Here is a 142,766-nt window from a genome sequence, read left to right as displayed (position 1 = left end):
AATCGTTACGTCATTTTTATTTATTTAAACACAAAATTAAATAAAATAACTTTAGATTTATTAATATTGAACATTACATTTCATAAAAATAAACCAAAACAATACTAATGTTTTGTCATCGCTTCTTCTTACGTCCGGACTGGTCGTCGAGTGTCTGTTGTGAATCGTCACTTATCGCCTAAAAGTTGCATCCCTTGAACTTGCAGTCTTCTGGCTAACGCTGCGACCCCCCGATGGTCTCCTAATGGGGTCACCTTGAAATAACTCCATACGAGTGTCTGTTGTGAATCGTCACTTATCGCCTAAAAGTTGCATCCCATGAACTTGCAGTCTTCTGGATAACGCTGCGACCCCCCGATGGTCTCCTAATAGGGTCACCTCGAAATAACTCCATACCCGTGGTCGGGGTCAGTGTCGATTGGGTTCGGGTCGTCCTTAGTCAAAATTATTATTGGAGTTGAATATTTTCCCATTAACACCGTGATCATCTTTGATAACCTCTATGGCCCAAAAACCAAAAAACTTTTTTATCCAAATACTATACACGCTCCATGGGCCCCACTTTTCGCAACTCGTTATGTGGAGAACGTAAACCTAGAACAACCACTAGAACATGGAACGAGAAGCGGGGCGTACCGTTGGTTTGGACGCATTCTTGTGAGAATATGATGAGAACAAGACCGTTGAGACTTGAGGGTGCTTTTGTTACCAAAAATGTACTCATAACTAAAGGGGCACCCAATGGAACTCTTCCTCGGTTCGTTTGACATCCTCGGATGAGTCCACACCGTTGGGTGGGACTCGTCCATGGTTCGTTCGGGTTGCTCATTCGCTTGGCTCGTTCGTGTGCTTTTTTTTTTCTTTTTGAATTCAACGACTAGTTTTACAAGGAAGAAGACAAAAGTTTTGAAGTTTCAAAAGTTGGCAAAACAGGACCCTCTAACGCCCTGTTTGACCACCTGCAGTTCAAAAACTTTACACTTTTAGTCCTTTAACGGCTAGTTTTTGAAAAAACCTATATATACACCTGCATAAATCCAGATATATTAACACATACAAATCCATTTTAAGCACAAATCATGTCGAACTTCAACAACCAAAAAGCCGACGACTTCTGGAACAACGCCGTGAACGATTTTAATCAATCGCACACTAACCAGCCATTACAAATACCGTTCATCCCACAACCAAATGACCCCCGTTATACTCAATTCATGGCAGCTTATTATGGTTTACTTGCCGCTGCACAACTCCCTACTTTCTACCATGGGGGGTCATCGTCAGCAGCAGCATTTCAACAACCTGATCAACACTCCTTTCCTACACCACCATATAACCCCACACCCGAATCTGCTCCCACGCCCGAATCTATTCCCACCCCAAATCCATTCCTGAAACACAACCAAAGAAGGGTCAGGTCAAAACCATGTCCAAACGCACCAAGAAAAGCAAACAACCAAGTGAACCTGCTGCAAACTCGTCAAATTGGAGCGAGCTTGAGATGAAAGTTCTCACTGAGTGTTGGATCGATGCTACAGAAGATCCAATAGTCGGCAAAGACCAATCTGTTGATTCTTTTTGGGGGAAATCATAGAGAAGTACAATGCAAGATTCCCCAACAACCCAAGAAATCACAATCAGATTAGTGGCAAGCGGAGAAAGATCAGAACAAATGTGTCAAAGTTCAATGCAATCTGGAAAGCAACAGTTCCAGGAGTTGGCCAGATACGGATCGAAGCCCTGCCTCGAAAAAGTCAGGACTTTTGGGCAGATTCCAGTATCTGACCCATCTCTTTCTGCCGACTCCCCGGGTTGTTGGAATCTCTGGATCAGGACCAGGAGTCCTATTCATTCGTTTATGGGAGCGACTCTCTGTTCCCATTCTCCACTGGGTCATCAAGTGATTAGCCAACTTAATACATTTTTCCATCTGATGATCTCTACCCTAGGACTGACTCTGTTCGACCTACCTTGATTGCCTAGCTAATGCTACCGTCGCAAGCAAGCTATGATGGTCATCAGTGCAGCGGTGAGAACGATGCCCAAGTAATGGAGGAAACACGTTTAGAGTACTTTACTCAAACCAAAACTCAGTTTACCATGTACGAGTATTGGTTGCTTGTGAAAGATAAGCAAAAGTTCTTCGCTCCATTCGGTCATGATGTTCTGGGGCGAAGCCTGCATAAAAGGAAAAACGTTCTTAATGTTGTTGATAGTGAAAATGAGGAGGAGAAGGGGTCCCAATTCGAGCCGGTGGACCTTGGTGATAATGACCACTTCGGTCCGGATACGTATACGCGCCCTCTACTAAGTCAAAGACTTCACGATTATCTGCTTCTTCCGATGCGGGGTCTGCTCGTTCTTCAGCTTCCGACCTAGCCGCCCGACTCGACCGACTTGGGTGTAAAAAAGAGGCGGTGTTAGATGAACAACAACTATCTTTGGCTACCATTCGTGAGGAAGAAAGGAAGCGCACCATGTATTCGGCTCTTTCGTTCATGGACAAAACATATTGTGATGATGAGGAGAAGAATTACATCAAGGAAGCCAAGAAGAAACTCATGGCGGAGTACAAAGACTTTCTATTCGGTCCCAATTAGTTTAGGTTTAGTTAAATAAAAAATAAAAATGTCGTTGTGTGTGTGTTTTTTTTCTTCCATTTTTAGGTTGTGTGCTTTATTTTATTGTAATTTGTTTTTTATATTTATGTTCTAAATGTATTTGTATTTTCATTTTTAATGAACTTGTGTGTTTTGTTAATATTTTGTGTTAATGGACTAAAATGTATTTTATTTATAGTTTAGAGGGTTAAAAGTGTAAAGTTTGGATAAATGGGTAGAATTAAATAATTGGTGGGTCCAGGACTAGTGCTTGAGGGATGAATCAATTAGGTGCATTTTGGGGGATTAGTCATTGGAGTGTTTTTTGCTGATGTGACGTTGATAGAGGCTAGTCCTTGGGGAATGAGTGGTCACCATTGGGTACCCTCTAATAGTTTTAGCAAACACATTTTCAAATTAAAAAAAAAAGTACAAACCGTAAAGGGCATGACTTCCTCAATTCTCAAACTAACTAATTAATAACATCCTTTGCTTAACAAAAATTTCTTTAAATCTAAAAAAAAAATGATTAATCCTCTTAAAGATTAGTCTAAAAATCTTTCTAAAACCTTAAAAAGTATTATCTATTAATTCTTTTTTTTAATCTTGCCATTTAATTTTTTCCAATATCATCACCTAATAGTTAGGAGGATTTTTAAAATAGTTTGTTAAGAGAATTAATCATTTCTCTTTTAAAAACAACGTTCCATTTAAGGCAATGATTGCCTAAATTCCAAAGTCCAGCCTTGTGATGGGACATCAATATTCTACATTCCAAATTTTTTTTGATGACAAATCCACTATGTGTATACGTATTTTATATTTTTATGTATTCTGTTTTCAATCAAAAGATGAAATCAAACATCGTTTAAAAAACTACTACCATTAAATGCTTCTGGCAAAGCATTATGCACTCGACTTTCTCTAATACAGGACACTAGGAGAGTGCAAACCTACATACACTTGAAGAAATCTTCATATTAAAACATGTTTTTAGAATTCATGATATATATTTTGGTGTTTATGAATGACATCAAATATGAAAACGTAATAAGTTCATTTAACGGGAATTGGCTCAAGAGAGATTATAGCAATGCCACGTAATAATTTTTAAATCAAAAGCAATCTAATGAACTTCTAACAATATTTATTAGAGATAGAGATTGGTGAAGACTGAAGAATGATGCCATCGAAATTAAATTATTGACGATCTATCATGGACTCCTTTACCATGCATGCCAGAAGTCCTTAATTTAATCAAACTTTAGCAATACCAGTCTATTATCTTACTTGTTTTCTTCTTTCTTTATTCTTCTTTCTTGTACAACTTTGCTACATTTTTATAGCTTCATATGAAAAAATTCAAGAAAACTGTAGACTAAAACAGTGTTAGATAATTATTAACATAACAGTGCCAATATAAAGCGCAAAAGTTTACTGTCAATTTGTCAAAGTTTGAAAAGTTTATTATCCAATAAAAACGTGCCACGTGTCCCGCTAGTTTTTTCTTTGTCAAAAACTTGTTAAAACTTTCCAAAAAATGTGGTGTTGTGCCAAAAAATGCCAAAATGTGCCAAATTTATTTTACACTTCTAATCCCTGATCGGATATAGATTCAAATAGTTACACTTTTAACTCTTGAAACGGCTAATAACTCAAAATAATTACATATTTAATCCTTCATCGTATAAAAGTTCAAAATATTTACATCTTTAGTCCCTGGACGGCTAAAACTTAATCCCACACCATAAATAGAATGCATTTCACCATACATTTCACTACCATTTCAAAATTATCTCTAGTCTTTAACTATAATATTTTACTTTCCTTATCACTTTGAAATGACCTCTTCTTCTTCAACCACCCCCCACCGACCCTGTACGACTGTCAACGAAATGAAAACACTTATCATGGCTGATATCGAAGAGGACGATCTCCTTCAAACATAATTGTCGGAGATGACGCAAAAACTAGATGATAAACGAAAATGGTGTAGCGATAAGATATTCGAAAGACAGGCGCCCAAACATAAGTTTCCAAGCTTGAAGAACAATATTTTACCTAATTATAAGAGAAGTTCAACAAGATACAACCTGCTAATGAAGATATTTGGGCTATCGGTCATAAGCTGGAAAAACAATCCACCTAGGCCGAAACATACTTTGGAAACCGCGGTGAAGACAAAAGCGTTGATGAAGTTAAGTTTCCAACTGGGCGAAAACCTGTGTGTCACGGATTTTGAGAATGTTGTTCTTGGAAGAAAAACTGTGGTTAATGTATTTTGTTTTTCATTTATGTTTAGGAAGTGTGTTTTTTAATAAAATTGTAATGTGTTTTTTTATAACTAAAGTATTATGTATTTCATTTATGTCTAGAAAGTGTATTTTTATTTTTGTGTTTTTTAATAAAAGTGTAATGTATATTTTTTTAAGTAATGTATTATGTTTTGTATTTAGTAATAAAGTGTAAGTTTTTTTTTATTTTAATATTTTATAGGTAAAAAGGGGTAAAAATGATATGATTGATAAAGTTTAAAAAAAATTAGAAAAAAACACTCCCAACGTTAGCATCGGCTACATATAGCCAATGTTGGTTGCCGATAGCCCTTGCCAATTCAAGCCGATGGATGAGGTGCAATGGAAACGATTTGCCTTTTTTACCGATGCTACTTGCCGATGCAATATGCCGACTGCATCCTTACCCCTAAGTGTTCAAAAACTCAACATTGCTTTTCATAGACAATATGGTATACGTGATTGAAGTTTTCTGATTAACATTATCTTATTGACATATGCACAAAAGGAAAAAGAAATATGATAAATCCTCCTAAAGATTAGTCTAAAAATCTTTTTAAAACTATAAGAATGTGACATGTGGAGTCCACTAATTATCTTTTCTAATCTTATCCCCTGATTTTTTAACATGTCATCATCTCATGATTAAGATGACTTTTAAGGTATTTAATTAGGAGGATTAATCATTCCCCAATGAAAAATATTAACTAATTTGAGGTATGTATACACCTTAATTATACAAAAAATATCCTTCTAGTATATATTATATATATATATAGGGAAAATTCTATAAAAAGGTAACCTATTTATATGAAATTCCTATTAAAAGTAACCTATTTTGTTTTCGTTTATATAAAAGAACCTATTTTCAAAAAATTCATAATAAAAGGTATATCGTTAGTTTTTGACAGACGGAGCTCGTTAAGTGCCATGTCACCGACGTCACGTCATCAGTTTTGATGACGTGGCACTTGACTTTGACCGACTCATATGTATATATATATATATGAGTCGGTCAAAGTCAAGTGCCACGTCATCAAAAGTAATGACGTGACATCGGTGACGTGGCACTTAACGAGCTCCATCTGTCAAAAACTAACGATATACCTTTTATTAGGAATTTTTTGAAAATAGGATCCTTTATATAAACGAAAATAAAATAGGTTACCTCTAATAAGAATTTCGTGTAAATAGGTTACATTTTTATGGAATAAACCCATATATATATGGAAGTGAATATAAGGTTGTCTCATAATTTTTTAAAAACAACCTTAGATTTTAGACTCATGTTAAATACTTGGGGCTTACGATATTATCAAAATGAGGTTAAGGATAAGTGACCTAGAGAAGCATGTGAATTAAAATGTAATTTTCATGTGAATATCATTTACATATAAATATAAGTAATATTAAGTATAATTTGATATGTTCATATGTGAACCAATATCTTCACGTATAGCATTTGCATATAAACATCAATTTATAATATTTTAGAGGTTCTCATGGTTATTACACGAACCTTTTCCATAAAGTATATACACATATACATAAAATATATGAAAGTATCTGTTTATAATGAATGTATAGAAGTATGAAAGATATAAATATATAGATAAACTAGATTAAACCCGCATGTTGTGCGGTACTGACTCAAAACGTAAACTAAAACTAATTGATAGTTACATCATTATGCATAGTTTGACAATATAAAAATTAGTCAATTTACAACTGATGCAATTAGTAAAAATATAATTTATTAGTATATAATATATATCAAATATGTTAAAGCATAACTAATGAAACGTAAATATTTATAAATCATAAAACTCTTTTTCTGTAATACATATTTATTAAAAATAATATAATAAATAATCTCATTTGAAAGAATGATAATTGTCATTTCATTAATAAAAAGACGCGGTCTAAAACATAATATTATTAAAATATGGAATCCTAGTTGTATAGTTGAGTTATAAATATAGATCTAAATATCAAAAATATGTGTGTGAAATTGATAAAGTAAATATCTAATTTAAGATTGATAATTTAATTGGTTAGTAAATTATTAGATGTAATTATCAATATAATCTAGTTTATTTTATATTAAAGTAAATTAACAACGGGGTTTAAATTCTCCTTTACCCAAAAATTATATGTAAAAAATATATTTGATACGTCTATACTTTTAATAATTAACTATTATCATCGTGAGGTGGTTAAGACGTTAGGTATAAACATCTGGCTTTAAGGTCCCCGGGTAGAATTCAGTGTTCTTAGCTTGATGGTCTTTCTTCAAGCCCGTCCTAAACCCTACATATCTTAGATTCGACAACAACATAATATACATAATTCGTGAAAACATATTTTTATAATCTATATTTAGGGACAAACCTAATTATGTAACATGTAAAGTTCAAGTTTCAAGTATTATATTTATATAAAATATTAATATTAATTTAAAGTTGAAACACCCTAAAATATATTTTTTTAAAAAGGAAAAAATGGAATAACAAAAACACATTTCATTAATAACGGTATTACTCGTAATATATTATTATGTTAGAATTTTTTATTTAAATCAAAGGAAATTTCAAATTCATTCCAAGCTTTAGCTTGAATATTAATACTATAATATTCATATTAATGTCAAATGGCTTTTAGACTTACAAAATCATCACATTCCTAAATTATAGTTTTGATTTTATATTAAAAGGATTCTTCATAATTAAAGGGAAACGTTTTCTAAGTAAATGCCTAAATTTTAAATAATAATTTACATAATGATTTATGCAAGCTAACTTTTAGAATTAGTTTTTCAATATAATGAAAAAATTTACAACAAAATGATACATAGAAAAAGTCTTGTAAAAATAAGAAAAATGTCATATAAGCCTTATAATATTCTCTCTTAGTTATATAATGAGAAACCATAAAATAAGAGAAACAATCAAATATGATATGATAATAATAATAATTAGGTAAAAGTATAAACGTATATACGTACATTTGGACAAAGATCTTACATACTTAAATTGTAAATTAATATAATTAAGGTTTGTATATTGAATAATATTCTTCAGATTATCTTTTATTATCTCATAATAGAACCAAAAGGCGTTATGTATATATTAAAGTTAGCTATACAATATATTAATTTTATTAATTTATTTTATATATTAAAAACTCAATATATGACTATTTGATACATATTGAGGTTGATTATTATAAAGTTATTAATATTATAAAACAAATAAGATAACATTTAAGCCCTTAGATAAAATAAATCAATATTTTAAATAATTTACAGATCAAGGACATATTAATAACTTACTTCCATTCCTTTTAACTTTTTCTCCTAAACTTTTGTTTTTTTTCCCTTCCATTTAACCATTGTTTGCCTTTCTATAACTTTATCGTTGCAGATCGAAAAGTTATTTCTCTTTCGATACAAAAAAGTATAGGAAACTTAATACATATGAGTATGATGATGTATTATCTATTTCTATACACCAAATAAGTATGATGATAATTTATATCTTTCATTATATAGTAAGTACAAAATAATTAATAAAAGTAAATATACGTGATTATGATGCTCATTTATTTCATACACCAAATAAGTACGATGATAATCGATTCACAATAAAAACGAAGCAAGCAATTTTATGTTTGCACGAAACAAGTAATTGTAACCACCGATTGATGATGAATTAATGTAATTAATTGATGGAACCACTATATTGAAATTTTTGCCAAGAAAAAGAATCGAAATAAATTGAGGGAATATTTCTAGTCTTGAAAACTCTAAACTCAACCTCTCTCTCCAACCGCCCCTTTTCTCCGGGTGGATATATTCTCTCAATTTATTTCGATTATTTCTGCAATATTTCAATATACTGGCTTCATCAATTAATTAAATTAATTTATCCATCAATTGGTGGTTGCGATTGATAGTTTCGTGCAAGCATAAATGTTCTTGTTTTATTTTTATTGTGAATCGATTATTTGGGTCTTGGTCTTAAATCAATATTAGTTGTGAAGCGTTTTCATTTTTTCATTGGATTGAATTCTTTCTACGATTTTTTTTCCTTGGGAATTCAATTGGATGAAGGAATTTATGAAAGTTTTGAATCTTAGTAATCTTAACACCAATAAGTGACTGAAAGGAAAACTAGTAGTCATAGGATGTGTGATGAGCGTTCATTTTGTGATTATTTTCCCTACCATTTGGCCACATTTCAATGTCTTAATGGATTCAATGTTAATGCAGGTTTAGTGTAACATCCCCTACCATTTAACGGTTGACTTGAGTCGTTAAGTCAACACAACGTGTCCGTTAAGTCTCTAGGAGATTTAATGCTTAGATGTGTTTAATGTTCTATATGTGTGAGGCTTTAATGCCTTAATGATTGATGTACTAATATGTTAAGGTATATTTATTTGCCTTTAGATGTGCTTAAAGTACTTAATGTGTTGTAAGTATTCATAATAGGTGATTTTGGCCTATTATGAGCTATAAGGAAGTCTAGGGACTAGTTTTGACATAGGTGGAAACTAAAAAACGGGATTAGGATCTTGGAGCAGGTCATTAGCTTCTAATTACTCTTATTATCCTTTTCTCTTTTAGCCCTAACCACCACCCATTGCCATAAATGTTTTGTTCGATTTCATCATCGTTTGGTTGATTCGAGAGTATTTGATCAAGTTTTGCATCCCCTTTTGTCATCTCCAGGTAATAAAGGTATAAGAACATTGATTTTAAGTCTTTTCAATCATATAATTTGTTTCCCAACTGATCTAGGTCATTAGAGGATTAATTGATGTCGAAATAGTGTGTTTTGATCGATTCGGTAACCTAAAACAATTGTTATTGTGTTGCAAATCAATTGGATGTTAAAGGTTGTTTTCCTATCATCATTAGAGTCTTAAAATGATGAATTTTGAGGGTTAAAAGTCATTCATGGGCTTTGGGATCGTTTTGGGTGAAAAACTAATGAGGGTTGCTGGTTCGTCCAGTAGGTGCGGCGTACCTAGTGTTTTGAGGGGTGGTTGGTAGTGTGTCATCAGTAGGTGCGGCGCACTCATTGAAGCCGAGAAGGGGTGCGATAGAGAGTGCGTTATAGGGTGTGGCACACCTTTATGTTCCTCCTGACTTTCTTTCAGTTGGTGCGGCGCACCTAGCCTAATTATGTTGAAAACTCGTGTTGATGCTTAGCTTTCCTATATTTCGTTTCTAGGTTCCCCCGAATACTTATCAAGCACGGTAACTCATTAATTGGTTGTTGTTGACCTTCTTTAAGGTAAGATACACTACTTTGATATGCTGAGGGTTCAACAAAAGCATGGTTTTATATATTAACTTCCCAAATGATATCTTGATTTCCTTATGGGTATTCGGGGTTATACGGGAAGTGTTATGGGATATGTGAATGACCATTGAGGCCTGATATGCAGTCCCTATGATATGAAATGATATGCTATGTATTGAGATGTATTGAAATGTGCATGATTGTATGGCTTGTTCATCTAGTTCACTAGACTTATTAGGTTGCCATGACACGTGCACGTTTAAGGGCCCAAACGTTAATGTGAATTGATGTGATGTGATATCTGCTAATGCTCGCGCTATTCTACAAAGATGAAAGTGTTAAGCTTAACCCGTACATATCTTTGCCAGGGTTATGCGTTTGATGTGGTTGCTTGGGTGGCTCCTTGCAACGAGGTACAACGTGGAGAGTAATACGGGAGGTCTTACCAACCCCATTTGTCATGTACATACGGATTACTCCTGGATTGGCTTGTCATTCCTTAACGACATTGATGGACAACCGTAAGGTTTGTTCATCTAGTCGGGTGTGACTTATGTTGCACTTATAAAGATGTTAAGATGTTATATGTGATGATGCAAAAGATGATTAGGCACAACTCTTGTTATATGTTGCACTTGTTTCTATGATATGGCAAGTAACACCATTTAATGAATAAACCAAACTGAATTTATTGGTTTGGACTTTTAGATGTTTGTTCTGCTTTCTTTGACACTGTTAGGTGAAATTTTTTGGAAACCCTTATTTTTAAACGACGGGTGTTACATTTAGTGAAAATAGGAGAAACCAGCGCCGCTGACTACCCATAACAGTGTCGTTGGGAGTCCCTTACCAACGCCATTAGGCGACCCACGATGAGAATTGACTTAACAACCTATAAATAGAAGAATAAACCTTCAAACCCCAAGGAGAGCAAATTTTCAACCACCAGACGCCACATACAAACCCTAGATCGATTTTGTCAGCCATCTAAGAGGATTTGGAGCTACAAACACCTCTTGATCTTCATCATCAACCTAGATCTTCATCTTTCTATAGTATTAGTGTTAGTAAACAATGTCTTTTATCTTTTCGGACTTTGTGATTCCTTTAATAATGTCTGGCCGAATACTTGTTTGGATTGATATGATAGTGTAGACTTTTATCTTATTTTATTTGTTAGATCCATTGAATTGTGATTACTGTTTGTCGTAGATCAATGGTTAATGAGTTCTTCATATTCTTGGTTCTATATCTTGATATATTAGTTTATTTTTGATGATCGGTCTATAATCATTCACTAGACTGATATTATTATGATGTAAAACACTAATATCACTAGCTATACTACACCTGACCGGGTCCACTGTTCCTTAGTGTGTTCTTAGTTTGAGGTAATTACTTGTACAACTCTTTTTATAAATTTAAAACTTGTGTTTTATTTCATTAAAAATCATTTTTGTTTCTCTTATTAATAACAAACCACATGAATGAGCATCAATGGTTGTGAATCAACGGGGTATGGTCTAGTGATAAAAATAACTGTGCATCATAGGTTGATAATGATTGTGCATCAACGGATAATGATTTTGCTGATAAACCGTGGTGCATCAATGTTTGATAAACGACTGTGCATCAATGGTTTTATTCATAAACCGTTGTGCATTAACGATTTTGTTTTTGATGGTCGTGCATCACCACTTACGTAAATGACGAATGCCTGGTTTTTGTTTATTAATGGTTGTGCTTTTAAGGCTATGCACCAATGTCGTGCATCAACAATTTTGCTATTTCACTTTTGTGCATCACTAACTTCGTTAACCCATACATGTCTAGCTTTTGTTATTTATTCTGTACATACTATATAATGAGAGTAATAAATTATCATCATACTTGTTTGTTGTATAAAATTGGATAATATATCATCCTACTCATTTATATTAAGTTTCCTATACTTCTTTGTATCAAAAGAGAAATAACTTTTCAAGCTGCAGATCAAAAAGTTATAAATAGGCAAATGATGGTTTAATGGGAAAAAAAAATCAAAAGTTTCAGAAGAAAGAGAGGAGAGGATTAGAATTTTAAAAAAATAATAATTTGTGGATCATTTATTCGTAACAGGGAATCTAGCTTACGTGGTCTTAACCAGGTCAGTGCTAGAGAACTCCCTCACCTTCAATACCTAGTAGGAGGAGAAACCCTCAACTAATTGGGATAAAACTTTGCCTCCTTTGCAAGACTCAGACCTGATTCACTATACGACTTTATTTGTAAAATTCCTTAAAATGTCTCACATGTCTTGAACTCGATACATTCAGCATGTAAAATTGGTGCTCAACCACTGAGTTATGATGGGAAGCACTTAAGGATATATAAATATTAAAAATCATAATAAGTCATTATCATTTTATTTTATTATTACACATGGTGTATTACATTCTTATTTTACACTATTAAAATTCATATTTTATTTTTAGATGAAACGTATCATACACATTTCAATTAATATGACAACATTACATGTTTTGTTTTTTTTAATATGTCTCATGATAACTGTTAAAGAAAAAAAAAAGTAGTATAATTACTTTCAAAAATCTTAATATAATTACACTAAATTTTATTTATTTTAATTAATTAACTTTAATATGATAAAACGTATTTTTAAGATATATATTAGTTATTATTTTATTTAATATATATTAATTATTATTCTAATAGATATATATTAGATATTATTATTCTTTATTTATTATATTATATTTACTGGTTAAAAAGTGAAAATTTGTGATAAAAAACAAAAAAAAGTATAAATATAAGTCAATTTAAAAAAATTGAGAGCTGTAATTGGTCAATAAATTATTAAAAACAACTGTGTTTTGGTATAACAAAAGATTAAATTGTACAGTATAAGATAAGAATTTATCTAATAATTAAATAAAGATTTTAATTTTATATGGTATATTAAAAACTGATTTTTATTATTATAGATTAAAAAAACACATGTCATTTGAATATTATGTTATATGTCGATAAAAGGATACTTTAATCTTGTTTTAATTTATTGATGGATAACCTCATTTTTTATTTTGTTAATTATAATAGCATTCTTGCTCCAAAAATAAAAATAAAAAATCAACATTTTATATTTATACTCTATTATAAAGCAAATTCACTTTTCAACTTTCAATATTCAATTTCAACAATGTATACATGATAATGCATGATATACCATATATCAATGCATACAACTTTCTATCTCCTGCATAAATCATTTTATTCCTCTAATTCTTTCAAAATCTTTTATCTCAATAACTATACATCAATAAATTATAAAATTTAAATGGGTGTTCTTAAAATTTCATGCTCTTTCATTAGAGATATCATTCGATATACTTTCGACGAATTTTTAAATCCGAGTACGCAGCCCGTACGGCTAAGACATTTGACTATGACACTCTATGACATATCATCTCCTATGACCTATCACCCTCATCATTTTACCGTCGTAACACGCGGGTACTTGCTCTAGTTTTTTTTATAAAGTTCTGAAATTTATAATAACTTAATTAATATATAATAAACTTTTAGCTTTATTTTAGTGTTAATTAGTTTAAAAATGTATATAAAATGAAATTTAATATGTACGTAGTCTGAAAAGCTATGTTTTTATCATTTTTCGTGTATATACATATATATACCATCAAGAATTCCTTAACTTCTGAATTTCTCCTTGATGCAAATTGATTTCCACGTGTCAATGTTATAGCTTTGCCAAGTGGCACCATTATTTGACTCTTTCAAAGTTTCACTACTTAAGAATTCCTATAAATAGGATTCGAGAAAGACTCAAAATTCAATACGTGCTTAGCCTTTCAAACGACCTTACATACTATTATTGCATTGCATCTACATTCAATAATCATGGTATCTAATACCAATATGATCATCACTATCATCCTCCTCATTTTCCTCTTCACTCCTGCCACAGTGAACTCGACATTCCACTCACTTAAATCCGACACAAATCTATTAGAATTCCCTTTAAATCTAGAGTATCTTGAAGCCGAATATTTCCTATTTGGAGCCTTGGGTAAGGGTCTGGATAGTGTACAACCTGATCTAGCCGATGGGGGACCGTCGCCCATTGGTGCAAAACAAGCCAATCTTAGTCCTCTTATTAAAGACATAATCCTTCAATTTGGTTATCAAGAAGTTGGTCACATAAGGTAGGTTCTCATACCCTCCAGTTTTTTGAAAGTACAAATTTATATAACTTTTGTTTGTAATGTTATATTTTTTTTTTTGTCATAAATTATCAAACGTGTTTCATAATAATGTAGAGTAAAACATTCTGACACCTGTTTGATAGTATAATGTTAAAACTTAAAACAAATAATGTACAGATAACTCTCTTATCCTATCTCTCATGTACGAAATATTTAAAGTATTTTATTAACATTTTATCATTCTCATTCTACCCTTGTGTTTTTCTTACCCTTATAAATAATAATATATATTATTCGTTGCACACTATTTGAAAATAAAATAGACAATGCTAGTATCATTTGTGTCAAATATCTTTTTGATGAAAAAGTAAAATAAAATATGCTTATAATTGATATATTGATTGATTTAGGGCAATTAAGAGCACGGTAAAAGGATTTCCACGGCCGTTGTTGAACTTGAGTACCGAAGCATTTGCAACTGTTATAAACAACGCATTTGGGAGCCCTCTTTCTCCTCCGTTTGATCCATATGCAAATGACATCAATTATCTTATTTCTTGCTACATCATTCCTTACGTTGGCCTTACGGGCTACGTTGGAGCTAACCCCAAACTTCGTAGTCCAGTTTCCCGAAAGGTATATTCTTTTGGGTTTGTCGTACGTCCTACTAATTTTCATTTTGTCCTTTTATTTGATACCTTTTTTTTTTCTTCCAGCTATCGTTTGAAATTTGATAAGACCATTAATTAATAATGGTTTCATACTATAATTGTTTTCTATTCATCCATACATTTGGACTTTGAGAACTTGTTATATAAACCTATATAAACTTGATAGCATAATGGAAATTAATCTTTACCTAAGCATGAACTTAATTGTTGCTATGGACCATATTATATATATATTGATGCCGTAAACAACTTAAGCACTAAGTTGGTGTAGCTAGCTATAAACTTGAAGAATTTAAAATGATGAATACAACTATGAACTATGAAAGTGATTATTAATAAAATGTTACGTACTTTAACAAAAAAAGATACTGACGTGACATGACGAGTCAGTGTCATGGAAATTAATGTTTTCTTTACTCTTTTATAAATAAAATAACCTATTTTCATGTTAGTAATTTTATCTATAAATTACCAGAATTACTCTTGACTTTTTATGTTTTGTCCTTAATGAATTATAACTTAAACTCTAAACCTTTATTTTAATAATTAACACTTTAAACTCTTATCTTTTAAAAATTTTCTATTATCACAATTATATCAACCTACACCACTTGACACCGCCACTACCACTAATAATACCATCTCCGACACCACTAGTCCGCCTTCCCCACTACCGTCGCCGCATTGCGCGAGTACCATGCAATTGTTATTTTTTATTTCTACAATTTTAAAGGGGTATATAGTTATGATATTTTATTTTTGCCTCTTACAAGTTTGGGTGTTTTGTGTGCTGACTAATCCAAAACAACTCTTTTGTGGTCTAAGCCCCTTGTATAGGGTTCCAAACCTATCTTCCTAATAAGAAGAAAGGGGCAAGCCAAAACCTAGTCCTAACAAGTTGCTGGTCTAAAGTATAGTTGTCGAATCGTGTATCGTATCGTGACTCGTATTATATATATTTTACATATTGTTGTTATTGGAGAAAACTCCGCGGTCACTAGGATTAAAGGGATTTATAGCAATGTTAGACTCATAGTACTTGTGAGAGAAACAAATCATATATTGCCGGTGGACTACTATCCTAGTGATTATATATATAGTTACGATATCATAAGTTTGATGATAACATACAATTAGACATTTTATACAACACGAACAGATTTACCTAATTTCATTCATTTAGAAAAAAGAAAAAAAAATGTATAAAAATGACATATTTGTTGTCAGGGACGTGATTGAAATTAAGAATGTAGAAAATTGTCGTTGTATTCATACACACATTTTCTTGCATCATGCATTGAGCATTTATGCAATAATAATAACAAGATTGTTTATGATCAGCTTGTAGCAAGCTTACTAGGAGTCGAATCAGGTCAGGACGCTGTCGTCAGAACCCTACTTTATGAACGGAAAAGAGAGAAGGTGGTTCCATATGAGATGACTGTAGCCGAATTCACAAACAAAATATCACAACTACGAAACAAGTTAGGTAACAAGGGGTTAAAGGATGAAGGGCTCACTGTGCCAATCAAGCTTGGGGCCGAAAAGAATATTGAAGGGAATGTGTTAGCAGGCGATGAAGATTCGTTGGCGTATGGTCGAACACCAGAAGAAATACTAAGGATTGTGTATGGAAGCGGAAACGAAAAAATGGCTGGCGGGTTTTACCCCAAGGGTGGTGATGGGGCGATCGCTAAAAAGTATTTGAACCATGGAATGTAGATTAGTAATTAGTGATTATTATACTCTAATGATTAATTATACTTATATATATCTTTGTGTTAAAGGTTCGTGTAATTTTTATTTTATTTGAATAAACAGTATTATACTAGTATCTCATTGCATAAAATGGAAAAAAAAAAAAATTTGTTAAAAAGTTTAATGTCTGTGAATTATTCGTCTATAATGTGAAAAAAAAATTTCATTTTGTTAAAGGTTTAATGTTCGTGAATTATTCGTCTGTAATTTGAAAAAAAAACTAAAGTTGTGTTCATTGTATGTAACGAACTTTCAAATCATGTGCATTCTATATATTTGGGTTTACGTGGCAGCCATATAAACTGATTGGTCGAATACATAAAATACACAAAATTTGAAAGTTCATTACATATAATAAACACATTTTTTCACACTATAGATATTCATCTATAGTTAGTTATACTCATAAATACTAAACCTTTTTGTTAATTATTGGGTATGACGTACATAGGGATTGCGATGTGTATCTTATTATTTATATTTGGGATTATTTATAACAACTTTACACAAATTGTTATAGTGTGTATTGAAATTTGATCATGTGCATTGTATTTAGTGAACTTCCAACTCCTGTGAATTGTATGTACCCAGTATACCATATACATGGCAACCTAAAAGTTGTACTTATAAATTTTTAATTGGTCAGATACATACAATGAACACAGGATTTGAAAGCTCATTACATACAACGTGTAAAATTAAGTTTGATACGATACATACTGATTTTAAGTATTTAAATGGTCGTGTAAAATTATTCACATTCTGGGTTAACAATCCTTTATTTATTTTTTTTTGTCTTATTAAAATTAACTGTCCCTATGGTTATCCGGAAAAAAAAAAATTAGGTTTCATTTTTTATTTTACAAAATAAAGAACATCATTTTAAGTCCGTTAATTCCCTCACGTGTTGTGTCCAGGAAGGATATGATCATTTCGACTTTTAAATTTATTTACCTGCAAACCTAAAATCTAAATCAAACATATAATACATACATACGCACAATCCATATATATCTATATCACTCAAAATCTAATACCTATATTCTGTTTTCTTTATGAATCATCTTCATCTTCTTGCTTTCATTACCGTGCTTTACTTTTAACATTTTTACATCCGGTCGATAATCATTTATATATATATATATTTCATGCTTTTCAATCTAAAATACCCTAAACAAAAAATTAAAAATCAAAACCCTCTTTCTATATACAGAAAAGTTTTGGGGGAAAAAATATTTATATGAGATGATCATGCTTGTCTGAAGTCTGAACTAATCTTCTTTGACTTGGTCTAAGATTGTATGGCTTGATTATTGTATTGTCGGTTCAGAGACAGAGCCGGGATTTTTTAAGAGGGGGGAAATTTTAAAAATTGTTTGTCATACTTATAAGAGTCGTATCCAATAATGTAAAAAAATGGACCTTAACTCGAGAATAGATAATGGACCCTCAAAAAAATTTTGTACCCCACATCGAATGTAACGTTCATATTTAAAAGTACCATTTTTTTAATAAATAAAAATCACATGTATCGGACTAGATCTTATTAAATGAAAACGTATCCAAACATAATGCAAGAAACCAAATAATATATATTTTTATGAAATAATTAGCTTGTATTATATACTTCCTACATAACGATTATGATTATTATAAATTGTTGTTTGTGATGAAAATATATAATAGTTTTAACGAAAATAGTTTTTTCCCGCAAACTACATTATTTATGTACTACAAATATATACCCAAACAAAAAAAAAAACTTTTTCTTCAACCGTTTTTTCATTTTTTATTTAAAAATCAAAATTAACAAAGATTTTTATTGTTCTAATGGAGAGATCTATCTCAAAATTAATACATTGGTAACCAATGATTTCAAAAGAATAAACTTATGATAACAAAGGTAACATTTTTATGTATTTCTTATTTTTTAAAAATATTATAAATATATCATTTAAATTTTGAAAAATTACATTGTATCAAAATTGGAGTGAGGGCAACTGACCCCCGTCCCCGGTCGGTTACAAGAGTCACGTATTTTAGTATAACTAGAAAAATACCCGCCTCGCTTCACTGCGGGCAGAAATTGGAACTTTGTAAAACATTGAATGGCAGACACCCTTCCAAGCATAGTAATAGCCTAAATGCAAACGTAAGATTTTTACTAATATGACAAACTTAAAAGACTTGCCACAACAAAAGGAACATTTACCCGAAATGAACTCTTTCGCTTTGAATAGCTTTGTAAATGAAGATTGGGTTCATGTAAATTGCAAAGGGCATTAACATACATAAATCTATAACACAAAATTATACATTTTACTACGTGAATGTTGTCGGTGCAAATTAAATAGAGAGCTTGTAATTACCCGGCGTAAATTATGGCAAAATGAATCATCATTTCATGACCAACTTAAGATGGAAATATCGACAAGCTGAAACCATCTTTGAACAACGCTGTCAATGGTCAGCTCTGTTTAGAATCACACCACCTCCATCGCCAGCTCCATCTTTTGATTCTTTGAGAAACCTTGTATAAATGCGTTGTAAATTTGTAGTTCATAAAGAATACTTTTCCCACAATACCTCTAAAAATCGAGGCTGCTTCTGTTGAGTTTCTTTCCATACAAATCAGGCAAAATTCCTAGGCCAATCATCTATGTGAACTACACATTAGCAATCTTAACTAAGGTAATATCACAAAAGCAGATATAGAGCTCCCTAAGTAAAAACATTAGGCTTTACTCATTACTTAAAATAAAGGCAACTGTGTAACTTATAAATCATGCAAAAAACAAATCACCATGGCTTGCAATTAACCAACCACTATTCAAAGAGCGGGACTTAAAGTTAAGGGCAACACTTTTATGTCAAATCCCCTTACAAATCTGAGATGGTTACCCGATCTTCCCACGAAAAAACTACTTTTAGATGTTAACATCAAAATACAAACATTGATATTAATATTTAACAAATTAAGGCAAGTAATAAAGCCCTAAGCCCCTAACAATTGAGGGCCTAGTATTACTTAAAAGAGCCGCTCTCTTCTAGAGACCGTAATAAATACAAAACTCTTGATTATTGGTGCAAGTTTTACTTACTTAAATGACCAGGTGTCATTTAGTTTTCTGACAGAAACCACCATAGGTATCATTGAGAGCAGACGAATTTAACCCAACCCATTAGGTGTGTATGGACGATTGCCAGTTTTAGGGGTATGGATATCAATCCAATATCCTCAAACTCATACCCTTGAACAAAACACCCCTTCATGTATTGTCGTATAAAGTCTAAACGCCTCCCTTAACCACCAAAAATGTCCACCCCTGCCTCCACTCAACCGCAACCCTGTTTACATGCGATAGGATTAAAGACTATATACAACTCTTACCATATGATTCAGCAGACTCGATAGCAATATGTAACATGTTTCTTGGAATACCCCGTCGACACGTTGATTTGGCTCTTTACAAAGAGGGGCTAATGGCATTTGGACAACATGTTAACAAAAGAGCCAAGAAAAAAGGGTAATCGAAACACCCCCTAAAATCCTAAATGCTACCAGGAAAATCTAGTTGTGCTCCTACACTTCGGTGTACTTCAACTTTAAAGTGCATTGCGATCTTATATCACAAACTAAAACAACATACAAAACACACTAATGAAACAATAACATTTCATTTTAAAACTGCTCTTTGAGAACTAACTCTAAAAATTTCGATGATTCATAAATTTAGGAATTTTTTTAGAAAATAAAATCGAAGATACCTTCATCTGTGAGTTTTGCGTTAAGAATCTTAAGGTAAATAGTTAGATTACATCATCAACTTCACCAACACATAAGGCATCATAAGAAGACAAAAAGGAATATAATTGTAACATTGCAACCAATAAGAGAAAAAAACGCACCTTGTTTCAATTGGAGCATTACAAGTCTTCAAGGAACCATCACAGTGGTTCATGATATCCGGAAGGAAGCTCAAAATCATCATAAGCAGACAGTTAAAAAAATCCCCAAAATAACGAAACCCTCAAAATAAGGAAATAGCATAGACTGATTGCTAGGAGATAGAAATAAACCTCATCTGGAGCTAGCAGTGAGAGAAGAAGGGAATGGAGAGTCTGTGGTGTGGGGAGTGAGAGAAGTAAAAAAAGGGGGAAAAATAAACGCTGCATACGTGAAAGCCTATTATTGGCTGGGCTTAGCTACAGTGTTTCCCCCACAGAAACTTTCATGGACTTTAATATATATATATATATATATAATGAACTGGCGCGTTGCGCGGAATCAGATGTGTGCAACTCAAGCCAATTCAATCCAATCAAGTAAAATTGACATAAAAGAACCCACAACTGAAGGAACTCAAACAAATAAACAACCATATTGCTTAGTTTATGAATGGAACGTTGTTGCGTTAATCTTATATCAACTCTTTCAAACAACTTAGGTGGTAAGGTGATGATAACAGGTTTAGTTGTACACCTCTATGAAGAAGATCCATAAGATTGCTTTGTTTGTCATTTTCTTCAACGTATCCAGTATCCTACCCTTTGGTCATTAAAACCCATACATGAACCAACATGCCCAACGGTTAGAAATATACAATCTGAAACAAAATCAGATGCCAATCTATGCACAGAACGTAAAAGTCATCAGAAAACACTTTAATGTAATACTAGAGGAGGGAAACTCTACATATGGGCTATATAATTTGTTTGCAACTCAAATGGATGAACCCTAAAAGAGTAAACAAAGCAAAACCAGGCCTGATGATTGAATTGGCCAACCAGGCCAAAACTCATCAAAAGTATAAACTAGCTTGCATTTCATTATAAAGTTGAAGAAGAATTAATCGGAGAAGGAATTGGGTTATTCATAGACATCAGCTAACATATTGAGCATTGTGGCAGTCACTCATCTCTAATTATCAAGGGTTTAGAACTATATCAGTGTTGTCTTGTCTCACCTAAATAGAAGGTTGGTTTTTTAGCAGACGAGTTTCATAGGCGAAAATTGATAGGCAATTGTATATTTCAAAACATGGGCCTTTAGTGATAGTATTTTTCAAAACATAACATTTTTCAATACATGTACCATCTAATAGTTATACATCGGAAAATAGATGATGTAAGTTCGCTTGATATATATATATGCATGTTCCATCTAGCAATTGAAAGCTTAATGAAAAATAAGAAAGTACAACTGACTATAGATGATGTATGTTGAGTGATCTTTGAAAAATCTATCAATTATCAGAAATAATGCTAACAGCTAGGCATGAATCTTCAGCGAGGAAATTCCGACTTGTATATTTAAAATGAGACTAAAGGCCCATGAGTCAATAGACAACAACATTACCAGGAATGAGAAGGTGAAGCCCAATCCCCTCTGTCTCCTTTCAGCAAGCCGAAAGTTCTCAATTTCATCAGAAACAAACTTAGCCAGTTCTGATGCAATGTAGTCAAAAAGAGCCTGGATGAAACTAAGTTTTAGTTCTTAGCAATCACATATATATATATAGAAGTCTTAAAGACAAACGTTTCAATCCATTGATATGCAAACAGGTTAACTCAGGTTGTAGAAGGGTCAAATGTAAAAAATTAGCCTAAAGTAAAACACCCTATATTTGTCAAACGAACCAAACGGGTCAAAAATCACAGGCATTATCTATTTCCCAGCTCTGCTATTAATATATCAAAAAGACTAAATGACATCATCAAAAGTCACAGACATTATTTGTTCCCCTACTCCATTTATAAAAAAGTAACTTGATTACATGCTTAGTAAAATTTATTTATTTTTTGAACAAGTTAGTTGTTAGCAATCAGCATTGAAGGAAATGAGATTCGAACCCTGGTTGATTTCCTCAAGGTCTAAGACCTTACCAATAGGCCACCAACCCATTGGCTAACTAAAATTAAATTGACCAACTCTAAGCCCAACAGTAACAAGACTAACCTGAATTAGAGAAACTGACTATGAGCAGTAATTCATGTTTGAGATAAACCTATCAGTCTATCACCCAGCACACATCACACTATTAGAACTTGGTTTTACCATAACTGATTTCACCATGTTGGTTTGACCCCATAGATAGTACCACTGACCCATAGCATGTTGTTATCAAGTTACAAAAAACTGAGTTTCTCCTAGAGAATTTGTTAATCCATAAACAACATTAAAAGACACGTGTTGAGATCTAGCCATTTCCAAAAAATCATCTTTTACTATGCTATATCCGTCATAAAAAAAAAAACATATATCACCCAAAAATAACAACACTGATATAAATACAATACCATTTCTGGTTGAGGACTCTCATCAAACAGTAGGCGGGCATGAAAAGTTTCTCTAAAATGAACTCATTTAGAACGCTACAAGCCTACGGAACTCACCAAATGTTAGTCGAAAGTAAGACCTAGATCCAAGTCTACAAAGGTGCATAAAATAGAATCGTAAGATATATACAAGAAGATAGACACTGAATATACCTACATACAATTTTTTTGCGTGCAAGATTTCTCATAATACCCAGGTTGCTTGCACTTGCTACAAGTATCTATTTTTTCATTTCGCCCTCTATTTCAAGTTTTCAACACTATTTTTTCATTAAGGAAGAAGATATTTTTGCTGGAATGGGAGGAAGCACAAGCACACAAGGATCCTCATGTTCTTCTCTAAGTTTTCCCATCTTACCACCTTCTTTTTCCGCATCCACATTACCACCCCCATCTTTCTCTGCATGTACATCAATTCCCTCATCTTCTCTGACATCTAGATCAGCAGCACCTTCATCTCTCTGAGAATCTACATCACCACCCTCAACTTTGTCTGCATCCAACTTACAGCCCTCTTCCTTTTTAGAATCTGCATTGCTACCCTTGACTTTATCATTCCCTTCCTTAATACTCTCATCTTTCTGAACCTCCATGTTTTCACCCTCTTCCACATATGTCTCCTCTCTATCAGTTTCACACTCCTCCTTTTCACCTTTTGATTTTTGAGATTTTTCCTTAGGGTTCCGCGGAGGTTGCTCATTAATGGGTATTGGGTGTATGAACTCAGCATAGGTTAGACAATAGGCATCAGTTGTGAAATAGCTAGAGCAAAAATCATACATGTTCCTACCCGTCAGTGAAAAGACAGCAAGAGCATGGCGGCATGGTAGACCCCTTCCCTTCCACCTCGTGCATGTGCAACTCTGATCACTAACATTGACAACATGGGTTATAACCTCACGAACCTCAAACAACGTATCAGAAGAAATAAAGACTTTCAGCCCACGTGCTTTGGCTTTTTCTTCTTCCAGTTCTTTCTGCTTTGACGCGGTAAGTTGTGTTGACCACATGCTTGCATTCAGTTTAGCATCCTTCACCTGATCAATCATTATACGTATTAAAGCATCTATCTTTGATAATATTGGCAAGTACCTGTGGTCCTCCATTAACTTAGTATATGAATCACCAACATCTTCAATGATGTGATTATACCTTTCACCCTTAAAAGATGAAGTAGCCCAATGTTCAGGTTCACTTTGCATGACCCAATCATACGCCTGAGAAGATATCAGCTTAATATGTTCTGTTGACTTCTTGAACCCAGCAGGACGGACCGCATGGGCTGCAGCTAAGAGATGAACATTTAAGAATCCTTTCCCATCTCCATGAAACGGACCCTTTATGTCTCCCTTAAAACTTGCCAACAAATGGTATATGGAGTAACCAACATGCGCATTTTCAAAAACTGCACGCACAGAATTCTTCAAGTTCTTATCTCTATCAATCACAAAAGTGATGGGCCGTGAGTTCAAGATTGAAGCTTTTAATTGCTCCAAAAACCAATGCCAACTGTCATCATCCTCGACATCTACTATAGCAAAGGAAATCGTGAAAAACCCATCATTTCCATCAATGGCAGTAGCGGTGAGAAGAATCTCTCCATACCTAGACTTCAGAGAAGCAGCTTCCAAGAAAATAAGAGGTCGACACCCTTTCTGAAATCCATTGATTGATGCGTAGAATGAAATAAAAAGGGACTTAAATCTGTTGTTACTAATCACGAGGTTAGCAATACTACCAGGATTTGTCTTGACAAGGATCCGACAAAACCAAGGTAACTTGTTATATGAATCTTTAGGTGACCCGTGAAGGAGTTCCCAGGCATCCCCGATCACACGACATACTTGTGTAGAATTAACCTCGACACCGAAATCCTGTGAAAGTTTGTTAGCAATCTCTTTTGGTTTTAGATATGGTGATTCTTGCAGCTTATCTTTTATGGTATCTACCAACCAATTGCTAGCCGGGTGAGCTGATATCCGGGAGTCCTTGTCACATGTATGTACATTGTTTAGCTTTTCTATCATAAATGATTGGAAGGTCGGGACCCACTTTGCAGAGATCTCCCAATTACATCCTTCGGAAGCACATCCTCCAATGGCACAAGTTGAATCGTTTTTTCTAAGCCTATACCCGAATTGATTTGCTATGGCATACTTCTTCAATGCAGCGCGGAACTCATTTACACTATCAAATTTCTGACCGACGCCAGTGATGGCCAACTTCCATGAATCAACCACAGTTTCAGGGAGGGCATGATCGTTTGAAATGGAACAATCACTTTGATTCCCAGAAGAAATATCAAGTTCTTGATCATTGTCATCAGCTACTGACACATTTATCTCTATTCCTGATCTGATTTTGTCAGAACTATCGCTTTTTGCAGCAGGTGACACATTTATCTCTATTCCTGATCTGATTTTGTCAGAACTATCGCCTTTTGCAGCCAACCTGCTACTCTTTCCCTGTGAATCTCTTCCTCCGGAGTTCTCAGCTTTCTCGCTCTTTCCTGGAGATTTAGGCCCATAAAATTCTTCATCGGGGAAGGAAACAATTGTGGGACGGCCATTGGGACCAAACTTCCAAGTTGGGGTGCACCTCCTCTTCTTTACGATAACAGCAGGGCTAGATTCAACATCAATATTCATTTCACTCTGACTGTTCCGTTTTCTCTGGACTGATGACCGTTTAGGTTCATAGTCTGAACCAGAACCAGAACCAGAACCAGAATCTCCCTTCTCGCAGACATAGTCAGGAGAATCACTTGAGGAATTTTCATTGGCAGAACAGTCTGACTTGCCACCATCTGACATGTCAGTAGCGCCATCTCGATTGTCATCAGAAGCCACTGCGGTTTTAGCAGCAGCCGCGGTTGCACGACGTTTCCTTTCAACTGGGGGACTTTCTGGCACCTTATCATCTTTCTTGGTACGCAATCTACCACGGTTTACAGACTCTGTTATCTTCTTAACCACATCATCAACGTTCAACACTTCATTTATATTGTTGGATTGCAAGTTAATAATGGCAATATCTTCAAAACCTGGTGTCCCCGTCACGAAGACATCTGCTGTATAAGCATCCACGTAAAAATCGATCATTCTTCTTACATCTTTGTCGTTCTTTACAGATATAAGGGTTTTCTTGTTTCTGGGGAGAAAGTATTTGACAGTCACTGTCTTCTGGTCAAAATCACACGCCTCTGCTAATTGTAGCTGAAGATCATTGAATAGAGTCTCAGAGGTGACATTTATTGCATTTGCTTCTCCTCCATTATATGACATGGTAGCATCATCATTGGTCACAAATTCACCACCCGAATGACAAATCAAGATAAGTTTCCCCTTTGCCATTGCATATACCTACTGAAATGGACCGAATGATCAGGAAATGCATGTTAAGCGTGTCGGTATCACAATGAGTGTAATTAAGTTTCAATACTATTATTGAAAAAAGAACTCTGCACTTTAGGTATTGCAGTTGCTTATAAGATGTTGGCATGTTCAGTGGAGGCGTCATATCCTTTTGTCAAGCATATAACCGAGGAATTCGTTTTCAGACACGATTATTAAAACAGTTCGTCGATGAATTTTTTTTAGGGGTTTCACAAAACACAACCCTCGGGCTGTAGTTAAGGTGCATAAAATAGTTGTACACTTACCATAAAATTCAGGGGTAGACTTTTGACATGGAAGTTACAAAAAAAATTTTATGTACGTTAACTACAACCGTATATAGCATTTTCCTTATATTGATAGCAAAATTCTTAGTTGACTAACTTTTAAATAAATTACTTTCTAGTAAATTTATAAATGCCTAATTATATCCACACACACATATATATATAACTGTGTAATGCAGCAGCCACTAATACATTTGCACAGCATAACGTTAACATTACCAGAGGAATGTCTATCGGCATATGTAGTTATAGCAGCCCAAAATCAATTTGAGATATCGGTTATCGCGGTGAAATAGCTGCGGTAATTTTTATACTTTTTTTGAACGGCAGAGGTGAAATATATTGAAATGAAAACAAATTAGTAGCAAAAGAGCTAGTAGTAACAGTACAAGATTCATAAAAACAAAATCCAAAAGCAGGAATCAAAGTATAATATTATCACATAATAAATTATACTCAAACATTAGATATGTATACATACACGTTTACATTATTAAAGATGGAAATGAACTTACTCAGGCAAAGTAACTCTGTTGTTTGCAACAGCTAACTGGATTAAATTGACGGATTTTTCCTCCCAGATCACGAGCAAGAAAAGGGGGTGATTATTAGGGCAATTCTTGGGAGAAAATCTGAAATTGATATTTTTTAATTATGTAGGGTGTGTTTTGTACTAAGAAACAAAAATGCAGGAGCAAAATGTCATGTGAAAGATTAATCATTTTCAAAACAACTCATCGTATATGGTTGTTTTGTCTCTAGTCTCCACAAAAGTGTTTCAAACCGAGCCTAAACGAGTTCGAGTCGAATTCGAGTTTAACTAGTGACTTGTTTACTAATTGAGCTTGAGCTCGAATTGAACTTCAAATACATAACTTGAATAAGCTCGCGAGCCTAAACGAGTTTTCATATACTATATGCATATTAATTAATATATTATAGACTAACGAGCTTTTTTCACGAACTTTTGATAATCGCGCTTAGTTAACTTATCGAGCTCGAACTTGTAAAGTTTTTTTTGACAAACAAGCCGATCTCGAGTCGAGCTCGGACTTTTTTAACACATTACGAGCCGAGCTCGAGCATAAATAATAAGGTTCGATCAAGCTCAAGCCCGAGTTTCTAAAAAGAACTTGAGCTCGACTCTGCTGGTTTACACCCCTAATGGCAAGTAAGATTTAGAACATTTTGTTTCTACTTGCAGGCAAAAACATTGTTTTTAGATAGAGGTTAAAAGGTAAGTAATCATACTTGATGGTCGATTATCACGTGATTACATAAAATAGATTAGAATAAGAGAAACATACCACATAGCGCATCTTCTAGCCTATCCAACAAAACTTAACACATAAAGCTCATTTAGACATATTAAACAGTAACATAAAAAGGATAATAAAGAGCTCCGATCCTCTTCCTCCACTTCCTGTCCTCCATTATCTACCTCCTATAAAATCTTTCATCACATTTTATTCATAGCTTGTTTATTAAAATCATTGCAAAAATATCTCGTTAAAAAAACAAAACATTAAATTATTTATTTAGTAAAAGTAAAGGGAATAGCCAATATGCTTTCGGAAACATATAACTTAAGTGCTTACAAAGGCAAATGAGGGATCATATGTATATATTTAGTATAGTTAGAGGTCTCGAAATATAAATTTATTTTTAAAATTTGCTTTCGAAGCAGCTAGTTATATGCTAATAGAAACGTATATGTTATCCCTCATATATATATACAACAATATGTCTACAGAATCAGGTTCACATCGCATTCTTATTCCTGATCATTCCGATATGAGTGAAAGTGATATTATCAAATATGGATTTCAACGAGAAGATATGTATGAATATAAAATCTCTGGAATCGTTCCTACAAATGAACGCGCACCACGTTTTTCTTAATTACAAAACTCATAAAGATTGGTCTGATGACTTTGACTTGTCCGATTCGGATCCCCTTCCGAAACTTTTCGATGATGTTTTTGAGAATCACGAGGACAATATGCCTAAGAAGGTCTCTTTAATCAGATTAAGACTTGATTTAGTGAAATGTTACTTGTACGGGTGTTTTAAAGACTTACGAATTTCAAACGTATCATTATTGAAAAGAGAATGTTTGATAATATATACCTAATAAAAATTTTGAAGCTTTGATCGAATTAAAGATTTGAATTTTAATATATACGAGTAATTGTTAAAGACTACATAATTTTATTATGGTTTGGCCGTTTAGTCAATGAAAGCTATCCATTAATGTTAATGTTCATAACAAAGGTTTTTTTAATTTATCGTATACGCATCTCAGCTTGATGCATACCCATATTTTAAATGTTTTATTAAATTGTAACCACCATCTTTTTGTTTTTTTGATTTTTTTTTTATATAGATGGCTTAAGTATAAAGATATTGTTTATTTTAGATGCTACAATTATATGTACAGTTTTGGTGAATACATAAGTAGTAGAAGAACAAAGAGTTTAATATATATATGATGCTTATGGTGTCTTATAATTTTTTATAATGATATGGTATGGAAACAAGATTAAATTAATTAATTAATCTTGTATAGAAAAGTTTTGGTATTAATATCTTTTTGTAGTTACACTTGCGCACTTGCGCATTCTCACATGTTTCATGTTTGACTAATGCATCTTATCATTCTCTTAAAGTTTTTGGATGCATTCTTTGCTTGAAAGGTATAGTACGTATAATTTACGCTCACTGAATATTAAGTGTTATAGCCTTTCATTAACGCATGAGAAGGCTACATAGCAAAACCACTAATATTAAATTTGTTGCATTATGAATATCTAGAATATGTAACTAATTCTTAATTGAGATTATGATTATTTTTTATTTTTTTTATTTTATATCGTAAGTGATTATTATCGTGAATTAATAGATTATGCTCAATTTTATTTTGAAGAGAATTGATGGTATAGTGATAGATGTAATGAGTATTGACTAGTCGTGGTTTATTTGTTTAAGCTGGGATGTTTTTGAGAACTGATCCATTATAAATATGTGAAAGTTGAATTATATGTTCATTTTATACGGCTAATGTAATGAATGATTTAAAAGCTCTAAAAGTGTCAATACAAGTTTATCATGAGAAAAAAAAAATAGTCTAAAGAGTATTTAATGCATTACTTTTTCATAAATTATGTGGCTTGTATCAAAGTACATGTGAGTCATAAACGAGAAGTTTATAGACCTATATTATTTGATTGATTAATTGGCATGACCGATTGGACCATCCCGGGTCAATGATGATGCAAAATATATTGAATAGTGAAGAGATTCTTCATAGTGGTTATTTAAATTGAGGTCATTTGCTCCATAAGGAAAAAATTATGCCAAGAAAGATAAGGATTGAATCCTTTTAGATTAATGGAACACATGCAAAGGAGATGTAAGTAGGCCTATACATCGTCCAAAAGACCATTTAGTGTTTTAAATTGATGCATCGTCTAAATGGGTCACTGAAGTCGCAACATGATGTTTGCGTAATGAATTGCTCATCTTGTAAGATTGAGAGCATGTACCATATTGTCTTGGCAATAATGATTGGTTTTACAAAGATCATTTGAGAGCAAATTGAATGACTAGTAGTTTTGGGGCCATGTTATTTAACATGAATAATATGAACTCGCATCATGCTAATAGTGTTCCTCCCCATTGAAATTGGTTTATGGTCAGAAACCACATATGTCTCATAAGAGTTTTTGAATGTATAATTAAGTTGCTCCACCGCAATGCATAAAGGTGAGACTTCAAAGAATGTTGGAAATAATGTTGGGAAAATAGACGTGCCTTGGAAGTGTGTAAGCTTATGCTTTGATTCAGTTCGAAATTGTCTGATTAAACTAGACATTAGTATGGTTGTTTTGGGTATGAGTTAAAACATGAAAGAGGTGTACGTATTCAATAAAGCCATCATTGAAAGATTTGTTTATGGCTTAAGTTTCTCATTGACATGTAGTTTTCCCAACATTAAGGGGAGATGTTCACAACATTAGGGAAAGTGGAAAGCAGCTAAAGAAAGTAAGAATGAATTATCAAAGATCCTCACGCTAATGAATATAAGCTTAAAATTATGAGATAATTCATTCACGATATTTAATTATTGCCAGCAATGTAAACTAACCAAAAAGCTGCCTTATGCTCCGGTTGATAATGAGTAATAGAAAAGTCGATTCCAAAATAAAAGCCTCGAAATAAAAGGAGCATAAAATATAGATGGTCAAAGTCGAGGTACAAAGACCCCAAAAGAGACTGATGATGAGAAACTAGACATGAAGGTTTTTGAGAAACCCCGGGTACCTGAAAATAATGAGATCTCAATGAGTTGTGACATGTCTAGAGAATTGTGGAATCGAAAAATAAATGACAGCGACGTCGAGATTAATTGAATATGATAGCGCTAAGAGTATGAATAATGTGAGGATCTTGAAATGCATGCATGTACATAAATTGATATCATATGGAAAATTGGCCAAAATGAAAAGACGCTAGTAGTTTGGGACATGAAGTCCAAGCACTTGAAAGTGCAGAAATTATATGGTGGAAGCAACTAAATTAAAAGTCTGGCAAAATGAGAAAGTAATGATTCGCGTCTAAAGTATAAAATTAGAGCTCATTTGATATTGAGATTCCATAAGAGATATAAAATGAATGAAGCATGTCTCATGATTTAGAATGCTTGAAACACGTGTGAAAAGTTCTCGAGAATAGAAAAATTATGTTTGAAACTTATAAAGAAATCCGGATCTAAATATGATACAAGTTTCATATATTTTGTTGATTTGAATATTAATGGACTCCAAGCGAGTGTCCAATGATGATTGAATAATTGAATGTGAAATAAAAGACAAGGTTTGTCTTGTTTATGAATCTTAGTGATAAATGACGTTCATGTTTATGAGATCAAATGATATTGTAATGCCCCTTTGACTTTCTATATAATGATCACAATGTTGAGTTGAAAGTGTCAATGAAGCACTGATATTGAGACAAAGAGGTTTATTCTATTCAGACACTTAATATGTCAAACATCAAATATGTTTGGAAATGATAAGTATTTGAAGTGATGTGATCATGAGGGGGAGAAGATACGCGTTGCACTCTTTTTCCCTTGAGCAAGGTTTTGTCCCAGTGGGTTTTCCTGTCAAGGTTTTTAACGAGGCAACATCCCCAAGCGTATCAAAAGAATTATGTACTCTTTTCCCTTCACTAGATTTTTGTCCCATTGGGTTTTCTCTAGTAAGGTTTTAACGAGGCATAATGTCTTTAATAGATGAACATCCAAGGGGGAGTATTATGAATAAAATATTATATGGATGTCCACGTATGGTAACTGAATATTTGTATGATATTGAGAGATTTGTTTCTTGGAAGAAACTCCATCTTTGTATCATATAAACAATGTATTGATGAGATTAATAATAGAATTCTCCATTTTCTCTATATTCTTGTGTCTTATTTATTGTTCTGTTTCTTTAGTTTTACAACAAAGACAACTTTTTATACTCTAATATTAGTATATTAAACTCAAATTATTTATTTTAAAGCCCCTGAAGTTTTTATATAACATATATGTATAAATGTATTTTAAAGTAAAAAATATGATAAAAAGAATGTTTTTTTTCTTTTTTCTTTCTGGAATATATTTGTACGTAGGTATGTATGATTGATGAGAAAAAAAAAGAACACACTTTCAAAAAAAAAAAAAAGAAACATTAGTTGCAGGTGTGGCACTGTGGCTTGTAGGAAGCAGATCAGAAAAGGGAAGAAAAGGAAAAGACAACTTTTTATACTCTAATATAGTAATATTAGTATATTAAACTCTCAAATTATTTACTTTAAAGCCCCTGAAGTTTATATATAACATATATGTATAAATGTATTTTAAAGTAAAAAATATGATAAAAAGAATGTTTGATATAATAACACAAACCTTGTATATTTTAGACTTATATATTATATTTAATATGCATATATATATATATATATTCCGGGCTAATTAATTAAAAGTTTAAAAGCAAACTTAATATATATCCCATATAATTATATCACATGATTCTTTACACCATGTATGAATTATTAGAGTTTTGAAAAGAGAATAGAAATATTTTCTTTATAGAATTATGACATCATAAAATACAAATAAGTAAAAAATATTTTCTTTAAAAAACTATGATATCATAAAATAAAAAAGAAAATATAACTAATTTAAAAAAAATTGTTGTGACATCATAATTAAATAAATGAAAAAGAAATAATTTTGAGAGAATATTTGAAGGTATCATGTAAACAACTTCTATAAAATGAGTATGTCATATCACAATCTTGTTTATTTAATATAGAGATTTAAAAAGATAATAAGTAAATTAATATACTGTTACAAAATTAAAAAAAAAAACCTAACAAAATTAATATATATATATATATATATATATATACTTCCTTAGAAAACAAACTCAACTCTTTCCCTTAAATTTAAGAACCTGATATGTCTAATTTATCCTCCATCTTTATACATATATACTTTCATTTTATAGACTATGACTAAAACGACCTTAAAAAAATTCAATTTCTCTCTCCCTCATACAAAAACATATAGCAAAAATCCCCAATTCACAATTCGTCCCCCTCTTCCCCTCTTTCACATCTCACCGCAAAAATTCATCACATCACCAACCACAATGAAATTATTTTTACGTTAATAACCACATTGTCACCGTTTATTACCGTTGCATTGCACGAACACCAATCTAGTACAAATAATAAATAAAAACACAAGTCAAACAACAGAAAAAAAATTAAAATATAGGGTTCTCTAGAAGGTCTGTCTTCAAAGATTAGAATGGATGTAAGGTGACATTCATATGGCATAAAAAGTGCAAGAGGGAGAAAAATCCATGGCCATGCCTAAATAGATGAAAATATATTACACCTATATAGATCAAAAGACATAAAAATACCAATTGATTCCTTTCGACATGTTGATGAAGAATTTTCTGAAAAACAGTCTGACACACAACTTGAGTGTGCAGCATGAATATACCAACATTTGTGGTATTTCAGTTCAGGACTGGCTTCATCATCGGAAGAAGATGACCACAAGTTCATTACCTTATTAACTAGAAAACACTACATCATAAACAAATTGTTCAATATGTAAAAATGTTAGAAAGAATGCATTCTGAACACTTGACTATACAATTTAAATAAAAAAAGGAATTACCATCACCATGAACATCTACAAGACTTCCATCTTAAGCAAACACATCTATTGTGAAAGTCAAGTCCACATTCTTCGAGAACTTTAGAATGTATCCTGGACGCAGATTATTCTTTGAACAAAAATTCCTCCAACCTACACCCTTAAAGTCATATGCAATCTTTGCATGCATACCATCCAATTCATGATACTGATAGCTAACTGTTACTTTGGCATTTTATTTTCTACCAAAAGCAACAGTCGTGTATTGCCAATCATGATCCATATTTTTGTTCAAGCTATACAGCAAGCATGGAGAAAGAACCTATAAACCAAAAAAATTAATCAACATCTAACAAACTAATGTTCCTGATTTTCATATATCATCATAAGTAATAAACATAATCTCTAAAAAAAGTTTGTACCACTTGATGAAAAGTGTAATCTTTTGCAACAACTAACTGTTAACAGCGGAATCACCAGCCTGCATCATCCTACGATACTCCAAACCACCAGTCAAAATACTTGAACACCAAACATACATTCCTTATTCCAAGTAAAACACAAAGTAGCAGATATTTTATAAGGATCATTTTTTACAAACTTTTTCCAACAGCTTCCAGAAAGCAAACAACTATCATCATCCAAACGTGCAACACAAACCTTATGTGTCTTCCCCCTACTATCAACCAAATTCATACAAAACATACCTTCTTGTGGAAACAGATTGCCAACAATGTTTGGTATGACCTAAACAACACAATCAGAAAAAAAATTTCATCTTTCAAATTCTTAGAGTTATATCACATAAAATTAAATCAAATTAAAAAGCTATATTTGTAAAAACAACTAACCAGTTGCTTTTCAAACTCCTTAATAGCTCCACATTTCACCAGAAAATTGGAATTCAAACTCCAACTATTCATATAAATGAAATAAACCCAAAACAATTAACATAACTCAAATTTTTTATTAACTATGACAGATTATGACAAATATGAACTTATAAAACCCTAAAATAAAGGGGTACCCTAATATAGTATATGACAAGGTTGACAAACACGTATATAGTTATATATATATATATATATATGTATATATATATATTATATGTATCATCCCAATATAAAACATGTTTTATTTATTAAAAAAACAAATACACATGGCCCCATCCCCCATAACTGGTAACGGATTTCTGAAACACATAATCAATATATGGTTCCCTATCCCCTAAAAGTTTACCCGATTTTACCATTAAATTCGAAACCCTAAAAAACAACTGGTCCCAAAATACGGCCGCAATAACTTTAAATAATAACACACTAACATAACAAAGGTAAGAACATACTTTTAGCAAATAATATAAGCAGAGAATTGACAACATTAATGAAATAAAACAAATAACAAAAAAAATCATACCCTTTTAGACATAGTTTCTTGATAGAGAGAAGTGAAGGGTGGATGATTTTGTGTGGTGGTCGGGAGATTAGGATTAGATAATGTTAACTTCTTTGTTTACCGTGTATTTAGAATATTTACAAAAACAACCCTATACTTCCGCTCTTGAACAGTTCGGCTAAAAAACTATTTGGTAAACATGTAAAATAATTTTGCTTAATAAATAAACACATGTTTTAAAATCTTTTTAATTATACGATTTAATTTACACAAAAGTATAGTCCACTAAAATTGGTTAATTTAAATTTACAATAAAACCACATTCTTTAAAAAATATAGTCAACTAAAATTGGTTAGTTTAGAAGTGCAACTGTTTACAAAATTTAATACACTTCTCATTTTTATAACATTTCTTTAAAAAAATTCTATACATTCTACTAAATTCTATTCAAATAAATAGTTTTTACAAAATTTTATTAAATTAATCTTTTTTATAAACTAGCCCGCGGTTTCCCGCGGAATAAAAATCTAGTAATATATATATATATATATATATACAATCACTGTAATGACTTCTCATACACAATCCATTTTAATTTATTATCAATGAAAAAAACTAATTAAATAAAACTAAACGAATGTTAACGCGATGTGACGGAAATGATGATAGCATCAATGTGATAGTGGCGGCCACAGATAATGGTGATGGCGATGACACGAATAGTGTAAGTTAACAAATGTAAAAGCAGGGTGTACTTATTTTAGGAATTAAGGGAATGATATTATGAACTAACTTAAATGAGAGTGTATTTAGTATTTAATAAAGTCATAGGTGGTATCAGTTTTATTGGTAAAAGTGTATTTGGTATTTCAAAGGTAAAAAGTTGAAAGGGGAGAAGGTGGATTTGCTTTACTCATTAAGCGTAATAAAGTATATACGCTTTTATATTGTAAAGATGTGTTAGTCAAAATCAATTATAAAGATTAAAAAAATTCCATATGTCAATAATTAAATAAATTATAAAAATAAATTATATATGCTTTTAGATATAAATTTTTAGTTAGTCTATCAATATTTTTCTGGAATACACAATTGGAACATTTTAATTACAAAAAACATGAATTTATGTATACATGTAATATTGTTGTAAGTCTGAATCTGAATATCAATAGAATTCTGTATAAACTTACCTAACGGAAAGCCTCTAGCAGTCTGACCCACACAGAGGCTGCTGAACTGCTGATTTATGGTACACTGTGAGTCTATGCCTGCAGATTGGTTTGTAGGCAAATGGCAATAACACTATATTTGTCTTATATCATTTAATATTTTTTGTCTTATACAATTCTAACTTTTTATCAATTGTAAAATGAGTAAAATTAACTTGTATACAAATGAGAAAAGAAAGAGTTAAATTTTAGATTGTCGTAAAACACTGACCACTGTTTACTTGTATATACATGAAAAATGAGTAAAATTTTAGTTTGCCAAAGAGTTTTTTGTTGGCAAGATTTATAAAACTACAATGGTCTCAATTTACATTTACATTCAACTAAAAGGAGAACAAAATACAACGTTTAATTGACCAATAAGAATATTACTCGTAAAAAAAAGGGTGCTGATCTTGTTAAAGTATGTTTTTTGAGATTTGTATTATGCAATTTATGTATATTTTTTTTTTTTTGAAAGGGTTTATAGGTGTTGAGTATTGCAATTTAAATGAGTTGCTTGCGTGTTGAAGACGCAGTAAAAAAAGTGTTAGGAAAAGTATATAGTTTGTAAGTTATGAGAGGAGAATAGAACATACTTTAGTATTTTATATCTTTACTATATCACTTTTGTCATTTAAAACTATCTAATATCTTAAAAGAAAAAAAATGATAAATTCTCTTAAAAGTTAGTCTAATAATCCTCTTAATAATTCGTCGTTACAAGTTGTTTTCTTTTTCTTTTTTTCTTTCTGGAATATATATATATATACGATATATTTGTTTGTAGGTATGTATGATGGATGAGAAAAAAAAGAACATACTTCCAAAAAAAAAGGAATATTGGTTGCAGGTGTGGCCTGCGGGAAGCAGATCGGAAAAGGGAAGAAAAGGAAAAAGACATCTTTTTATGCTTTAATATTAGTATATTAAACTCTCAAATCATTTACTTTAAAGCCCTTAAAGTTTATATATAACATATATGTATAAATGTATTTTAAAGTAAAAAATATGATAAAAGAATGTTTGGTATAATAACACAAACCTAGTATATTTTAGACTTATATATTTTATTTAATATGCACATATATATTATATATATTCCGGGCTAATTAATTAAAAGTTTAAAAGCAAACTTAATATATATAATTATATCACATGATTCTTTACACCATGTATGAATTATTAGAGTTTTGAAAAGAGAATAGAAATATTTTCTTTATAGAATTATGACATCGTAAAATACAAATAAGTAAAAAAATTTTTGTTTAAAAAACTATGACATCATAAAATAAAAAATAAAATATAACTAATCTAAAAAAAAAATTGTTGTGACATCCTAATTAAATAAATGAAAAAGAAATAACTTTTGAGAGAATATTTGAAGGTATCATGTAAACAATTTTTATAAAATTTTTATGTCATATCACAATCTTGTTTAATTTAATATAGAGATTTAAATAAGATAAGAAGTAAATTAATATATTGTTACAAAATTTAAAAAAAACTAACAAAATTAATATATATATATATATATACTTCCTTAGAAAACAAACTCAACTCTCTCCGTTAAATTTAAGAACCTGATATGTCTAATTTATCCTCCATCTTTATACATATTTATTTTCATTTTATAAACTATGACTAAAGCGACCTTAAAAAAATTTAATTTTTCTCTCCCTTATTCCCCTCTTTCACATCTCACTGCAAAAATTCATCACATCACTGACCACAATGAAATTATTTTTATATTAAAAATCATATTATCACCGCTTATTACTATTGCATTGCACAAACACCAATCTAAAACAAACACAAGTCAAACAACAGAAAAAAATAAAAATGTGGGGTTCTCTAGAAAGTCTTACTTCAAAGATTAGAATGGATGTAAGGTGACATTCATTATGGCATAAAAGGTGCAAGAGGGAGAAAAACCCTTTCTCCTAATAGTCTAATAAGACATTTTCATTGGAAAATAAAATTTGAAAAACATAGTTTTTTATTACTTGTGGCTCACCCGTGCTTGGTCCTGTCATGTTCACTATGGAGACATTTTTGGTGACAAAATGGCTGTGACATGCTACCGTTTGTGGTGTCTTTCTCATGACAAACATATAAGAAGAGGAGGTGGCATAGGCATGTTCATACATATATCCAACAATATGTATACAGAGACAATCAAAGACACAAATATATATATATACATACATATATCCAACAATATGTATACAGAATCAGGTTTACATCGCAATTTTACTATTGATCATTCCGTTATTGATGAAAGTGATATTATCAATTACGGATTTCAACGCCCAGAAATGTACGCATTTAACATCTCTGGAATCGTTCCACCACATGAACGCCATGTTTTTCTTAATTACAAAACTCATAGAGATTGGCCTTATGACTTTGAATTGTCCGATTCGGATCCCCTTCCGAAACTTTTGATTGAGGTTTTTGAGGATAACGAGGACAATATGCCTAAGAAGGTCTCTTTATATATATACACACAAATATTTGTATATTAATTGTTTTGTATAGTTTTTTGAATCATGACTTGTATAAATTTGTGTTTGTGTAGACCATCTTAACAATCTGCGAAGACACCCATTTAAATGAAGGAGATGTTTTAATTTTTCCTGACATGATCTTGTACAGGTAATTAGTTTTGAGATTTTGTTTAATGGTTCTATATTCATTTAATAGAATGAATTTAGTACATATGTATTTATTTGTTTTATTTAGGTTTAAATTCCGTTATGATTTAAATTTGGTTATTATATTTGTGATTAAAGAGGTTTGGGCGCTTCAAACATTAAAAGCTTTGTCGAGCAAGTACTTGTTAAGGGTAAACCATGGGATATTGCAAAACCAGAGCCTGTGACAGGTTCATATGTATTTGTGTGTGCTCATCTCAAATACGATAAATGGTCAGCTGTTTGCGGACCACCTTTAATTGAGAGGTTCAATAAGGAGGTTGAAGTGAAGGGAATGCAGAATCACGTCTTTGTGAATCCTTGCTCATATATTGAGGGGACCCTATATGCAGGGAACTTGATAATATTCAGTGCAGCTAAAGATGGAAAAGTGTCTGGTGATTGGTAAAAAAGTTCATTATAGCATGCTTTTTATTTTGTATATCTCGTCTGTTTGCGGTGTTTTTCATATGTTTATCTTCTTGTTTAATTTTCGTGTTAAAGGTATGGTTATGTCACCCCAGATGATGTGCCTGAATTGCTTGACCAACATATCATGAAGGGTGAGATCATAAAAAGGATTTCGAGGTACCCTCTTCTCCTCTTATCCACTTGGCTCAGTTGGCTGTTGATTGTTTCATATATGATGAAATTGGTTAGGGAGTTTAGTCCTATAACCAGTGGGCACCTGTTGGCAATTTGAGCTTACCGTTATCTCATATTGCAAGCAGTTTGATGTTATCGGGTGGTTCGATTTTGGTACATATTATTCATATGTTTTTACCATTTGGTCATATGATATATCTTTGGCTTCCTTTAAACAAATATTATTTGAGTTTAAACATGTTACATGTAGCATATTTATATGAGTTTCTTTATATTTTTGGCTTTCTTTAGACAATGTTTTCTGAGTTTAAACCTGTAGCATATTTATATGAGTATTTTATATCTTTGGCTTTCTTTAAACAATGTTATTTGAGTTTAAACCTGTGGCATTTTAAATATTGATAATATTATCTAGGAACATCATCAGGAATGAAACGTAGCAGTATCCAAAGCATTTACATATTACAGTTTTGGCTCTGCCTTTTTATTTGGAATGTTTAAGCCTAAAGGCATTTCATATTGCAAGTTTGATAACAACGCATATCTGAAAATTTAGACAGTGGTAAGGTGATGCTATTGGTGATAATGAAGTAGTCAAGATGATTTGATGTAAATGCCAGTTTAGAGAAATTGTATGTGCTTTGAAATTGCCATATGGTTTGTTTTTTATGCTAATTCTATGTTAAAGAGCATTAGAGTTTAAACTACTGACATTTGGCAATATCAATGCATGATGATTGTTTTTAAACATAGTTTTAGCAATTATATAAGGTCCTCCTAACTACTGACATTTGGCAATATCAATGCATGAGACAAGGAAAGAGAGAGTTCATTACACATGTCAATATGTTATGTTATTAGGATGATTTCTTGGAGGAAAATATAGGAGGATTAATCATATCGCGTGTTATATTATTTTATTCATATATACTAGTTAACGTTTGACAGGAACAAGGATAGGGTTGTGCTTTAAATGGTAGGATTTAAGAAATATAAATGGAAAATGGACGGGTTTGGTTTGCAGTTGAGATGGGGTTGTTTCACAGTTGTTAGTTGTTACCAACTTCCATTTCCTGTTTATTTGATTTCAAAATTACTAGTACTACTGGGAACCCTTTTTTTTTCATCTCTGTTTTGACCCGTTAGCTTTAAAAAGATAAGCCAGATTTTCTGTTGTTAAACATTTGAGCTTATATTACTTTCTCTGACTAGAAGTTCTCTTAACTCAAATAACATGACAAAATGGATTCAATTGATTTCAGGGGCCCAATGGGGTTAATTGATATCAGGGGCCGAATGAGGCGCCGAATGAGGATCCTTGGTGTTAAAGGGAAAAGCATCACTAGTGAGAAGGAAAATGTTGATTTCACGGGCCAAATGAGGACCCCTGATGTTAAAAACAAAAGCATCACTAGTGAGAAGGAAAATGTTGGATTCTTCACAAGAAAATGGAAGAAACTTGATATTTTTGCTGTCGTTGTTGTCGGGGTGGTGGCATCTGTAGCTGTGTCCTATATACAGCGTAAAAGGTCACTCCACAACCCTATAAAAGATTATAAAGTTCTGTGTTGCAAAGTTAGTATCAAGATTGTAATCACTCCACAAAACACGAATGACTTGATCTACTTAGTTTTACGCTTACAAAATACAAGTAGTATTTAGTATATTACCCTGCATGCGAGGGCACTAATTAGCACAATCAGTGTTGAATAATCAAATTAGCTGTCTAACTTAAAATGTTGACTTGTAGGTTGTATTAAAATTTAAGAAGGATCTTTTATGAAAGACAAAGAATAAAGGAGTGACTAGAGCTGTACAACTCGTTCAAGTTACATTTGGGGCTCGAGATGGAAAGAAAGAAAGCAGGATGACTTTTTGTGTTATCGCCTTTTTTAGGATTTTTGTATAACTAGATGAGGTGGGGCATTGTAGCCTTAACTCTTCAAGTAGCTATTTTACCGTTATTCGAGAACCCTTCTTTTCACGATTGTTCTTTCTAACATCATTAGTATTTTGTACTAATCCTTTTCCTGATATTTTATGCTTAAGATGATGTGTTTACTGCTTTTTGAGTGTCATAAATTCTGGTTCTGTTTATTACATTTTCACTTATTCTATTTGCTTTTACAATCTGGGTGTCATACTGTCATAGATACCTTGACATTCTGTTTTTCAGTAATTTGTTTGGTAGATAGAAGATCATGATGAGATTAGTGTAACCTGCATTCTTCTCTGTATAACGATTTAGCCCTTTCGAACCTTGAAGTGCTTTAGTTATGATTCAGGTATGTTGAAGCAGAGTTGCAGAAGAACTGGGCCTAGGCTCGCAAAACGTATCAATATATGGACGTGGCAGTATGTCCTAACCGAACTAGTTCCATTATTCTATGTTCTACGTGTATAAAATGTTTCAAATTAAAATGAGACATGCTATATTACTATAAAAAGAACTACATTCTAATTTCTAAGTCCTATAGAACTGTGTCTTTTTGGTTTAACCTGGTCAGATCTCGCACTCTGGTCAGATCTCGCACTCTGGTCAGATCAAACACGATAAATGGGCAGCTGTTTGTGGACCACCTTTAATTGAGAGGTTCAATGAGGAGATTGAAGCGAAGGGACTGAATAATCAGGTGTTTGTGAATCCTTTCTCATATATTGTGGGGATCGAATATGCAGGGAACTTGATAATATTCAGTGCAGCTAAAGATGGAAAAGTCTCTGGTCATTGGTAAAAAAGTTCATTAGCATGCTTTTTATTTGTATATCTCGTCTGTTTACAGCGTTTTTCATATGTTTATCTTCTTGTTTAATTTTCGTGTTACAGGTATGGTTATGTCACCCCAGATGATGTGCCTGAATTGCTTGACCAACATATCATGAAGGGTGAGATCATTAAAAGGATTTGGAGGTACCCTCTTCCCCTCTTATCCACTTGGCTCAATTGGCTGTTGATTGTTTCATATATGATGGAATTGTTTAGGGAGTTTAGTCCTATAACCAGTGGGCACCTGTTGGAAGTTTTGGCTCTGCCTTTTTATTTGGATTGTTTAAGCCTAAAGCCACTTCGTATTGCAAGTTTGATAGCAACGCATATCTGAAAATTTAGACAATGGTAAGGTGATGCTATTGGTGATAAAGAAGTAGTCAAGATGATTTGATGTAAATGCTGGTTTAGATAAATTATATGTGATACTTCATCTAAAATTGCCATATGGATTGTTTTTAATGCTAATTCTATGTTAAAGAGCATTAGTGGTCCTAACTACTGACATTTGGCAATATCAATGCATGATGATTGTATTTAAATCCAGTTTTAGCAATTATATAAGGTCCTCCTAACTACTGACATTTGGCAATATCAATGCATGAGACAAGGAAAAAGAGAGTTCATTACACATGTCCATATGTTATGTTATTAGGATGATTTCTAGGAGGAAAAAATAGGAGGGTTTATCATTTCACGTGTTATATACATATATATACTAGTTGACGTTTGACAGAAACAAGGATAGGGTTGTGCTATAAATGGGTAGGATTGAAGAAATATAAATGGAAAAATGGATGGGTTTGGTTTACAGTCGAGTTGGGGTTGTTCCACACGTGTCAGTTGTCACCAACTTCCATTTCCTGTTTATTTGATTTCAAAATTACTAGTACTACATTTAATTCTGCAACAGAGAAATAGCTGGGTTGGGAGCCGTTTTTTTTCATTTCTGTTTTGACCCGTTAGCTTTAAAGAGATAAGCCAATATTCTCATTGTCAAACATTTGAGCTTATATTACTCTCTCTGACTAGAAGTTCTGCTTAACTCAAATAACATGACAAAATCGATTCAATTGATTTCAGGGGCCAAATGGGGATCTCTGGTGTTAAAAACAAAAGCATCACAGAGGAGGAATATGTTGATTTCAGCGGCCAAATGAGGATCCCTGGTGTTACAAACAAAAGCATCACTAGTGAGAAGGAAAATGTTGATTTCAGGAGCCAAATGCCTATTAAGGTCACGAGGACAATATGCCTATTAAGGTCTATATATACACACACACAAATATATATATGTATATTAGTTGTTTTGTATAGTTTTTTGAATCGTGACTTGTATAAATTTGTGTTTGTGTAGACGGTATTTACAATCTGCGAAGACGCTCGTTTAAATGATGGAGACGTTCTAATTTTTCCTGACATGATCTTGTACAGGTAATTAGTTTTGAGAATTTTAGATCATTTTTGAGATTTTGTTCAACGGTTCTATATTCATATCTGTTGTATGATGCCTAAATTGATACTAAAAGCATAGTTATGCTTATGTTATTTGCTTATTGTAATGAGAATGTTTCTAGACATGTTTAATCAGATTAAGACTTGATTTAGTGAAATGTTACTTGTACTAGTGTTTTAAGCTCAGTCTACATGTTTTTTGCTTAAGTTCGCATTGGATTGGATTTTCCTTTGTTGGTTCATATGTATATTTACGACCGTTACTTTTGTCAAATTAAAAGCTAAACTGTATTTTATCTCATATTTAAGCTGTTACAAGAATTTTACAAATATGCTTTAACTATTTAAGAACAAATTTGCGAATAGTAAGGTTCATTTGGTTTTCAATCTCAGAATGTATGTGTTTGCATATTCTCATGTTAGATATGGTTTAGAGGTTTCTGGTTTTGGTTGCGGTTTTATTTGTATGTGCACCCTGTTCTGTTTGTCATTTTTGAAGTATCCATAACGTATTTCGTAAATTTTCCCGAGCCGTTTTTTTTCATCCCTGTTTTGACCCGTTAGCTTTAAAGAGATAAGCCAAATTTTTCATTGGTAAACATTTGAGCTTATATTACCTTCTCTCACTAGAAGTGCTGCTTAACTCAAATAACTTGACAAAATGGATTCATTTGATTTCAGGAGCCAAATGAGGATCCCTGGTGTTAAAAACAAAAGCATCACTAGTGAGAAGGAAAATGTTGGATCTTCACAAGACAATGGAAGAAACTTGATATTTTTGCTGCCGTTGCTGTTGTCGGGGTGGTGGCATCTGTAGCTGTGTCCTATAGTCAGCTTAAAAGGTCACTCCACAACCCTATAAAAGATTTAAAGTTCTGTGTTGCAAAGTCAGTATCAAGATTGTAATCACTTCACAAAACACAAATGACTTGATCTACTTAGTTCTGCGCTTACAAAATACTAGTATTCCATATATATTACCCTGCATGTGAGGACACTAATTAGCACCAATCAGTGTTGAATAATCAAAATAATCAAATTAGTTGTCTAACTTAAAATTTAAGAAGGATCATTTATGAAAGACACAGACCAAAGGAGTGACTTAAGCTGTACAACTCGTTCAAGTTACATTTGGGGCTCGAGATGGAAAAGAAAGAAAGTAGGACGACTTTTTGTGTTATCACCTTTTTTAGGTTTTTTGTATAAACTAGATAAAGTGGGGCATTATAGCCTTAACTCTTCAAGCAGCTATTTTACGGTTTTTCGAGAACCCTATTTTTCACGATTGTTCTTTCTAACATCATCTGTATTTTGTACTGAAATCCTTTTCCTGATATTTTATGCTTAAGATTATGTGTTTGCTGCTTTTTGAGTGTCATATATTCTGGTTCTATTTATTACATTTTCACTTATTCTATTTGCTTTTACAATCTGGGTGTCATAGATACCTTGACATTCTTCTTTTCAGTAATTTCTTTGGTAGATAGAAGATCATGATGAGATCAGTGTAACCTGCATTCTTTTCTCTGTATAACGATTTAGCCCTTTCGAACCTCAAGTGCTTTAGTTATATTTCAGGTATGTTGAAGCAGATTTGCAGAAGAACCGGGCTAGGCTCACATAACGTATCAATATATGGACGTGGCAGTATGTCCCAACCGAACCAGTCCCATTATTTTATATTCTACGTGTATAAAATGTTTCGAATTAAAATGAGACGTGCTATATTATTATAAAAAGAACGTTATTCTAATATCTAAGTCCTATGGCTAGCCAATAGCAATTTTGTCAGCCCGGAATAGAAATGTGTCTTTTTGGTTTGACTGGTCAGATCTCGCGCTCTGCCTGGACTTATTATATTGGACCCTTTCATGTTTGTAAATTATAACGATATAAGGCTGTCAACCTAACTTTAAATTGCTTCTTGAATTGTTTAATAAGGTCTGCATTGGAATTAGATTTATATCAAACAATTGTAAACAAGGTATAAATTTAAAGGAAAATCAAACCTGCAGCAAACTGCAGGCTACAGCAAGAACAAGTTTTTCAATATTAACCTTTTTAATTCTTAAATGATACAAAATCCCCCTGATTTTCATGTTGCTACAGCCAATATAGCTGCAGTTAACAGCGGCGAATATAAGCCCATAAATTTAATTCATTAAGAACGTCTATATTCTTTCAAATGTTATGAGATGTACCATTGATGTTGTTTTATTAGTGTATTTTATCTCGCACCATTAGTTGGATCTAATTTGTCATACTTGATCTTCTTCGAGTTTTTATTCTTATGGTTTTTCTTTGGTTTTTTGTTTTTGTGTTCAATCGATTGGTTCAACTTATATACTGCATCACTATTTGAATTTTGCCATATTGATTTGCGTTTGCGTTTTTATACTTTTTGTTTTTTCTTGATTTTTTCATAGTTTTTTGCTTTTGTGTTATCAACTAATATATTGGAAATTTTTGCTCAACTTTTGTTTTTTTCTTTTTCTTTTGGTTTTGATTTTTGGTTTTTTGCACAAACTAAATGTATGTATTCGATATTGCAAACTTTTTGACGCAATTTTCTTGGTGTTGTTGCACAAAATTTTTTGTAGTTCTTCAGGTTATTTTTTAGTTGTTTTTTCACATTTTTTCCCTTTTTGGATTTTCAAGTAGGTATAACGCAAGTAAACTACTATAACGAAACCGTATCAACAAGACAATTGAAGATCCACAACCCAAACCTCACTAGTTATCATTATATGTACCTAGTGGAAGCATATAAGTTATTGTTTATAACATGAGGCTCAAAGTCATTTTAATTTTATATAAAACTCTATACACCGTTGAGTTACTAGGACTCAAAATCCGTAAAAGATTGCAATGCTTATTTACTTACGTACATACTTACATTGTTTGGATTTATACCAGGTAAACTTACCATTTACATTGCTTCTTTTTTTTTAAGTTAGTTTCGATTCAGACGTGCTGGAGGCAATTTTAACCAGCGATTTGCTGGACCTCCAACCCCCGCCTCATGAAAAATACCTTGAGATGAGAAACCCAAGACTCAAACCTGAGACCTTGAGGAAAACTCACCTCCAGGGCTCACATAGTATTTTAGAAGATACCCCTGGTCAACTCACCTAAGTGGAGTTGGTTACCATTTACATTGCTCATATCTATATCTATCTATAATCCATAATATCTATAATACATTATAAAAAAGAAACTCACCCCTAAAAATCTCAAGTAATGAATTAAACTACCTAAATTACATCTTTCTTTTATTCATTAATTTAAACATCTCCACCTAATGTATTATGTAAACTTGGTGATGACAAATCTGATGGCTAGACACTTAGAAAACTTGGTTCTGTAATCTGATTTGGGATATATTACGATCTGATTCTGACACGAATAGTGTAAGTTAATTTTCTAGTATTTTATTTTGAGATATCAGGCTAACATAGTTAGAACTTTAGTAGCTAGCGGATATAATACACTTTCATTTTTGATAAAAATGTGGCATATGGCCATATGGGGAAAGCGTCCAGCCATTCTTTTGTGTATTGAGTCAATCTCCATTCTACCAACATCTTCTTGTCCATCATTCTCCTATCTTCCTCCATCTTGTGTATATGTATGGAATTAACATCATATTCAACCCAATTCATATTCAATTTATATCTAACCAAATCAATAATAAAAAATAAGAGAAATATGGTGGTAATGATGTGTGCGTCGAATTGGGCAAAAGAAGGTTAATATCAAAAAATGGGTTTTCAAAATAAGGGTGTATAGAGAGGTTGAGTATGGTAAACAAGGATTAAAGTAAAACAAATAAGATAAGATCTTGACCTTTAGATCATGGTTAAATTGATGCACGAAGGTTCACGAAACAATTGATGTACAATGATTTTCATGATGCACGGTGATTTTCAATAAACAAAAATGTATTGTTTTATTTATTTTACTTTAATACTTGTGTTTTTTTTAATGGACTTTAATAATTGTTTTATTTTACCTAAAACCTATGTATATATATAAAGAAAATCGCGACAATAGCCAATTTTCATTGCGATCGTACCAAAGTAGCCAAGGTTTTTCGGATTATCACAAAATAGCCAACAAAATCGCAACAAAAAACATGAAATCGCAACAAAAAACGCGAAATCGCAACAAAAAATGCCAAAATCGCAACAAAAAACGCGATATCGCAACTCGCAGTTCGCAACAGTTTGACTTTAACTTTTTTTTTTTTAGATAAGATTTCTTGCGATTTTGTCCTTAAGAAGATAAGATTTATTGCGATTCTATCCATAAAAAGATAAGTTTTTTTGCAAGATTTTCTGATCATACAAGTACAAAAGTTAACTAATATATCATGTTCATTGTATTTGTTCTAATAACATAATTATCAAATATATTCCAAAATTTCTCTTCTCAATTTCTTTGTCAATTCCAAACTAAAGGTATGCTTTTTATTTACTTAGTTTTGTACAAGTAATTAATTCGTTATTTAGTGTTTCTTACATAATGAAACCATCAAATATCTTGACTGGTTGGGTAGATTTGTGTTTTGGAAGATCATGGGAGAATGTGAATGGTTATTTACAGTATTTACCATTACCTATGAATGTTTTGCCACCAGTCATGAACAAAAGGCTACCTGGCCGACCCAAAAACCGTGATCGTATACCGTCCAAGGGTGAAGAGAGAAAGACAACAACATGCAATCGTTGTAAGGAAAGTGGTCATACAAGGCTGACTTGTGGTGCACCGATGCCATCACAAACATCTTTTCCTCCACCGAGAGAGATGATTTTTGTAAAAGTTCACAAAATTAGAAGGCTAGAAGTAAAGACAGATGGCCTGTGACATATACACGTGGCAGTAAAATATTAACCTTTAAAAACCAAATTTTTTTTGTAAAAGTTCACAAAATTAGAAGGCTAGTAAAGTCGAACTCGGTACCTAGCGGTCGAAAGGCAGAATCTCAAACCAGTTCAGACAAATTCTAATCTATTTACAAATCGCGAAACTATATATAAATGATGCTTATGAACAATTATGAACAATTACTGTTCATAAGCATCACCTTCTTATTAATGGTCGTGCTTATGAACAACCATTAATTCAATGTTTGCAAATTATACAAAACAAGTTATATGTTGGTCGGATTGGTGTTGAAGCCTGCCTTTGTGCGGCTCCTCCCGGGTTCCGCTCTACCCTCTCTCTTTTTTTTCCATCGTGTTTTAAACACTGACTAATGTTGCCACGTATTTTTTTTTGGGGGCTAACGTGTTTTGCTGGGGGTTAATTAGAAACAAATACTTAGCATGTGTCATTGCTCTAATATCTTATACTCTATCTCACTGTATCTCTCTCTCATCAAAAGCCAATACTGCTCGCCCTCCTTCCTTCCTTCCTTCGCTTGGATTTTGATTCAAATTACAACTTTTACAAAAGGATCATCAAGGTATGTTGTTTAACTGTTATTTTTTTTTAAACTGATTCAATTACAGATTAATCTTCAATAACCCTAAAAGGTCGGCGACTTATTGATTAATCTTCAATAACCCTACATTTATTCTGAAGGATTTTATTTTATTTTGGTTTGGGATTAGGTCGGCGACTTAATGATTCCACTAGAATTGCACACAAATTTTATAGGGGTTTATTAAATTTATGTCTCAATATACTCTTACACACCTAGCATTTTAATGAATGTTATAAACTGGGATGTTGACTAATTCAAAGTTAATGGTATCTATACTTTTTCAAATATATGCATAAACTGTGCAACAAGAAATTGAGGATATGTACAACTATAGTGTCTGCCTAAATAACTTTCTTACACGTATATACATATATATGGTTTTTTTTTTGGTATGATCTAATAAACAAGCAAGCTTTCATATTTTTTTTTCTCGGCTTCCTTAAAAGATTGTTGCTATATTAACCGCATTGACAGATTACGTCCACTTTCTGTGATTACCTTCGTTGTCTACTACAATTACGCTCTGTAAGTGACTACTTTAGCTTTTAAACTTCCATTTTAGATTACGTTTTCCAAACTATTTGCATGCCACTTTAGATGATCATATTAGCTTTTCTGTAAATCAACTGTTCATTCTATGTTTATCTCTTAGTGTACTCCTTTTGTTTCTCAAAGTTTTTCAGTTCAGTCGCATATACAAGTATTTGAATATTTCAACAGATTATTGGATTTTGTTTCTATTAGAATTTGTCAATAATAGTGATGCAACCAAGGTCAACTTATAACAAAAAGCGGTCCCGTGAATCTTCAAACCAAAGTCACCAGGCGTCTGCAACCAGTGTCAGTACTGACACTGGGGAACAGTCACACCGGCAGGCATGTCGCCGTGCATCTGTGATAAATAACAACTCGAGGGTCCACACAACTACTCAACAAGCTTCGGTAGAAAATATTGAACAACACCTTATTCTTCCTCCAGAATATATGGATATTGGCGACTGTACAAATGTTAGTGAATTCTGTGGTGCTCTATTTGTTAGAATGTATACATCTAATCACGAGTACGCAACGGAAGAATCGAAAACAAATATGCAATCAAATTAATTAACAAAGAAAAGAATCGAAACGTGTACCTTTGCGCAAAGCTTTCAATAATATTAGTTATTATTATTATTAATTAGGGTCTAAAGTAAAACCCCTCTACGATCGCACACTAGACACCTCTATACCGTATGCTAGTACCCCGATCACGAACTCACAAACCCCTTTGTGTAGCTCCCACTTGTCGAAAATCCCATGAACCAAAATCAATAGATGTCGACCAAAACCAAAACCAAAACCCATAATTAATTCCCAACATTAATTATATATATAAATTGTAGATTCATGTGGTTTTGGAAAAGGCATAAAACCGAGACACTTTGATGGTGTTCGGCCGAACCAAATAAGAGGGAAAAGAGAGTTTTTTCTTGTGTAATTGTGTGTAAAACCCTTAGATTTAACCCACTATTTATAGGCTAATTAGTTAGGGTTTTAAACTTGATGCGCAAGCAACTTCAAAGGCTTTCCAAGCCTTATAATCTTTGGCCCCATCATATTAGAATTAGGAAACAACACTAATTCCTTATTACACTCAAACACTTCCTCTTTAATTAATTAAATCCATAATTAATTAATTCGTGATTATATTTTAATTAATATATTACTTTAATATACCAATTAATAATATAGAGTTACCGTGTCATTTCGTGTGACCCCGTAGGCTTAAATTATTTCCGGACATACGTTTATATTTAACATGATCACACTCCAACACTATTTTGGTTTGATGAACGTTTGCTGCCTGTGCCATTAGGGTAACGACCTATATATTCAGCATATTGCAAGCGCGGATCAATCGTTATCGATTTTCCAGTTGACCCACCTGATGTAATTCGCAGACTTTTCCAAGAAAATCATTTATGAACAACATTCGTGCATACAATTCAATGTTCTCAATGACATTGTTTGGAGCCAAAGTCGATGAATCTATCAACCAAGGAAATGGGCCATATGTCTTTAAAATTACAGGGCAGATATCTCATTGGATCGGTTCTATTTTCCCTCCTCCTGGTGAAGGTCCTAGATTCCTTCAAATGTATGTATTTGATTAAGAGAATGAGGTGTCGAATCGTCTCAATTGTTTTGGTAATAGCTCACGTCAACAACCGTTGCCTCATGTTGTATTTACTTTGGCTTCAACATTAAGTCAATCTAATGAATACGTCCGTCTGTTTAAAAGTGCTAAAGACTTATGTTCTACACCAAATATTCCTGACTTCATTGTTAGACTTCATGACTACCACAGGCTCAAGAACTATGGTCTTCTGGCACCTGGGACTCTGGGTGCAATAGTTTGTCGACGGCTCGGCATCTCAAGAGTTTGATATTGTCGTGCGTACCGAAGATGATACACCTCATAAAGTTAGTAAACTACATCCAGCTTATATGCCTCTACAATACCTTCTTTTATTTCCGCACGCTGAACAGGGATGGTCACCAGTACTTCGTCTGGCTGATACTTCAGAAAGGTCTAACCGTAACTTAACGATAAACATGTTCTACAAATTCCAAATACATGAAAGAGCAGGCCGGTATACTCATTTGTTGCGTGCTGGTAGATTGTTTCAACAGTATCTGGTTGACTGCTAAGAGTATGAATAATGTGAGGATCTTGAATAATGTGATAGCGCTAAGAGTATGAATAATGTGAGGATCTTGAAATGCATGCATGTACATAAATTGATATCATATGGAAAATTGGCCAAAATGAAAAGACGCTAGTAGTTTGGGACATGAAGTCCAAGCACTTGAAAGTGCATAAATTATATGGTGGAAGCAACTAAATTAAAAGTCTGGCAAAATGAGAAAGTAATGATTCGCGTCTAAAGTATAAAATTAGAGCTCATTTGATATTGAGATTCCATAAAAGATATAAAATGAATGAAGCATGTCTTATGATTTAGAATGCTTGAAACACGTGTGAAAAGTTCTCGAGAATAGAAAAATTATGTTTGAAACTTATAAAGAAATCCAGATCTAAATATGATACAAGTTTCATATATTTTGTTGATTTGAATATTAATGGACTCCAAGCGAGTGTCCAATGATGATTGAATAACTGAATGTGAAATAAAAGACAAGGTTTGTCTTGTTTATGAATCTTAGTGATAAATGACGTTCATGTTTATGAGATCAAATGATATTGTAATGCCCCTTTGACTTTCTATATAATGATCACAATGTTGAGTTGAAAGTGTCAATGAAGCACTGATATTGAGACAAAGAGGTTTATTCTATTCAGACACTTAATATGTCAAACATCAAATATGTTTGGAAATGATAAGTATCTGAAGTGATGTGATCATGAGGGGGAGAAGATACGCGTTGCACTCTTTTTCCCTTGAGCAAGGTTTTGTCCCAGTGGGTTTTCCTGTCAAGGTTTTTAACGAGGCAACATCCCCAAGCGTATCAAAAGAATTATGTACACTTTTCCCTTCTCTAGATTTTTGTCCCATTGGGTTTTCTCTAGTAAGGTTTTAACGAGGCATAATGTCTTTAATAGATGAACATCCAAGGGGGAGTATCATGAATAAAATATTATATGGATGTCCATGTATGGTAACTGAATATTTGTATGATATTGAGAGATTTGTTTCTTGGAAGAAACTCAGTCTTTGTATCATATAAACAATGTATTGATGAGATTAATAATAGAATTCTCCATTTTCTCTATATTCTTGTGTCTTATTTATTGTTCTGTTTCTTTAGTTTTACAACAAAGACAACTTTTTATACTCTAATATTAGTATATTAAACTCAAATTATTTACTTTAAAGCCCCTGAAGTTTATATATAACATATATGTATAAATGTATTTTAAAGTAAAAAACATGATAAAAAGAATGTTTGTTTTCTTTTTCTTTTTTTCTTTCTGGAATATATTTGTATGTAGGTATGTATGATTGATGAGAAAAAAAAGAACACACTTTCAAAAAAAAAGAAAAAGAAACATTGGTTGCAGGTGTGGCACTGTGGCTTGTAGGAAGCAGATCAGAAAAGGGAAGAAAATGAAAAGACAACTTTTTATACTCTAATATAGTAGTATTAGTATATTAAACTCTCAAATTATTTACTTTAAAGCCCCGAAGTTTATATATAACATATATGTATAAATGTATTTTAAAGTAAAAAATATGATAAAAAGAATATTTGATATAGTAACACAAACCTTGTATATTTTAGACTTATATATTATATTTAATATGCATATATATATATATATATATATTCCGGGCTAATTAATTAAAAGTTTAAAAGCAAACTTAATATATATCCTATATAATTATATCACATGATTCTTTACACCATGTATGAATTATTAGAGTTTTGAAAAGAGAATAAAAATATTTTCTTTATAGAATTATGACATCATAAAATATGACATCATAAAATACAAATAAGTAAAAAATATTTTCCTTAAAAAACTATGATATCATAAAATGAAAAATAAAATATAACTAATTTAAAAAAAATTGTTGTGACATCATAATTAAATAAATGAAAAAGAAATAATTTTGAGAGAATATTCGAAGGTATAATGTAAACAACTTCTATAAAATGTTTATGTCATATCACAATCTTGTTTATTTAATATAGAGATTTAAAAAGATAAGAAGTAAATTAATATACTGTTACAAAATTAAAAAAAAAAACTAACAAAATTAATATATATATATATATATATATATATATATATATATATACTTCCTTAGAAAACAAACTCAACTCTCTCCGTTAAATTTAAGAACCTGATATGTCTAATTTATCCTCCATCTTTATACATATTTATTTTCATTTTATAAACTATGACTAAAACGACCTTAAAAAAATTCAATTTTTCTCTCCCTCATACAAAAACATATAGCAAAAAACCACAATTCACAATTTGTTCCCTTATTCCCTTTTTTCACATCTCACCGCAAAAATTTATCATATCACCGACCACAATGAAATTAATTTTACGTTAATAACCACACTGTCACCGCTTATTACCGTTGCATTGCACGAACACCAATCTAGTACAAATAATAAATAAAAACACAAGTCAAACAACAGAAAAAAATAAAAATGTAGGCTTCTCTAGAAGGTCTGTCTTCAAAGATTAGAATGGATGTAAGGTGACATTCATATGGCATAAAAAGTGCAAGAGGGAGAAAAACCCTTTCTCCTAATAGTCTAATAAGACATTTTCATTGGAAAATAAAATTTGAAAATAACATAGTTTTTTATTATTTGTGGCTCACTCGTGCTTGGTCCTGTCATGTTCAGTATGGAGACATTTTTGGTGACAAAATGGCTGTGACATGCTACCGTTTGTGGTGTCTTTCTCATGACACACATATAAGAAGAGGAGGTGGCATAGGCATCTTCATCATCCTGTAGTCCCGTGCGCGCACACACACACACAATATTGAAAAATCACACAGAGACAATCAAAGACACAAATATATATATATATATATATATATACATACATATATCCAACAATATGTATACACATCGCAATTATACTATTGATCATTCCGTTATTGATGAAAGTGATATTATCAATTACGGATTTCAACGCCCAGAAATGTACGCATTTAACATCTCTGGAATCGTTCCACCACATGAACGCCACGTTTTTCTTAATTACAAAACTCATAGAGATTGGCCTTATGACTTTGAATTGTCCGATTCGGATCCCCTTCCGAAACTTTTGATTGAGGTTTTTGAGGATAACGAGGACAATATGCCTAAGAAGGTCTCTTTATATATATACACACAAATATTTGTATATTAGTTGTTTTGTATAGTTTTTTGAATCATGACTTGTATAAATTTGTGTTTGTGTAGACCATCTTAACAATCTGCGAAGACACCCATTTAAATGAAGGAGATGTTTTAATTTTTCCTGACATGATCTTGTACAGGTAATTAGTTTTGAGATTTTGTTTAATGGTTCTATATTCATTTAATAGAATGAATTTAGTACATATGTATTTATTTGTTTTATTTAGGTTTAAATTCAGTTATGATTTAAATTTGGTTATTATATTTGTGATTAAAGGGGTTTGGACGCTTCAAACATTAAAAGCTTTGTCGAGCAAGTACTTGTTAAGGGTAAACCATGGGATATTGCAGAACCGGAGCCTGTGACAGGTTCATATGTATTTGTGTGTGCTCATCTCAAACACGATAAATGGGCAGCTGTTTGTGGACCACCTTTAATTGAGAGGTTCAATGAGGAGGTTGAAGTGAAGGGACTGAATAATCAGGTGTTTGTGAATCCTTGCTCATATATTGTGGGGATCGCATATGCAGGGAACTTGATAATATTCAGTGCAGCTAAAGATGGAAAAGTCTCTGGTCATTGGTAAAAAAGTTCATTAGCATGCTTTTTATTTTGTATATCTCGTCTGTTTACAGCGTTTTTCATATGTTTATCTTCTTGTTTAATTTTCGTGTTACAGGTATGGTTATGTCACCCCAGATGATGTGCCTGAATTGCTTGACCAACATATCATGAAGGGTGAGATCATAAAAAGGATTTCGAGGTACCCTCTTCTCCTCTTATCCACTTGGCTCAGTTGGCTGTTGATTGTTTCATATATGATGAAATTGGTTAGGGAGTTTAGTCCTATAACCAGTGGGCACCTGTTGGCAATTTGAGCTTACCGTTATCTCATATTGCAAGCAGTTTGATGTTATCGGGTGGTTCGATTTTGGTACATATTATTCATATGTTTTTACCATTTGGTCATATGATATATCTTTGGCTTCCTTTAAACAAATATTATTTGAGTTTAAACATGTTACATGTAGCATATTTATATGAGTTTCTTTATATTTTTGGCTTTCTTTAGACAATGTTTTCTGAGTTTAAACCTGTAGCATATTTATATGAGTATTTTATATCTTTGGCTTTCTTTAAACAATGTTATTTGAGTTTAAACCTGTGGCATTTTAAATATTGATAATATTATCTAGGAACATCATCAGGAATGAAACGTAGCAGTATCCAAAGCATTTACATATTACAGTTTTGGCTCTGCCTTTTATTTGGAATGTTTAAGCCTAAAGGCATTTCATATTGCAAGTTTGATAACAACGCATATCTGAAAATTTAGACAGTGGTAAGGTGATGCTATTGGTGATAATGAAGTAGTCAAGATGATTTGATGTAAATGCCAGTTTAGAGAAATTGTATGTGCTTTGAAATTGCCATATGGTTTGTTTTTAATGCTAATTCTATGTTAAAGAGCATTAGAGTTTAAACTACTGACATTTGGCAATATCAATGCATGATGATTGTTTTTAAACATAGTTTTAGCAATTATATAAGATCCTCCTAACTACTGACATTTGGCAATATCAATGCATGAGACAAGGAAAGAGAGAGTTCATTACACATGTCAATATGTTATGTTATTAGGATGATTTCTTGGAGGAAAATATAGGAGGATTAATCATATCGCGTGTTATATTATTTTATTCATATATACTAGTTAACGTTTGACAGGAACAAGGATAGGGTTGTGCTTTAAATGGTAGGATTTAAGAAATATAAATGGAAAATGGACGGGTTTGGTTTGCAGTTGAGATGGGGTTGTTTCACAGTTGTTAGTTGTTACCAACTTCCATTTCCTGTTTATTTGATTTCAAAATTACTAGTACTACTGGGAACCCTTTTTTTTTCATCTCTGTTTTGACCCGTTAGCTTTAAAAAGATAAGCCAGATTTTCTGTTGTTAAACATTTGAGCTTATATTACTTTCTCTGACTAGAAGTTCTCTTAACTCAAATAACATGACAAAATGGATTCAATTGATTTCAGGGGCCCAATGGGGTTAATTGATATCAGGGGCCGAATGAGGCGCCGAATGAGGATCCTTGGTGTTAAAGGGAAAAGCATCACTAGTGAGAAGGAAAATGTTGATTTCACGGGCCAAATGAGGACCCCTGATGTTAAAAACAAAAGCATCACTAGTGAGAAGGAAAATGTTGGATTCTTCACAAGAAAATGGAAGAAACTTGATATTTTTGCTGTCGTTGTTGTCGGGGTGGTGGCATCTGTAGCTGTGTCCTATATACAGCGTAAAAGGTCACTCCACAACCCTATAAAAGATTATAAAGTTCTGTGTTGCAAAGTTAGTATCAAGATTGTAATCACTCCACAAAACACGAATGACTTGATCTACTTAGTTTTACGCTTACAAAATACAAGTAGTATTTAGTATATTACCCTGCATGCGAGGGCACTAATTAGCACAATCAGTGTTGAATAATCAAATTAGCTGTCTAACTTAAAATGTTGACTTGTAGGTTGTATTAAAATTTAAGAAGGATCTTTTATGAAAGACAAAGAATAAAGGAGTGACTAGAGCTGTACAACTCGTTCAAGTTACATTTGGGGCTTGAGATGGAAAGAAAGAAAGCAGGATGACTTTTTGTGTTATCGCCTTTTTTAGGATTTTTGTATAACTAGATGAAGTGGGGCATTGTAGCCTTAACTCTTCAAGTAGCTATTTTACCGTTATTCGAGAACCCTTCTTTTCACGATTGTTCTTTCTAACATCATTAGTATTTTGTACTAATCCTTTTCCTGATATTTTATGCTTAAGATGATGTGTTTACTGCTTTTTGAGTGTCATAAATTCTGGTTCTGTTTATTACATTTTCACTTATTCTATTTGCTTTTACAATCTGGGTGTCATACTGTCATAGATACCTTGACATTCTGTTTTTCAGTAATTTGTTTGGTAGATAGAAGATCATGATGAGATTAGTGTAACCTGCATTCTTCTCGGTATAACGATTTAGCCCTTTCGAACCTTTATGATTCAGGTATGTTGAAGCAGAGTTGCAGAAGAACTGGGCCTAGGCTCACAAAACGTATCAATATATGGACGTGGCAGTATGTCCTAACCGAACTAGTTCCATTATTCTATATTCTACGTGTATAAAATGTTTCAAATTAAAATGAGACATGCTATATTACTATAAAAAGAACTACATTCTAATTTCTAAGTCGTATAGAACTGTGTCTTTTTGGTTTAACCTGGTCAGATCTCGCACTCTGGGACTGACTTATATTGGACCCTTCCATGTTTGGAATTTACCTTCTTTACTATTGTAATTGGATGTGAATAGTGTCAATGTAAGAACAGCATATATATTTAAATTGCCTAATTATTAACAAATTTGTTGTTAGAACTTATAGACAAATTGGTTTTGGGTTTTGTGTTTTCATTAAAGTTACCCGGGTTCGAATCTTTGCTATATCTTTGGGCTTTTAACAGTTTTTTTAAATAAAGTGTTTAAAACTCTCGCTGGCATTGATGTATGATGGATTAGTGGCTTTTCCTTGCTACGTGTAAGCTTTTTGGAAAGGGGATTGTTTGATTTTCTTTCAATTTCCTGTCGGTTTTTTCTGTTGGGTTATGTGTATCTTCGCTTTGGTTGATTGTTTCTTTCGGTTCTTCAGTCTCTCCCACAATTGCTGTTGATATGTATTATATAAAGGTAATCTAGCTTATTAATTTCTATCTCTATAACAAATTTCAAATCTCTCATTACATAGTGTTAATCTATGCGTTGTCATAAGTTTTAGGTGACTGTGCATGCGAATTTTGTGGAGCTATTAATGTATTCTCCGACGTTGTCATACAAGCCAAAGAAGATACCCCTCAAAGCACTAACCTCCGTGAAAGTCATTACATATTCAGGTAATAACATTTAGCTAATTGCGGAACGACCGCAACTACAGTCAACTAGCAACACATATGTTCTCCTTAATCCACAAGTACCAAAAAGCGGCACTCTACTAAATAGGTATGATCATTAACCCCTGTATTCATTGATTTCCAAGAAAACTACAAAATTTTATCCATGTGAACACTATCAGCACGTTTTAATTAAGATAATGTAAAGTAGAAGTCTTTAATTGTTTGACTTTTCAAATAGTTAAAAACTGAAGAAAACTGTAGTAACTGATGTCTTTTGTATAATAGCTAATTTAGTTAAAAACTTAACTTTTTCATTATGGCCAATTTAGTTAAAAAAATGGACCTATCCCATAAATTTATCGTGTGAATTGTTTTGCAAGATAGACACCAGCATTACGCTACAGTAAGGAAGAAAGCTTTTTAGATTTCTAAAATAAGGACCATTGATTAAACTCTGTGTCTACGACTCTTGTTCACCTCAAATATCCCGACACACATGCAGTATAAGTTTTTAGATGTGGCAAAATGCCTAACATTTAAAAGCTGGCAAAGTTTAGATGATGACAATTACTTAATTGCGTTCTCAACTTTCGATTCAAGTATGTATTATGCACATGAAGTGTTTCCAGCCCAACTATTCTTTACATTCATGTGAACGAGAGCAAGTATCCGCGCGTTACGGCGGTGAGATGGTCGGGTGATACCTAGGTCATAGAGTGTGATAGGTTATAGGAGTTGATATGTCATAGAGTATAATAGTCAAATGCCTTAGCCGTACGGGTTCCGCCCTCAGATTTAAAATTGTGTCAAAAGTATATCGAATAACATCTTTAATGAAAGAGCATGAAATTTTAAGAACACCCATACAATTTTTATAATTTATCGATGTACGGTTTTTGAGATAAAAGATTTTGAATGAATTGGAGGAATAAATGATTTATTGAGGAGAGAGAAAAAAGATGACTGGTTGAAATTTGAAGAGAAAGAAAGAGTATTATAGTTATTTTAGGTAAATATAGAATAGATAGAAGGGGCATTTTGGGTATATAGAATAGATAGGAGGGGCATTTTAAGGAAATACTTAAAATCAATATTGAAAATTTCAAGTTCAATGTTGAAAATCTAGGAAAAATCTACTTTATAATACGAGAGCAAGTACCCGCGCGTTGCGGCGGTGAGATGGTGAGGGTGATAGGTCATAGAGTATGATAGGTCATAGGAGGTGATATGTCATAAAGTGTCATAGCCAAATGTCTTAGCCGTATGGACTCCGTCCTCGGATTTAAAAATTCGTCGAAAGTATATCGAATAACACCCATATAATTTTTATAATTTATCGATGTATGGTTTTTGAGATAAAAGATTTTGAAAGAATTAGATGAATAAAATGATTTATGGAGGAGAGAAAAACTTGTAGGCATTGATGTATGGTACATTATGTATTATCATGTGTACATTGTTGAAATTGAAAATTGAAACCTATTTGCTTTATATTATAGTATAGATATCAAGTTATTACATGCAAGTTCAGTAAATATCAATAATATTACTAACGTGATACTCAGGTCAAATAAGTTTGTAACATGACTCGCGTTACTGTTATGTATGCGAGATTCGTGTCAAACGAGTTTCTTAAGTCCATGTGCATAAGGTGAAATTCTCAATGGGTAAGCTCAAAACTTTAAATACTGATAAAAGAGTTAATTGCAAGATTGGTCCCTGTGATTTGTACAATTTAGTAAGGAAGGTCCCTTTTCGAGAATCGTTGCAATGGGGGTCCCTATTTTGAGATTTTTTTGCAAAATTGGTCCCTTTTTGACGGATCCGTTAAAGGTGGCCGTCAAGTGTGCACGTGTGCCGCACGTGTGGGGGTATTTACGTACTTTCTACCCCACAGGGACCCCCATTGCTAAAATGGAAAAACCACAGGGACCAATCTTGCAACTTTTTTAAAAATCCATCACTAAATAATACCTTTTAACTTTTCCAAAAAAAAAATAATAATTTTATTAAATTATTAACGTAAATATAATTTTTAACACTTTTTATCTTTTCATAATTATTTGTTGTTAAAGAACTAAAAACATATAACCACTAAAAATTAAAAGGTATCATTTAGTGATGGATTTTTAAAAATTGTAAGTTTATAAAACTTTTTAAAAAGTTAAAAGCTATTAGTTAGTGATGAATTTTTTAAATTTGTAAGTTTATAAAACTTTTTAAAAATTAAAAGGTATTATTTAGTGATGGATTTTTAAAAATTGTACGTTTATAAAACTTACTTTTTAAACTTACAATTTAAAACGCACCACTAAATATTTAAAAATTTGTATAAACTTAGAATTTTTAAAAATCCATCATTAAAATAATAATTTTTAGCCAATGATGATTAGTCCAACTGGTCAGAGACATCTCAGGTTTTACTCAAGGTCTTGAGTTCGATCCCTAGGGATGTCAAATCTTGGGGTTTTTTCCTTCGAATACTTGTAACGGCTCATGGTCAACATCTCGTTGTCTAGGGTACGTGCAAGGCTTCACCATTATACAGTGAGGTTTCCGTGATGTGCATACCGACTAAATGTTCGAAAAAAAAATAACGTTTAACTTTTTAAAAAGTCTTATAAAGTTACAATTTTTAAAAATTCATCACTAACTAATACTTTTTACCTTTTTAAAAAGTTTTATAAACTTACAATTTTTAAAAATTTATCACTAACTAATACATTTTAACTTTTTAAAAAGTTTTATAAACTTACAATTTTTAAAAATCCATCACTAAATACGAGATGTTGACCATGGGCCGTGATGTCGTATACCAACTGAATGTTCGAAAAAAAAATAATAACTTTTAACTTTTTAAAAAGTTTTATAAACTTACAACTTTTAAAAATCCATCACTAACTAATACCTTTTACCTTTTTAAAAAGTTTTATAAACTTACAATTTTTAAAAATCCATCACTAAATAGTACCTTTTAATTTTTAGTGGTTATATGTATTTAGTTTTTTAACAACAAATAATCATGAAAAGTTAAAAAGTGTTATAAATTATATTTAAGTTAATAACTTAATAAAAAAAAATTTGGGAAAGTTAAAAGGTAGTATTATTTAGTGATGGATTTTTAAAAAGTTGCAAGATTGGTCCCTGTGGTTTTTTCATTTTAGCAATGGGGGTCCCTGTGGGGTAGAAAGTACGTAAATACCCCCACACGTGCGGCACACGTGCACACTTGACGGCCACCTTTAACGGATCCGTTAAAAAGGGACCAATTTTGCAAAAAATTCTCAAAATAGGGACCTCCATTGCAACGATTCTCGAAAAGGGACCCCCCTTGCTAATTTGTACAAACCACAGGGACCAATCTTGCAATTAACTCCTGATAAAATGTAGAAAGTTAGGAAAAAAATGCGCTTCATATTAGCCTGTCCACACCCATTTCAACCCATACCCAGGTACTACGGTTACCTTTTAACTAAAACTTTCCACGTTTAGAGTCTCTTCCGTAGAGCTACTAACGATTTTGTTGAGATAGATATAGACCTGAGTTTTTAATTCTGCTACTTCTAGAGCACATGTTCTGGGAGGCTTCTCTAACCCACCCATTTTGCCACCATTTGTTTGAATGTTCCATTCATTATTTGACACTTGAAATATCTTACAAATATTGGTCCATGATATATGTAAGTTGTACTGAAAATATAATTAAAATTCACACTAGATGGAATGGGGGAACTGGTTCCAAAGTCAAAAGTTAAATATATTCTATAGCCCAAAATTAAGAAACTAATGATTTGTTTGAAAAAAAAATAAGTTAAACATTAAGATATATCCTTTTACGTGTGTAAGTAATATACACATTGGTCAATGATTCAAGTCAATTAGGATGTTAAATATAGCTTAAAAACAGTAGTACAATACACATACCAGTCAATTGTCCTACCTTTATCTTGGGTTTTACATACACTGATTTATTACGTTAGCATTTGTTCACACCAAACAGATTGCAGTCTTTGTAAGAATTCATGACAATTTCATTCAAGAATCACTAGATCATTAAATTCTTTAAGTGAACTTTTTTTTTGTAAATACAGGTTGGAAGCTAAAGACTTTGAACTCATAAATCAGCATCTGCAAACAACAAAATCTGACCTCCTTGAAAGACCACCATCTGATTTATAGGTAAGCAAGCTAAAAAAGACAGTTTGAACAGAACTCATAAACAGATACTTCCTACACCATAACATTTCAATGATAACAAAATTCAGGGCATGACATTCTCTTGCATCACCAAGATTCGGAAAGTAACTACATCAGGTGTCGAAATATTTGCCCAACATGCTCACACAAAATCCTCAAATGCGGACAAAACAGAATGTGTCCAAGATGGAGAGCTTGAACGACCCACATACATGTAAGGAAACAAAATGTAAAAAATTCTGTCTAGCTCTGAAACTCCAATTTTTTGTACCTCAGTATTATGTAATTCAGCTTGACAAACAAATCAACAAATTAGATTCATGTTTTAATCTTGTAATTCTGCACTACTATATACATTGTATGGAAGAGTGATATGACAAGTTTAACACTCGCTAAAGAAGTATCAGTTAAACGACGCCGCCATCAGGCGGCGAAGTGAAGGCGGGGTCTGATGAGTAGGTGTTCAGCCTCTTCCAACTAGCCTAAGTGATCATTAAAATATTGGTTATTTAAAATCAAATTTATATAATCATTCACAATTGAGAAACGCTTTTTTGTTGTTCAAGTTATGTAAAGTACTATATGAAAGTGAGAGATCAGAAATCCATATAGATTGATCATAAGGTTGTCAACCTAACTTTAAATTGCTTCTTGAATTGTTTAATAAGGTCTGCATTGGAATTAGATTTATATCAAATAATTGTAAACATGGTATAAATTTAATTCATTAAGAACGTCTCTATTCTTTCAAATGTCATGAGATGTATCATTGACGGTTGTTTTATTAGTATATTTTATCCCACACCAGTAGTTGGATTTTATTTGTCATACTTAGAGATGGCAAAAATACCCGTATCTGATGGGGAACCTGATACCCACATCCGATTTGACCAGGGAATCCTCGAGTTGACCGGGGATGAGGACGGGTATGGGGATGTAAATCTAATCCCCAATGGGGATGGGGACGGGGATGGGAAACCGTAAATCTCCCATCCCATACCCGAACCGAAAATACTATATATATTTATTAGAATCACTTTAAGTTATTATCTATATTCTAAAATCAATTTTAAGTTTAGAGCTTTTATTTAATAATTTTTATGTGGTATACTTTATTAATCATTTACTTAACATATACAGTAGTTCATAGAAAGAAAATGTCGAAATACACATTCTCCTACGTATTTTCTATCAAGAGAAATTCATGTTCATTCAAAAAAGGTATCCTCGATACCCGATGGGGACGGGTACGGGGATATAATTTAAATCCCCGAAGGGGATGGGGATTAAAAGTGAAAATTGGGTACAGGGATGAGGATTAAGATCCCCGACAATCCCCGCCCCATTGCCATCCCTAGTCATACTTGACCTTCTTCGAGTTTTTATTCTTATGGTTTTTCTTGATTTTTTGCTTTTGTGTTCAATCTTTGGTTCAACTTATACCCTGTATCACTATTTGAATTTTACCATATTGATTCACGTTTGTGTTTTTATACTTTTTGTTTTTTCTTGGTTTTTTGATAGTTTTTTGCTTTTGTGTTATTAACTAATATATTCGAAATTATTTTTTTCTTTCGTTTTCGATTCTTGGTTTCTTGCACAAACTAAATGTATGTATTCGATATTGCAAATTTTTTGACGCAATTTTTTTGGTGTTCTCACACAAACATTTTTGTTTTTCTTGAGGTTATTTCTTAGTTTTTTCACATTTTTTTCTTTTAGATTTTCAAGTAGGTTTAACGCAAAAAAAACTACCATAACGATACCTTATCAACAAGACAATTGAAGGCCTACAAAGCAAGGCCCAAACCTCACTAGTTATCATTATGTGTACCTAGTGGAAGCATATAGGTTATTCTTTACAATATAAGGGTAAAAGTCATTTTAATCTTATATAAAACCTATAAGCACCATTTTTATAAAGTCGTGGTAGGAGTAAAACTGTTTATATCTTAACCTTCTATACACCGTCGAGGTATTATGACTCAAAATCCATAAAAGACAGCATTGAATGCTTATTTACTTACGTACATACTTACATTGTTTGAATTTATACCCGGTAAACTTACCATTTACATTGCTCATATCTATATGAATATATCTAAATATAATCTTAATATCTAAATACCTTATAGGGGTGGACGGAGTGGGTAGGGGAAGGGACCGGTACCGGTTGGCACACTGCGCCGACCCTCCGGTACCGGTGGGGTGGGGAGGAAGTTGGGGAGCGCGGTGCCAGTTTTGGTACCTCTCATTATGACCGTTACTAATCATTGTTTTCTTTCTTTTTTTTTTTTATGAAATACCCCATTTCCATTCATACATATACATATAATATATATATATATATAGTCTGGTTTGGAGGGTGGAGAAGACGAGCACAGTAGACCACAAAAAGTCAAATATATGTAATTTTAATTTTACATTTTACCCACTAGACTTTTAACTTTTTATTAAAATGGGTTAAAATTATATTATTTATAATAATTTTTTTTTATTTCTTCTGACATATTATCATATTGTTTTAATTTTGTAGTGTTTAAAAAAAAAAAATTTAATTTGTTTATAAAGTGTTTAATTTTGTAGTGTTTATGTTTTTTAGTTGTACTTTAATTTATTAAATAAAAATTTTAGTTTTTAAAAATAAATAAAAATAAAATTAAATAGAAAAGAGTGTGGAGGAAAGGGGAAGGGTAGTGAGGTGCTCCTAGCATTAGGGGAGGGGAGGAGTGAGGAAGCTCTCCCAAAGAGAAACTCATGCCCAAAAATCTCAAATAGGAAATAAAATTACCTAGTATAGATCTCTCTTTTATTTATTAAATTAAACATCTACACCTAATATACCTATAATACCCTTAAAATAATATAACTATACTACCTCTTTTAACATCAAATACTTTTAGCAACATTGCCGCCCCACCACTCGTAGATGTCATTGTCGCCGCCACCACCTCGCGCCACTACCACCACCACCACCGTATTGCACGGGCATATGACTCGTATTTATAAAACGAACATGCCAAGTATTTTTATACATTTGCCTATATTAAAGGGATATTCAAAGTTGCTGAGCGCATAATGCAAACAGAAAGGAACTTTAGTTATTTATTTATTTATAGTTGATCACGTATGTGGTTACATACATATTAAGAAGACCCAAATGTATAACAAGACAATCCTTTGGTTCGTTTTATATATGTTTATATGTTATATGTTTTAAAGAAAATGGATGATAGTTGTTAAATAGACACCTACTTCCCTATTTCATCTATATGTACTCCTCACTACCATATATTCAAGCTAAGTGAATCATATTCACTTCAACATACATGTTTGCATGTGAATGCCCTCACACTAATTCAATATCTCTATCATATGATACACATTAGAGTCACTCATTGTCTCATGCATTCACTATATACATTCATACTTATATGTTTGATACAAAACAAGTGAATACAAGTGAATAATATTCACTTCACATACATTCAATGTCACATACAATAGCAAGTGATCATAATCACTTGTACCAATCCTTCTAGAGTATAAGGGAAAAACATCTATCTCACTCTAGGACAATCATTGTCACCTTAGGCTCGTTAAGAGTTTGTTAGGTTCGTACTGTAAATTTAGAAGTTGCGATAATTGTCACGGTCAAACCCGTATGTCACTGAGCCTGTTGTTTTAGGTTCAAACAATAGTAAAGAAAATTCATATCACAATCGGACAAGGAATATTCAATATTATAGGACAACATTGGATGGATTTACTTTTTGCTTGATAATTATCTTTATCTATATACTAGTTACATGTAAGACCTGTGTAAAAACATGGACTATCGATAGACATTTTATAAACTTCAAAAGACAACGTCATTAGTTATCTGTTTGTTGTCAACAGGCAATTTATACAAGTAACTTGTATAAAGTATAATTAAGAGCATTAAAGAAAACTTGGTTTAGCTTAAAGATTTATTATTTTGAATGACTGTTTACAACTGTAAAACTACTTTTGTGATGAAAATAAATTTCTTATTTTAGCAACTTTGATTATGAGTATGTTTTTTAGTAACAAAATCTTATGTATTAAAAAACTTGAGCTTAAACACCCGTTGTTTTATTGTTACATAATACACTAGGTCTTTTACCCTCACAATGTGCGGTTGCTTAAAAGTATAGTTGAATTAAGTCGGCTACAAGTTTAGAATGTCAACATTTATTAGTAATTTGTTTTTGCGTTTTATATACACTGATAAAAACTCATCTAAATATTATGTGGTGGCATCATGTATTCATATGATGTATTCATACGTTTAACTTATAGTTTTTGATGATAATTTATCAGTTTAAAAAAAGTTTTCACAATCTTAAAACCCTTTAGATTTTATCATGTTAACTATAACATTTGTTACTTGAAATCATATAAATTTTAACAAATCAATTGATATTCTGTTGCGGTTGTGATTTTATTAACTAAATAAAATGGTGCTTGTTTTTAGTTAAAAAGAAGATTTGATATTTAATATGACTGGTAATTGTTGTTAAAAAGAAATATGCCTAATAATAAAAAACTACCTTTTAAATATCTTTTTATCTTTGCCTAAAAATAATTGTCATTGAAGTTTACGATTTCTTTTATAATTTTATAAGACAAATAATTTTATTTAATTGTAAAAGAACTGATATGATGTACCTAATTGTTATTTGAATGACAAGTTAACTCAAGAAGATGATGTTGTTAAGCTAACATTAAAAATAACATCATAAATAAAGTAAAAAGCAAAACAAAAATTTAAGTAACAATATTAAGAAAACATGGTTATGGTATTATGGATGTCTCCATCTTACTAAAACATGAGGAAAAAGAAAATCAAAATATACTATGCAAGGCAACAAAAAATTCTAAAATAACTTAGATATATAAACAAACCTTATGATCAAAAACAAATTCTTTTTGTGTTTTGGAAAGTGAATCTTTTGGTAAGAAGAGAATTTTAAGAAATTTATTATGAATATATATTATGATTTGAAAGTGATCGAGTTTTACAATTGAAAACATATATTAGAGATATTTATTATTAAATAATATTATAAAAAAATTATAAAGATGACACATAAGCTTTTATCCCATGTGTCAATTTTAAAAAATAACTTTAAATTGAAGATGTCTTTAAAAAGCTAGGATTCCTACTGTTTTAATATGTATATAGATATTATAATGATTCAATCGGCCAATCTAATCCAAACTATTAGTATCTCATTACAAAGAAATGATTTTCAAATTATACTACATGAAACAATATCAATTCCTTTCTAACTTTTCAAATTAAGACATTATTTATCAACCAATGTTATTTTATTTGAGCAGCATATGTTCTTTTTAACGAGGGTTAGTGACCGCGCGTTACGGCGATTAAACGATGTTGGTGCATTTCCGGGTGACAACATCATTATAAATGTTTTGTCTTGAGTCTATTGAATATGTACTTTTAATAAACATTATTGTATTTCGTATAATAAAGTCAAACCTCGAATTGGTCAACACGTTGACTTGGTCAAGCTCGACCTAGTCAAGCTCGAATTGGTCAACACGTTGACTTGGTCAAGCTCAACTTGGTCAAGGTCGAGTTAGGCTTGGTCCATGAAGTTTGAGTTCCGACTAGTCCATTAGTTTTAGTATAAACAGAGATTAAACCTTATGTTTAAGGTTAATCTTCCAGTCATTTTGTTTTCGTCATTTCATATTCCGAACTTGGTATTTTACTTGTAATTTCATTTACTGAAGTAATATACAGTTCAAGTTTATATTCACATTCGTGTTCTTGTTGTTGATTGCTAGTGTATAAGATTTTTCACACTTATACATTAGATACTTAATCTCGTTTGATCCGGTGGCAAAGGGACTTTCAATTGGTATTAGAGCCAATGGAGATATTCTATTGGTTCGGGATTAAGGTTTCGACAACGAAAAATTTGGTTTAATTCGTGTTTTAGGGATAGTCGAGCTTCATACGCTCCATTCGAGCTCGACCTCAAGCTTGACCTGAAGCTAGACCTCAAGCTCGACCTCGACCTCAAGCTCGACCTCGACCTCAAGCAAGACCTCAAGCACGACCTCGAACTCCTACTAGGTCGACCAACCTTCTGATATTTTGTGCTCGTGGTACATGCACTATATATGTACGTATCTTTTGTTCGAGTAAAATAATTTTGAGAATTTGCAATTTTGATTATGTTTAGGTTCCGAACTTGTCTGAATATTGAACTTATAAACTCTTTTGAGTTTAGGTTCGATATTTGTTAATCGATGGTTTTGGACTTGTAAACTTGATCAACTTTGGATTCTAATTTATTACTTTTCGAATTGTCAAAAACTTGTAATTTTCATTTAGTCTTGGTCTAAGCTTGTTGGAATATTGAACTTGTAAACTCTTTGAGTTTTGGTTCGATTTATGTAAAAAAGCATTAGACTTGAAAACTTGGTCAACTTTAGGTTCTAAATTTAGACAACTCGAATCAATGACGACTAAAGGTCTATCCTTTATAGAAGATTCCGAGAAATCTTAGAGGGAATTCAAGACCAGATAAAAAAGGTTATTTTGGCAAGGAACTACTTGGTTATCTCTTGATTGTATACATGAACAACTGTGTCATGATGTTGTTTTAGCAAGGAGCTACTGAGTTATCTCTTGATTGTATATGTGAACAATTGTGTCATGATGTTGATATAGCAATGAGCTACTGTGTTATCTCTGGATTGCATATGTGAACAACCGTTGGATGAAGATGAGAATGAGAGATGTGTTGTAACCAAAAACAAACAAATAGGTTGTTTTAAGAATTTTAATGAGAAAAGGGGGGATAAAAACTCAAAGCTTCCATGTTTTCTATGCAAAATTGTTTGGTGTTCGTAGCAATGAAGATGATTGTGTTTCGACAAGGTTTAGTCATGGTATCTTTTTGGTTTTGAATCTGTGTGACATGTGTCCGACCTAGTTTTTGGATCAAAGGCGCCTGATTTAAGATTAGGTTATTCAAATGAATCAGATGAAGATTGAAGACTGTGATTGAAAATCCGAGTAAACTGTTCATGATCTTTGCTTAACATGTGTTTGGGATTTTGTCGAAAAGCTTTTGTGATAAAGTTAATCATTTGTAGCCGAGTAATTGAAAATCAAACTTTTATTTAATGCCAATGATGTAGAGATGATTAATCTGGTGACTAGTGAAGAGGTTGCAGATTAAGTGGTTCTCTATGTATTTTGGAGATGCTTACCTTGAGGGGGAGATTTGATATGAAAGACTTTAGGTGATTAGTGGATTCATGAAGATACAAGACAAAGTCAGACACTATTGGTTGAAGACATGGATCTTGTGAGTGCTGCATATCTGAAATTCAAGTTACAGAATTTCTTATCATTGTGAGAGCTGACTAAATTTGATGCTGATTGTTGGAGATTCAACTTCTTTAACATATGTCGGTTAAGCTTGAAGATCAAAATAGATTGAGCGATGATATTTTGCATAATGTCTGAAGTGATGATATCCGAATTGCATGAGGAGGCAATGATGTTTGTATTACTTTAAAGTGATGATGTTTGGCATGATAATGTTGCTTGGAGCTTAATTTGGAGGTTACTGCTTAAAGGATAATTACAATTTGTGTATTGGATTTGTTAGTTGTCATAAGGATACGGAGATTTTGCAGTTTGAAGATCAATGTGCAGCGTATAAAGATCAAGTCTTACCGAAAGAAGACATAATATTATTAGTTAACGAAAATTTGTTGATTGCAGATTTTTTAATTGATGATTGTCATAAGTGATAGAAATAGTCAAGGAGTGCTTGATTGGGAATTTCTGTTACTATTTCCATACATTACAAGTGAAGACTTTGAAGATCGATTAAAACTTCTAAATGCTGATATCAAGGGGGAGTCTATTGGTGCATTTCCGGGTGACAACATCATTATAAAAGTTTTGTCTAGAGTCTATTGAATATGTACTTTTAATAAACGCTATTGTATTTTGTATAATAAAGTCAAACCTCGAATTGGTCAACACGTTGACTTGGTCAAGCTCGACCTAGTCAAGCTCGAATTGGTCAACAAGTTGACTTGGTCGAGCTCGACCTGGTCAAGGTCGAGTTGGGCTTGGTCCATGAAGTTTGAGGTCCGACTAGTCCATTAGTTTTAGTATAAATAGAGATTAAACCTTATGTTTAAGGTTAATCTTCCAGTCATTTTGTTTTCGTCATTTCATATTCCGAACTTGGTATTTTACTTGTAATTGCATTTACTGAAGTAATATACGGTTCAAGTTTATATTCACAGTCGTGTTCTTGTTGTTGATTGCTAGTGTATAAGATTTTCCGCACTTATACATTAAATATTTAATCTCGTTTGATCCGGTGGCAAAGGGACTTTCAAACGGTGATAATAATATAAAACAGTGGAGGAGGAAAAGGAATCGATATGCGTGTGTAAATAGATAGGAGAGAAAGAAGTGATTGTGTGTTAAATATTGGGTTTAAAGATATAGAATTAGAGCTAATGTGTGAATTAAGGGTAATATGGGGATAATGAAAAGATTGCTGAATTTCCTAAAATAGAGAGTCCAATATATTTTATAAGGGATTATAGATATTCCAATAATCCTGTTCTTTAAATTTCATAAATAAATAAACTTCTAATTATTTATTTATTACATAAATACATATACCTAGTTTAATTAAACTATTACATTAAAATTGCTATCATATTCATAATTACCATAAGTATCAATTTACATCAGCATTTCTAATTTTAGTTTTTAAGGAAAATCTAAATAAGTCTACTTTAGAAAAACACGTCTTGTTTAAAAATTACCACATCATATCAAAGATTTTATAAAGCGTGTGGATAACCTTTCAAAACTTCTTAGATCATCTGGAAAACAAAGCAATACAAATCAAATTTCTATATAATTTGTTAAATCATTTTATTTAAGAAGTCCGTACATGTTAGGTAAAGTCTGTACGTGATCTACAAAAACATTCGTTGTCTGCCAAGTTTCACAAATGTTTTTGGAAAAGAACCCACTTTTTCAAAATTTTAACACCCCGATATACATACAAGTCTTGATCCTGATCCATATAGTGTGACACTAGTACGGGACCAAAATGGTAATAAAGAAAATTCTGGTTTCAATTCGGAAAAGCATGAAAAATGAATACCGGTCTTAACACATGTAGCAAATTAAGAACAAAAGCATCTTTGGAAGGAGTGGTTATGTCATTGACTTTGTAGAAAGAGCTCCTTGGTTCGAGTTGTAGCGCTCAATTTTTTGCTATTAAGGTCCTTAATATTCAATATACAAGTCAAATAGTAAGTTGTTCCTCAAAAATTAAGCTTGGATTGGGCTCATCTGTTTTTGAAATTTTGGCATTGAAGTTGGTAACAATTTCCAATTTGCTACTTTACGTTATTCTAATTATTTTGGGAGAAATGTTTATCCATTGCCTTACAACTTCTATCACTTTTATCAATATTTTGTAAAGTCTTTTTTGTTTTAAAGCTACCGTAACGATTAGTGGATTATATATATATATATATATTGATTAGTTTGGAGCTCATCTATCTTTATCCCTAATGTTAATGATGTTCTTCATATTGCAATTGGTCGATTCATATATATAAATAAAGTTCAGTCAGATTCATTGTTTTCTTTTATGATTGTTGACTGCTAATCATGAGGTCGTATATTTTCATTAAAGGATGGTACATTTTCGTTCCAACTGTGTGAGTGTACAAGAAACAAGGACAATACGTTTTGGAATAGTGATGACCGATGAATATCATGATGATCAATAAAAGGTTCTGATGATGTAACAAAGACACTAGATTAGAGAATTTAGCATTACACTTACATGCTTTAGTCGTTTTATACATGGCGATACCAAGCATGTTTTAAAGTTGGTTTGGGATTAAGTAGTTTGAAAATAACTTTTTGCAGATAATAATCGAAACAACAATCCAAAACACATCGAATTAGCTTTGCGGTAACAAAATTTATACTTGAAACATGATAGCTTGGTTAAAAGAGGCATAATCGTTAGTATATTACTAGTTTTAAATATTCAAAACAAAGACAATGAAAGCTCAAATGTTTTTTGGTTACATGGAACTTACATGCCCGGCTAATAAATAGACAAAAGAGAACTAACCGTCTCCACTAATTAAGCGACTATCCTAACCGTACGGTTATCTAATAAGTCATGGGAGAACCCATTACTAATTATTCACCTAACAATGCAAATAATTAAAAAGGAAAAACATCACGTGGGCATACGTGTAACTTATTTAGCTAGGCTCCATGCACATAAAATAAAATTGACCAATCCTTGAGCTTCCAACTTCCAAACATGTGAGTCCACGAATCAAATGATATACATCACTGGTCAACCTTCTTTTATGTTATCACATGCTTTGGTCATTTGCTTCGACACCTTCTTAAGATTCTTACGAGCTTTTGTAACTTCAAGAACCGTTAACATGAGTTGCGTAAATAAGTCTAGCTCAAGTGGACCAGGTTGTTCATTAAATCGATAACGAGCAAGCTCATTGCTAATGTTACCAAGACTGTCAGCAATATCTTCAAGTCGGTTCGCCTTATCACATAAGTCTGTAAGATCAAACCCTCGTAGCCCCCTTAGCTCCTCTTCCACCTCGCTTTTAAGATCTCGCCGCATATTATTCATGGCCTATATATATTAAAATTATTAAAATATCTCATTCAAAGTAGAATTCTAAGCATCAAATTATTTTATTATTATTAGAATTAAACATGCATAAGTATATCTATATTGATATTAAATGAAAAAGGAATAACCTGAGAAAGCAAGTCTGCAAGTTGCTTCAATGGATTGTCATTTTCTAAATCCTTTACTTGGGTATTGAGTTGCTCGGAAGCAACTAAACCCTTAGCGAAACCCCACACATACGCGGGGAGATTGTCAAGTGATTCAAACATCTCGCGAAGTCGTTGCTCTTGTTGATCGGCAATCATTTGCGGATGATCAACCTATATAAAAACAATAAAAAATTAGCGGCGATAGTGGTTTAAAGATTTTAATAAATACGGGTCGGGTTGTGGTGGTCAGAGTTGTTGGAACAACCGTCGGTAATAACAACAACGAATGTGCTTCCTCAATTTACAGAAAAAAGATGATGACAAATTAATCCTAAAAGACAAATATCATAGAATATGAATCGGTGGCTATAGACCAAAAAAAGATAAAGTGTGTGTGTATTTGAGAAAAAGATAGAGGGGAGTTGATCAAGATAGATTTGGGAGATGCAGAAAATGTTGGAAGTCAGGAAAAGAAAAAGAAAAAGATAGGTTTATTTTAAAACATATCCAACACATGGTTTTGGTGAGATATGATTTGGTTTTAACACATACATCTGTCACTTTTTTTTGTATGAAACACATGTCAACTTGACCTTCCACCTTATTTAATATGATACAATTTTTTTAGTGACAACTTACCCATTCATTTTTCCTTTTTTTTTTTATTATTTATTTACTCCATTATATAGGTATATATTACTGTAATATTAACTAGATATATATCTACTATAAACTATTAATTAAGTAAAAGATTTTTTGAAATCCACATGTTATGTTTTAATGATTTTACAACGATTTTATGAGATATTTACAAAGATTAAACACGTTTTTCATTTCTTATATTCATATTCAAATAATAGAGATTGGATTACCAAGTTAATGTGTGAATGTCCCAAATAATTAATTAATCTAAGATCAATAATTATAAGTTTTAGTGCATGACTTTAGTTATAATAAATAGTAAAATAAAAAATAAAAAAATAACCATATATACATGAGTAGTAAGACTAGTATGAATATGTATATATAAAATGTATATGTATACACATACAGGGGGGGCAGAGGAGGATGAGGTGCCGGCAGAATGGCTGGTGGTATGTTCATCTGCTTTCTTGCCCAATCCAAAAAATCTATTCATCGTGTTGAAGATTAGATGATCGACTAATGGGCTTTTTTTTTTTGACGTAAGTAGAGTAATGAGTGATTATGGTTTATGATTCGTGATATATATACACAAATAGAAAGACAACTTGGGAATGTACACATTATTAAAGACAACACACTGACAGAATTTAAAGCTTGAATATTAAATAGAGTTTTTTTTCCCACCAAAATAGGATACCTATCACCTTACACATAAAGCCATGTGTTGATGAAATGCCCATTTTTAAATGCTTGCAATAATGTTTATTGATGTAGTTACACTAGTGACCTCTAAAAAAATAAAACACACGACTCTATTTAAATGTTACAGAATAATAATATGAGTCCTATTGATTAATAAACACCCCTAGCAACATTATCCATACTAGCCAACTTGAAAACCGAAAGACCATATCAAAACAAAGTATGGTAAGCTAAAACCACTATTATAACATGATATGGTAGATGAAAGCTTTAAATTGATTCGATCGGTGATATTAGACCTGGGGATGCATAACACCGGCGTTCTGTATTTTGCGCTTTTGTGTAACATAGAGTGGGGAAATAACTATATATATTAAATCTATATCAAACTCATATATGTGGTCGTAGTTCATAATTAAAAATAAAGACATAAGGTGTAGGTGGGTTGTGTGTTTGACACTTTGACCAAGTATTAAATTCATAGGTGTAGGTGGGTTGTGTGTTTGACACTTTGACCAAGTATTAAAGTCATAGATAAAAAAAATTTGTAAAAATGCAACCAAAAAAAAAAGCATACCAAAAGAAAATTAAGAAACAATAAGAAAGGAACAATTTAAATGTCGTAATTCCTTCAAACATGTTTTGTCAACAAAGGGGTGTGATGTGTTTCTAGGTCGTATAGTCGTGCGTGGGAAGAAAAAAACATGACATTCGACACAATATAAATCGGACGAGGAAGAGAGATATGGTCGTATTCAATTTAATTATTATGTACTCTTACTTAGAGTATAACTTTTAATATCCAAAGTGTTATATTGGGTGAGACAAGTGGCTTTATAATCCTCTTCTTTCGTGTATTTTTTTCTTTTATCTTAATATTATTAAAACTTATTGATCAAAAAATTAAAAAATTTATGACATTTAAGTCCGTTGGAATTTACTATAATTTAGTTTAGTTGTTATTATTTCTTATTATATAGTATATATCTTCTATTTATATATTTATTAATTCATGTAATGGTTTTAATCTTATGTAGTTTTATTTTTTATATTAGTAAAATGTATATGTTAGTATTAGTTTAACTATATTGTGTTTTCAATTACATAAAGACGAGGTCTAATGTTAGGCAAATGGCTAAGAAAAAAAAAGAAAGGTGAAAAAAGTGAAAAGATGATAATGATGTGACATGAAAAATTGTGAGTAAAAAAGATACAAATTGTCTTTATTCAATGGGCAACCAGCTGGGTTGGATTAGTGGTTGTAGCCTTTGTCTCTGGATACAGGGTTCAAGGGTTCGATCCTCATGCCCAGCAAGGCTGGAAGGCCTTTTCTACCTATGGTAGAACATGGAAGCAGCCTCTCTACCTTTGGTAGGGGTAAGACTGTCTACATCTCAAACTCCCCCATGCATCGTCGAAGACGGTATTGGGACCCAAAACCCGTAGAAGATAGCATTAAGAGTTACTTACTTATGGTCTTATATTCAATGCAAGAGTGAAAAAGATAAATTGTTACGGATGGTCTGATATTCAACGTAAGTAAACCAAAGCCAAAACATCATATGGTACCATCACTTGATATACAGTAGAAGCTTCACTTGGTTGACCGTATGCTTGGCACATCACCACTCACTAGGTACAAGAATTCCCAATTGTTCGTCTCACCTTGAATATCATTATTAGGGTTCGAACCGTTTATATCTAACCCCTGCTTTTCAAAATGAACACCAACATCAATAACTCCTGAAAAATCCAGATTTCTGGGTATGAATTATTCATGTTACAACGATTATAAAAAATAAAAGATTATACCCATCCGTCATAAACACTATAATTTCTGCCATTCATGTAATAAAAACATAGATACGTATACTGATAGATTACAATAAGGTATATTGTTTTGTTACAATCGTTATATATAATTCGTTTTTATACGTGATTCACTTATCCAAGACAATGGTTTGTCAGCCTAATTTTATATAAACTAGCTAGCATTTTACCCGTGCAATATAAGGCGGCGGTGGTGGTAATAGCGACGGTGTGGTATTGGCGGCATTGTGGTGGTGGCGGAGGCGGCAGTTGATAGTGGTGGTGGCGTGACAGGTGGTGGTGGTATGGTTATTATTGTAAAAATAATTAATATAAAAGGGTTAGTGTGGTTATTTTTAGAGTTGTGGATTTATGTTCTAAATTAATTCATCAAGAGTATTCTAAGTATTTTAAACGGAGATGTTTAAGTTAATAAATAAATTTTAATAATCCTTTTGAAGATCAGCTGATTGGACTAAGGGGTCTTTTTTCTTTTCTATTTTTGTTAAAGGAAAGTAGACTAATGAGTGATTATGGTTTATGATTCGTGATATATATACACATAAAGGAAGACAAACATGTTATAAATGAAAGGTTAAAATGAAATGAAGTTCCAACAGACCAACTCGGGTACGTACATGTGATTGAAGACAACACACTGACAGAAAGCAAAGTGTTTAAGCTTGAATAGTAAATAAAGTTCTTTTCACCAAAATAGGAGAAATATCACCTGACACATATAAAGCCATGTGTTGATGAAGTGTCCACTTTTAGTTGCTTTGAATAATGTTTGTTGATGCAGTTACAAAAGTGACTCTAAAACAATAAAGCGCGCGACTCTATTTAAAAATGTTCTAGCATAATAATATGACTCATATTAATTCATAAGGCACATGCTCTATGAACCCCTCTTTGATACATTAATATTTCTTTCAAGTACAATGGTAGTTCTTTTCAAACAAAAACGTGATTGTAGTCCTTTTTTAGTATAATAAGGGATAGTGCTCGCGCAATGTTGAAGATTAGCTGATTATTTATAATGTTGAAGATTAGCTGATTACACTAAGGGGTCTTTCTTCTTTTCTTTTTTTTTGTTAAAGGTAAGTAGACTAATGAGTGATTATGGTTTATGATTCGTGATATATATACACATAAAGGAAGACAAAACATGTTATAAATGAAAGGTTAAAATGAAATGAAGTTCCAACAGACCAACTCAGGTACGTACATGTGATTGAAGACAACACACTGACAGAAAGCAAAGTGTTTAAGCTTGAATAGTAAATAAAGTTCTTTTCACCAAAATAGGAGAAATATCACCTGACACATATAAAGCCATGTGTTGATGAAGTGTCCACTTTTAGTTGCTTTGAATAATGTTTGTTGATGTAGTTACAAAAGTAATTCTAAAACAATAAAGCGCGCGACTCTATTTAAAAATGTGCTAGCATAATAATATGACTCATATTAATTCATAAGGCACATGCTCTATGAACCCCTCTTTGATACATTAATATTTCTTTCAAGTACAATGGTAGTTCTTTTCAAACAAAAACGTGATTGTAGTCCTTTTTTAGTATAATAAGGGATAGTGGTCGCGCAATGTTGAAGATTAGCTGATTATTCATAATGTTGAAGATTAGCTGATTGGACTAAGGGGTCTTTCTTCTTTTCTTTTTTTTTGTTAAAGGTAAGTAGACTAATAAGTGATTATGGTTTATGATTCGTGATATATATACACATAAAGGAAGACAAAACATGTTATAAATGAAAGGTTAAATGTAATGAAGTTCCAACAGACCAACTCAGGTACATACATGTGATTGAAGACAACACACTGACAGAAAGCAAAGTGTTGAAGCTTCAATAGTAAATAAAGTTCTTTTCACCAAAATAGGAAAAATATCACCTGACACATATAAAGCCATGTGTTGATGAAGTGTCCACTTTTAGTTGCTTTGAATAATGTTTGTTGATGCAGTTACAAAAGTGACTCTAAAACAATAAAGCGCGCGACTCTATTTAAAAATGTTCTAGCATAATAGAGGAAGACAACATGTGTTCTAAATGAAGGTTTAAAATGAAATGAAGTTCCAACCGTCTAACTCATGTACGTACACAGATTGAAGAAGACAACACACTGACACAAAACAAAGCATTGAAACTTGAATATTAGATAGAGTTTGTTTTCACCAAAATAGGATACCTATCACCTGACAAGTACAAAGTCATTGCCCACATAAAGGAAGACAAACATGTTATAAATGAAAGGTTAAAATGAAATGAAGTTCCAACAGACCAACTCGGGTACGTACATGTGATTGAAGACAACACACTGACAGAAAGCAAAGTGTTTAAGCTTGAATAGTAAATAAAGTTCTTTTCACCAAAATAGGAGAAATATCACCTGACACATATAAAGCCATGTGTTGATGAAGTGTCCACTTTTAGTTGCTTTGAATAATGTTTGTTGATGCAGTTACAAAAGTGACTCTAAAACAATAAAGCGCGCGACTCTATTTAAAAATGTTCTAGCATAATAATATGACTCATATTAATTCATAAGGCACATGCTCTATGAACCTCTCTTTGATACATTAATATTTCTTTCAAGTACAATGGTAGTTCTTTTCAAACAAAAACGTGATTGTAGTCCTTTTTTAGTATAATAAGGGATAGTGCTCGCGCAATGTTGAAGATTAGCTGATTATTCATAATGTTGAAGATTAGCTGATTAGACTAAGGGGTCTTTCTTCTTTTCTTTTTTTTTGTTAAAGGTAAGTAGACTAATGAGTGATTATGGTTTATGATTCGTGATATATATACACATAAAGGAAGACAAAACATGTTATAAATGAAAGGTTAAAATGAAATGAAGTTCCAACAGACCAACTCAGGTACGTACATGTGATTGAAGACAACACACTGACAGAAAGCAAAGTGTTTAAGCTTGAATAGTAAATAAAGTTCTTTTCACCAAAATAGGAGAAATATCACCTGACACATATAAAGCCATGTGTTGATGAAGTGTCCACTTTTAGTTGCTTTGAATAATGTTTGTTGATGCAGTTACAAAAGTGACTCTAAAACAATAAAGCGCGCGACTCTATTTAAAAATGTGCTAGCATAATAATATGACTCATATTAATTCATAAGGCACATGCTCTATGAACCCCTCTTTGATACATTAATATTTCTTTCAAGTACAATGGTAGTTCTTTTCAAACAAAAACGTGATTGTAGTCCTTTTTTAGTATAATAAGGGATAGTGGCCGCGCAATGTTGAAGATTAGCTGATTATTCATAATGTTGAAGATTAGCTGATTGGACTAAGGGGTCTTTCTTCTTTTCTTTTTTTTGTTAAAGGTAAGTAGACTAATGAGTGATTATGGTTTATGATTTGTGATATATATACACATAAAGGAAGACAAAACATGTTATAAATGAAAGGTTAAATGTAATGAAGTTCCAACAGACCAACTCAGGTACGTACATGTGATTGAAGACAACACACTGACAGAAAGCAAAGTGTTGAAGCTTCAATAGTAAATAAAGTTCTTTTCACCAAAATAGGAAAAATATCACCTGACACATATAAAGCCATGTGTTGATGAAGTGTCCACTTTTAGTTGCTTTGAATAATGTTTGTTGATGCAGTTACAAAAGTGACTCTAAAACAATAAAGCGCGCGACTCTATTTAAAAATGTTCTAGCATAATAGAGGAAGACAACATGTGTTCTAAATGAAGGTTTAAAATGAAATGAAGTTCCAACTGTCTAACTCATGTACGTACACAGATTGAAGAAGACAACACACTGACACAAAACAAAGCATTGAAACTTGAATATTAGATAGAGTTTGTTTTCACCAAAATAGGATACCTATCACCTGACAAGTATAAAGCCATTGCCCACATAAAGGAAGACAAACATGTTATAAATGAAAGGTTAAAATGAAATGAAGTTCCAACAGACCAACTCGGGTACGTACATGTGATTGAAGACAACACACTGACAGAAAGCAAAGTGTTTAAGCTTGAATAGTAAATAAAGTTATTTTCACCAAAATAGGAGAAATATCACCTGACACATATAAAGCCATGTGTTGATGAAGTGTCCACTTTTAGTTGCTTTGAATAATGTTTGTTGATGCAGTTACAAAAGTGACTCTAAAACAATAAAGCGCGCGACTCTATTTAAAAATGTTCTAGCATAATAATATGACTCATATTAATTCATAAGGCACATGCTCTATGAACCCCTCTTTGATACATTAATATTACTTTCAAGTACAATGGTAGTTCTTTTCAAACAAAAACGTGATTGTAGTCCTTTTTTAGTATAATAAGGGATAGTGGCCGCGCAATGTTGAAGATTAGCTGATTATTCATAATGTTGAAGATTAGCTGATTGGACTAAGGGGTCTTTCTTCTTTTCTTTTTTTTGTTAAAGGTAAGTAGACTAATGAGTGATTATGGTTTATGATTCGTGATATAGATACACATAAAGGAAGACAAAACATGTTATAAATGAAAGGTTAAAATGAAATGAAGTTCCAACAGACCAACTCAGGTACGTACATGTAATTGAAGATAACACACTGACAGAAAGCAAAGTGTTGAAGCTTGAATAGTAAATAAAGTTTTTTTCACCAAAATAGGAGAAATATCACCTGACACATATAAAGCCATGTGTTGATGAAGTGTCCACTTTTAGTTGCTTTGAATAATGTTTGTTGATGCAGTTACAAAAGTGACTCTAAAACAATAAAGCGCGCGACTCTATTTAAAAATGTTCTAGCATAATAATATGACTCATATTAATTCATAAGGCACATGCTTTATGAACCCCTCTTTGATACATTAATATTACTTTCAAGTACAATGGTAGTTCTTTTCAAACAAAAACGTGATTGTAGTCCTTTTTTAGTATAATAAGGGATAGTGCCCGCGCAATTTTGAAGATTAGCTGATTATTCATAATGTTGAAGATTAGCTGATTGGACTAAGGGGTCTTTCTTCTTTTCTTTTTTTTTTGTTAAAGGTAAGTAGACTAATGAGTGATTATGGTTTATGATTCGTGATATATATACACATAGAGGAAGACAACATGTGTTCTAAATGAAGGTTTAAAATGAAATGAAGTTCCAACTGTCTAACTCATGTACGTACACAGATTGAAGAAGATAACACACTGACAGAAAACAAAGCATTGAAACTTGAATATTAGATAGAGTTTGTTTTCACCAAAATAGGATACCTATCACTTTTAGTTGCTTTCAATAATGTTTGTTGATGTAGTTACAGCAAATCGAAAGTGTTCTATTTAGGTGAGACAAGTGGCTTTAAAAACCTCTTCTTTCGTGTAACTTTTCTTTTATCTTAATATTATTAAAACTTGTTGATCAAAAACTAAAAAATATATGACATTCAAGTTCGTTGGAATTTACTATAATCTAGTGAATTCATCGTGTTGAAGATTAACTTATCGACTAACCGTCTTTTCTTCTCTTTTTTGTTTTCTTATATTGAGGTAACTAGAGTAATGAGTGATCATGGTTTATGTAGGGGAGGTCTAGAGGTTGTGCAAACCCGATTCTCGGACGGGGCATAAATTTTGAGAGGGCATAAATTTTTGAAGTTTTATATATATATATATATATATATATATTATATATAAAATGTATAAGATGTTAAAAGAGTGTAAAGATTATTATTTATAAAGTAACTACTATGGTATGTAATTCTAAAATTATGATCTTATTATGCATATATAATTTTTTGTTATAATGCTAGTTATCGTTTATAAAAAAAATTTATTTATATATTTGGATTTGGTTAAAGTTAGAGGCATAATTTTCTTTACTCGGCAGGGGTGTTAAAATTTTTAAGGCCGCCACTGGGTTTATGAGTTATGATATATACACATACAGGAAGACAACACATGTTCTAAATAAAATTAATTAAAATAAAATGAAGTTCCAACTGACCAACTTAGGTACGTATACATGATTGAAGACAACACATTAAAAGAAAACAAAGCATTGAAGCTTAATATTAAATAGAGTTTTTTCACCAAAATAGGATACCTATCACCTTACACATGTAAAGCAATGTTTTGATGAAATGCCCATTTTTAATTGCTTGCAATAATGTTTGTTGATGTAGTTACAAAAGTGACTCTAAAACAATAAAGAGTACGACTCTATTTAAATGTTCTAGAATAATAATATGTTCTAGAATAATAATATGAATCCTATTAATAAATACACACCCTAGCAACATAATCCATACTAGCCGATTTGAAACCTGAAAGAATATTTCAAAACAAAGTATGGTAAGCTAAAACCACTATTATAACATGATATGGTAGGTGAAAGCTTTAAATTTATTCGATCGGTGATGTTAAACCCGGGGATGCATAACACCGGCTGAAATGATATATTGTATTTTGTTCTTTTTGTGTAGCATAGAGTTGGGAAATAACTATATGTATATTAAAACACCAACCCGTCTGGAAAGTTAAGAGTCGGCAAAGACTTAGCTGTCGAGGAATGAAAAAAGTCGCTTTCTAGATCCATATTAAACTCATATATGTGGTTGTAGTTCATAATTAAAAAAAAAAAGACATAAGATGTAAACGGGTTGTGTGTTTGACACTTTGACCAAGTATTAACTTCATAGAAAAAATAAAAGAAGATAGAGATATAGATAAAAATAATTTTTAGAAAAATGCAAGAAAAGAGCACACTAAAATAAAATTAAAAAAACAATAAAAAAGGAACAACTTAAATGTTGTTATTACTTCAAACATGTTTTGTAAGGTGTCGACAAAGGGTGTGATGTGTTTTTTAGTCGTATAGTCGTGCGTTGAAAGAAAAAAACATGACATTCAACACAATATTAATCCGACGAGGAAGAAAGATATGTTTATATTCAATTAAATAATGTGCTTATAACTTTCAATATCAGAAGTCTTCTATTCGGCGAGACTAGTGGCTTTATAAACCCACAATCCATCTACACCTTATTTCTTTGAATAGAGTTGTGCGCTTTATTGTTTTAGAGTCACTTTTGTAACCAAATCAACGAACATTATTGCAAGCAACTAAAATGGGCATTTCATCAATACATGACTTTAAATGTGTCAGGTTATAGGTATCATATTTTGGTAAAATAACTCTATTTAATATTCAAGCTTCAATGTTTTGCTTTATGTCAGTGTGTTGTCTTCCATCACGTATACGTACCTGAGTTGGTCATTTGGAACTTCATTTCATTTCAACTAATTTCATTTAGAACATGTGTTGTCTTCATCTATGTGTATATATATCACGAATCATAAACCATAATCACTCATTGCTTTACTTACCTCAAACAAAAAAAAAAAAGACGAAAAACCCATTAGTCGATCAGCTAATCTTCAACACACACGATGAATAGATTTTTTGAATGGAACAAGAAAGCTGATGCACAAAGCCATACCACCAGCCATTCTGCCGGCGCCTCATCCTCCTCTGGACCTTCTGTATGTGCATACATATACATTTTATAAATACATATTCATACTAGTCTTCATACTCATGCATGGTTTTTTTTTTTTACTATTTATTATAACTAAAGTCGTTTACTCAAATTTATAATTATTGATCTTAGAATAATTATCTATTTGGGACATTCACACATTAACTTGGTAATCGAATCTCTATTATTTGAATATGAATATAAGAAATAAAAAACGACTGATCTTTGTAAAGATCTAATAAAATCCTTGTAAAATCATTAAAACATAACATGTGAATTTAAAAAAACTTTTACTTAATTTTATCGTTTAGTTTTATTATATGATACGATCTAAGCTTGTACGTACTTAGAAGGATACATATCATTTTGCTCGTGTTTATAAATATATTTACCCCTCTGAAACTAGGTTTGATTGTTTGAGATATTTAAGAACCTCTTGTTGTTCCAGTTCATAAGCAACTTTATTACCAGGAGTACATATATATTGAAAGTCCTTTTAGTTTCAACAATTTTTGACTCTTAGCTAGTAGTAAGATGATTTTATTAGTGGAACCATTTTGTGTTTTTGAGATTTCATTCAGATACTAATAAATTCAAATCCCAATAATTTATTTTGAGATGTTTAATTTAATAGCTCTTCATCTTTTTGTATCGTGGTATTTTAATTTAATAGTGTCTTTTTTTTTTTTTTATCTTTTCTATGGTGGTATTTTATTATTTCTAGACTAGATAGGAAATCAAACGATAAAAGAAAGAAGATAGAAATTCTTTTTACAAGTTAGAGCTTTTACTATAAAAAAATTCGAATGTTTCAAGTATTCTCAAAAGTATGTTTTAATTATGTAGAGTAACATGTATATATGATTATGTCCAAAACAATCAAGATATATATAATAAACAAATATATAATTTGATATGAATATCAATTAAAAAAAAAAGGCCATTATCTTACTGGATCATCCAAAGAGTAACCACTCTAACAACCCCAAATACTCTGCTGTTCAAAGAAAACACACAAATATTTCTAACTGTAATATTAGCAAATATAATATCGAAAAAACATCACCACCATCATCGGCGCCGGCGACAACGACCGGTGCCCCACGTACTATCAAATTCGATCTTCTTCATCATCGCTCTTAATTTCATTCTTTCTATTAGAGCTATGGGTGTTGTTCGTTATGATCATAGTATATGATGATATTTTTTATTTTTGACTTTTGAATCATAATAATAAACTCCAGTTCTTGTTATTGGAAAGAAAGGAGAAGTCAAAGCGAAGTTTCATTACTATTATCATTATCATTATTATTGTTATTTATTATTTTTTTGTAACTTATAATTAATATTATTATGAATAGATGCTGATGATGATTTAATTTGGAACGAAGTGAGAATAGGTGGTGATAGCTAGTCGGTGGTTGATTCTGGTTTTTGTTAGTATTGTTGGTGTTGTTAGGATATGATCTTATTTACATGATAAAACTCTCAAAATGTGAGCTATATATAAATATTTGTATCAATTGTAAAGAAAGGTAAAAAAAAAAATGAATCATCTTCCCTAAAATGGTACTTTTGTTTTTTAATAGGCTGATAATCTGCAAACGATGATCGATCAACAAGAGCAGCTGGTTTATGATATGTTTACATCGGCTGATCATCTCCCCCAATCAGTTTGGAGCTTTGCTATGTGTTTAGTTGTTTCCCAGCACCTCAATACCCAAGTAATGGATTTGGAAGCGAACAATCCATTAAAGCAGATTGCATGCCTGCTTTCTGAGGTAATTTTTTTTTTCGGTTAATTTCTATATATGAGTTTAATAAGACTCTAAATAATAATTTGACTTAAAATTTATACTCAAAAACCTTTTATTATATCAATATAGATATGCTTCTACGGTATATTTAGTTTTAATGATAATAAAATAATTGAATGCTTAGATTTTTTTGAATAAGATAATTTCCAATTATATGGGATATATAGGCCATGACAACAATGGGAAATGAGTTTCCACGTGAGGTGGAAAAAAGAGCGCGGGAGAGGGAGCTGGAAAGAGCACCGGAGGCGGTGGCTAGAAAACAGGAGATGTTAACCATAGTTGGTGCTCTAGATGAACTTAAAAAGATTGTTGCAGATGTTAATGAGTTGGGTAATAAGATTGAAGAGGCTAAGGCTCGATCTGAGGGGGCATCAAGGGATGAAGTCAAACAGATTACTGGATTTGTTAATTATATGTCCAGCAAATTCACACTAGCTAGTGTTGGGCTTAGAACACGTGTTACGAATCCAATCTACAGGGCATGTGTCAACCTCATGAGGCTTGACAATATTTAATCCAGTGGTAATTAATGGCGCGTATTAATATAATAATTGGTGGACATGTGGCTTTAATGCGTTAAATGAACGGATTCTTAGTGTAAAATCTTTATGGTTATCTATGATGTTGTTGATACTTTGTGTGGATTTCTAATATTCAGTCGCTTTCCTAATCATTTTATATACATGTATCTCAATTAAACTAAACTATTATCAAGTTATACTATGATAGGTATTTGTCACATCCAACTTTTAAGAATAGTTATACGAAAGATAATACATACGAACGACATTACTACACGCTACTTTATATGGCTCCGTTAAAAAGTTAATGGATTTCTAATATTTGAGTTGATAATAGATACCGCTTCAATAGCTGAATCCTTTTAAACAACAACCGGTTCCTTTTTGATAATAATAGAACATGTTATTCCCAATTAAATCCCACTTTTTCCCTTGCACCACGTTTATAATAGAACCCACCTCTTCTAATAGAACCCACTTTTATCACAAGTCACAACAGGGTTCTATTTTAGTTTAATATATATCTTTCTTCATCCATCAATTCTAGGTTACATATAACACACTTTCATTAACCACCCCAAATTTCAAAATTGAAAGCAGCAATCCATTCCAAGTTAAAACCAAAGCTTCACTTAAATGTATAATAAATAAAGCCACCCGAAACAAAACAGTGAAATATTCTAAATTATCATATGAAATACATGAATAATAAACGAAAATTTTTTTGAAACAGTAATTTGGGGAAGGTGTTTTGTCAAACAAGTTTTCGAAAAAAAAAAAGTTATGAAACTAGGTAAACCGGCTTTTGAAAAGCCGGGTTCAAAAAAGTAGCCTCGAAACCGGCTTTTGAAAAGCCGGGTTCGAAAAAGTACACCCGAAACCGTCTTTAAAACATTGTCAGGTGAACAGTACAAAACGATGACGAGCTACAGTGGTCGAAGGCTCAAACTTCGAAACCGGCTTTTCAAAAACCGGTTTTGAAACTAGTATATATATATCATTCGGCTTATGCTTCTTCGTAAAACTATATATAATATAACTTACTTATAAAAGTATATCAGTATAAGTTATTTTTTAAAGGGAAATTTATGACTTCTTCTTCATCATCTGACCCATCATCACCTCCTACAGTAATATTTCATGCATTGAAAGCGAAATGTAAAGAGGATATAGACAACGGGTATGAACTTTACTACAAAATTAATGATTGTAAGCTTGTTTTGGAGCAAAGAAAGGTCAAAGATAAGAAGAAAATCGAAGAAATATCAATTAAAAATATCAATTAAAAAACATTAAAAAAAATAGATACTTATCAATAAAAACAAATAAAAATTACAGATATTTATTTATTAATAGAAACATAAAAAATACATAATACAATCTATGTGAATCATGTATGTGTATATATAATACTATAGTAGCTCGATGGGTCAAAAATGCATGCATCTTTTTTTGTCTTTATTCGAACCCGGCTTTTGAAAAGCCTTGTTCGAAGTCTAGTCACATCGCTTGGTCACATCACGTCAGCCCCTTTTCAGCTTTAGTTTGTTGTGTCCTATTCACCTCACAATATTCTGAACCCGGCTTTTGAAAAGCCGGTTTTGGGTGTACTTTTTCGAACCCGGCTTTTCAAAAGCCGGTTTACCTTGTTTCATAATTTATTTTTTTTCGAAAACTTGTTTGACAAAACACCCTCCCCAAATCACTGTTTAAAAAAAATTTCAATAATAAACAAGTCATTAGCTAAGCATAAAGATCCTTCCAAGGACTGATCGTCTACTGGTTTCGTACTTCAACGTTTCACTTTCATTCAATCCACGTAGTACTGTATAAGACAAAACGGAAGCAATACCAAGTTTATCAAAGCACAGTTACACCCTTAAGCAAATCAACTTTCCTCACCTGTTTATAGATGGGTAAAAATATATACCATCAGTGTTATGTAATATAATGTAACAACTGCCTATACATGAACTAAAAACAAAAACACCATGATAAGAATTAACCAAAACTAAATCACTGAAAGACCAACAAAAATTCAAAAGTCTAAGCTTCGAAAACCTTACCATTGCAATTAAAAAGAGAGAATTATCAGTGTCGTGGCTATCCTTCAAGTCTTGTACACATAAAGAAGATGTAAGAGAAGAGTGAAGAATGAAATAACCATGTATTTTTGGACATCAAGCTACTTTAAAGAACAAAATCATCCCAAATAAAAACAAACCTTTAGATGGAAAGCCATTTTTAGTACACCTGCCAAGGTTTTCACCGGAAGTGTCTCTAGTAACTGCAAACGGCCAGCCAACTTGTCTTATACCTATCATAAATTTATGATATTTGACAATCAAGAATGGTGTACAACTTGTAAGTTGTGCAAAAATATGCTACCTACTACAAAAACGGCAAGCATACCAAGAGCCATACAACAAACAGTAGCTAAATATATGCTCGAAGCTCACAAAAAAAAAAACTAACACAGCTGAAAAATCAGATTGGGCAATCAGACATGTGATCCAAAAAGAATGTATACCTCAACCCAATGAAAAAAACATCCTAAAGTGGTTGCACATCAATCTGAGCTCCAAAGACCTTATGATCACCATGTTTTCCATGTCATCTCCAACTACAACAGAAAAAATGATATAGTTTGACTCGACCACAAACCCTTCAAGGTCAGAAGATTAAATTAGTTGCTAAAAATTTGTTAATGCATCATAAATAAAGAACAGTCCAAACTAAAGAAATTTGCCTAGATAGAGAACTTTTTTTAAATTCACGGAACCATTTTCCTACGATTGCAATAGAAGAGCGTGAACAATGTACAACTGAGTATAATATACCAAATGCTGTAAAAGTATAAAAAAATCACCTTTGAAAACACATGTTTCATGATGAAGTCCATTGGCTATACACGAAAGCATTATTTGATCCGTGTTTTCCTTTTGACCGAGCTTACGATCTCCCTTCTCCATGGAAGATTTCAGTTTTCATCCATCTTTGTATCACATTGCCAATTCATGGATATGCAGTTTAGTTACAAATAGACTATAGACTATATATACCTTATGCAGTTCATTTAGGAAACTATTGCATTGCATTCAGGAAATTATTGCACAATAAAAGATTATGTATAACTACTGTAAAATGTCACATGAAATTTCCATTTTGTGGAATAATGCATAAACATGTTAGAAAAGATAATGTTTTAATGGTCATTCGAGATAAGAACTTACAAGTTGGAAGCAAGATGGTCACCTCGAGGGCTATCAATCCAGATGATGACCGTCTTGTACCTTTTCATCTCAAAGAAAATTCCGCGCTTAAATCCTGCATGAATTGTAATCAAAGTCATGATAGGAGATAGAGTTACAAGACATTTTTGAAAGTGCTGATATGCTGTTCCAATTGAATTTTTGCATTTTTGAGTAAAGTGAATAAATTATAAGGAAACAACGCAGTGTCGAAATTGAGCAATTAATATGTCGCTATAATCAGTTTTTGATGTGACGAATAAACAAATTCTGCTTAAGTCATCTTATTAGCTAGGATCAAATAATCAGCTTTAGATAATCATTTTATACCTGCTGTAACAGAACAAAAAATCTAAGGGTAAAGTGAAAAGTCTTATATTCGATCCATGAACAATCTCTATCCTTTTCAGATTATTAGTATTATATACATGAAGTATGCACGTATTGATGTGACAAAATCAAGATAATCAAAGATTAGCTTTTTTGACCTTCCGGTCATATAGAACACTGATAAAGCGTAAGCTTACACAAATCAAGTAATCGTAATAATGCTTTATATATAGAGAAAGTATAAAGAAAAGGAAGTATCATTTACACCCATTATCTCAAGTTTTGGATCGAACGAATCCATTGACACAAATAGTTCATGGGAGAAAATTGAGTTATTTGGGCCCGGGGGAGCGAAAGTCACATATTTTTTTTGATTTATCTTACTTGTCACAAAAATATGTATTTTTTAAATCTCGGCTTGAGCCAATCAACATCACAGAGATGTGACTATCAGCACCTCTGTTATCAAGTAGATCGATGGTCTTGAGCCAGCCAACATCAACATGCGAATGAGGGCCTAAATGAACATTGATCTTGTCGGCATGGATCTTATCATACACCAAATACTTGAATTCCACCTCCAAAAAACCGAGCAACATAAAGCATATGGCAAAAACTTCATGTTGGGTTCCTCCAATTTGGGCTAATGTGGATCTGTTCACTCTTGTGATTAGTCACATATGAAGTCTAAAAACACGACTTAAAACATTCAAACAAATTTGTTTTCTATATAGGAGCTTATACAACTCATAGAAAAACATCTTAGATAAAAATCTATATCTCTTATTACAATTACTAACAACGCCATTGCCACCCACTAAAAAATGGGAGAAGATCCCCTCAAGTTACCCCAACATGACTAGTCATGTTAGGGTAATCTTGACCCATGATACAAAAAAATTAAGGGCCAAAATTCAAAATTCATTTTTGAATCTTGACCCTTGATTTTCATTCAAGGGTCAAAATTTCCCAACTTGAGTCAAGTTGAGAAAATAACTTGAGGGAATCCTCTCCCGAAAAAATGCATACTCTCAAACGATATACCATATATTCAATCAGATTATAAATATTCAAACAAATATGAGAATACGCTGAACAATCATATAATAATTCACAAACATAAATGAATATGACTACATGAGAAGCTGTTAGTAGTAATATCTAAATAAAGCAATATTAGTCATAGGGGGTGTTTTGTAAAATACTTTGAGTTCAGGGGGTGAATTTGTGTAGCTTAAACTCTGTAACCGTTTCTGTTAGTTAAGTATCGTTAGTGGTGTGTAACGGCTATATATATATGCCGATTATATTGTGAATAAAGCAGTTAGTTTTGTTGGTGATTTTATCATCCCTTCTCTCTGAAAATTCTCTCTAACATTTGGTATGAGAGCCACCGATCTCCGGCAAGCTCTTGATTACCGATCATCTCTTCCGGCTAGTTGTCCGATCAATCCTAATGTATACATAATCCATGACCTCTACTCGTTCTCAAGAAATGGAGAAGTTGCAGAAGGATTACGCGGCTCAACAGAAGGAAATTCAGCTTCAAAATCAAACAATTATTTCGTTGAAGACGGCGATGGAGGCGTTGACTAGAGATATTGAAAAATTGCAGAAACGACCGGCGGCGCGTGAAGATCACGACTCTTCTAATAACTGCAGATTAACAAAATTAGAGTTTCCGAAGTTTAACGGCGATGAAGGGGAGGCCTGGACTTACAAGTGTGAACACTATTTTGATATAGATGAAACTCCAGAAGAATCTAAGGTCAGGTATGCAGCGTTGCACATGGAATCACGAGCTCTGCAATGGCATTGAGCTTATATGACTTCTAGTGGGAAAACTATGGAGGAAATAACTTGGACAGAGTATAAACGTTCTGCTATGGCTCGATTTGGTACTGCTATGATTGAAGATGCCATGGGAGAGCTTAAAGCCCTAATTCAGTCTGGTGAGCTTGACGATTACTGTGATCAATTTGATTTACTCCTCAATAAGGTTAGTATTCCAGAAGAATATGCTATCAGTCTATTTTTAGAAGGATTAAAGCCTGAATTGAAATGTAAGTTCAGAATGTTTAGGCCTAAACTGCTCAGTGATACTTATTCTTTGGCTAAGATACAAAATCAAGCTAATAAGGCTCTAATTAGGTCTGTTGGGGGATTTAATGGCAGTGGATTTAGGCAGAATAGTAATAAACCAAACACATTCAATTCAGCATCTAAACTTCCATTATTACCTACACCTAATGCTAACACTGCTATAGTTCCTAAGAAAGTGAGTAACAAATTTTCGGAAGATAAAAGAGCCAAGGGAGAGTGCTTTTATTGTGATGAAAAGTTTGTAGCAGGCCATAGTAAGGTGTGTAAGGGCAGAAAACAGTTGTTTTTGGTGGAGGTAGAAGAAAATTTGGAAGAAGAGGAGATGTGTATTGTGACTACTGATTCTGAGCAAATGGCCATAGCTATGGTGCAAGGTGAACCTGAGATATCTCTGAATGCATTGATGGGAATACCTTCTTATTCCACAATGCAGATCATAGGCAGGATAGGTACAAGGTGTTTGCATATATTGATTGATAGTGGATCTACTCATAATTTTTTGAGTGAGGTTGTAGCTAATAAACTGAGGTGTTTGGTACATATTATTCCAAGAGTAAAAGTGGTTGTGGCAAATGGAAATAATATGGCATGTGTGAGTTTGTGTCAAGGGTTTGGATGGATGATGCAAGGAAGTGAGTTTTCAGCTGATATGCTAGTTATTGATCTCCTCAATTATGACATAGTGTTAGGGGTTCAATGGTTGGCTACACTCAATGATATTGTTTGGAATTTCCAGCAATTAACTATGAAATTCACTCTTGGTGGTCAAAACTTTGAACTAAAGGGAAATAAACAGAATACGATTGCTTCTTGTTCAATGGAAAAGGTTACTAAGGACCTACAGATTGGGGGGAGTATTGTTCAGGCTCAACTTTTCACAATTCAGGAAGTGGACAGTTCCAAACAGATGTATCAGCCATTGATTGGGGGGTGGTAGTGAGTTGGGAGAATTAGAAGTATTATTGCAAAGCTATAATGATATATTTGCAGCACCACAGGGACTGCCTCCTTCTAGGTCTATAGATCACAAGATTATATTAAAAGATGAGAAGGTCAACCTCAATCTGAAACCATATAGGTATCCAAGAGCTCAAAAAGATGTGATTGAACAGATGACACAAGAATTGCTGGATACAGGGGTCATTAGGCATAGCACTAGTGCTTTTGCTGCTCCTGTGGTATTAGTTAAGAAAAAAGATGGTACATGAAGAATGTGTATGGACTACAGGAGGCTGAATGAGGCCACAGTGAAGGATGTATTCCCAATTCCTTTGATAGATGAGCTGTTAGATGAATTAAAGAGTGTTGAAGTGTTTTCTAAGTTGGATTTGAGGTCAGGTTATCATCAAGTGAGGATGTATGAGCCAGATATCCATAAAACTGCCTTCAAAACACATCAAGGACACTATGAGTTTTTGGTCCTTCCATTTGGCTTGACCAATGCCCCAGCTACCTTCCAATCCTTGATGAACAACACTTTCAAGGATTTATTGAGGAAATGTGCTTTGGTTTTTTTTGATGATATTTTGGTCTATAGCTCCACAAAAGATCAGCATTTACTAGAATTGGAGAAGGTGCTGCAATTAATGAGAGAAAATTGTTTGAAGGCCAAGAAGTCCAAATGTACTTTTGCAGGAAATAAGGTTGAATACTTGGGTCACATTATCACAAAAGAGGGGGTGTCAACAGATCCATCTAAAATAAAAGCCATTCAGGATTGGCCAGTCCCTGCTACTGTTAAGCAGTTAAGAGGTTTCCTGGGATTGACAGGATATTACAGGAGATTTATCAAGAGTTTTGGCATCTTGGCAAAGCCACTCACTGATTTGCTAAAGAAGGATGCTTTCATATGGTCTGCAGAATCCCAAAATGCTTTTGAAAAACTTAAATTGGCATTAAGTACTCATCCTGTCCTCAGTTTACCAGATTTCTGTAAAGATTTCACCATTGAGACAGATGTTTCCTCAAAGGGTATGGGGGCAGTTCTTATGCAAGAAGGACACCCTTTAGCATTCATTAGCAAGGCTTTTTCTAGCAGGCAACATGGGTTATCAGTTTATGAGAAAGAATTAATGGCTATTTTGATGGTTGTCAAACACTGGCATCATTATCTGGTTTGTGGTCACTTCATAATCAAAACAGATCATCAAAGTTTGAAGTATTTGATGGAACAGCCATTAGCACTCCAATACAACATAAGTGGTTAACTAAATTGATGGGCTATGATTATGAGATTCAGTATAAGAAGGGGTAGGAAAATACTGCAGCAGATGCTCTGAGTAGAATGGAGGGCATGGCAATTTTTGAAATGGGAGTTAGTTCTCTAGATAGCCAATTATGGGAAAGAATTAAAGCAGCTTGGCAGAGTGATAAGGAAACAAGTGACATGATTGCTAAACTAGCAAAAGGTGATGTTCTACCTAACAGATCTTGGAATGGCCAGGTATTGAGAAGGAAGAATAAGGTGTGCATAGCTAAGGATCAAGGTTTAAGGAATGATATTATTAATCTTTTCCATTCTTCATCCATTGGTGGACACTCTGGTATTATTCCCACCCTGCACAAGATACAGGAAATGTTTTACTGGGAAAAAATGGCCAAAGATGTGCATAAAATTGTGAAGGAATGTGCAGTATGTCAGCAATCCAAATATGAGAGAGTTGCCACACCTGGATTGCTACAACCATTACCCATTCCACAATCCGTCTTTACAGATATTTCAATGGATTTTATTTCAGGATTACCTAAGGTCAACGGCAAGGATACAATATTGGTGGTGGTGGACAGGTTAACAAAATATGGCCATTTCTTGATCCTCAGTCATCCATACACAGCTGCTGATGTAGCCAAGGTGTTTATGAGTGAAATATTCAAATTACATGGTAATCCAGCAACAATTGTGTCTGACAGAGACCCCATTTTTATGAGTGGCTTCTGGAAAGAGTTTATGAAATTGCAAGGAGTGCAATTAGCTTATTCTTCTGCTTATCACCCTCAGAGTGATGGCCAGACTGAGGTTCTCAATAGGTTCCTGGAATCTTATCTCAGAAGCATGTGCATGGATACCCTTCTATCATGGGTCAAATGGATTCCTCTTGCACAGTGGTGGTACAATTCTACTTGGCATTCCAGCATCCAAATGTCTCCTTATGAAGCTTTATATGGAGTAAAACCTCATATTCATTTGCCATTTATTCCAAATGACTGTGCAATTGCTGCTGTAGAAGATATACACAGGGATAGGGAAGTGATGATTCAGAAATTGAAAACTAATTTGGAGGTGGCACAAAATTGGATGAAACAGTTTGCTGATGCAAAAAGGAGTGAGAGGCAATTTCAAGAAGGAGAATGGGTTTATGTGAAGCTTCACCCCTTTGCTCAACAGTCAATGAAGAAACATTTCAATAGGAAGCTTTCACCAAAAATTTTTGGCCCATTTCAAGTGATTAAAAAGATTGGAAGTGTAGCCTATCAATTGGCTCTTCCTGCAGAGGCTCAAATACACCACACTTTCCATGTGTCATTGTTAAAAAAGGCAGAAGGACCCATTGAACAAGTCATTCCTATTCCTTCAGTTCCCAAACATACTTTGCAACCAAGAGCCACTATTGACAGGAAAATGGTTAAGAAGGGTTATGTTGCTGGAGTCAAATTACTAATTCACTGGGAAGGACTTCCAATTTCTGAAGCTACTTGGGAGGATATGCAGGAAATTCAACAGAGGTTCCTAAATTTCAAGTTGTTGTGATTCTGGGAAGAGCTTACTTGTCAGGATTTTTTTTTGGGGCAAAAAATCTTAAGGGGGAGGTATTGTTAGTAGTAATATCTAAATAAAGCAATATTAGTCATAGGGGGTGTTTTGTAAAATACTTTGAGTTCAGGGGGTGAATTTGTGTAGCTCAAACTCTGTAACCGTTTCTGTTAGTTGGTAAGTATCGTTAGTGGTGTGTACGGCTATATATATATGCCGATTATATTGTGAATAAAGCAGTTAGTTTTGTTGGTGATTTTATCATCCCTTCTCTCTGAAAATTCTATCTAACAGAAGCACTGGAATGATACTTTTCTACACTATATATCTTAATAAATTTGATTAAAAAAATAATAAGAAAAGTTCATGAATGGTAAACCCTAATATAATTCAAAACTACAAAACTACATAAAGAGAAAAAACCCAGATGTAAGAGATATAAAAACTTACCCGGCTGAGTAACGACAAGTATTTCTTTTGAAAGACCACCTCAATATTAACGAAAGAGGAAATGGTGAATAATAAGACCATGTAGGTTACTTAAAATTGAAATACAAATATGGCCAAAAGGCGGGGCTTAAGATGAGTTAGTCCGGGTCCTATTTGGGTATCTATTTAGTAAACTGGGTTCTAAGGAGTAAGGGTGTAGTCGGCAAAAAACTATCGGCAAGACCATCGGCAACAATCTGCAGTTTGGCAACACTATAGCACTTGTGTCGGCAATCATCGGCAAGGTCAATCGGCCACATTTGGCCGATGCAAGTGAACGTTGGGTGTACGTGCATCGAGGTAAACAACCTTAAAAAAACAAAAAACATATATATATATATACACACACATACCGTAAAGGGATCAAGAGCGAACTCCAACACCCGAGTGAATAGTGAGAACCTGTATTTTTTTCCCCTCCTCATCGCTCTTGCTTTTCTTCACCTCTCCCTCGCATTGTCTACCGTTAAATCCATCTACCCCTCTCCGTTAACTCCAAAAACTACTATAAATATGGATTATTCTTCCTTTAAATCATTTTCCCCCAATTTCAAACCCTGAATCTCTCGTTCTCATGGCGATTATTCTAAACTCAAATTCTATTCAAGAAAATTCAGAAATTAATCATCAAAATAATGCCTTCACCTCTACTGATATCTCAATTTTCGATTCATATCCAGATCATTCAGAATTAACGATTTCTGATGGAGAAAGTAAGTCTCTTTTTTATTTTATTTTTTCTAATTTCTATTGATTTTATTACATGTTTATTTAATTGCATATAAATGTACTTTTTTTCATATCAAGTATAAATTATTTTTCTTATTTCATTAATTTTTTTTGTAAATTCATATTAAATTTTGAATATTGAATTTTTTTTGTTTTTTTTTTGTAGCTGTTGAGTATATTCCAAGGAATTATACTGTTGGGAAGGAGATTAAGACTGAATTTGGTTCAAGATGGATTCCAGAGTGTGCTGATGAGATTAAACCTTCATTAGGCATGGAATTTGGTTCAATTGATGAAGCATTCAACTTCTATAGTCAATATGCATAATCAGGTGGTTTTGACCCAAGGAGGTTTTCACATAGGACTGCTAAAGATGATTTTGGTGTAGAATTTGTAAAGTATAAGTAGATTGTTTGTAGTAGGAAGGTTCCAAACGTAACGGAAGAAGTGATTCTAAGCAAAGTAGAAATAGACCAACTCAAAGGACTAGTTGTGAAGGTTCCAAACGTAACGGAAGAAGTGATTCTAAGCAGAGTAGAAATAGACCAACTCAAAGGACTAGTTGTGAAGCTTGTATTCGTATAGTTTTTAATGCTGAAGGTAGATATTCCATTTATCATTTTGAGGAGATGCATAATCACTTTCTTGTGCATCCAGATTTTCGTAAGCATCTTAAGTCTTGTAGAAGTTTGGATTATTCAAAACAAGTCTTGTTGCATCATTTGATAGATGAGGCTAGTATAGGACCTAGTGTTGGGTATAGAATACTAACTAAGATTCATGGTGGACATGAAGCAGTAGGTGCTTCAAAGACTGACGCTTCAAAGACTGACTGTAAGAATTGGAAAAGGAAGTACAATTCGTATATTAGTGAAGCAGATTCTCAAATGATGGTTAACATGTTGAAGCAAAAAAAAGAATTTTTAGAAGATTTTAGCTTTGAATATTTCACTGTGAATGATGGGGAGTTGGCAGGTCTCTTTTGGGCAGATGAAGTTTCTAAGTTGAATTACTATGCATTTGGGGATGTTGTATCTTTCGATGCAACTTACCGTACTAACAAGTAAGCAACTCCATTATACATTTTGAAATATTACTAATTTTACTCAACTTAGTTTGGATATTTAGTTTGAAGGGTTTTGCTTTTGATTGTTTTCAGTTTGAATATTCACTTTGAAATGTTTTGATTGAATTTTTTACATAGAATTTTCAGTTTGAATAATCAACTTGAATGTTATGGTTGAAAATTTATTTAGAATTTTCAGTTCGAATAATCAGTTTATTTTGAATACTTCTTTTATTTATTTTAGCATACTTTTGTTTTGTAGGTACGATATGGTATTCATTCCATTCACAGAAATTGATAATCACAAAAAGTGTGTTACATTTGGAGCTGGAATGCTTGCTAAAGAGGATATTTCTTCCTATAAATGGCTCTTGAATGAATTCAAGAATGCATTTCCTCGTGAACCCAAAGTTGTATTGACAGATCAAGATCCACCCATTAAAGTGGTTGTTTCTGATGTGTTTAAAACGGCTAGACATAGATTATGCATGTGGCATATCATGGAGAAGGTGTCTGTAAAGGTAAAAAAAAAACTAAATTTGTTTTTTTCTTCCCATTATAAAATTCATATATATTTATTTTTAACTGTTATAATTAATTATTTGATAGCTATTTTTCAGTCTGTTATTGTATGTTATTTGCTCTATAGTACATTAACAATTGGATATTCATTTTGAATATTTGTTATTGCATAGGTTTCTCACAGTATTCTTAAGTCTGGATTAAGAGAATGGCTTCATGTTCTTAAAAAGTATGATGCTAATGAAATTAAGTGGTTGAATGACATGTATAAGCTTAGGTATAATTGGATTCCAGCATATTTTCAAGACTGGGAAATGTCAGGACTTATGAGGACATCATCTAGGTCTGTAAGTGAAAATCACATGTTTCAGCAACTGATGAAGTCGTCTTCCACTTTGATTGAGTTTTATACTCATTTTGATACCGCTATGCAAAGTCAAAGATGGGTTCAATATGAAAATGATCAAAAATCGATGTATACCACCCTTGATCTGGTATGCAAGAAATGTGTGAGGCCTTCAAACATTGCCTTTGTTTCAATGTTTCTGATTCGGCTGATGGTTTGAAGACTTTTTCCATAACTGATACAAGTGTCAAATCATGTGATATTGATGACTCTATTGACAGAGATGCAAATCCTAACTATTTTGATGAACTTGTTCAGCGTCATAGCCAGGCATGTTATATCTTCATTGTATATAAGTTACTATGCTTTAGAAATAAATAATTGTATTTATAATTTTTTGTCCATCGTCAGGTTACTTCCAATTCTGAAGATAAAGTAGTAACGTGTTCGTGCAAAAAGTTTGAACGATGTGGGCTTTTTTGCAAACATATTTACTATGTTTTGAGATTATGTGGAGTGGAAGAAATACCAAATGAGTATATAACAAAGAGATGGACGAAGTGTGTTGTACCTCGACGAAGAATTAGCAAATTGAATTTGTTGCCAAATCAAAAGAATGAATTGAAGCCTATTTTACTTGATATTTTCAGGAATGTAGATGCTTGTGTAAATAGGTATTTGGCTGACCCAGCAAAACTTGCTCAATTTAGAGACACTTTGGAAGAGTTGAAAAAGAAAGCTGATGTTGATATGGGCTCTAAGCCTCCAATGGGTTCAAAAGAATTTATGGCTGCAATGACTGGACTGCCTCAACCTTCTTCAAATGAAGTAACTAATCCACGAAATATACGAAATAAAGGTTGTGGAACAAAAAGAAGGCTCAAGAGTGACCGAGAAGAGGCTATATTGAAAGAAAATAATTGGAGAAATTGTGCATACCGCAAATCTCTACAGCAACATGATATTCAAACTTGTCCGATCAGAATTGAGGCTGAGAAGTTAGAAAAGGAGAAACTAGAAAAAAAATGAAATGTTTCATTTTAGAACTGCATATAGATACTTTGATTCCTATTGGTTTGTTTCAATTTTAAATGTCCCCAAATAAACTCATTTCATTTTTCTGTAATCATTTAGATTTAAATTTTAAATAAACTTGTTTTAGTTTCTGTAATCATTTAGTTTTTCTCTGTGTTCAGTATTTACTCAATTATCAGGTGGCAACATGGACAATTTGTGCAGGTTGGGTAATGTATGATTTCTGCAAAGTCAATAATATGAATACACTTTTTGAATATTGAACATTTTTAAATAGTGAACATACTCTTTATTGAGCTGTACAAACAAGATTAACATCAGATTAAGAATCTGTACAGACACAACTCAATAATATGAATACACTATTTGAATATTGAACATTTTTTAATATTGAACATTTTTTAATACTGAACATACTCAATAATATGAATACACTATTTGAATATTAAACAATTTGAAACAATAATCTGGACAGATACTAAGATATATTGTCATTCAAACTCATAAAAGTCAAGAACATAAAGTACAAAAAAAATTGTAACATTTATTTCATTCAAGCACGTCCTTCCTTTCTTCAATCCTTTTCTCGATATCTTTTAAAGCTTCCGCTTTCCAAATTTTCTTAGTCTTCTCGGGGAATTCTTGATAATCTTCAATTTCTTTACAAACCTTGCATCTTAATGTGTTAAAATCGGATAACAGAAATGTGTTGAGATATGTTATCCTCAAACAGTTTAACTGTTTTTGTTGAACTTCTCCTTCTTTCTTAAATCCACACTTCAGACCTGATAGTCCGTTACCCATAAAACATTCCATATGTCTCATTAGGAAAATTCCACAATCAATTCCATTATTGGATGTTTGCCATATCATTCTTAACCTTTCTACTTTAGAAAATGCATCATTTTTCAGGTGAGGATGTTTCTTGTACTCAAGATAGTCAACCAACAATTCTCCCTGAAATGTAAAGTAATTGATAATAATTACTTCGTATGTTTTTGTAACATAAATGACTAAATATATTATTTAATTTATCTAATAATCTTACCAACAAAAAAATAGTTTCCTGGTATCTGTCAATCGAATCGTCTTCTGCTTCAATATTATCAATGACATAACCTTTGTTTGTTTTGAGATTGAAACAAAGAAGATAATATTGTCTACCCTCACAAATACGAGAGAACAACTGAAAAATTGAAAATTTAAAACACAATTAGTTTTAGTAATCTATGAATATTAAAACCTGACTTATAGTTTTAAGTAACTAAGTGAAATGACCTGACTTAAGACAATGACTCCACTACTTAGACTACAATGACAAACCTGAACCATCCATCTTTTTCTCTATCAAGACCATAAATAATGTAAAACTAGAGAGCATAAAGCAGAGTTATAGATGCACAAAGCTCATTATAAACTGAATTGTCATACACATATACATTCATCCATATATAAAAAAAACATCCTAAAACACGAAGCTTTCTACATATAACTGTATAGTAGTAGCGCGAACACAGGGCAAAATAATTATTTGGAACCAGAGAGGCAAAGACTACAAGGGGTGCTTCATTTTAACATACTACAATATCGGATAATATTTCATGAGACTGTATGAATGTTATGTACTATCAAAAACAGTTAACAAAAGGTCACTAGAGTGATTGCACGGGGCAACTTGCCTAAAAGAAAGTTCAATTGTGTAATTCAGGTAGAAAGTTCAAACCGGGTCAATTCGAAGATCCAAGCACCCAAAAGGAAAATAGTTAACACCATTCAAAAAATGGTCATTGGCGGTCTACAGCTCAAAGGCCTATTGCTATGGCTACATGCACTACTTTGACTGCAATGACTATGACTTGTCAAGAGTTGGAAAACTGTCTATGAGACAGTGACTCCATCACTTTGACTACAATCAAGCACTCTACTAACACCACACCATGATGCAAATCTTTAGCGTCATTTGCCGGTGTATTTCATTTGTTCGGAGTCAATAATGAAATAACTTACAATTATTGATATATATATATATATATATATATATAAGATTAAATATATTCATCTAGCATATTCAAAAAAATTTATGTTATAAAAACTTACCAGACAAGGATCTCTGAACTTTTGCTTCATCGTTGATATATGTAAATCCATGTTTTCCTTGAATCTTTCAAAAGCTATCTTATATTTATCCTGGGTGTCCATGTTTGTCTTCCCCTGCAAAATTAAAGATTACAACCAAGATTTTATTATGATAAACTTTAAATTCAATAATTTTGAAGTTTTTCTTGAATTACCATAATAGTGGTAGGTAGGAATATCCTAATGATTGATTCTGAGCTTTTAAACTCTTCCATATAATTCAAATAGCATGCCCATGTGTCAATCACTCCATAATGGACCATTGCTCCCGGAATCAAACTTTCGAAAACAAATCTATCAGCATTAAAATCGTTCCTCAAAAAAATAATATCACTCCAATGAAAAAACAAAAATCAATTAGTAACCATAGTAAATATATATTAAATTTAAATATCACTCAATATTCAAATCATAAAATACCTATATTCAAATAACAAACCTCACAAATACCTATATACAAATACATATATTCAAATCTCAGAGATACCAATATTCAAATTCCACAAGCAACAGTCTTCAAATAACAGAGATACCAATATTCAAATTCAACAAATACTACCAATATTCATATACCAAAACCTATATTCAAAACCCTTAAATACCTATATTCAAATCTAATAGATACCAATATTCAAATCCCTAAATAACCTATATTCAAATACCTATATTCAAATCTTGAAGATAATAATATTCAAATATGAAAACACATATTTAAATTTAACAGAAGAAATATGTAAATCACAAGCTAGATATTAAAATACTTACTACTTTGGTGTACATGCATTAAAATATGCATATGAAAGCCTAAGTTCTTCTTTTGTTGACTTTGTTTTGATATCAACAACTCTTTTGTTCCACGGTGATTTCTTTGCAAAAGATGGCTTTTTCTCCCGTTTACCTTTTCCAACATCATCTTTATTGAAATCTGAATCTCGTGGAAGTTGCAATTTCTTCAAAACTTTTCTTCCGGTTGATGAAATCTTTGGAGTTTCAACTTCTTTTACCAATTCAGGAATTCTAGTTTCCATTTTTGTCGATTCAGGCTCTTCATTGGCATCTTCCATTGCACATTCTTTCCATTTAACTTTTGGAGTTCATTTCACAGGTTTTATTGTATCTACAAAAAGATCTTCTTTTCTTTCAATCTGCTTCACATTTCCGATGCATATGTTGAAAAGCTGTTCAATTGATGATTTCAAACCTTTTAAACTGTCTATCTCTCCATCAACAGATAACAATGGTAAATTCTTCCATATTTCTTGAATTTTTGAGAAATACTAAGTTTTAATTCTCGAAGATTGATGTCCTCATAAGTTGGCAAATCTTCGTCTGCTGAAAAAACCAAACTTAATTCCTTTCTTATTCTAGCAATTTCCAAAGATGTATTTCCAAATTATCAAGCAACACAGGATCTTGAAGGATTTGACTCCATGTTTGTGAGTTGTTAATTTGATCTTCATCTTTATTCTGAAGATTAGATCTTAACCTCTTCAACTGTTGAGAAGCCCAGTCAGAAATTTTCAACATTTGAGAATCTGTTAGTGAGTCTTGAGATTTGTTATGATTATCAGAATCCACCCAAATTGTAGCATTTTCAAGCCTTGCTTCTGTAGAGTTATCCTCATTCAAACTTTGAGTATTGTGATTGTTTTCAACCACCATCCTTTCAACAGCCTCATCCAATCTTTCATTGTCATCGGCCTCATTGAAACTTTCATTCTTGTCATTGTTTTCAACCACCATATCTTTCAGTACCTCATCACAAATGTAGTCTTTGTTTGGAGTATTCTTTCCTTGGTTGAATTCAAACGAGTCTTTGTCAAGATCCACTGAACCATGATCTTCAGTTTCAGACATTTCTGCATTATCAACTCCATTATCAGCTGCAAATGCATGTTCTAATCTTTGTTTTTGAACATCAAGATACTGAAGCCATTTTTTCCTTACTTTATTAACTTCTTTAAGTACATCTGGATCACCAGGAAAGTCATCCCATTCGCATTAAATCAAATAACTCCTCATTCCATCCACAAGTAGAATGATATGCTTCGCCAATTCCCATACAAAAAACCTATATTGTCAAAATATTAAAATGTTACTATTAGTAACACATATTTTTTGAAACATATTAATCTTATTGGCAAATGTGAATATTAATCTTACCATCTTCTTCACTCTAGGTTCTTTTGCTCTGCAATAGTCTTTTTTAATATTCAATTTTGCCCCATATGTTTCTTCATTTTCTGCTGGATCTCTATAATCAAATTTTTCCTCATGAGTCTCATTGGTATTATTGTTACATCCAGGCTTGTCTTCTTTTTCACCTATATCATTTAATATACAAAATGATTATTCAAACTCAGTACTATAATTTCAAAATTTTTTTTTTGAGTAAACATATAATCCAAATCGAGTATTTAAACTCATAATCATATAAACCTTAAGAAAAAACTAAACTTTTATTTAGGACTTTTGGCTAGTCCTTCCTACCCTTTTCTCCTTATTCTTTCTGTTAATCACTAACTAGAACAAAATACTCTAAGCTTATTCCTAAATTCATACTCAAAAAGATTTTACCAACTTTTTATGTTGCCACTTTATAGTTGTCATTACACAAATAAAGTAAAATTTTATACAAATCTGTGCGATGAATACAATCAGAATAATCAACATTGAGTGGAACATAAGTATAATTTTCTGCATTCTGTTCTTCTGCATTCTCTTGTTCTTCATTCTGTTCTTCTGCATTCTCTTGTTCTACATTCTGTTCTTCTACAATCTCTTGTTCTTCATTCTATTCTTCTACATTCTCCTGTTCTGCATTCTTTTTGGCAGCTAATTCTGTTGTTTCAATAAGTTTCAGTTCATCAGAAGTCCAATGTAAAATTGCTGGAGTTTGTTTTTGAGGTCTGGTAATTTGTTGTGCATACCAAATCTATAGTAAAATGTAAATAGTTAGTTCATTATCATTTAAAATGAAAAGAAAATTTTTAACTTGTTATACAAAAATAAAACAGACCACTAAGAAGATAAGGGGGCCCCATATACGGTGTGTTTGGGTTATCCTTTTCCCATTTCTTCTTTGATCTTTTCAAACATTCAATCAAATATCCACACCAATCCAACTTTCTTATATCATCTTCACTATCTGATGAATCAAAGAACCGTACGGTCCTCCGATCCAACAAGGTGAGGGTTTTTAACCGATTCGTTGGCGATTCCCTATCGGTGTAAAGCTTTGTGAAGCTTAACGCCACAACATCGGGTGTGTTTGTGTTGGCGGTGGAGTCGACTTTGTAGAGAAGACGACCACCTTAGGTGATCAGATGATCGGGTGAATGAGGTTTCGTATCTCGTAGAGAGAATATGATACCTTTATTCATGAGGGGATACCTCTATTTATAGGACTAACTTACCTTGGGGGATAAGTTAGGGTTTTAGGGGGATACCCTCGTGTTATGTGGGTACAAGATATGGTATGACATGTTTATGGGATTTACATGCCATATTATAGATATATTATAATAATAAAAGATAAGGAAACTTACCTTTGCTTTAGGAGGAAGATAATAAGAGATTTCCTCCATATTTGGCGGAGCTTCGTTCTGACGAATGAGCTCCGTTTCTGACGAAGGTGAGCTCCGTAATTCTGGTAGATTTACCTCCAGAGATAGAGCTCCGGAGGGGTACATCATCACTATCTATTGAACCCAAAACTCTCTCATTTACTGTTCCACAACTTATTCCTTCACACATCATACTAATAATTGACAATAATATGTCAATTTTGTAATTCCAACCTCCTTGTGGTTGATTTTCGATCATTTCTCTAACCCCAGTCACCTGAATATATTTAGGATTTGGGTATCTCATTTTCCATGTCAAAACTAAAGTATTAGTCCCCATTCCAGCCCTTTTCAAATCTTTCACTTTTACTCTTCCCATGGGAAAACCTAAAATATCATGAACATCTTGTTTTGTAATTTTCAACAACTTACCATCAACCATCATTTCACAATTCTCAACATCTAATCTGTCAACTAATTCTTGTGCTAATTTCATCGGTAAGTACTTGATCTTAAAATCTACCAAACTTCCAAATCCTATTTCAGTCAGCTGTTGTTTTTGTATAGTGGTTAAACTACTTAAAATAGCAACAAGTTGAAAAGGAACCATTCTAGATGTTAAAACACCTGTAATATTATTCTTAACCTTTTCCTTATTCTTTGTCTTTTTAGCAGTTTTCCTAGGCTTCTTCTTCTTTGAACTTCCTTCTTTAAGATTTGTCTTAAAACTAACACTTGTCACTCTTCCCTTGCTTTCTTTTGTTTTCTATTCCTTTTGTCAACCATATGAGATGGAGTATCTTCCACAAAATCATTATCCGAGTCACTCTTTGTTTCAGTTGTTGCTGCAAGGAAAGAATAAAATTCAAAATGAAACATCAAAATTCAAACTTAATATTCAAACCGAATAAATACCAAAAAATTAGCTGATTGGTACCTGTATACGAATTTTGAAACAAAATGTAAAATTTAAAACAATCACTCACTCAAAACTAATTAAAAAAAAAATAGGAGACAGGAAAAAGTGTATGAATGTAAAACTAATATTCTCAAAGAATACTAATACCCAATCTCGATTTCATTGGAATCCAGGCTACTCATATAGACTTACTTTTTAAAGAAAAATCAAAAGTCAAACTGATTAGCAGACTTTAAACATCATATACAACCCCATTTTGATGATCTAGCAACGCATTTACGTTAATGACATTAAATACCAATATTCAAAGACCAGAATTCGCGGTCATAGTAACAGAATTCGCTGGACAAGGCACGAATTTCATAAGTCAAGAACCTATATTCAAATCTAAAAACTATATTCAAATTCCACAGATACCAATATTCAAAGCCAAGAACCTATATTCAAATCCCTTAAATACGTATATTCAAATCTAAGAAATAATATTCATATTCGGCAAATACCAAATAATCAAATACCTATATTCAAATCCCTAAGACCTATATGCCACTAACTGATGTAGTAAACAGGAAAAAACAACTATTAACTAACGCCCGCTCGGGAGAGCAGCCTAAATTGTGACCCGTTATGAGACATATTGGACCATTTTGACTTGTTTATGAACCTATCTAGCCAGATAGGTAGTTTTTTTTTTTAACAAGTAGTTTGTATGTTTGGTTTAAATGTATCAACAATGTTAGCATTTACTAATGGGAAGTCGGGAGTGGCAGCCTAACTTCTGACCTGTTACAAGACATGCCGGATCATGTGAACCCGTATTTGACGCTATCCAGTTTAGTCAAAAAAACGATAAGTCGTATAGTTGGTTGGTTTAAAATTATCCGCAATGCTAGCATTTACTAATGTCAAGTTGGGAGAGGCAGCCTAATTCTGACCCGTTAGGAGACATGTCTCATACTTTTTGGATCCGATCCTGAGCCTATTCAGTTTAGTCCCAAATAAATCGTTTATTTGGCAGCCTAATTCTGACCCACAATGCTAGCATTTACTAATGTCAATACAAGCATTTCCAGCTGGTATTTTAGAGTGTGGAAAAGTGATACAACCTAACCCGTTTATATGTTGGCTCCCTGTTTTTGGTCCTAACTGGTTTGGTCTATGGGTTGAGGTATATTGTGGGTTGTAAGATGTACCTAGCCAAACCTGGTCTGGTACTCTTGTAGTATATGTTGACCCGGTTTTCGTCATAGTCTAGTAACTAGCTTGTGGTTCTAGTAACAGACCTGCGTGAAAATTGATTCCACTAAAACTTAAAACATAATTAATATTAGGCTCAAAAGATGGGATGGATTGGAGATCAAATCGATTATATCAAACAAGCATTCACTAAAGCCATTGGTCTTAGTACTCATAGCTTTATTAAATATCCATATTAACAATTAATTATTTAAATCCTAAATTTAGTTACTCATTATTCAAATCCTAAATTTTATACTTAGTATAACATGAAAAAAATTAGTTAAATAAAAAATAACTAAAATATATAATTAAAAGCTAAATTATAGTTACCTGAAACAACTGCGTATCTTATATTACCTTCAACTTCTTCTTCTTCAATTGTTTCTGTATCATCACTTCCTAGCGATATAATGTCTACCTCATCTGAGTCATTTTTTTCGTATACTCTGGGATTTTTACCTAAATAAATGGATAAAAATAGATTATAAATAATAGTTTATAATAGCGACACAAAAGTTATTGAATAATTTTGATTAATTCAAAATAAATCAACAGAAACAATTACTTACGAAGTTTTGTGTTTGAAATTTTGAGTTTCCTTTTCTTCATTGATAAACGATATGAAGTTACTCCAGTGGAGGTTTCCGATTTGATTTAAATGGCGATTTTGTGGTGGAGATTTAAATTGCGATTTGATTTTGGTTTACAAGATTAAAAGTACTCGTAATTTTTATTTTGGAAATTCGGGTTTTTGGTGTTTGGTGGATATGTAGACTACTTAACGGCGTTAGTTTACTTAAGTTTTCACTTTCAGTCCTCCGTATATTTTCCTTTAGTTCTCACGATTCTCACACTATTTGTGGTTCTTACATTAACTCCTCCCCACACATACCTGATCTATATCTATATCTATATCATATATATATATACACATCGCCGGAATAAATGGAGTTTTCCCGTCATCATCATCGCCGGAATAAATGGGTATCTCTCGTCGTCAACATCGCCGGAGTACTAATCGCCGGAATAAATGGGTATCTCCCATCTTCATCATCGTCGGCGTGCCCACATCGCCGGAATAAATGGGGAGGGGGGGTTTGACCATTTTTCCCGGTGTAATATCTAGTGTGTGTGTGTATAGATGTTTGTATATATAAGTTGGGTTTTGTTTGCAGGGAAGAAGCAAAAAAATTGCAAACGAAAAAGAATAAAATATGATAGGGGGCCTACTAAATACACCTAATAATTAGTCTAACCATCTAAATTAGCCACCTGTCATTTTCATTTTAATTAAAAATCCAAATAAAATATATTACTATTTACCCTTTGTTTTTATTACGGAATGTTTGTTTAGTATCTATTTCATTAGTTATTGTCTTTCATTTAACAAGCACAAATTCCAATAACCAAATTTTGCGCAGAACTTCATCTACGAATTATACTTTGTAGAGAGCAAAAAAACAAATTTTTTACACTAATAAGAATCATGGTAACTTCATACATTAATTTTTGTACACGAATAATTTTTGAACACGATTTATACTCTGTACACAAATTCAATTAATTTCATACCTTAATTTTTGTACAGATCGAGCCTCAATAAGAATCATGGTAACATGAGTATTATGTAACAATAAAAACCGAATTGGTCTAAAAACATTGAGTAGCAAAATAATAAAAACCGAATTGGTCTAAAACTTAGATAACACGATATACTGCGATTATTACCAAAAAGAAAAAAAAAACTTGTCTCCAAAATGCTCACGAAATAATCATGTTTTTCATAAGTCCAACCCTTCATGTATAATACCAAAGAAACAATAGTTATTCTATCCATTTTTAATACATCCTGTAACCAAAACAAAAGATAGAATATACAAGACTGACATGTTGCTTGCTCAATCATTAAGATCAAAGCTATATTTACTTGTAGACAAGTTATCATGGATTGTTCCTTGTTTACAAGTTGTAGCGTTTGTCATGTTAACCGAACTCGAATTTGCCTGTGTTATTAAATGTAGAGACTATATGTAACACCTCACCGTTGGCAGAAACATGAGGTGTCATGAAAAGTACAGCACGACATGGAATTACATAGATACTACTAAATGAAATAAAATATAATGAATATATTCCTGAAACGTGAGTTCAAAGTCATATTAGTGCTAGAATAGTTTATTACAACCAAGTCTATGAGGAAATAATCCAAGGCATTTAGCCTTAAAGTCTGACAATAAATGAAGGACCACTAATCTCCAGAGTCCAATCTTAGCATAACAGTCTTTATCCCTGATTAGCCTGAGTACCTGAAAAGTATACTAAAATGTGTCAACACTAAGGTTGGTGAGTTCATAGGTTTTATGTCAAAAAGTCTAGTCAAAGAAATAAGTCTTTTGTCGATTATTTTAAGGCAAAATAAGTATTTGATCAATATATAATGAGTAGAGCTACGCCATAGCCAGTCAATAGTCTCAAGTCTCAAGGTCACAAGTCTCAATGTCACAAGTTTCAAAGTCACGAGACCCAAGTCTCAAAGTCCGGTCTTACGGTACCTGCCTTAGTCCAAGTCTCAAGTCTTAAGTCCAAGTCTCAACTCATATAATAAGCACGTCCAAAGCACATCAAACAAACACATAATCTCACACATACAAACAAGATCAAAGCACGTCAAATGACATAAGTAACTCTATACGTATAGGCTCAATATTGAACATAAAACAGAAATCGACAAAACTGTTAAAAATAAAATAAGTATACTTTCCACCCCAAAACTTGTAAAAAGAGGGGCTACGAAACTCACCTGAAAACAACACAAGTATAAGTACCCTAGATCAACGAACACGAACACCAACAGTCAGGTACACCTGAAATAAGCTCACTATCTGTCCAACAGTCCTAAATTGTTCACAAGTCACTCCGTAAGTACTTACTTAATTGCACAAGTCCATATCCTATACTAGTGTCTTAGGAAATGTCATCATGTCTCGTCAATTGTCATAATATATATGATAGTTTTGTTGTCCTTATAAATTGTTCAAAAAAAACACTTCTTTTAATAAAATCATATTTTAATATCATTGTCATCGATTACTATCATACCAATGTATAATTTATTTGGTTTTTTCAAGTCCATTGATCTTTGTAATATATATATATATATATATATATGTTCTTATAAAATTAGTCCTTGTATATATATATCTGTTTATACTAAGTTAGTCCTTGTATATATATATATCTGTTCATAACAAATTAGTCCTTGTATATATATATATAAATTGTCCATTTTAATTAATCCGTATATATATATATATATACTTAGGTCTAATGTCCATATTAACTACGATGTCACGTTTTATTGTTTATATCCCTTCAAGTCTTCGTATGAAACGTCATTATAAAATATATACTAAGTTCAGAATGTCGTATAACTTATATAGTCTATACCAAGTTTATATTTAGTCATGCCCATATTATTAATATTTCGACAACTTTGAATGGATTATAACATGACTCTAATTGACAAAAATCCAAATCTGATTTTGACCAAAAAAGTCCCAACTTTGACTTTGACAAAAATTCAATTTTTACTAGAAACCCTAATTTTGACTTTTCCAAAATCCTTAATTAATTTTGACTATAGAGTCCAAATTGATTCCAAGCCTAATTTAATTTTTACTCTAAAAGTCCAAATAAAATCCAAACCATAATTTTGACCATCTAAAAGTCCAAAATAGACAAAAAAATACAAATCTGCCCCTTTTGACCATGGTTGACCGGTGTTGACCGGCGTTGACCGACCCAAAAATCACAACCAAACTTAGACCCGGGCACAAGGATGAACCATAACACTATTTCAAGACCAAAAATCACTAACACAACTCGGATCTATGATGCATCTAACCGAAATCAACCAAACACCACTTTTAATCGCGGATTTATTTAATTTCGAATTTATGTATATGATTTCGGATCCCATAAGTCAAGAGCAAGAATCAAGAACACATTACAACCTCAAATCTTACCAAGAAGGTGGATTTCGAACCATTTTTCACGGATTTATAGTTATACATAAACATATACATCCGAAAAGTATAAAGATTTCGGATTCTAAGTGATTTTCGGATATAATTTTCGGATCTACAAAGATTTTGGATATACCTTTTCGGATTTTGAGATTTTTGGATATTTATATCTCGGATTCATCAAGATTTCGGGTATATCAATCCGGATCTAAGAGTTTTTGGACATATATATACATATTCTCATAAGCAAATCGAAATATATATCTGGCCAAGGAATTCGGATCTACATATGTATATACCAATATATAACCAAAATATGTATACATAACATGAAGATTTCGGATTTTAAAGAAAAACATACAAGTACATAAAAGAAAAACTGATTTATATATATTTACATAAATCGAATATATATATATATATATATATATATATATATATTTAGAAGGAAAACGAATTTTTTTTGACGAAGAACAAATGTAAAACCAAATGAATCTTATCAAGATCTTCAAGAAAAGAAGAAAATATGAAGATTTTTGGTGGTTTGGTGGCGGCAGCCGGCCGGAATTTAGTGGTGGTTGGCGGCGGCCGATTGATGGTGGAGGGTGGGTGGCGGCTAGAGAGAATGAGAGAGGAGAGGGAGGAGTGTGAGAAAGTGAAACGAAAGAATGAGGGGTGGGGAGAGGTGTAGGCTAGGGTTTTGTGTTCCCATTCCCCCATTTTTAACCTAGTTTGACTTTCTTTTATTTCGATTTGACCCGACACTTCAAGAAAACTCGGGACCCGTAAATTTATTTTGTCGACATATTTGGATGTAAGTTTTCAATAATCTTCCAACAGATATAAACATGTCTATATCTATTTATTGAATCTAAAATTGATTAAATATTAAGTATTTTACTTAATTTGGCATTTCCACATGACAACTAGTATTTCTTTTGTTCTCGAGTCCACGTATAATTTTTCTAAAATCTAAATGCTTATAGAGCCCGGATAGAACATAAATCTATTTATTCCATTAATAAAGCCTTCAAGTCTAATAACGTACATAAATAAAGCGAACTAAAAAGACCGGAAAAGTATATCAGAAAACACGCTCAAATGACGGTTGTCACACTATATAGTTCTTTCATGTTAAGGTTAATGCTAATTATACCTGACCGTTTGACATATTTGACAACAATGGCCATCTTTGGAGTTGTGGTGTGTCTTCTTTTCCTTTTGATGCCTGCAACTACTAAAATTGGTAAATACGAGTAACAAACTACATCAAATAAATATGACTTAAAAGGCAGGCAAAATCAATGAATATAACCATACCTTAGAAGTTTTCTTTTTGGTCTTTACAAGTTTTTCAATTTTGGTTTCTTTTCTCTTCGATGGCGGACGACCTACGTACTTTTTTAGGCGATAATATTTTGCTTGTTGATTCCAAAGCATCATGAACACCAAGACTTGAAACATCTTCAATCAACTTACTGTTAACACTCCAACTCGACTTATCATCTAGTTTTTCTTTCGCAATATTTATACATTTCATCAAATATTCATACTTTTTTGGAGTATCCGCGATATGAGCAGCTTCATAAAAGTTGGTACACATGCGATCAAATTGTTGAGTTTGCTCCCCGCTCTTCAAATCGTCGTAACAATTTGTCACAAAGTATTGTCGATGTTTCACATCTTTTCTCCATCGAGACAAAACATAACGTGATGAAATTTCATTAATCCCCTTCTCGATTAAAATCTTTATAATATGCCTACAGATAATGCCTCGAAATTCAAACAAATGACAAGTGCATTTGATATCACATCCAACCTCATTATAACTCATGGTATATACAACTCTCCTCTTGAATTCTTCATACTTACCTTCTTGGATATCCATGACATGAAATAATGATAATGTGCCTTCTGTTTTATACAATGAACAATTGCAATATATCATACCTCTCAATTCATCTTGAAACAAGTTAAAAATGGCATTGGTGTACGTCTCTTGAAACTGCCTTTCGAAATGATATCGAGTTAGTAATTGGTTCGATGAATTAAGAGATGCATAGTCAGCCTTGATTTCTTTCTCCATCTTGTTCTTTAGTGCGTTGTCATATTGTTCAACAAATTGTCGCAACATAGTTTTTGAGTTAACATACCCGTCAAAAAAAGCATTCATGCTTTCACTTCTTTGAGTCGTAGACATTCCTGCCCAAAATATTACTCTCACATAGACGGGTATCCAACGCATGCGATCTTTATACAAGGATGACAACCACTCATTTTTCTCTAGACTGTAATCGGTAATCATTTTGGCCCACCCGTCTTCAAATTCTTGAGGCTGTAAGGACTCATAGACAATATTTTTTAAAGTCCTCTTTATAGCTTTATACTGATTATAACCACTTAGTTTTTCAGGATCTTTTTCATAATATGCCAAAGACAAAGATGATGATGAGATTGTGGGAATACCTGTGCCACTGCTACTTTCATTGATTGACATTGATCTGTTATGATAGCATTTGGAAAACGTCCATTCATACATTCTAACCAGGACTCAAATAGCCACACATACTTCTCTATATCCTCTTATGATATTGTAACACCCCACCGTTGGCGGAAATATGAGGTGTCATGAAAAGTACAACACGACATGGAATTACATAGATACTGCTAAATGAAATAGAATATAATAAATATATTCCCAAAAACATGAGTTCAAAGTCATAACAGTGCTAAAATAGCTTATTACAACCAAGTCTATAAAGAAATAATCCAAGGCATGTAGCCTTAAAGTCTGACAATAAATAAGGAGCACTAATCTCCGAAGTCCAGTCTAGCATAGCAATCCTTATCCCTGATTAATCTGAGCACCTGAGAAGTATACTAAAACGTGTCAACACAAAGGTTGGTGAGTTCGTAGGTTTTATGTCAAAAGTCTAATAAAAAAAATAAGTCTTTTGTCGATTCTTTTAAGTCTAAACAAGTAATAGTTCAATATATAACGAGCAGAGTTACGCCATAATAAGTCCAAATGCCTCAATGTCTCAAATTTCGGCCTTACGGTACCTGCCTTAGTCCAAAGTCTCAAGTCTCAAGTCTCAACTCATACAATAAGTGCATCCAAAGCACAACAGCAAACACATAATCACACACATACAACAAGATCAAAACACGTTAAATGGCACAAGTAACTCTATACGCACAGGCTCAATATTGAACATAAAACAGAAATCGACAAAACTGTTTGAAAATAAGTATACTTTCCACCCCAAAACTTGTAAAAAGAGGGGCTACGAAACTCACCTGAAAGCAGCACAAGTATAAATACCCTAGATCAACGAACAAGAACACGAATAGTCAGATACACTCGAAACAAGCTCGCTATCTGCCCAACAGTCCTACATTGTTCACAAGTCACTCCATAAGAACTTAATTGATTGCACAAGTCCATGTCTTATACTAGTGTCTTAGGAAATGTCATTATGTCTCGTCAATTGTCATAATATATATTATAAATATGTCGTCTTGAAATTTGTCCAAATGATATAGTTTGTTTAATAGTAATGTTATGTTTTAATGTTTATACCTTGTCAAATAATCGTATGTAATGTCATTGTGAAATATATCAAGTCCGAGAAGTCATGAAACATTATTATTCAAATGTATGATTCGTATAGTCTTTATAAAGTCCTTATATATCTATTCATATGTTCATATATATTATTTCGATTTCACATCATTTTGGATCCAATTATAAACATGGTACTAATCGACAAGATCCAAATCTGACTTTGGCCATGAAAGTCCCAATTTTGACTTTGACAAAAATCTAATTTGACTTTTGACTAGAAAACCCTAATTTTGACTTTCCAAAAATCATATTCAAATTTTGACCATAAAAAGTCCATTTAAATCAAAACCCTAATTTTACCCAAAGACCAAAATAGATGCCATCAAAAGTCTGGCCCTTTGACCTCCGTTGACCGATGTTGACCGGCGTTGACCGACGAGAAAACGATTCCCAAAATTAGATCTAAACACATTTTTAGGACCAAAATCACTAATACAATTCGGACCTATGCTAGATCTATCCGAAATCGACCAAGATTTTATATATACCCACGGTTTTTATCATTTTTCGATTTACATACATGTTATAAAGAATCGAAAATACAAAACACACATCAAATCTAAACAAGAACATGGTTTTCGGATCTTAAAGTTTCCGGACCATAATTTCCAGATTTCGAGTTTAAACATTCCGGATTAGAGGATTTTGGGTCTTCACTTTTCGGGTTCCAAGAGTTTTCGGATCTCAGATCTATAGATTTCGGTTAGATTTATTAGCAAAAACCTTATACAACCGAAAATATATACATCTTTGTCAAGAAAAAACGGATCTATGTATTTTAATACATACGATAACCGATTTATGTATAATAATAGTAAAGATTTTCGGATCTTCAAATATGTAAAAAACATATAACCGAAAATATAAATAAATCTATAAAATATGTAAAGATTTCGGTTTTTGAGATGAGGAAGAAGAGCAGAAACCGATTTATATATATATTTTTTGCCAAAAACTCGAATATATATATATATATATACATATGCATAACCGAAAAATATATATATAATATACAAAGCTTTCGGATTTAAGAAGAGGAAGAAGATTCATAACCGAAAATATACACATATATACATATATATAAATTCGTATATATATAACCCCATATATATACAAAAACCGATTCTTATTGTTGAACAATCATGGATTCATTCGAAACTTACCAAAATCTTATAAGAAAATGAAGAAAAAGATGAATAGCGGTGGTGGTTCGTGGTGGAGGGTGGTGGTTTGTGGGTGGCGACTGAGAAAGGGAGAGGGGGACGGTTAGGACAGAAAAGAATGGAGGAGAGGGAGTGAAGTGAGAAGGGAGGGGGGAGAAATGAGGGTTATGGTTTATTTTTTTGTTTATATACCCCCATAACCCTAAATACATTTACCTTGACTTTTCTTTAAAACGTTTGACCCGACAATTTCCAGAAACTCGAGACCCGTTAAATTTATTTTGTCGATATATTTGAATGTAATTTTTCAATAGCTTTCCAACGACTATAAATATGTCTATATTTAGCTATTAAATCTTTTATTGATTTAACTTTAAGTATTTTACTTAATTTGGCATTTCTACAAGACAACTAGTATTCCTCTTGTTCTCGAGTCCACATACAATTTTTCTAACGTCTAAACGCTCATAAAGCCCAAATCAAATAGAAATTTATTTATTCCGTGATAAAGTCTTATAAGACTAATTACGTACATAAACGAAACCACTAAAAATAATCGGAAAAGTAATTCAGGAAAACGCTCAGATGACGGTTGTCACAACATTACCCCGTTAAAAGAATTTCGTCCCGAAATTCAACTCGAACTAGTCCCATTAAATAATTGGGGGTATTTTGTCTTGAAATGATCTTCCCGTTCCCAAGTATACTCAGGCCCTCGCTTTGAATTCCATCGAACCTTGACAAATGTATACTTGGTTTTCTTTAGTTTCCGCACCTTGCGATCCAGAATCTCTAAAGGTTCTTCAACGAAATTCAACTTATCGTCAATTCGAATCTCGTTCATAGGCACATGACAATTTTCTTCAGCTAGACATTTTCTAAGATGCGACACATGAAATACGTCGTGAACTTCCTTAAGTTCTTCCGAAAGTCTCAATCGATAAGCCACTTCGCCAACTCTTTCTAGTATCTCAAAAGGTCCAATAAATCTAGGTCCAAGTTTTCCACTCTTGACAAATCTAACCACTCCTTTTCAAGGGGAAACCTTAAGAAGTACACGGTCCCCAACATTGAATTCTAAAGGTCTACGTCTGACGTCGGCATACTTCTTTTGTCATTCACGTGCTAATCTAAGCCGCTCTTTAATCTGGATTATTTTCTCGGCAGTCTCTTCAATAAGTTCAGGCCCAACCAACTGGGTATCGCGAAAGTCAGACCATGCGACAAGTGATCTACACTTCCGTCCATACAATGCCTTGAAAGGAGCCATATTAATACTCGCGTGATAAGTATTGTTGTAAGAGAATTCTATAAAATGTAGATGGTCATCCTAGTTACCACCAAAATCTAAGACACGGGCTCTCAACATGTCTTCTAAAGTATGAATAGTACGTTCACTCTGGCCATCAGTTTGTGGATGGTACGTCATACTCATGTCTATCCTAGTCCCAAAAGCCCTCTGAAACCCTCGCCAAAACTGAGAATTAAAGCGAGTATCTCTATCTGAAATAATCAAAACTGGTACGCCATGTTTCGATAAGACTTCCCTTACATACTTCCTCTCTGTGGGATCTTTTTCACGGATGGCTAAGAAATGAGCAGACTTTGTCAATCTATCGACGATTACCCATATCATATCATGACCCTCCTTCATCCTAGGTAGTCTGGTAATGAAATCCATAGTTATGTTCTCCTACTTCCATTCAGGCTTTTGATGTTCCGCTTTCACCTATAGACATGTCATCTTTCTTCATGCAGGCCACCAATATAACTCACGCAGATCATAGTACATCTTGTCGGTGCCCGGATGTACCGAATACCTTGTATTATGAGCTTCGTTCAATATCAATGTTTGTAGATCACCAGTTGAAGGAACCCATAGTCTGTCCATGAAATACAAGCCATTATCATCTCTTCTACCCAAATGTTGTTCCATTCCTCGTAGTTCCTTCTTAAGAAGATCTTTATCGCCAACAATCACCAATTATGCTTCTATGATCTGCTCTCTAACACTCCTTTGCACTGTAATACTCATAACACGTACTCGTCTAGGCTTAACCCTTTCCTTACGACTTAAGGCATCGGCCACTACATTGGCTTTCCCCGGGTGATAACGAATGTCACAGTCATAATCGCTGAGTAACTCAAGCCATCTTCGTTGTCTCATATTCAAATCTTGTTGATTGAAAATATGTTGTAAACTCTTGTGATCTGTGTAGATTACACACTTGGTTCCATACAAATAATGCCTCCAACACTTTAATGCAAAAACCACTGCTCCTAATTCCAAGTCATGGGTTGTGTAATTCTTCTCATGGACCTTCAATTGTCGTGAGGCGTAAGCAATCACTTTGCCTTTTTGCATGAGCACACAACCTAATCCTTGACCCGATGCATCGCAATACACTACAAAGTCATCAGATCCTTCAGGCAGACTCAAATTCAACGCATTACATAGCTTATCTTTCAAGATTTGAAACGCTGCCTCTTGTTTTTCATCCCAGACATACGGCCTATCCTTCTGAGTTAATTGCGTAAGCGACAACGCAATCTTAGAGAAATTCTCGATGAACTTTCTATAGTAGCCAGCCAGTCCAAGAAATTGTCTGACTTCAGTCGGTGTCTCTGGTGTTTTCCAGTTCTTGACTGAATCAATCTTGCTAGGATCCACGTGTATTCCATCCTTGCTCACGACATGTCCCAGAAAGTGTACCTCATCAAGCCAAAACTCACATTTAGAAAATTTTCCATACACTTTTTCCTTTCTCAGTAATTCCAATACTTTTCTCAGATGTTCAACATGTTCTTCCTTTGTCTTTGAGTAAATTAGGATGTCGTCAATGAACACAATTACAAACTTATCCAAATACGGTCGACACACTCTATTCATCAAATCCATGAATACTGCTGGAGCGTTGGTCAATCCAAAAGGCATCACTGTGAACTCAAAATGTCCATATCTTGTCCTAAAAGCAGTCATTTGTATGTCGTCCTCGTGTACACGCAGTTGATGATACCCTGAACGTAAGTCAATTTTTGAGAAACACTTCGCACCTTGAAGTTGATCGAACAGAGCATTAATCCTAGGAAGAGGATAACGATTCTTTACTGTTAACTTATTCGACTCACGGTAGTCGATACACATGCGAAAAGAGCCATCCTTCTTTTTGGCGAATAAGACAGGTGCTCCCCACGGTGACTGGCTAGGTCTAATGAATCCTTTGTGCTGAAGTTCTTTTAATTGCGTGGCCAATTCCTGTAATTCAGTTGTTGCTAATCTATAGGGAAATTTTGCTACAGGAGCTGCATTAGGAACGAGACTAATGCGAAAATCAAGTTATCAAGACGGAGGTAAGCCAGGTAAATCATCAGGGAAGACATCGTGATAGTCCCGAACGACGGGGACATCAATCAAGCTAACCTCTTTAGCAGATGCACTCATGACACGACCCTCAAAAGAATCAGACACCTCGCCCTGAACTTCTAGTACCTCGCCATTTGGTAAGATTTGGAATGAAAAGTGGTGAAATTATTATTATACCCCTTAAACTTATATAAAAGTTTTATCTACTACAAGGCTATAAATGTAAAATTGTATCTTTTTATCCTTTCTTTTCTTTCCCTTCTAACTCAAGAATACATTCAACTATCAACTTTCTTTTCTTTTTTTTCAACTCGAGAATGCCTCTTTTATATGTAATTTTCTATCTTTTCTTCCCCTATCCAATCTTCTCCTTTCTTTTCTTTTAATAAAAACTCGAGAATACAGTCTTAGGCTATACAGAGTGGGGCGGATCTCCCCCATTTCGTCCAAAAACTTGCCTGGAACACCACGCCCCTCTAACTATTGCGCCCCGCCCCCTTTCTGGCGAATTCTTTTCCTCGCCCACTTTCCCTTTGACTTTTGTGTTTTTTTTCCGTGCCATCCTCCTTCCAACGGATAGTTTTCAACTTTTTTTTTCTTTTCTTTCTATTGGAATGTGACAAGTGTCACAACTCCCCCCAACATCAAACTTACCTCACTCCCCCCTTTTTCCCACCAAAACTCTCTTGCTTACATGGCGCCACATGGCTTTTATTTCCCCTCTCCAACTAGCCCCACTCCTTTTAGCCTTATATTTGGCATCTTTTGGTAAGTTTTGGCAAAAAAATTTTAGCCACATGGCATCTTCTTATTGGCCTATTTTCTTGCCATTTTTTGCCAAATTGTCGATCATCGACACTACACCCTTGCCCCTAATAAGAAACATCCGGGTCCTATAGGTGGTTTCATTTAGTACGCGGGTTCTAATTGGAGAGCCGCCTTGAATCTTGATACAACCCGGGTTTTTTAAAACTAGTTTTTTTTTTTTGAAATTTAACTGTTATTCACAACCGCCTACACCACCAACAACAATTACATTAACTTGAATGTACACCAATCATCCCACGTAATAAAACGGGATTGATTTGCTTCTATTTCTATACCACTAAAAACCTAAGTTTTTAATATCTTGAAAAATCTTCTCAACAATAATCCTTCCATTAGCGAACCTTTTATCATTCCGGGCCAACCATAAACACCAACAAGTGATGAATATCACACCTTGTATTCCACAGGCCAGTCTTTTCTCCACCTTAGCATAAGAATGAACCGCGAACAGATCCAAAACAAATAAATTGGCTGAAAGTTGCACCAAGAAGAAACCTTATGCCACACCTCGATAGCCACCTCACAAGAGCAAAAAAAGGTGGTTAACGCTTTCTTCCTCTTTCTCACAGAGAGCATACAAAGTAGATATGAATCGACAATTACGATCCTTCAGGGCAAGCATAGTTGAAATGCGATCTAAACCAACCCTCCACAAAAAAATGTTGCATTTTTTGGCACCTATTTCGACCAAGAAAACACAAAGTGGTTACTATAATCTCTATCGCTTCCAATAAATTCTTTTACTCCTTTGACGCTGAAAATATTGTCTTTCCCTCCAATCCAGCTCCACGTATCGTGTATACTAGATAAGGATTTCCCTTCCCAAAAAAAAACTAGTTTTATTTAGGGTTCGATTTAGATGTATGTAGTAATGAGAGACGTGTTTAATCTTAATATATATATATATATATATAATATATATATATATAAGACAGTTGAACTAATGACTTATTAACCAATCAACGCGTTCAATTTCATCAAATTGACTTTCGTTTATATCAGCATTTAAATTAACTATAAACCAAAAAATCTTAATAATCGTTATCCAAATATATTATTTTACTAGATTATGCTCCATGCGATGCATGGTAACATACACATTACATTAAATTGATTACAAAAATAATATTTTATGGAGTTAATTACAGAAATCGTCTCTGTCGTGGACCTCTACTTGCAGCTTTTGTCCTTAAGTTTAATAAATTACAGTTTTAGTCCAAAAAGTTTTGCTCCGTTAACACTTTTAGTCCTTGGTAGTAACGTCCGTTTAAAAACCCATCACGTATCAGCCGCATGATGGGTATTTCCGTCTTTTCATGACACAAGGACCAAAAGTGTGGTTTTAAAACTTACTACAGGACTAAAAGTGTAATTAGTTATGAACTTCATTATCATCATTATCTATATCTATATCTGGATCAATATCAAACATCATCATCATCATCAATATCTATATCTTCAAAACAAATATTCCAGATTTATGCACGCAAGGAGAGAAACAGAAGAGTAGAATAGAATTAAAACAAACTTCTCACAACACACACACACACACATACACTTATGCATCAATTCACACACATACATGAGCGAGAACAGAAAACTAAAAGAAAAAGAAAAAAAGAAAACAGATCAGAACAAGAAAGAAAGAACATAAATCAAAGGAAGAACATTCACGGTCAACCAAAGTCATCTAGGTTATGGTCTTGTTTGTTCTCACAAAGAAGAAGAAGAGCCGGTTGTTGACCAGCTTTGACTTACAGATCTGAAAATAAAAGTCGAGATATGAGGTGAAACAAGAAGGAGAACATGATTTCGAGACTCATATCCACGAATCTTCCACTGATCTTGGCTAATTCATGACTAATTTATATATGTACTTTCGGTTTTCATGATTTTCGTGTATATAATCTAATTTACAAATTATATATGAATGAAGCTATACTAGAAAAATTTTTAGGGTTAAACCCATTGAATCCTTACCTAGAATTCTTAAGAAGAAGATGGAGAAAGAATAATCGAATGTTAATTTAAAGTGTGTTGATGATGAATGTATTAAAAAAAAAAAATTTGAACTAAAAGTGTAATAAAAGAAAGAAGGGAAATGAAGAAAATATACATCATGTGGCTGACACGTAATGTGTTTTTAAACGGTCGTTACTACCCAAGACCAAAAGTGTTGACGGAGCAAAGTTTTTTGGACTAAAACTGTAATTTATTAAACTTAGGGACGAAAGCTACAAATGGAGGTCCACGACAGGGACGATTTCTGTAATTAACTCTATTTTATGTAATATTAATTGAAAACAATGATTAACATATATACGTCAAAAGTATTATTAAATGTTATATAATAATAATAATAACTAAAAGGATTTTTAATGATATTATATTTTTATTATGCTTGTAAAACCGGAAAGAAACATAAATAAAGTATAATACAGGGAAAAAAAAAAGAGGAAGCGGAAGATAATAGAAAATGATAAGTTACAAAGGTTGATAGTTATATTATTAGTGTTTTTCAATTAGTTTTGATATTCACTAAATATCTAACATAGTTTGCAAAAAAAATAAACAAATATTAAGTTAGATCAAGTGTTTTGTGCATAATATTAAAACTTAGAGGTCATGAGTTCTAATCTTATAATTGACTTTTTTATTTGCTATTTAAATTTGATTTAAAAAAAAACCAACAAGTGGTCACGTAGACAAATGATGATGTGACAAATGAAGTGCCACATAAGCACTAAAAAAATATATATTTAATTTAAATGTTAATATATCTAAAAATGGATCCATAGTCAAGTCCAACTTCTAGCAATGTACATCAAGCTCTTGGGTTCTCTTGGTTACCAAAAAAGTGTACTAAACATTGTCAACACTAGGTTGGTGAGTTCGTACGAAAGAAATGTCAAGAACACGTACGAATGTCATCAATAACATAAGCAAGTATAAGGAACGAGAAATTTGATAACAATAAGTATCTAGCAAGTTCTATGACTTCTCACATGTACACAATGTCCCTTAAATGTCCTGTACAAAGACCTCCCGAAGACATACGAAGCGGTTCTAAAAAGGGCCCACGTGTATTTAGACGCCAGAGACACCGCTTTGAAAGGAGATACAAGTCCCACACAGGAAAATGAAACTCTGGCAAATAGGAAGGGGAAATGGACAAGCGAAAGAGAAAAACCAAGATATACACCATATCATAAGGATGACAAAGGGTATCTCAAGGTAAATCTTCCGGAGCTACACAAAAGCCCGAAAGAAATATTACTCACCAAGCATGTTGCAAAAACCTTCCCCATTCCTCCCAGACTAAGTGGAAAAAATAGGAAGGGCCCAGAAAAATACTGCGAATTCCACAGGGACCATGGCCATGACACGAACGCGTGCTGGCAACTTAGGAAAGCCATCGAGTAAGCTATTAACGAAGGGAAACTCTCGCACCTGGTAAAAAGCGTTAGGAAACAGCAGAATATGAAGAAAGAAGACGACGCAGAGGAGAAGAAGAAAGGCCCTGAGAAAACAATTTATACAATAACGAAAGTCAAACCGGGGTCAGAATATTCCTTCCCCAGGGTTTACAAGGGGGACATGGGACGCATCACCTTCCCACAAGTTTTTAAAACTTTCAGAGATCCACTGGTAATTTCCGCAGTCTAGAAATATCCAAAGTAAAAAATATCATTGTAGACACTGGAAGTGAGTGTAATGTATTATATGAAAAAGCTTTCTGGAAACTGCATCCTGTGGCACGAATGAACTTTAAAAGGACAGAAGCTTCAGTCCAAGGGTATTCAGGAAGCAAGGCCAAACCATTGGGAAAGCTAGCAGTAAAAATGACAATAGGGGAAGGACGCTGGGAGCGAAAAGAGAGGATTACTTTTCTGGTAGTAGACGGAATATCGCCTTTCGAAGCAATCATCGGAAGACCCGGGATCCAAAACTTTGAAATGTTACCCTCCGTAGCACATGGGATGATCAATTATGAATCAAACGGAGGAATAGGAACCTTGGTGACAAAGAAAAGCAAACTATCCACAGAAGGATAAGACGGTCCTCACTACCTCTCATGGAGTGAAGGGCCTTACTACGGGCACCTGCATGGATAACGATGCGTCTAAAGGCAAGAAGAGGATATGGTATGTGACCTCATTATTATTAATAAAGGCTTCTTCCTTTTTTTCCTTTTAACATATCTCCTCTAGAAAAAGACGCACATAAGCGCAAAAATCATTCCAAAGTGGGGACGCCCATGTAATGGAATTTAAAAATGTATAAGGACCTATAGTCCAAATAAGCACCTATGGGTATATCCACAGCAAACAAGCATACAATCAAATGCGAAAAATAAAATCGCATAATATGCACATAAAGCATTAAGCGGTCCATAAGACTGCACTATGTCCATAAACCACAATCACGAGATTGTGGGCAACAAAAAAAAACACCAAAAACACATTATCCAGAAAATTACAGACATAAAAGAAAATTGTTCAAAACAGCACACTAAGCTGTTAGATGTCCAACGAGGCACATTCGCCAAACCAAAGGCACGCAGGCCTCAAATATTCACTGGGGGTCAACAGGGGCTTGAGGTTGGATCACATCAGGAGCGATTTTCAGCAGATCGTCAACAGCAACGTTGGGGTCAGCAATGACCTTATCCAGGTAAGGAAAGACAGCGTCTTTCCACTTCTGGTCAGCAACTTCAAGGTCATGAGAGGCAGTAGGAATAAAATCTCCCCTGCACTGTAAATCACATTTGCCTTCCGCAGCAAATTCCTCCAGCACAGTAGATCTCTCATCAGCTCTCTCAGCTGAAGTTAGTTCTCCCAACAATTGACCAACCTCGTCACTATACAACAAAGACCTGCCAACGTAAGGAATTACCTCTGTAACCAAACTGATACAATCTTGTTTCATAGTCTCACTTTGATCACGCAACAGCCTGTTACTTTCACGTTCATCAGCAAATTCTTGTTGCAACTTCAAAACAGCTTCATCATGGACAACAACATCCGCCTTCAACATGTTTACTTGCTGCTTCAAGCTTTGAACAATGTCAGATGACTCTACAGTGGTAACAAACCGGGCCTCCCTAGCTTTCAAATCTTCAACAGTGGCAACTAGTGACTGCACCTCTAGACTCTTTGACCTTAGATCAACATACATCCTGGAAAAACGCCTGGCAATAACAGCATCAAGATAGGTATGGAACTGACGATCCTTTTTGAAGACCCGGAGAAAAGTTTCATTATCCATGCTGTCAATCTTCTTGACATCCTCAGCATTCATGTCCTCACCATCCAACCAAGTAAGGATCTCCTGCTCGTGAAGATCTGTAAGAAAAGATAAAATTAATACATCAAGATAGTAGGACATTAATAGATAAATAAAGGGTCATACCTGTCTGGGGAACAGAGGACCTACAGATTTCAGGCTCTTTTGGAGTATCACCAACCTTCCTCCTCTTTACACGACCTGCAACGGACTGGGGAATGGGAACTTCCTTCTTCTTCTTCCTAGCAACAGAGACACCAGTAATTTCAACTTCAGACATGTAAATATTCAGAATAGGGGGATCGACAGCACTCGACACTTCTGGGTCATCACTCTGAACACCCGACGAACCAACATCAGCAACAAGACTACCTTGCCTTTCAATACAAGGAACCTCAGTTACCTCCTTCTCACCTTTCCTGACAAATTTCCTAAAAGTCATATCTACAAAAGCAAAAAGAAAACACAACGACCAGAAACACTAAATCAGCAAAGGCTATCGAAAACAATATACCAGATCCTTACCATCTATATCTACATCACCAGGCAATGTATCAGTCAACTTCGCTTTGTACAACACGACATCAGGATATAAAACAACTTAAATAGGGTGCAATCGAATTTCACAACACAAGTCATCGATCACATATTCAGGGAAGGGATTTTCATATTTTTCATGTTTACACAATAACTTCCTATCAGTAACGGATTCATAGCCACTTGGAAATAGAGATACCTTCATAAATAGAATATCATTTTTCCAATCACGGATATCCAAACCACCCCTTTTAAAACACCCAGCTTTTGATCGGTTACCCACTGTAACCCAATCACCAGAGGGACATGTTTGGACAAAGTACCTAAATAGCTCTAACGACGGTTCACCGCCATATGCCCTACACATTACTTCAAAAGCAACTATTCTCTACAAGCCTAGCGGTGTTATTGTGGAAATGTGGATATAAAAAAAATCAAGCACAGTAAGCATAAAAGGGGAAAAAGGGTACCTAACATTACCCTCAGTCATGGACTTAATATAGAAACCGACATACCCATCAGGGGGAGTAAGAACAGTATCACCATCGGAGGGAATCAAAAAAGATGATATTTTTCCAGGAAAAAATCTATCGACGAACTTGTTCAATCGCGACCATATTACGGTCGATTCAGTTGTCTTGATGCCTCCTTTTGACTTCGGAATATGATAATCACAAAGATAAACACAAATATGCAAGAAAAAAGGGAGAAAACCACGTACCTACTGTGTTAATCGGAGGACGGACAAATCAGAAACCCTAGGAGAGAGGGGAGATATTTTTGGAAGCAGAAAAAATAAAAGAACAGAACGAAGATCGAATTTATATATGTGGCTGCATGAAGATCGCAACCGTCCACAAGTCTTCTAGGGATACGCGCTCATCTACCCCTTTAATTATCTTTCAAATCAAATAAATTAAAGGCGGTTTAACAAGTTTTACACAAAATACCCCTGAAGATTGTGACGAAGCACATACTAGTCCAACGCAATGATTATTTAGAAAAAATCATCACCTTGGACTGGGGGGCTTGATGACGTACCCTCCCAACGGCACGAAGGAACTAACTTTATGGTACGAAGGGTCATCCGTCACGAAGGCTTTTTACAAATAACATAACGAGATAAGGATCATTCTTCTACAAATTCGGGATTTGGCCTTCTAATCTCCGATGGATAACTAAGGAAATTATATCTCCAACCTAAGACTTAGGAAACCCTAAGCCGCCTACTTGTCCTCCAAGAATGTCTTCCTCTATATAAAGAGGAAGATGGAGCCCACAAAAGATTATCCAAGATCAGACAAACCACGAATAAGCTCACCTGGCGTAAAGAGACAAAACTCTACCATCGGATAATCGCCAATAAACGACCTTATTCACCTTAAATCAACCACCACTCTAATCTCGGATTCGGTGCACAAACATTTACCTTCGTCATTAGTTGTATAATAATGTTTGTAAGATATTGACCAATGATCAAACATGGTAGCAACATCATTGGTCACAAACTCGCCACCCGAAGAGTTATCTTGATCCATTATATAATCTTTGATCCTTGATCACTAATAACTCCGTCTGTCTAAAAGTAAAAGTTTGGTTTTGATAATTAACCTTTTTTTTCCTACTATAATGCTAATTATATTTTGTGTCATACAGTACTTCATACAAAACTAATGTAATAATACAATGTAACGTTCATGTTTTGATTCATGCTAAAGGTGAACTTAACTTAGGTGAAATAACGTAATTGTTTTAATAAAACAATTGAGATCCTCGAAATTTACTAGTTAACACTAAAATATAATATTAAAAACACTATAAAGTGGTACTGTTGTCTGCGGGTAATTTTTTTTGTTTTTTAATTCTAGTATAAATTAATAAATTTAAAAGCGATTTGATACAAGTATAACATTAGAAATATATTTATTTTTGGATAGAGACCACTAAAATGTTGCATCCCTACGGGAAATTTAGTAGTTAACACTAAAATATACTCATATTAAAAACACTATAAATGGTCCGTCATCACTTAAGATAGAATATTGGTGTACCTATTAAAGTAATAGCATTTGGATGGTAACTCGCCTCTATGGAAAGTTACTATCGATACACGTCATAACCCATATCATTACTCAGATTTTGTTACATTACATTTTATTCGGGTTTTTTTTAACACGTCATAACCCTTCTTTAATCTCTTCTCTCTGGCTCTCTCCAACTCTATTATCTTCTTTTTCTTCATCATCTACACCCCAATTCTTCATTAGCCACCTCCTCAAATACCACTGCTGCTGACATCTCCCAATAACAACAAGCATGTACCTTTTTTTTATTTCCGCTTGAACAATCGTCAACATCATGATAGTGCTACAGTACTGGGTCGGGTAACCGGTACTGTAGCAACTCGCTACTGTTCAACTTAAACCGCCACTGTAGCAAACTCAGTAATGTACAAAGAAATATGCATAAAGTACAACAGCATTATACATTTAACACTGCTGTTATAACTTCTAAATCATTAATATTTAAATACAAAATACAAACATATATACCGTTTTCACTACCATCTCCGGCGAACACCCGCGACATCCACCGGAACAACCTCTGCGTCAGGAACAAAGGTCGTCGGCATCAACTAAAAACGCATTATCAACCCGTGATGCTTTTTCACAGAACTTTTTTTTAGACTGATGACGGTGGCGGCCGCGAAATGAAGACGGTGCCGGGAAAAACAAAATCCTCACAATCGGATGAGCATCGACAAATCAAAAAATAATAAAAATAATAGAATAAACATCGTCAATTTGGTTTACCGTCGGAAACACCCAAAACGGTAAACTACCTTCTTCTTTTTTTGGCCCAGATAGCAAAAAAGAGATTGACATAATGATATAATGATTTTGTTGCAAAAATAGGGATGAGATAATTGTTTGTGAGGAGAGAAGGAGAGGTTTCTAAGCACATAGACTATACAGTGCACTAGAGAATATAAAATGAGATTTTATAAAAATTGTTACTCATTTGATCAGGGTAGGTGTTGATGTGTGGTGTTAATGGGTGTGTCATCCACCGTTTAAAACCAACACGTGTTTCCCCATAATAAATAAAAATTATTAACTTTCAAACTTTGCTTCCACTAATTTTTTAGATAGAAAATACTTTGTATATACATATATTTTGATGTATATATCTGTTTATAAAGCATATTCTATATGATATACAAGTTATTAATAAACACGGAGTCACATAACTAATATTTTTATTACTCGGCCATAAAAAATTGAGTAATTAAAGATGATCCTAATTTTTTCTTTTATATATAAACTTTTTATTCTACCAATTTATACTCTTGCTTTGTATATACATTTTCACTTTTAAATAAAATTACAGTCTTACACTGATAATATGACAAATATCACATGTATTATTATATTCATTTTGGCATTTTGCTATGTCAAATACGGAGTAAATCAATAATGATTCTTTTGTTACTTATAAAACATATAATTTTATCTCTAAACGTAAAATCTATTTATACCACGTTCATTATTTGTAATTATATCAACATCTGCGTTTAATCCGCAGCGAAATGCGGCTCTAAAAACTAGTTACTAATATTTATGATAAATATCTTAAACAAAGTTAACAACTTTTTTTAAAAAGAGTGTAAATATATATATAAAAAATTACTTAGTATATCCAAAATTAATCAAAGATTGTGAAAAAAAATTAGTAAAATTGTTAATATTTTAGACAACAAATACAAAAATTAGCTAAATAAATATGTAAATGATGTATTAATGTAATACATATATGTGTAAATATACATATATATGATTATATGTAAGTATACATATTAAAATTCGGTTTGATTCGGTTAACAGCAAGTAATGAATATTAAAAATTGAAAGGCTAGTGTCACCGCCCAAATAACACTCTTATACTGTCGTTAAAACTAAAATAAAAATAAACACAAAGGGGTGGTGTTGTATGGTTGTTATCTATTACACTTGAGTATACTTTGGTTTCTCTAAAATCTAAACCCATTTGACTTTATTCCTTTTGAGAAATTTCTTTAGAATATTGCGGGTTATTTATAATATTTTTAGCCTATTAAAAATATTAAAATTGGGCTAAATTGGAATGACAAGGCCCATTAACGGCCCGTCATAGATAATTGGTGAATCGATTAAAACAAAGTGTGAAGAAAGTTACAAATTATCACCCGATTGGATCACACACTCCCTCACACACACACACTCCGTTGGGTTGAATAATCCATCCAGGTTGATACTTCTTATCTATTTAATTACCTTCTTTAATATTTAATTTACTTTAGGTTTTCATGTCTTTTGTGATTTCGATCCGTCTAACGTTGTACTTATTTTTTTTTTTTTTTAATTTACTGTTGACAACTAGTAAAGATATTGTAAGCTGTTCTTTTTCATATATAGATACAGATATATTTTATATATAAGCTAATATTATGGACTTGAAAGTTGAAACCAAACATAAATATAGTACTTAATTTTTGTGGTTTTATTGTATTGAAGATAATTGTCCCATTTTGTGTTGGAATTGAGTAGTAGGACTCTTTAGATTCATCAATTCCAAGTTCCGGTATCCCCCATTAAACTAGGAACTCAATATTACTGCTTTTTTACTTGTTCTCGTAATCGTGAATCTTGTTGGAATTAGTTTGGTTCATGATTTGGGATTGTTTGCATGTGTGTTTTGGACCAAGTATCTTATCGGCGTAATTGTTTTTATTATGATCACATAAACGGGTCATTTAAGGGACCAATGATAGTCTTTTGGGGTTGAAATAGAATTGGAATTTGAATTCATGTCTAATTTGAGGGCTAATGTCTTTTTGTTTGTTTTGTCGTGTAAGGTGGAGGAAATGGCTGGACAAGATGAGTCTCAAAAGAAATCAAGTGAAATTGAGTTACCGACCTTCAATGCTGAGAATTTGCAAAGTAACATGAAGGTGGTATACTACAGGTCAGTTTTTCAATTTTCATACTAAGGATTACAACTCGGATCATTTTAATGCCTACTACGATGATTTCCAGCTCATGTAGTCCTTTGATATCCGCAAATTGCAACCTAATTGTTAGAACAAGTAATGAAAGTGGAGGATTAGTTAGATGGGATAAAACTTGGCAAGTCGTGGTGGATCTTTATGTAGAGTTTGTTAGGGGTGACAATTTTGACCATTAACATAGGTATATGTTTTTATTTCTAATAGGCCAAACAAGTAGAATCAAATGCTTAGCCAATGGGGTTGGTGGCCCATTGGTCCTTGCCTCCTTGGGGGAATCCACCTGGGTTCGAGTCTCACTTCCCACATTTGTGGGGGTGGATTAATAGGGGATTTTTCGAGAGTCCTGGGTTTCATACCAGGCATGTGCGTTATTTAGGAGTAGGAGTAGATTAGAATGTCGTTCTAAAAAAAACTAGTAATAATATAAACAAAAAAGAATCAAATGCTTAGCTCAAAACAGGTCATTTGGGCTGAAAGTAACCTAAAGTGAATCACATGTTTTTATCTCTAATGACCTTACCAAGTTTACCTGTTTTGGTCTATTTCCCAGCTCGCCCGAGCACCCTCTTTTGCAACAGATGAATTCCACAGATAGATAAAACACATTATGGATAATGTTGTTACCTAACTTGCTCATATTGAAACCTGTCTCAATAATATTACTAATAACTACACATTGGTTCCGATTTGAATTGATAAAGCCATAGCTACTGGCTAATGAGATGGAATCATATTTTGTGATGTATACCATAGTCGTCGACTTGTAGTTTTTGATTCGACTTGAAAACATATTTTTTTGACTCGTGATTCGGAACGTGACTCGACTCGTAAGAGTCAGAACATTTTTAAGTACTACATAATATAGTAAAATTATATATATGTGACGTCTTTAGAAGCAAAATATAAGTTAGTTATCTTAATAAGTTTACTAAAATATTACATATCCAATAGTTTTGAGACATAAACTTACAATTTATCTCCAAATTCACAATAAAATGATCAAAACTATATAGATAACACTGAAAATAATGTAGCAAATTAAGTATAATATATAATATATGTTAGGAACTGCCTTTAGCCTTAGTACTTAAGCCTTAGTACTTAAGCACAGCGGAAGCAATTAAACAAGAAGATAAAACAAGAACATGGTAAAACGACACACGAGATTTAACATGGTTCGGCCCCAGTGGGGGGCCTAATCCACCGGCTGCAACTAGATAATATTATTGATGATCTGAACCATAGATTACAATTACATATGAAGGATATATATATATATATATATATATATATATATATATATATATATATATATGACAAATTAGGGTTAATAACTTCCCCAAAGAAAACCTAAACAGGCCTCCTTAATAGATCGAGCCTTTCTGGCCAGCAAGCCTTTAAACCCAACAATCTCCCACTTGAAGGCCTTGCGAAAACTTCAGCTCGCCATTCAAACAAACAACATTCCCGTCATCCAGTAATCTTCAGATAAGCGAAATCCTCCAAGCCTTCGGTTCCAAGAACAAACTTAAACTTCAAAACAGAAGTTTCCCAAGTCTTCATTTATCCATTAACAAGCTAAGATTTCAATAAAAATGGATAGGAACAGAAGTCTTCACAGGTCCAGCTCTCAAGAACAAACCAAACTTCAATCCATGCATCCAATGTATACCTAGTTGCAGACTTGCAGCGGCCCTTTTCATCAGTCACCTGAAAGGCCCGTTGAAGCTGTAAACCGCTCCAATACAGTCAGACACAACTGTCAGTCATGGCGAAGTCCACCAATGACTCATCTTCAATCTCAACCGGCTCCTACTGATTTCAAATACCGGCTCCAAAGACACCAGAGGAACAACAACACTCTCCACTAGCGGTAGCATCACAGGAGAGATTTTATTCGGAACCCTGGTTTTCAGAACTCAACGTCGATTTCAACATATGTCAACATACTCCTCGTGCTCCCACTGTTACAAAATCCCGTCCAAGTTCAAACCTCCGAATACGCTCAAACAGATTACCTGATAGTCCCAGAGTCCTCTACTGCACACCAGACTCGTATAACTCTCGAATCCGCGAGCCAAGACTTTTCTCCGAAAGTCGGTTCAATTCTTCCGGTAGTGCAGTAATCTGCACACTCTAAAAGTCTAAACAATAGATTCACCAGTGCTTCACTACAGTAGGTAACATAAAATGAAGCAAACCAAAATTTGTAACACGAGTCTTCACTACCTTCCAATGATCCCAATGCATCAACCCTGACACATTCTCATAAGCAAAATTTTATCAACCTCGGGTGACTCTAAAACCCTGAGCACCTCATGCAACCCCACAAGTTAACTACGCACAGTTCCCACTGTCCGTGTTATTCCAACTTATGCTAAACCAGACTTCATGAGACGAACCTCCACTCATATTCAACCAGCGAAAACCTTCACCCAATACCAGTACAAAGATCCACTAAAAAGTCAAAACACTGATCAAAACTGGACAAGGAATAACATCCACAGTTCCAGACTAATTAATAGCAAACGATCAATAACAGCAGTAGAGAAAACAAGCGTTAGTTCCATGACTTCACTAACTTTTTTCACTCGTGCCGACACTAGCAACCCCGGAACAAGAATACTTATAACTCAAAGCACTCCAAACCAGCTAGTTCTATTTTCTTCATAAACGGTACCACATCCAACAGAAATCCAATCCAATCCAAAACACATGTATATACCCGGTCGAACAAAGGCTTAACCCTAATCAACCTAATACCTTGTTTCAATGGACTAACTTCAAACGATGGTACTTATCTTTTCTTTTCCAATTGATCAAGGTAACATCACAGCAACAAACTTAGTAACAACCACCCGCAAAAACAACACCCTAATTGTAAATCAGAATCACCCGAGATACAACTCAAACAATAAACTGAAGAGAGACAATACCTCAACCTCTAATCAATGACGAACAAGAATGTCACGGTAGTAACCAAGAATAGTAGCTAATACCTTTCGAATAAGAAAACCAAAAACAGTGCTCTTATCTTCCAACCGATTAATCAACACCAAAACCCAAATCAGAAACCCTAATAGAGTTCCTAATCGGCGGGCGGCTGACAGCAGCATTGACGGCTGCAACAGCGGCGATGACAGGCGTCCGTTTGATGATGAAACAGTGGCAGAACAGCAGCAACAACAGCTAAGAACACCAGCAAAATTAACAGATTTCAGCAGAAACCAGCAAACAGCGGCTAAACAGCAGCTAATGGCAGCAAACAGCGGCAAGTCAGCACAGATCCGAACAGCAGAAGGCTAGGTGGCGGCTGTATGAAACACTAGCGAACAAGGGAAGCAAAAACTGAGCTCCCTAATCGCAAAAAAAAACAGCAGCCAAACAGATCTGTCTCAGCCGCAAAACAGATCTGTTTCAACAACGAACAAGAGAAGGCCGAACCAAACCCTAATCTACAAAGATAGCAGCCCCTTAATCGAACCTGAACCTTTAGCTCTGATACCACTTGTTAGGAACTGCCTTTAGCCTTAGCACTTAAGCACAGCGGAAGCAATTAAACAAGAAGATAAAACAAGAAAATAGTAAAACGACACACGAGATTTAACGTGGTTCGGCCCAAGTGGGGGGCCTAATCCACCGGCTGCAACTAGATAATATTATTGATGCTCTGAACCATAGATTACAATTACATATGAAGGATATATATATATATATATATATATATATATAGATAGATGACAAATTAGGTTTAATAACTTCACCAAGGAAAACCTAAACAGGCCTCCTTAATAGATCGGGCCTTTCTGGCCAGCAAGCCTTCAAACCCAACAATATATATCCATAGTATCAAACTACAATAATTATAAGTTTGCGACTCGTGACTCGGTCCAAGTTCACACAATGACTCGTAAGAGTCTGGACAAAAACGAGTCACCCAACGAGTCAACTCGTTTTTAGTGTGACTCGACTCGTAAGAGTCGACTCGTGACTCGTGACTCGTGAGAGTTTAACAAATATGATGTATACAACTATACATGTATTTCTTGGTTTTTAGATCACTAGGATAGTTTCTTCTAATATCGTATTTATTTACGATTTGAGCTATTCAGAGAGGTTGAAGCCAATCTACCGTTTGATTTGATTGATCTTTGAAATGTGTAACTTATCATGATATTGGTTAAAGTATGCCACTATGCTTCGTTATAGATATCTTATAACTCCTTAAATATATACCATCTTCATTTATAGATTGTGACATTATGTCTAATCATGCAGTCGGACATTCATGTCTATCATTGGCGGAGTGATTGCTGGAATATTTGGATTCACTGGCCTCATGGGGTTTGTCTTTTATTTACTTGTCATGGCTATTACCTCAGTCTGTCTAACAGCCAAGGCAGGTTTCACGATCCATTCATACTTTGATACCTGGAATAGGGTTTTGCTGGACGGATTTCTAGGCGGGCTTTTGGTAAAGTTCTCGAATTTTTCAGTTGTGCATTGGTTACTTAATACCTTCTCCTGAGTTTGTATATTAATCAGTCAAATATGTCTCTTTGCAGTCATTCGTGCTGTTCTGGACGTATCCTTTTTTTCTGCTCTTTTGCTTATCACACTTTCCCCATGACCCTATACAAACTGTTTTGTGTTGTATGTTAGGAGTAACGAGTATGTAGATTAGAGGTTTCAATCTTGATGTTTTTGCCGTAAGATGGTTCGTTTGGGTTGTAATTGACTTGCAACGGGTCAAAAACTTAGGTAAAATAGGAAGGTTTCAAATGGTCAAGTGGACAAAAATGGATTAAAAGTCAACTCAAAGGTTTTCTAAATCAGGTCATTAAAAGAAATTAGGTTTTATAGTGTTTTTACAGTCAACACTTCATATACATGTAAAATTTGAAATAAGATTATCACTGGATAAAAAAAGTTGTTGACAGCTCGTCTTACTTGACCCGTTACAAAAAGTTCCCATTTTGACCGAAACCTGTTTTGTCTTCTCGACCCAGACTCGTTGCTATCTTGGATGAAGAAGATATGATTTTCATTCTTGTCTGATTCTCTTTCAACCGGTTTGTACATTTTTGATTACCTTGACAAGAAGAAAGATTCGCTTATGATATTGTGCATATTTTCTAAACGATCTCACGTTATTCGGGTTCTACTTTCTGGAGCCATTGCTGATTTTCTAGAAAAAAGAGGGGTTCAGAAGATGGCTGGTGCTGAGATTTAAGGTTTTGATATCTTGCAGCTTCAGCTGTTATGTCCTGGAGCCTTTCATGAAGCTTCATATATGTTTTTTATAGGACCAATCTTTGAATTTTTTAAGAGAGTATGCTTATAAGAATTTTAGCCTTTTTTGTATAACTGACATTTTGCTATGCAATGTGTGAATCGCTAGCTATGCTTCTAGTGTAATTTGAAATATGGTAATCGTAACAATATCATTCTTTCCTTTGGAGTTAATAACTCTTATATGTAGGTCTGCTTCGTTTTAGATCTTCAAATAAACATGGATGGGGGTTCTAGCAAGTAAACGAACTAAGAAGGTTATATTCGTTAAACTTAGATAACCAATAAAACGACCAACTGACATACTACCACATAAAGTGTATGTTGATTGTTGAATACAACGTACAAACTCATTTTGTGTATATCCAGATTGGAACGATGGTTATATCTGGAAGTCCTCTCCAATAGAACCAACTAAGCTAATAAGCAATTTGAAGCTCATTCCAAAGAGTAGCTGGTTGGTTTGAAACTTTGAACCAAGGTCTCCACCGAAGGTTCCTGAGCCCCTACCCCTAGGCTATCCTTTTGAGGTTAGATATCATTATTTTCTAAAGTCATCTAGATACTAAACACCTTAGTAAGTACAGCCAAGGGGAGGGTGAACAAGCACGACTTGCTGCAACCCAGAAACCGACAGCACTACCATTGCCAACCAACTATCACCGCCATAAACTGTCGTCAAACATAAAACACCAACCCTGTTGTTTCCCCTTGGTGGTTACCAAGATTTGTATACAGAGAAAGACAAACATGAAGGGAAGCGATTTATAAGGACTTGAATGATTTTGAGTTTACGTGCAAGTAGAGGGTATGCCTGATCCGACACAACTCATATTTGACCTGACGTTGCTGACTTGCATTTGCAGCTGAACTTAATCTATACTATATCTACCAATATATATATAACAAGGTCTTAAATTCATTCCTAAACAAATAAGAACTCTTTGATGAATTTCATCTTTGATTTATAACCATTAGATTAAATTTAATTATTTCAACTTTGTTAAATGATAATATTAATACTTATAGTTTATATTATTAGACAAAAAATACCCTATTAATAATAATAAACTACCATAAACCATCCCTTAGACCATATTTTTATTAGGAAAATATGAATTGAGTATCTATCGTAAGACCAAAGTTAATAAAAATTTAATGTATTATTTGTTTATAATTTTTTTTTCTATTTTTTTTTTCGTAATGTTTTAATTTTGTAAACTTTCCATACACAAATTTTAACACATTGAAAGATCAACTTTACGTGATTTAATTACCTTTGCTTTTAATATCATTAATTTTAGTTTGCCAAATATAATTTGAGAAATGCTAAATACAGCCTAAGGGCTGTATTTAACGTGCATAAAAAAATTTGTACCTTCCATATTAAAAGTCCGCCCCCTGATTTTCATGGTAAATATACAAACAATTTATGCACCTTAAACACAGCCCTAAGGGCTGTATTTAGCAAACCCCATATAATTTTTATGATAATAATATTATTCGATATCACTTACTTGGATATTAAATTAATATAATTAAGAGAAAATCCATGAGATATTAAATTAACTAGGATGGTACCCGCGCAATGCGGCGGTGGTTGTAGCGACGATAGCGTGGTGGTGAGAGCGACTGTTGGTGGTGGAAACAGTGTCAAATGGTATAGATAACTGATGTAAAAGTAACTGATTTAAAAGGTTAATGAAAATATTTTAAAAGATAAAACACTGGTAGTGTAATTTAGTCATATATTATTTTATTTAAAAAGAGAGTTGTTTTTTTATTAGATAGTATAAAAGTATAGATTAAGTGTATATGAGAATTAGAATCAAGAAATAAGGATATTTTGGATATAAAAAAAATTTTGAATTTTTTTTAATAAAAGAATTCAATATGTTTTATAAGAGTTTATAGATATAGATGGTAAAAATCTAGAGTTTTTGATATCAATGCAATTAAGAATTTATTGGAATAGTTTAAAAGTTGAAGCTTTGTTAAGAATTTAATACATTAAATAAGGACTATATAATTGTTCTATATCATTCAAAATTTAAAAGATCTAAAAGAGATATTACAAATACATAATTTAAAATGATGAGTGATAAATTTATAACACATTTTAGTCATCTACAACAAATATACATATTATGCTGCGTAATGTATGACTTTATAAAACATGTTGTAACACCCCGAGCTAGGCTCGAAATGCACCGAAAAGATATAACGTATGCATGGGATTATCGTAGAACATGAACTATATGAAAGAAAGGGGATTCAGTGAATCCAACATCAGCAAGCAGGTATATAATGCATAATACAAAATAAGGCAAATGAATCCGGGATTCATGTAAGTCCAAGCCCAAGTCCTAGTGCGATCATCAATCAACCATCACTTCTTAGATTCCCTAGATTTCCTGAAAGTGTACTAAACAAGGTCAATACTAGGTTGGTGAGTTCGTAGGAAAGAATGAATAAGAACGCGTATAAATGTCAACCAATACATAATTAACATCAAACATGATCTAATATTTGCGCACTTGTACCCGAATGTACTCAATTGCACGTCATGTACCTCATAGTACTCAATTGCATGTAATATACCTCATTGTACTCAATTGCATGTAATGTACCTCATTGTACACAATTGCACATCATTGCACCTTATTGTACTCAATTGCACATAAGTTGTTCATCCATGACCATCAATGTCCACACATAACCAAAACACCATGTGATTATACTTCGTACGATACTATTTTTGAAAGGCCTTTGATGCTTATATATATGGTCACCCGCAGCCTTCCCACCACATCTCTAACCTTTCAAAGGCATTACCGTCCTCCATATATACACAACTAACCTATAACATCTGAACATACATATACAATAACCATACAACAAATCACATAGTTGTACATCTACAAAACCGTTACACAACATGTAAATCCATAAATCAGTCAATGTCTCCATAAGATGCGACGAAGACAATAAACAACGTCGATTACTATTATATCATATGATTTTTAATATATTATTACACGTTGATTTAGAGCCGTTAAATTCAAATTTAATTATTCATCTTTCTTAAATGACAATATTAATACTTATACTATTTATGATTATACAAAAAATACCCTTTTAAATTTAATTTTATAGTTTTTTGTTTTTCATCATAAATTTACACTTTTTACCCAATAATTTTAATCAAGAAATCAAAAATAGTAGCTAATATATATATATATATATACATCGCTAAATTTAATTTACACTTTTTGGTTTTCCATTTCTTACCTAATAATTTTAATCAAGAAATCAAAAATAATAACTATATATATATATATATATATATATATATATATATATAGATTACTACCCGCGTAATACGCAGTAAACATATATAATTAATGACATGTTAAATTTTTAATATCATAAGTTGACAAATATTTAACCAAGTAAGAATTAAACCACTAGGAAAACATGAAGTTACATTAGTTGTCGATTAGATTCCGGTTAACAGTGACTACACGGTTCGCTTTTAGGCATGAAGTTCGCTTTTGTAACAAATCTTAGTCATTGTTTCTCATATATATTTGTGCGTTATTTAACCATAGTTTTGAAAAATGGATACATCATCTATTAGAGGTCTCACTAAGTCAGGTTTTTCATTCATCTGGATATGTCTGTATAATACCATTGCAGTTTTCATAAAATGATTTACTTTTATTTTTTTATATATAACTGTGATAGCTTACTGATAGACTTCATTTTTATTTTTTAAAATTTAATTAAGAAGGCCGGTTTGACTCCGGTCCAGTTTTCAAAATATTGATTTAATAAAAACGTTATATGATAAAAATCCTTATAACCAAATTTTAAAATCCTATACAAAAATATAACTTAATAGAAACGTATTACATTAAAAAGGAAAGTTTTTTTGTAATAACATTAAAAATTAATTTTAAAGATAAAAATGATGTAAAATATAGAAATATTAGGTTTCATAATTATATTATTAAAAACGTTAATTATTAATGTCTACAAACTTAAATAAGGAAGTAATAATAACTTAAATTTAATAAAATTAAATTAAATCTAAAAAGGTTAGATAAGGTATATGACATCAGCATTTGATCTAATGCCTCTAAATAAAAGTTAAAAATTATCTAAGGGTTCATACTTTTTCAATTATGAATAATAATACTATTTATTATATATCTTATCCAATAGAATAATAGTTATTATCATATAAAAAAGACAAAGCATATTTTAATTGAAATATTTAAGATATGTTACATTTAAAATATATAGATCAATTTTCTATTGATAAAAATACTAAGCTATATTTTAAACCATAATAAAGTAAAATTGAGTATTAATATGTCGTAACACCATGTATCTACAATATTATATATATATATGGGAAAAGTGAATATAATGTCCGGTTTAGTCAAATTATCAACGGCAGTTTAGCTTATGTGAGTGAT

At 33.0% G+C, this 142,766-nt stretch overlaps 11 protein-coding genes across 14 annotated transcripts; 7 read left to right on the top strand and 4 right to left on the bottom strand.

Annotated features, from left to right (window-relative positions):
• Positions 1-14,075: 14,075 nt before the first annotated feature.
• Positions 14,076-16,979, top strand: LOC122611160 (desiccation-related protein PCC13-62-like). The gene is made up of 3 exons (XM_043784135.1): positions 14,076-14,426; positions 14,837-15,062; positions 16,439-16,979. The coding sequence occupies exons 1-3, from the start codon at positions 14,122-14,124 to the stop codon at positions 16,817-16,819; spliced, it is 912 nt and encodes a 303-aa protein (XP_043640070.1). The 5' UTR covers positions 14,076-14,121; the 3' UTR covers positions 16,820-16,979.
• A 6,316-nt stretch (positions 16,980-23,295) lies between these two features.
• Positions 23,296-27,540, bottom strand: LOC122611159. Its single transcript, XM_043784134.1, has 2 exons — positions 27,392-27,540; positions 23,296-26,559 (listed from the first exon to the last, which is right to left on the bottom strand). Exon 2 carries the CDS (start codon positions 26,545-26,547, stop codon positions 23,455-23,457), a length of 3,093 nt encoding a protein of 1,030 aa, XP_043640069.1. The 5' UTR covers positions 26,548-26,559; positions 27,392-27,540; the 3' UTR covers positions 23,296-23,454.
• Positions 27,541-38,675: 11,135 nt separating this feature from the next.
• On the top strand, positions 38,676-42,072 carry LOC122579657. The gene is made up of 6 exons (XM_043751871.1): positions 38,676-39,194; positions 39,287-39,363; positions 39,501-39,806; positions 39,906-39,989; positions 41,270-41,536; positions 41,758-42,072. The coding sequence occupies exons 1-6, from the start codon at positions 38,772-38,774 to the stop codon at positions 41,765-41,767; spliced, it is 1,167 nt and encodes a 388-aa protein (XP_043607806.1). The 5' UTR covers positions 38,676-38,771; the 3' UTR covers positions 41,768-42,072.
• Positions 42,073-42,283: 211 nt separating this feature from the next.
• LOC122610471 lies at positions 42,284-45,982 on the top strand. Its single transcript, XM_043783459.1, has 7 exons — positions 42,284-42,292; positions 42,515-42,738; positions 42,835-42,918; positions 43,858-44,037; positions 44,132-44,208; positions 44,911-45,071; positions 45,808-45,982. The coding sequence occupies exons 1-5, from the start codon at positions 42,284-42,286 to the stop codon at positions 44,163-44,165; spliced, it is 531 nt and encodes a 176-aa protein (XP_043639394.1). The 3' UTR covers positions 44,166-44,208; positions 44,911-45,071; positions 45,808-45,982.
• A 3,583-nt stretch (positions 45,983-49,565) lies between these two features.
• On the top strand, positions 49,566-58,437 carry LOC122609817. Of its 3 annotated transcripts, XM_043782760.1 has the most exons (8): positions 49,566-49,696; positions 50,192-50,242; positions 50,462-50,725; positions 55,655-55,731; positions 55,869-56,174; positions 56,272-56,355; positions 57,635-57,901; positions 58,123-58,437. In XM_043782760.1, exons 3-8 carry the CDS (start codon positions 50,480-50,482, stop codon positions 58,130-58,132), a joined length of 990 nt encoding a protein of 329 aa, XP_043638695.1. In that variant the 5' UTR covers positions 49,566-49,696; positions 50,192-50,242; positions 50,462-50,479; the 3' UTR covers positions 58,133-58,437. The 3 variants fall into 3 exon arrangements, with proteins under 3 accessions (XP_043638695.1, XP_043638696.1, XP_043638694.1); XM_043782761.1 differs by lacking the exon at positions 50,462-50,725 and having other exon boundaries at positions 49,568-49,696; XM_043782759.1 differs by lacking the exons at positions 49,566-49,696; positions 50,192-50,242; positions 50,462-50,725 and adding an exon at positions 55,291-55,562.
• Positions 58,438-73,790: 15,353 nt separating this feature from the next.
• LOC122579993 lies at positions 73,791-75,776 on the bottom strand. 2 transcript variants are annotated; one of them, XM_043752260.1, is made up of 3 exons: positions 75,662-75,776; positions 74,590-74,781; positions 73,791-74,461 (listed from the first exon to the last, which is right to left on the bottom strand). In XM_043752260.1, the coding sequence occupies exons 1-3, from the start codon at positions 75,746-75,748 to the stop codon at positions 74,159-74,161; spliced, it is 582 nt and encodes a 193-aa protein (XP_043608195.1). In that variant the 5' UTR covers positions 75,749-75,776; the 3' UTR covers positions 73,791-74,158. The 2 variants fall into 2 exon arrangements, with proteins under 2 accessions (XP_043608195.1, XP_043608196.1); XM_043752261.1 differs by lacking the exon at positions 75,662-75,776 and adding an exon at positions 74,876-75,107.
• Positions 75,777-85,142: 9,366 nt separating this feature from the next.
• Positions 85,143-87,712, top strand: LOC122580591. Its single transcript, XM_043752858.1, has 3 exons — positions 85,143-85,293; positions 86,879-87,070; positions 87,274-87,712. Exons 1-3 carry the CDS (start codon positions 85,201-85,203, stop codon positions 87,622-87,624), a joined length of 636 nt encoding a protein of 211 aa, XP_043608793.1. The 5' UTR covers positions 85,143-85,200; the 3' UTR covers positions 87,625-87,712.
• Positions 87,713-98,128: 10,416 nt separating this feature from the next.
• On the top strand, positions 98,129-101,246 carry LOC122610470 (protein FAR1-RELATED SEQUENCE 5-like). The gene is made up of 7 exons (XM_043783457.1): positions 98,129-98,267; positions 98,450-98,604; positions 98,706-99,346; positions 99,612-99,870; positions 100,045-100,365; positions 100,440-100,547; positions 100,629-101,246. Exons 1-7 carry the CDS (start codon positions 98,129-98,131, stop codon positions 101,244-101,246), a joined length of 2,241 nt encoding a protein of 746 aa, XP_043639392.1.
• A 555-nt stretch (positions 101,247-101,801) lies between these two features.
• On the bottom strand, positions 101,802-104,452 carry LOC122610469. Its single transcript, XM_043783456.1, has 5 exons — positions 104,167-104,452; positions 103,828-103,838; positions 103,350-103,463; positions 102,301-102,438; positions 101,802-102,209 (listed from the first exon to the last, which is right to left on the bottom strand). The coding sequence occupies exons 1-5, from the start codon at positions 104,450-104,452 to the stop codon at positions 101,802-101,804; spliced, it is 957 nt and encodes a 318-aa protein (XP_043639391.1).
• Positions 104,453-114,491: 10,039 nt separating this feature from the next.
• On the bottom strand, positions 114,492-115,634 carry LOC122610468 (protein FAR1-RELATED SEQUENCE 6-like). The gene has a single exon (XM_043783455.1). The coding sequence runs from the start codon at positions 115,632-115,634 to the stop codon at positions 114,492-114,494; it is 1,143 nt and encodes a 380-aa protein (XP_043639390.1).
• Positions 115,635-132,130: 16,496 nt separating this feature from the next.
• LOC122578822 (ER membrane protein complex subunit 6) lies at positions 132,131-138,456 on the top strand. Its single transcript, XM_043750868.1, has 5 exons — positions 132,131-132,229; positions 132,838-132,947; positions 137,269-137,464; positions 137,556-137,575; positions 138,099-138,456. The coding sequence occupies exons 2-5, from the start codon at positions 132,847-132,849 to the stop codon at positions 138,127-138,129; spliced, it is 348 nt and encodes a 115-aa protein (XP_043606803.1). The 5' UTR covers positions 132,131-132,229; positions 132,838-132,846; the 3' UTR covers positions 138,130-138,456.
• The last annotated feature ends 4,310 nt before the right edge of the window (positions 138,457-142,766 follow it).

Source organism: Erigeron canadensis, chromosome 8 (genome assembly GCF_010389155.1).
Source record: "Erigeron canadensis isolate Cc75 chromosome 8, C_canadensis_v1, whole genome shotgun sequence".
Taxonomy (NCBI): Eukaryota; Viridiplantae; Streptophyta; class Magnoliopsida; order Asterales; family Asteraceae; genus Erigeron; species Erigeron canadensis.
This window is presented reverse-complemented; position numbering and strand designations above follow the sequence as displayed.

Coding starts and splice junctions, on each gene's coding strand:
- LOC122579657 (XM_043751871.1), top strand. CDS start 38,772: ATGGCTGTGACATGCTACCGTTTGTGGTGTCTTTCTCATGACAAACAT. Junction 39,195..39,286: donor AGGACAATATGCCTAAGAAG/GTCTCTTTATAT, acceptor GTGTTTGTGTAG/ACCATCTTAACAATCTGCGA. Junction 39,807..39,905: donor GGAAAAGTGTCTGGTGATTG/GTAAAAAAGTTC, acceptor TTCGTGTTAAAG/GTATGGTTATGTCACCCCAG.
- LOC122611159 (XM_043784134.1), bottom strand. CDS start 26,547: ATGGCAAAGGGGAAACTTATCTTGATTTGTCATTCGGGTGGTGAATTT.
- LOC122580591 (XM_043752858.1), top strand. CDS start 85,201: ATGAATAGATTTTTTGAATGGAACAAGAAAGCTGATGCACAAAGCCAT. Junction 85,294..86,878: donor CATCCTCCTCTGGACCTTCT/GTATGTGCATAC, acceptor GTTTTTTAATAG/GCTGATAATCTGCAAACGAT. Junction 87,071..87,273: donor TTGCATGCCTGCTTTCTGAG/GTAATTTTTTTT, acceptor TGGGATATATAG/GCCATGACAACAATGGGAAA.
- LOC122578822 (XM_043750868.1), top strand. CDS start 132,847: ATGGCTGGACAAGATGAGTCTCAAAAGAAATCAAGTGAAATTGAGTTA. Junction 137,465..137,555: donor GATTTCTAGGCGGGCTTTTG/GTAAAGTTCTCG, acceptor GTCTCTTTGCAG/TCATTCGTGCTGTTCTGGAC. Junction 137,576..138,098: donor TCATTCGTGCTGTTCTGGAC/GTATCCTTTTTT, acceptor ACAAGAAGAAAG/ATTCGCTTATGATATTGTGC.
- LOC122610468 (XM_043783455.1), bottom strand. CDS start 115,634: ATGTCAATCAATGAAAGTAGCAGTGGCACAGGTATTCCCACAATCTCA.
- LOC122610470 (XM_043783457.1), top strand. CDS start 98,129: ATGGCGATTATTCTAAACTCAAATTCTATTCAAGAAAATTCAGAAATT. Junction 98,605..98,705: donor TCAACTTCTATAGTCAATAT/GCATAATCAGGT, acceptor TGTTTGTAGTAG/GAAGGTTCCAAACGTAACGG. Junction 99,871..100,044: donor TGGAGAAGGTGTCTGTAAAG/GTAAAAAAAAAA, acceptor GTTATTGCATAG/GTTTCTCACAGTATTCTTAA.
- LOC122609817 (XM_043782759.1), top strand. CDS start 55,308: ATGTATACACATCGCAATTATACTATTGATCATTCCGTTATTGATGAA. Junction 55,563..55,654: donor AGGACAATATGCCTAAGAAG/GTCTCTTTATAT, acceptor GTGTTTGTGTAG/ACCATCTTAACAATCTGCGA. Junction 55,732..55,868: donor CCTGACATGATCTTGTACAG/GTAATTAGTTTT, acceptor TTGTGATTAAAG/GGGTTTGGACGCTTCAAACA.
- LOC122579993 (XM_043752260.1), bottom strand. CDS start 75,748: ATGAATAGATTTTTTGGATTGGGCAAGAAAGCAGATGAACATACCACC. Junction 74,782..75,661: donor CATCCTCCTCTGCCCCCCCT/GTATGTGTATAC, acceptor GTTTTTATATAG/GTTGATCATCCGCAAATGAT. Junction 74,462..74,589: donor TTGCAGACTTGCTTTCTCAG/GTTATTCCTTTT, acceptor TAATATATATAG/GCCATGAATAATATGCGGCG.
- LOC122611160 (XM_043784135.1), top strand. CDS start 14,122: ATGGTATCTAATACCAATATGATCATCACTATCATCCTCCTCATTTTC. Junction 14,427..14,836: donor CAAGAAGTTGGTCACATAAG/GTAGGTTCTCAT, acceptor TGATTGATTTAG/GGCAATTAAGAGCACGGTAA. Junction 15,063..16,438: donor GTAGTCCAGTTTCCCGAAAG/GTATATTCTTTT, acceptor GTTTATGATCAG/CTTGTAGCAAGCTTACTAGG.
- LOC122610471 (XM_043783459.1), top strand. Junction 42,739..42,834: donor GGAAAAGTCTCTGGTCATTG/GTAAAAAAGTTC, acceptor TTCGTGTTACAG/GTATGGTTATGTCACCCCAG. Junction 42,919..43,857: donor ATCATTAAAAGGATTTGGAG/GTACCCTCTTCC, acceptor AATTGATTTCAG/GGGCCAAATGGGGATCTCTG.
- LOC122610469 (XM_043783456.1), bottom strand. CDS start 104,452: ATGGAAGATGCCAATGAAGAGCCTGAATCGACAAAAATGGAAACTAGA. Junction 102,439..103,349: donor AGTTCAGAGATCCTTGTCTG/GTAAGTTTTTAT, acceptor TCAATTTTTCAG/TTGTTCTCTCGTATTTGTGA. Junction 102,210..102,300: donor AGGAAACTATTTTTTTGTTG/GTAAGATTATTA, acceptor TTTACATTTCAG/GGAGAATTGTTGGTTGACTA.